The 118,413-nt window shown below is 40.9% G+C and overlaps 4 protein-coding genes and 1 long non-coding RNA gene across 7 annotated transcripts; 3 read left to right on the top strand and 2 right to left on the bottom strand.

Moving 5' to 3' along the window:
• Positions 1-8,524: 8,524 nt before the first annotated feature.
• GFRA3 (GDNF family receptor alpha 3) lies at positions 8,525-20,290 on the bottom strand. The gene is made up of 8 exons (XM_058034700.1): positions 20,179-20,290; positions 16,524-16,799; positions 15,749-15,841; positions 14,975-15,320; positions 14,792-14,901; positions 13,522-13,656; positions 12,436-12,566; positions 8,525-12,128 (listed from the first exon to the last, which is right to left on the bottom strand). The coding sequence occupies exons 1-8, from the start codon at positions 20,219-20,221 to the stop codon at positions 11,994-11,996; spliced, it is 1,269 nt and encodes a 422-aa protein (XP_057890683.1). The 5' UTR covers positions 20,222-20,290; the 3' UTR covers positions 8,525-11,993.
• A 6,425-nt stretch (positions 20,291-26,715) lies between these two features.
• On the top strand, positions 26,716-38,941 carry LOC131089730 (C-terminal-binding protein 2). Its single transcript, XM_058034609.1, has 9 exons — positions 26,716-26,830; positions 27,399-27,553; positions 27,644-27,788; positions 30,248-30,454; positions 31,065-31,279; positions 32,012-32,142; positions 32,303-32,430; positions 32,962-33,082; positions 34,133-38,941. The coding sequence occupies exons 1-9, from the start codon at positions 26,782-26,784 to the stop codon at positions 34,302-34,304; spliced, it is 1,323 nt and encodes a 440-aa protein (XP_057890592.1). The 5' UTR covers positions 26,716-26,781; the 3' UTR covers positions 34,305-38,941.
• Positions 38,942-39,707: 766 nt separating this feature from the next.
• On the top strand, positions 39,708-87,190 carry KDM3B (lysine demethylase 3B). Of its 2 annotated transcripts, none has more exons than XM_058034608.1 (24): positions 39,708-39,932; positions 43,439-43,606; positions 45,945-46,058; positions 46,535-46,640; positions 48,064-48,188; positions 49,598-49,666; positions 50,588-51,163; positions 53,538-54,780; positions 55,147-55,348; positions 56,655-56,869; positions 57,909-58,061; positions 59,057-59,164; positions 63,482-63,609; positions 64,237-64,516; positions 65,456-65,712; positions 68,990-69,256; positions 77,160-77,331; positions 80,319-80,409; positions 80,496-80,626; positions 81,943-82,062; positions 82,552-82,691; positions 83,025-83,201; positions 83,735-83,869; positions 85,837-87,190. In XM_058034608.1, exons 1-24 carry the CDS (start codon positions 39,762-39,764, stop codon positions 85,915-85,917), a joined length of 5,229 nt encoding a protein of 1,742 aa, XP_057890591.1. In that variant the 5' UTR covers positions 39,708-39,761; the 3' UTR covers positions 85,918-87,190. The 2 variants fall into 2 exon arrangements, with proteins under 2 accessions (XP_057890591.1, XP_057890590.1); XM_058034607.1 differs by having other exon boundaries at positions 82,528-82,691.
• Positions 83,887-91,483, bottom strand: LOC131089732 (uncharacterized). Its single transcript, XR_009115267.1, has 4 exons — positions 90,673-91,483; positions 88,785-88,916; positions 87,215-87,678; positions 83,887-85,190 (listed from the first exon to the last, which is right to left on the bottom strand). It is a non-coding gene; the product is annotated as an uncharacterized LOC131089732 (long non-coding RNA).
• A 131-nt stretch (positions 91,484-91,614) lies between these two features.
• REEP2 (receptor accessory protein 2) lies at positions 91,615-105,364 on the top strand. 2 transcript variants are annotated; one of them, XM_058034613.1, is made up of 8 exons: positions 91,615-91,888; positions 92,753-92,825; positions 96,726-96,802; positions 98,295-98,415; positions 98,971-99,084; positions 99,429-99,576; positions 99,869-100,011; positions 101,943-105,364. In XM_058034613.1, exons 3-8 carry the CDS (start codon positions 96,735-96,737, stop codon positions 102,015-102,017), a joined length of 669 nt encoding a protein of 222 aa, XP_057890596.1. In that variant the 5' UTR covers positions 91,615-91,888; positions 92,753-92,825; positions 96,726-96,734; the 3' UTR covers positions 102,018-105,364. The 2 variants fall into 2 exon arrangements, with proteins under 2 accessions (XP_057890596.1, XP_057890593.1); XM_058034610.1 differs by lacking the exon at positions 91,615-91,888 and adding an exon at positions 92,281-92,398.
• Positions 105,365-118,413: the final 13,049 nt, after the last annotated feature.

Genomic DNA, 118,413 nt, shown 5'->3' with positions numbered 1-118,413 from the left:
ACCTTGCAAAATAACTAAATTCCTGGTACCCACAGCTCCTCCTGATTGTAGAAGGGGATTTACAGTTGCTCAATGCTACACAAAATCAGAATGCTAGGTAGCATTTCCATTTAGCATGAGTGTTACTGATAGGATATATATTTAATAGGAAGGATGTCCTCATCAACTTGATCTTTTGAAATAAAACACAGTGTTTCTTTGATGTTCTTTTGAAACTTAGCATTTAATATTTTCTGCATACTGCATCAATGAAAAAGTAATTCTTTAAATACCTGCTATAAAATCACTGAATCTCCAGAAAAGAATGTTCTGTTTTCTGCATAAAAGTTCCTATGAGGCAAATGAAGGCCCAGTGCAAAGTAGAGCTCTATGTACTGGAGAACAAAAGCAAAACAAAGGTGGATAGTTGTCAAAAGGGTGTGGCTGACATCTTCACGGATATTCTGAAGACGTTAGTACTCAGGATAGCTTTGTAGAATTTACCTTGAAGAATAGCTTGTCTTGGCAGCTATGGACAGCTTATGAAAGTTGATGACTATCATCATCACTGCTCAAGAGCAGAAATCCTAACTTATGTCTGAGCAGGACGATGAAGTAAAGAGAGTCACCTAGGTTTGCTTTTGATTTGATTTTGCTTTTTTCTTTGGTTGGTTGCTTTTGGTTTTGTATGTTTGAGGGTTTTTTTAATAGCCAGAGTAAGTAGAAGTTCAGCAGGTGAGTAAATGAATGATAGTTGAGGAGTTTATGAAGAAGAACTCTTGGGCTGTGTGTTGTCCTTTACTCCTATGGGAAAAAAACTAGTATGTGATAGGAAGAAACTTGTGTAAAACATGGTACTTTAGAAGGCTTTTTGGACCACTATAGAAACTTTCTTCATTCGTGAAATATTTTTGTTTCATCATCTTTGTGGCCCTTTGTAGGACTCTTTGCAGTAGGTCTCTGTCTCTCCTGTACTGGGGAGACCAAAACTAGACAAAGCACCCCAGGTGTGGCTTCAGCAGTGATGAGTAGAGGGTCAGGATCACCTCCCTCAACCTGCTGATAATGCTCTTCCTAATGCATCCTCCTCCATCTGCATTTGTGTGCAGCCTGCTGCCTCCAGGACATCCCGGTCCTTTCCTGCAAAGCAGCTTCCTGTTGTAACCAGGCATGGCCAAAGGAGCAATAATTAGCACTGACTCCATGATTCCAAGGCCGAGCAATCACTTTATTATACTGTACTTAATGAGAAACCCATCACCCTTACAGGCAGTCCCACACAGGTGGACCCAATTGGTCCTTGGATCCAAACACCATCACCAGCGGCCAGTCAAGGAATCACCCTTTGGTAAACAAATCTCCCTAACACATTCCACATGCTCACAACAACGGGGGCAGCAAGTGAAGATAAGAATTGTTTCTCATTCCTTTCCCAGGACTGGGCCTGGGAAAGTTGTGCCCTCTGTGGCCAGGGAGCTGCTGCCACAGCTTCCTAGCTGGGTGGCCTCCAGCATAAATTGATATATGTATTAAGTAAGTAATTTTCTTTCTGCTTCATAGGTCTGTTGTTAGAATGATGTTTAAAATGGTTTTTAGCAGGTTATTTTCTACTGTTGTGGTGGTAAAATGAATTGTAATAGACTTTTCAATATAGTTGTGATGACTTCTGAAATTTTACCAATTCTTTTGGAACATAATGATTTGCAAGCCTGGCTCAAGTGAAGAATTTTTGAGGACATAGTGAGTTAGATTACAAGGGTTTTTTAACCTGTGCTAATTAGATTAAAGTTCCTAGCTTGTTAAATAAGTGTACTGATTTGGATGGAAGATGAAGTAATGTGCATGTAGCCCTCTACCATGTTGATAAGTTGATGCAAAAATATTTTCTGTCATCACTGGATCTGAGACAAGTACAAAACTTATTTCCTTGGTGTATCAGTGTATCATACTAGACATTCCTGAGGAAAATTACATTAAGCATTTCTAAAGTATGTTCTGCATATAATTGACTATATTTTATTTATTTGAGGGTGATGGTGTTCTGAAACATAATTTAGTATATCTAAATTGTCTGGTGCTAGCTGTGTTATGATGGATTAGAAAGTCCAACAAACCCAATAGCTGCTTTGGTGACAGCTTTTTTCCTATGAATTTTCCACAGGTCAACAGAAATTGAGGTAATAGAGACTTCCAGTTTAACTCTCACACTGATATGTTCAGTGCTACCTCTAGCCATTAAAGTATTTATTTTCTGTAATTCATGCTTTTAAACTGTTTCTGAGAGTGTGTTGTGAATTTTGTCTTGCTGCCCAGGTAAACAAGTGTATGGATTATATCTCTTTCCCTCCCTTTTAAGAGCAGGAAATATAAAATCCCCAAAAAGCCCACTAGACTGCATCTCCATAATGGAGATGCAATATAAGGGAATTTGTAGGGATGTTTTTGATAAAAGTTTTTTATGGTTTTATCACCATTAAAAGTTAGGATGAATCCCCGTAACTATAATCGTGTATCAAAATGCAACATTACAGCAATTCCTGGTAACTGCTTTGGTTCATGAAAGAAAAATACTACTTTATGTAGGTTTGCTCCCAGTGGCACATGTTTTATGCTTATCCTCATTCTGTGTTGACATGATCTGGAGTGACTTCTATGGCACTTGAGACCACCTTTTCCAAGGTTGCATAGTGTCATTTGGTCAGATGACTGAAATCATTAAGTTAATAGTGATTTATACTACTACTACAACTGCATCCTCTCTGAAAGATATCCCTTTATCTGCTGAAGGAAAGCAGCTGAACATAAATTCTCATCTGTTATCACTAAAGGGAAAGCAGGTTAGCTTACATCATCATGGCCTTTCAGTGGGCTAGAAATGTATAGCCATTTGAAGGATACTCAAATCCTTTTAAAATTGCTCAATATTTGTCAGAAGTCATCATCTCACACTGCCGTTTTACTGTTAAGGGAGATGGGTAAGAAAATTCTGTATTCAAAGGCAAAGAGGAGGCTTTTCATGCTCACTGAATCAATGCTTTCTGCCTAGCTGAAAATGGAACCTAAATCAGGTGCCTGTGTTGCTGCTTATAAATTGAGTTTCTTCTAGTAGTTTCACTTCAAAAAATGTTGGTGTCCTATCCTCCTTCAACCTCTTGGCCACTCCAAAGAAGTGAGCTACAAGAGGTATGTTGGTACCTAGCTTGTATGATTAATTCAGTTCTACACCCATATCAAATCAGTAACTAGCAAAGAAGGGTCCAAGGAGAACTGAGTCTGGAGTTTTCAGTGAGTGACAGTGTCCAGATTGGACTGAATCCAGCTGGTATTTAAATGGAGAAGCACTGGTAGCATGTCACAAGAGTGTAAGCACAACATTTATTCAAGGAATATTTCATTAAACTGGAAGGTAATGGAAGCTACAGTGTATAGTTCTTCCATTACAAAAAGTACTAGATTGCTTTGATGATTTATTACTGGGGAGAAATCATGGCTTCATGTTTTTTCCAAGACACAGAATGAAAGTGAGGTGACATTTTAAAGCTACACAGATTGCATTGATATGAACTTCAGAGTTTTTGCTGAGTACTATCCTTCTGTACTTGTTTCTGATCTTGTTAGATAAAACATATCAGAGGAAAGATTTGACTTTCAAATTTGCAACATCCACTCTACAGTGCAGAAAATTTGTAGTGTAGCTGCTGTGTGCTGCCTTTAAAGATAAAATTCAATGCAGTAAAAATAACTTCCTGGTTAGGGGACCAAGATAGTGTTGCTGCAGAATGAGAAGTGGTTTCAGTTTTTGTCATGAGAAGTGTATGCCGAAGCATGTAACATGGCCATGTCAAATCTCATCCCAGCTACAGGAGTTCTCAGTTGAGTATTTTACATTTGCTGATTTCAATTTAGATATGTATTCTCTGCAGAGGTGCTAAATACAGAGTAGAAATTGTCAGTCTGGTAGGACTGATGGGCTCTTGAGTAATTTCTGTCACTGAAATGGCAAAAAGAGATGAATCTGCTGCTGCCAGTATGGGGGCTGCTGAGTTTTACAGGATGGAGCAGCTGTATGTAAAGATGCTTTTCAGCCACTCTTAAGGTAGCTGTGAAAATAGTACTATTAATACATGTTGGAAAACCAGTGAGGTTTTAATAGAAGTAAATATGCTTCTCCAGCCTGTGGGCTGCCGGTCCCATTTGGGAAGACATCTACAATAACCTGACATCTTGTTTAGCACTGATAAAGCTAGAGAGTCCAATTAAAATATTTCAAGAAGACATCCCCATACAAGACTACACTGATTGTCCGCTAATGTGTATTGAATTTTAGCTAAATACAGCCCCGGGTGCTGTGCTGGAAAGCAGGAAAGCTTGCTTTTCAAGCTCTTAATTCCTTTTATATTGATTTGCCTGCTAATGATATAACCTTCTACTCTAATTAACTGACATCTGCATTAGGCTGAATAAGAGCCCCCTGCTTGAAGCTGTCCACTTGTTTGTTTTATGAAATATGTCCTTCTGTTATATTTTACCCAGATTAGGTCAGTCTGTGCAAAATAGACCATCTAAAGGATTGACTTTCCTTTTAAATACCTTGTAAAACAAGTTTATCTTTCTGCTGTCTCCATTTCTGCCTGTTTTTCCAGGGCGTGTGTTGCTGGGAAGCCTATCCAGAGCTGGTTCACTGACTGGGTGCTTTTCTAAACCTTCCTTCCCCATGGACTACTAGCTCCTTTGGCTGATTTGAGGCTGCCAAGAAAGGTGTAAATTGAGATAAAGATGGGCTATGAAGACCTGAGGATAATGGGCCATTTTGTATGGTTTAGGTTAAGAAACAACTGAGATGTAAGGGATTTAAATCAAGCTAAAAGCATTGCTAGGTTGGAATAGGCAATCTGCTTATGAATCTCTGTTGTCAAAATTAAATTAGTTCTTAGTTTGGGAAATTTTGATATCAACATATGAAAAAAGTAAAACACATTTTTTTTAGATCACTTAATAAATTAAAGACACTAGTTTGGAGAAAGGTCATCACGAGCAGCTGTTTGGGTTCATTATGTGTGCTGTTGCCACATATGTGTTTGCCCATTTTTTCTTTAGGAGAAGATTGGGAGTCTCAGGAAAAATTATGTGAAGTCAGGATTCTTTCACATTTTTATCTTTGTAGAAGCTTCAAACCCAGTGCAGGTGCTGCAGGAAACTGCTTTCTTGCTTTCTCTTGTTGTAGGGACTGGAGCATCTCTCTTATGATATCTGAGAAAGAAAAATTAAAACAGGGAGTTAGACTCAGTCTTGGAAATATCTTAACATAGGCAACTGGAATCTGAATTGAAAAGTTCATGCTTGAAAATCTGAATTAAATACAGACTCGGGTAGCTACCTGAGCAATACTATGCTATTGTGAGTAATAGCAGGATTCCTGGTGACATCTGTTAACCTAAATCAGTCAAAAACAAATGAAAAATAGACTAGTAAATCAATCAACTCATCATCTTGTCCGTCTCGTTACCATTTCATTGTGTCTGATTTACCGGGTGGAAGATGTAATTCAGTGATGCTTAAGAAGACGGGCCAGCCTTGAGCTCTTAGTGTTAGCATTTCATAGTTTTATTCATACTATGTAGGCCATAGTAGTCCCTTGTAGAGGGACTACTATGTCCTACATAGTATGAATAAAACAGCTCAGATATTACTCCAAATATTTTAGTAAATTGCTTCATGCCAAGTCATGGTCTTTCTCTCAGAGCCTTTCTGTGTTCCAAATGTATAGAAAACTGACATTTTCACTGTCATTTGTAGTTCTGTATTAGCTCCATTTACACTGTGATTTGTATTTGTATATGAAAAATGAAGTGTTCCGTGCACAACAGAACTTCTGTTGTGACCTCTGCAGCTCCTAGTTGGGAGTAGCATAGCAATTGGTTGTGTAGTGTATTGGTGGAACTGGATTCCTTGCGTGTTAAAATTTTTGCACAATAATGGATTGAAATTGAGAAAAAAAGATGGGAAATATCTTAGCTGGTTTCTGGTAGAACCATCATAACACATCACATACTCTGATTTGAAATGATGGGTGTGAGATCCAAAGAGCTTGTGGCTGGAAGAATTAGCTGCTAATCTCACATTTCTACAGAAAGACTGAGCAATTCCTGTTTTGTAGCCCTGAAAACATAATGGAGCCCTGGGGATCGTTGTCAAAACAAGCTGCTCAGAGCCACTAGCACTTAGCAAAATTGACTTCAGTTAATCAAAAGATTCTTTTGGGTGGGGGGGAGGAAGAAGCTGGTGGTTTGGAAAGCTGGAGAACAAGTAACTGTGCAGATGTTTAAAGATATTCCAGTTTCTTGTGGTGAAGCTCAGTGACCTATAATATCCGTATCTAATGGGCAAACTTATATTGAAGATAAAGTCATTTAAGTACTAGACTGGTGGGGGGAGAAAAGGTGCAAGGGAGGAGAGTACAATGGCACTTTGCTCAGCTTGTATGGACATAGAGGCATTGACCACAACTCTCTGGTTCCATCCATCCAGCCAATTCCTTATCCACCAATTTGTCCACCCTTCAAACCTCTTTTTCTTTAATTTGGAGATAAGGATGTCATGTGATTTACTAATCAATTCTGATTCGGCCATATTATCAGTTGGACATTTCTCAGTCTTTTTACAGTTATCTCTGTATATAAATAATCTTCTCTTGTGCTCTCAGGCTCACTAGCAATTCTTCTTGCAAAGTGCTTCTAGAGGATCCAGTCCATACTGCTTAGCTCTTCAAGCATCTCATGATGTGAACTCTGTGATTCTGGCCATACAGTAGAGCAAAGGCAAAGATTATTTTCTCTACATAAGGGTAAGTGATTGGAGTGTTGCTTAATAAATTTTGTCATCTGATGGGGGGAGGAACAGCTGAATCACATACCTTACAGGAAAATAGGTGGGACCAATGGGAAGAAAGATGAGCCAAAAATCACACAATTATTTTGTGCTAGCTTAATGTCCGCTTGTTCTGCCCAAAGGTAAAGACATAGTTATCAGAGCCATTTATCAGGTATACCATTTTAGTATAAACTTGTTTAAAAAAGGGTAGAGCCCCTTTGTCATTTTAATTAGACAGTAACCCATTGATTCCAAGCGGACCTTCATTTTCTAATTATTTAGTATGTAATCTCATTAAACATCTTCTAGTGGACAGGATTGCTCTAAAAGCTTTAGTTCCAGAGCTCTAATATTAGGCTTTTGGCATTCATCCCTGTGTGTGAAAAGCAGTCCGTTTGTTTACCAGGAATTTAGATTCCCATTACTGGCGGAATTAGCAACGAGCTATTAGTCTGATTCAAGCACTTAACAATTGCTGATCATCTCCTCCTAGCTTGGGGATAATGGAGGTGATCAGCTGTAAATGGAAAGTATGTGTGGCCATTTTCATGGAGGCACTTGGAGAAAGTGCAGCATCCCCTGACCTCTGCTGACCCTGGGGTTTGCAAGAAACCCAAACACCAAGTCCCTTCCTGGAGGAGAGCTAATCGCCTATCAGAAGAGCTTCCATTAGAGACTAACCAAGCTCAGGCTCAACCGACCCTGCCTCAAATGAAAAAAGGTTCAGCCGCAAAGTCCCTGGAGTAGAAGTGATTAGCCTCTGATTGTATTTACCAGGATCTGTTTCAGTGGGGGCGGCTGCTGTGGAATAGCTGCGAGTTGTGACTCCATAGCAGTGGGGAACTATCCTGTGGAGCTCAGCAGTGCTGATTGGCTTTCTCTTTCTCCACGGTTGTCCCCAAAAGCTTTGCGTGGTATGTGGACGCCTCAAAGATTGCTTTGACAATTCTCCTTTTTATTCTGTGTAGTTTATTGTGTGAAGTTGCCTATCATTTTGGCAAATGGAGTGATTTTTAGGATGTACTGAAAAAGATATTTTCATTCCTTATAGATGCTGAACCTGTAGCCCTTTCCTATCAATTGAAAGTTACCTTTTATTGTCAGCTGATTTTGAGAGGTGTGCCTGAGACCTGTAGCCAGGAATCACTGTTTGAAACCAAAAGTGCTTTAGCTTTTTGTCATCTGCAATAACATATTGTTCCCCCTTCTAAAAGGAAAACTGCAGCCACTTGATGCTTACTAAAACATAGACATTTCTTGGAGGCAATGGGAATTATTTGAATGAGGCAAGGACACTATTTTTGGACTTGCAAAATCAAGGTTTATCTCTGGCATCATTTTGCTTACGACCTCGGGCAAGAAATGTGAATTGGTTCTCCCGCTTGTCACAAGAAATCACTTATCTATCAGTTAGCTGAGCTCACTGCTGGAGGACTATATGAATGCCCTTTGTAAATGCTACAAAGAACCTAAGGCTCTGTCAGAGTTCTAGAAGCCACAGCTGAAGTACCTGACAGTGAATGATATCTGTAAAAGTTAAGATTGTTTTGTAAGAGATTCTAACTCTGTTCTTAACATTTCTGTTCCATAATGTCTCCAGCAGTGGAGATAAGGAGTGTAGCTTCTATGAAATAGAAAAGAAGGCAGGAGGCTTCTAGAGTTGCAAGATAGATAAATTTTATTAGTCAGACCTCACATTATTTTACTCTTTAAAAAATAATCTGCATTACAGTAATTAGAAGGTTCCCTCCTCCTATATGCTTGCTCATTTTTAAGACTGTCTGGATAGAGAATTTTTATTGGATTAATTTTGTGTTTTGTGGATAATCTTTTGTGAGACCATAGGTGCTCACAGGATGTTGTTTTCCACTTTTTGGCAACAGAAGCTGAAGTGGGGTTCTTAATTGCCCTGTAGTATGATTAGTAAGCTGTTCTGAATGGGTTTAGGAAATGTGCCAGTCTTGGAACATTGATGGTGCTGACAGAACTGAATTGATAGTGATACTGGCATGACAGTTCTAGTAGCAGTTAAGTTGTGCATGGATACATACTGTATAGTTGAAAACCTGTGATATATGGAGACCAGGTGTTAGAAAAGTCTAAGTGAAAATGGGTTTGTACTCACAACAGTGTGAGTACCTGTGAATGAAGGTGTAGTTAGAAGTGAATTTTTCTTACAGTTATTGATGAACAAGCTAAGAGGCAGCTGTGTATATAAAGGTGCATGAAAAAAGGACACATGACACTTGGAAAAAAAACCCCAACAAACTGACATGTTTTGTTTCAATTTCAGTCTAGAGTATGATTTGTCCAAGTGTCAAGCATTTTCCTATACAACCCAGGATATGACAGAAGACTGCAGTTGTATCCTCTTAGTAGGAACTTAGTGCCCTAAACATAAACAAGAAATTGCTAATCCCTTTTTCCATATCAATCTGTTTTACAGCACTAAATTTGGGAAAGAGGAAAGATCACAGCACAGATGAGTGGGAGACCAATGCAGTACATTGTGTACCAGTGTGTGTGGTACAGATCACTCAGAAATCTACTCCGTTATTCTCACAAGTATTCTCTCTGTTGTGTGGAATAGTGAAACAAATAAGATTTTCTTCTTCCCTGTCACTCTCCATTAACTTCTAGAGATGACAGATGCTATTACGTTACAGTCAAGAATCTTGATACATTTCTAAGTCCCACAATATGGAGGATCGCCTAATGTACTTACTATATTAGGGTTACATGGACTCTATATTTATTAACTAAAGGTGGCAAACATGTGGAAACAGTGCTGTCTCTTGCTCCAAATAGCCATATTTCAGCAGGTAAGGAGAAATATCAGCATTAGTACACCTGTGTATTAAGAAAACATATTCATTCCTACTGTGTGTAAATAATACATTGCTTCTCTGTGTGACAGAGGAGATGATGCTGCTGCTGCATGCATGTTTTCTTCTCTCTACCTGCCTAGGAAATAAACAGAAGTCTGGAATTGGAAATGAAAATATTACCACTGCAGTAGGATAATTACTTTGATACACATGACGGTGTAAGATTCTGTAATAAGGTGTCTGACAGTGATGTCCTTTCTTCGCAACAGATAAAACACAGGATAAAAAGAAATACTCAGCTACCCTGCCTCTGTTCAGGATTATAATCTTGTTTGGATGTGTATAGCATTGTTCAGATCTGTTGCCTCTCTCTGAGTATGAGCAATGGGCTTGACATGTATGCATGGAGGAGCTGTTTTGAGCTGAGTTTCTGGCTATTTGAAAATGTTGGCTGGCTGGTGAGGCAACTCTTGCATACAATTGATTGTAGACTGTTAACCTGTGCTCAGAAATCAATATTCATTTAACACCACATTTTAACAGACAAACGCAGTACAAACTAACAGCAGTTACACAGTGCACACATTTATATTCAGAATAAACAGGTTATGAGACGGTGCTTGGCAGAAGAGGAAGATGGGGCGAGTGGCTGGAAGGTGACAATGGTAACTTGAATATGTGGACAGATACAAGGAGATTCTTGCAACTATATGTCCCAGGGTTTGTGATCAATGCGCCTTCAAAGAGCCAAATGTATTCTCTAAGGGTTACAGAGATGATCTGTCCTGAGGCCAGGCATCATCTTTTGTTGGATAAGCCTAAATCTACTGGAGTTGAGCAGCATTCATCTTGAAAAACAACAAAACCCAAGTGTGTTGCTAACTGCGATAATGGATTATGTGTATGTTGAAAGAACAACAGAATGGAGCATAAACTCCAGTATAGTGTTCTTGATCTGGACTGGTATTTTTCATATACTTAAAAGAATGGATTTGAAAAGGGAACTGAAAGTAATCCAGAGATGGTGTTTACTGAGGACTTCACATCTATATTTATTAAGCTTTACTTGCAACCCACCCTGAAGCACAGGCTTCTAGTCTTTAGGATTATATGCTCTATGCCTTCATAGGCTTGAGAAATAGATATCAACAAAACTCATTAAGTGCAACAAGTCCAAGTGCAAGGTCCCACATCTGGTTTGGGGCAACCCTCAATATCAGTACAGAGTGGGGGAGTGAAATGGATTGAGAGTAGCCCTGCAGCAAAGGACTTAGATACATGGCTAGATGGAAAACTAGACGTGATTCGGTAAAATGCACTTGCAGCCCAGAAAGCCATCCTGCAGCCTGGGCTACATAAAAAGAAGCATGGCCAGCAGGCTGAGAGGCGATTCTTCCCCTCTACCCCAGCCCACCTCCCCACCTGGAGTTCAGCATTCCAACTCTGGGGCGCCCAGTACGTGACAGACATGGGCCTCTTCAAGCAGGTTCAGATGAGGCCATGAAAATTACAAGAGGGCTAGAACTCCCCTCCTATGAAGAAAGGCCAAGACAGTTGATGTGGTTTGGCCTGGAGAAGAGAATGCCCTGTGGAGATCTTGTTGTGCCTTTTCAATACATCAGGGGGATGATAAGCACTGAGACTTTTTTTTCAGGATCTCTAGGGACAGGATGTGGAACAACATTTTTATACCAAAAGAGGGTATGTTTAGATTGACTATTAGGAAAAAATTATTCCCTGTGAGGGTGGTGATGCACTGGCATAGATTGTCCAGAGAAGCTGTGCTTGCCCCATCCCTTCAAGTGTTCAAGGCCACGTTGAATGGGGTTTGCAGCAACCTGGTCTAGTGGAAGGCAGTCCCTGCCCGTGGCATGGGGGTTGAAGCCAAATGATTTTTTAAGGTCCCTTCAAACCCAAACCATTCAATGATTGTATGCCTGAGGAGGAGCTTCAGATGGTGGGGCGGTCGGAGACACTGTCAGATCATCCCTACCGTCAGAAACCAAACTCTGCACAAATTCTGAAAGAAATCAGACCTTTGATTTAACCTATTAAGCTGGAAGATTAACCTGTTACTTGGAATGTGTACACAGCAGAAGCAATGGTGAGAACTGTACCTGCAGAGCTCAGTGCAAACTGACAGGGGGAAAGCAGGGTGCAAGTATGTGGGAGGTTTCCAGTGACTGCCGTTCTGCGTTAGGGCCATTCCTCTTGTCTGCAAGCCTTCTGTTTCCCAAAGGTAAATCTGTATTGGGACATGCCTGGATGTAGAATAATATTAATAATATGGAAAGGAAAGATTCCTTTTATACCCAATTAATGTGGGCTAAGCAACAGGGGCAGGAACAGAGCCAGAGAAGGCCAGGAAGTAACAGCTCCAGAAAATACAGAGGAGGCCATAGGCATACTGCTCTGTTTGGAGCTGTCTCGTTGTGTCTTCCCTTCAGCCACCTAGGAAATAAAAAAGAGGGATGAATCCCAGTTAGACACATTTATGCTCAAACTTCTGGCTGCAGAACCTCTGGTTCTGAGCACTATTGTGAGACTATTGTAACTCCTGTGGCCAGACATACAGCCTCCTATTTTTGCTTGTCTGTGGAAGGACTAACTTAAGGCAGAGTAGTCCAGTGTTCTGCATGCACATGGCATTCCTTGGTTTGATGTCCAAAGTCACATATTTCCAGATCCAAGGTTTTTCAACTACTGTCTCTAGGCTACTTGACTCACTGCCTTGTGAGGGCAACAAAGCATTGCGTACCTGGGACATTGCCGAAGAGAGAGATGTGCTGGCACTGTCTCCTTGGAAGCTTAGGGAAGATGAATAAAATAAGTCTTCCTGTCTTTCTAGAGCTGCCTGCTTCAGGTGCATTTGAGACCAAATGGTATTTTCTGCAAACAGAAGTAAAGTAAGAGTCTTACTGTGCTTTTCTTGTGCACACCTTGGAGTCTAGTGAGCAGAAGTCTAGAGAAGCTATTTTTGGAAAGGCACTCACAGGCTGTGTGGTCATGATTTAGAAAATACATATTCTCTGTTTTCTGAATGGCCTGTCAGTTTGTGAGTTTACTTGTGACATTGAGCAGACTGCAAAAACAGTTTGAACTGTACTTGAAGACTTTTGGGTCCCCTCTGCAAATTTCCCAACTCTGTATTTTGTAAGGGGCAGGTTTGTAGTATCTCAGATGAGATGATTAAATTGTAGATGTGTCTGTAGTGCTGGGTGTAAGGCTTTTATATACTGTGGGAGGCAGGTTTAAGTATTAATCATTTATGTAATGATGCTGTTTTCTTTTATATCCTTTTAAAGCTTTTACAAACATAAAATATTTAAATCTCATTGAAGTATGTTGCTAAAACACTAGGGAAATAGAAGAAATACAGATTTAGGGTTGCATATAACAGGACTTTTGCAACTGCTATGCTGAATCTAGTAACAGGCTGCATCAGAAGCTACTTATCTTGACTGAGTAAATGAGGGGTGAGTACAGAAACAGGATAAGGAGGGGAATCCTGATCCCATAATCCTGGTGCACAAATGTGGTTACTCAGCAACCTATGGATACAGCATGTCTCATCTCCCCTTGGTGATGTTTTTGCAGTGCCCTTCATTTGAATGATGTTTGGAAATAGCTTCAAGGGTGTTCGAGGTGAACAGAAATGTTGCCAGAAGATACAGAAACAGTTCTTAGAGCAGATCCAGGCTGGTCCCACAGGTTGCAGAGGAGATCATGGATCATTGCAGAACATAGAACTATACACAAGAGCAATGCAACACAGAATCTTGAAACCACAGAATTTAAATTGCTCTCTGCTGAGCTGTTTCTCTGTGATGTGATTGATGCTTACCAAGACATTTGTTGCTCTCAAACATGCCGAGTATCTGGTCACACTTCTCCTTCTGGTTGCCACTGTTCTCACATGTACACCACAAGGAAACCTCCACGCTGGAGTTACTGACATAGTTGGGTGTCATGGGTGTGCCTGTCCCAAAACCCCAGATGAAAGAAGCATTATGAATCATGTTATACTGAAGGAAATGCTGCCCCGGAGGCAGAAGCCTTCCACTGTGATAAGTGTGTTACCCGGGCAATGTCAGGCTTGATGAACCTACCTGAAGTCTGCTGAGCTGTGAGAAAGTGTTGAGATTGCTACCCCTGACACAGGCACTCTGAGATGTATTGAGAACTGAAGCTGGTGCAAGCATTAAACTGTGATGTGTACACAGCAGATGTATTGGTGAGAACTGTACCTGCAGAGCTCAGTGCAAATTGATGGGGGGAAAGCAATGTAATGGTGCAAGCATTAAACTGTGAAGGATTTTTGTTTTAGGATGTGAAGGACTTGCGTGGACTCAGCTGACATATGGCAGCAAAAGGTACTCTTGCTTCTTGGGTAACTGGCAACACTGTGTAGGCAGGTGTCTTTTGACAAACAAATACTGTACACCTGTAGTATGCCATTCAGGCAGTGTTCATGTAGCTCAAAACTAGCAGAGCCATCTGGAAAAATTGAAGGTATAGTCTAGATTTACAGCTTCTGAGGTACTGCTGCTCTTTACATCCTCTTTTGAGCTACTCTGAAAATGTTTTAGTAGGTTGGTAGATAGTAAATAGTTAAAACTAAAGACGACCTTCCTTCTAACAGCTGGTAGTGCTATGTTCTGGCTGCCTCTGAGAACACAGTGCAACGCTAACAAGCCATCAGGAATCTAAAAGTCAGGCAGCGATGGAATGCTGTATTTAATCACTGCTGTGATGGGATGTAACTCCAGCATTAGGAATGACAATGACTTAGTTCAACAAGCCCACAGTGTGCTGTTGCTGAGGTACTTGGAGTGCTTCGAACCAGCTGATGATGCAGAGATGCCTACAGAAATCTCAGGCAAGGATGGGGCAAAGTACAGCAAAAAAATGCCATGGAAGAACTCTCTTTGGACTGCATTTACCTCTGAGGCAAGGGAGAGCACTAGCATCCATCATCAGTAAGGCACATTCACCAGTATACTGAGTGCTACCTCCTGCAGGAGACCAGAATGGTCCTTCACAGCATCAGAGAGTGCCTGCAAGCTTGTGGCCTGAAAGCATCTACCCTGTATCTTCCTGTGGATATCACTTACCAATCATCCCCATGTAAGCCTGCAGGCATGCAGCATGGTTGTGCAGAGAGCAGCCATCTGGAGATATGTCTACAGGTTGACAATTTTGTTGGAAGTCAGCCAGTCGGGATCTGTAGGAAGGAAAATGAGACCATCAGTTTCAATGTTGTTCTCTTGGATAACATCCTCTGCTGCCTGACCTACTTGCAGATATGGTCTTCTAAGCAGGAGTCCAGAAGCCAGAGGCAATTCGGTTTGGTGTTATACTGGAAAGAACAATCAGGAACAATAGTTTTACGGCGTCTTTCTCCACAAAATTCATCTTGACATGGACAGAACAGGATCCTTTTGGTGAAATCCTCAGGAACTTTCTCAAAGAAATTCCTTAGCCCTCTGTGGCACTTGCGCCGGTCACACACATCCTCACTTGCTGCTCCCTTGGTGCAGATGGAGGCATAGTCTGTGCGCAGACGAAAACACTTCTTGCTCAGATTACATATGTGTGTTGCTCTCAAACATGGATTTGTTGCATCTCCTGCTAACTGTGAGCCTATAGAGCCACAAGAAACACAAAAACAATGAAGCAAGTCTCCAGAAGAGATTTGGTATGGAAGCATGAGCACTCCTCTCTTGATGGTCAGATTTGAAAAATTAAAAACAACAAAGCAAACCAGTCCTTCTATGTGCCTGCCATATGACACCATGATTATACCAGTTACAAGAGAGTATTTTTTATACTAGGGTTCATAGTAGGGCGCTTGTTTTGGAATATGGATCATTGTGGGTTATTACCGATTTCATGGGCCTGCATCTGTGGCTTTATTTATGCATGGTAGGAGTGACAAATTTAGGCAAGTACCTAGAGCAGGCATTCCTCTGATTAAAGAGGCCATTACCCCAAATTGTTCTTAATAATCTTCAACCCATGAAAAGATAAGAGAGGGAAGCATTATATCATGTAACCATTACAATTCTTACCTGATACCAGAGCTGCCAGTTTATTATAATCTGTCTTCCAGTGTTCTTCATTTGCTGAATTCTCATAGGGAGAGGTCTCCAAATTGAGATAACCTAGGCAAGATACAAGATATTTAATGCAGTAGGAGATGGGAGAAATGCTTTATGACCAGATTTGTTTGTTTGTTTGCTTATTCTTAAATGGATATTCTTCTTATTTATGCCTGGTTCTTTCCTCAGGCTGGATTTCAGAAATGCTCTGTCTCACTCAAAGCCAAATGCCAAGAATGGTTCTTCTGGAAATGCAAAGCTATTACTGTATAAAACCTTCATTACATTTTGTCCAGCTGGAATTGGGTCTATCTAGTGATTTGGATTTTTCAGCTTCAGTAAGTGTCAGGAGCTGAGCAGCACAGGCAGGCTCTAGTGGGAGGTCAAGTAGAAGCATCCCACAAAAGAAAGCAGCAGAACACTTAGGGATGCTATGGCAATATGTGTCATAATCACATGTGTTTTCAGTGATGGATAGACAGGACCATTTTTAGGTATTTTTCACAGCACTAAATCTAACTATCTCAGTGTAGCTATCAGGTTTGCTGGTATATTTGAAGGGCTGGTCCCATACTAGATCAGTTTTTTCTGCTCGTCAGAGTAGTAATGAATTCCCTTTACTAGGAGATATGGTTCCAGAGCAATTACCTACAGCACTGAGAAGTGGACATTGACAGTTGTTTTCACCTAGGGAGCGGGGGTAAGCCTTACTAGTACCTTGTGAATTTATATTACTTCATCTCACCATCTGTCATGCTGGAGTGAACGGTCCAGAAAATGCGTAAGCAGTGCTCCTGTCTCTTCATGCGCCGGTGGCACTTGCAGTGCAGCAAAGAGCTGTTCCCAAGGTCAAGCTCTGCATTCAGACATCTGAGCCTGCTATCATGATCCAGTGAAAGGAGGCGAGTCTTGGCCAGGGCGCAGTTTTCCAGGGTCCTGTATGTGGCATTGCAGGTGGAGTCAGAGAGACATAGCTGCTCTGCCATGACACAGTCACTGCTGGGCAGAGCCATGAGGTCTCCTGATCAAGTAGAGAAAAGAGTGTTAGGGCCCCAGTCAAAATGAATGCCACACAAGCATCTTGTAATTGTTCTGCAGGGATTCTGTCTTCAACAAGGACTTCTTGCAAGAAACAGAACTTGTTGGGATCTTTCATGTGCAGTCTTTAAGGGACAAGAGCTGTCTCTATTTAGAAAAACAAAAGGATGAGTATAAATGAAAGAGGGAACAAAAGGTTAAATAAAAGCCTCCATAATAATTTTGTTCATCTTGGCGGGGATCAGGGATTGCTCTGTATTTTGGGGACCAGTAAATGCCTGTGAAAACTTGGGGTTGCTGAGGCCTGCTTTGAAGAGCTCTTCTATCTGGGCACGAAAACCACAGTGCAATAACCACATGGTAACACCACACTATGTACTGTGAGTACTGCTGCAATTACTAAAGTATATGCTGGTCATTAAGAGATGTAGCGAGAAAACCATTTGTAGGGTATAGAAAACAACTATTTTAATGAGCCTGAAGACTTAAGAATACGTATTCTTTGCACAATAAAATGAATCCTTAACAAAGGATGCAAGTAGCTTCATATGGAAGGGCTGATATGCAGTCAATTAAAGTACATAGAGCCCAGTCCCTAAAATCCCTGCCAAAAATGCAGATGAAGGCTTGGTCCATAAGAACCTCATGAAGTTCAACCAGTCCAAGTGCAGATGCTGCACCTGGATCAGGGCAATCCCAGACCCAAGTCCAGACTGGGAGATGAATTGAGAGCAGCCTTCTAGAGGAGCACTTGGGGATTCTCAGGGGTGAGCTGGTCATGTGCACTTGCAGCCCAAAAAGCAAATATGTCCTGAGCTGCATCAAAATCAGCATGGCCAGCAGATCGAGAGAGTAGATTCTGGACCCCACCTGCAGTGCTGCATCCAGCCCTGGGGCCCTCAGCACAGGAAGGACATTAACCTGTTAGCATGGATCCAGAGGAGGCCCAAAGATGCTCTGAGGGCTGGAGCACCTCCTGCTATGAGACAGATTGAGAGAGTGGGTGTTATTCAGCCTGAAGAAGGCTGCAGGGAGACCTCCACTGGATCCCCTTTCAGTACTTAAAAGGGACTTTTAAAAGAGGAGGGATAGCAACTTTTTATACAGGCAGATAGTGATAGGACAAGGGGGAACAGTTTTAAAATAAAAAGACAAGATTTAGATTAGATGTTAGGGGAAGAAGTTTTTTAGTCAAAGGGTGGTAAGGGCCTGGGACAGGTTGCCCCGAGCAGCTGTGGCTGCCCCATCCCTGGAAGTGTCCAAAGCCAGGTAGGAGGAGACTTGGGGCAACCTGGTCTAGTGGAAGGCGTCCCTGTCCATGGCAGGGGGGGTAGACCAAGATGATCTTTAGGGTTCCTTCCTGCTCAAGTCTTTCTATAATTTTATGATTATGTTGTTGTGGGTAGATGAATTCAGTCTGCAATCTTTCTTCATTTCTGCAGTATATGAATCTATGTTTATAGTACAATTACAATGAAGTCTTGAAACAAGACAGTTTCCTAATAAAATTTATAGGCTGGTATGTTTCTTCCCTTCAGGTCAATATTCCTTGGCTGGCTTTTGGAAGTGACTGTGCTGAGCCTTACATCTACCTTTAGTGTTCTTTGGGTACATCATGTTACCTATCATTCTCTTGTTCAGCAGGTGCAGTAATACTATTTCAGTCTGCCATCACTATAAATTAGGAGGAAATCTTGGTACAACTCACATTGCCCAGACTACCATCTTCCCCATGTAATTTGTTCTTCCACTTACTCATTTTTGCTAGCTGCATCATTTTATTTGCTGCAAGCAATAGAATGCCAGCCTGCTTCTCAAAGTTTCTACTTTCCCTACAGCTCAGTAATATTATCTAGGTACCTCTGTCCCACTTGTACAAGTTTCTTTGTTCTTCCAGCAACTTACTGTACTTTGTAATTCATCTGGTTCTTACATAGAGACTTGATTTTTCCAAACTCCCTGAAAAATCTCTAATCAGGAATCCTTTGTATCCAGCACAGTGGGTTCTGGTGAAGGTGCTCTAAACCTCAACTTTAAAACATTCCTCCTCTAAACACATCATTTACTGTCTGTGCATTGTTATAAGCCCTGAAGTTTGGCAAGCTGTTTAATTTTTTTTTTTATTTTGTCTTAGTAGTCCAGTAACAATGTGAAAGAATGGGAAAGCTAATTCTTTCCTAGATCTGTGGTCTAGGTTGCAGAACATGCTGAAGATGTATGTGTATTGGAATCCCATCTGTAGTTTAAAAAAGAAGTTAAAAGGTAATAACCAATTAACACATGATGCTTATTTATACCTTAGAAAAAAATTGATAGGTAATACAATACACCTTTATTCTCCCTTTTCAATGTCCTGTCATATAAATATGTCTATCTTGTTTCCCCTGTTGCACCATGCCATTTAAAGAGATGACAATTACAGAAGGGAACCTTTCCTTTATCAGTTACCAAAGAAGCGTTGGCATTTGGACATGGCAAATTGTGGGAAATCTTTTGCAATCTTTGGCCGCCAGTGGCTACTGCAGCATAAGCGCAGCAGCCCATCTTTTAGCAGTCAAAAAGTTGCAGCTTTTTCTGAGTGCAAAGCACCCCTAGACAGAAACTAGGAATGCATCAGAGCAGTTTCTAATTTCCTTATTCCTAGTCGCATCAACCCTGACGACTGAACAAGAGTTGAACTGGGTAAAGGAATAATTTCAATCCTCAGCTCTTGTCATTTGGAGGCAGAGTAGAACAATCAACTGCATCTCTGCAGGAGTTCCTTGGATTGGTCTTCGCAAACCGAGCCTAGTCTCGGAAAACCAGGGGCCTTAAGCATTTCAGAGGGCGAATGAATGGGGGATAGGTATCAAAAACTGCTCTGGGCGAACCCAGCGAGAGCGCGGCGCAGCCGGGACCAGCTCAGGCGAATGAGTCTCCGCATTGTGCCTATCCGGCCGCGTTCAGGGATCGGCTCCCGGCATCTCCTCTCGCCTTCTGACGCCTTGCCTCCAGGGCAGACGGTCCCCTCCCCAGAGCGTCCCTCCAGTTTGACCGCAACCACACCAGAGGTCCCCCGTTTCGGGCCAAAGCAACAGCCGCCTTTCCTCTGAATCGCGAATTCTTCCCCGCCGCCGGCGCGCGGGGCAGCTGGAGCCGGTGGCCGGGAGAGCCGCGCAGCTTTTGGGAGCGCCGCGCTCTGGACGCGCTCCGCGCCCGCCCGGCATCGGGGGAGCAGCGGTCAGCCCGGCGACCGCGACCCCGGCGTCGCCCCTGCAACCCGCGGCGGGACCGGCGTGCGAGCGATGCCGCTGTCTGCCCGCCGGGAGAGGGACGGGGTCTGCCGCCCTGCCCAGCCCGCCCCGCGCCCCGGGCGCTGTTACCGGCTCGGGAGAGAAGCAGCCCCAGGAGCAGCGCCGGCCCCATGCTGGCGGTCAGTGGCTCCGAGCGCCGGGGCTGCAGCTCGCATGCTGCGCGGCCCCGCCTCGGCGCTGCTGAGCCCGGCCCGCCCCGTCGAGGTGCGGGCAGCGAGCACCGCCCCCGGCCCGACCCACCGCGGGCCCGCGGCCCGCCCGTGGCGGCCGCAGCGGGCGGAGGGGCCGGGCGGTCGGCGGGCTGGAGCGAGTTGGGGCGAGTGACGGGAGTCATCCAGCGGCCGCTGTACCCGGGGCGATCGGGAAGCCGCTGCGCCCTCGGCCGGGCGGTGTGGGGATGCTTCAAAAGGGGCGTTTTGGAAGGGGCTGCGCAAGGGGTTTGTTTATTAGGATTACAAAGAAGAAGTTGACAATGGCCAGACAAAATCCTGTGTTTGAATAGAATTTATGCATCATGTATGAAGTGTATGAATATGCAACGGGCTATTGTTCTTAAGAGTTAATCCTTTGTTAGCAGGGGTCCTTTTTCGGGCTCGTGATGCCCAGAAAAAGGTACCTGGACGTCTGTAACTCTTTGTTTTTATTGACTCATATTGTCCTAATTCAATTTGTCCAAATTGTTATTACTCTAATTGTGTTACTATTTTTATAACCATTTTATTACTATTAAACTTTTAAAATTTTAAAAAACAAGTGATTGGCGTTTTTCACATTGATTGATAGCATACTTCAGTACTGAGACCAGAGCTGTGATTGCACACCCTCGGGGGCCTATTTGGGTAAAGGACAGTAAGTCTCCAACTTAGGAGAGTCTCCTTCACTCTGGAGGGATTGTTCTTGGAGGATACAGAGGCAGACTGGCTTTTGAATAGATTCCCCAAATGATTCTTTGGTCTGTGGATGGGATGACTGAGCTTGTGGCTTCTTTTTGGCTTTGTTGTGAAGGCTCTTATTTCAGTTTCTTACCTGGTGCTGGCTCTGCCTTGATTGAGCTGTGTGTCTGCAGCCACACTAAAGATGGCATTTCTGAGAGCCCATATGGCATTTAGGCAGCGTCCTAAAATCAAATTAACCAGTGCGGAAAAGTTACAGTCCAACACATGCACATCAAACATTAGTATATGAAAATGGGGCAAATGTTTTAGTAAGTCTGTTGTTTGCATAAATAGAGAGACCTACCCCATCTGCCTGAAAACCCCAGCAGAAAGGGTAATAACTGTCCAGATACATTAAGTATTCAATGTACATGAATATCTAATTCACTGGTGCCCTCCTCTTCTTGAGTTTTTAGGAAAGATTAGTCCTCCTGCTTACTGCAAGGAACTGGTGTGAGAATTCTTCTGCGTGGAATTTACTGTATATCACCATATTAAAGCAAGTAGCAGTTCCCGTGATACACTAGACATTTCATCTTGACATCCATGACTACCACAGCCAGTGAAAAGTGGGTTTTACCGAGGATGTATTTTGTTTGCTGTAGGTATTGAGTTACTTAGTTGTACCTTATTTTTAATAGCGTTAATCTTACGAAGATTACAGCATGCTGGTGCTCCTGTTGCTTTTTTTCAGGGTTTGACCACTACAACCGTTCTTCGGTCAAAACCAGAGCATGTTACTGGGAAGTGCAAAGGATGCTGAGTCTTGACCATTTGTTGGGAGTACTATCAGAGAACTACTGGGGGAGGTAGCACAGAGGAGGGCTGAGCAAACACTTCTATGCCTGGGCTAATATTTACAGCACCACACTCTGCTCTTTACAGGGCTAGAGACAGACAGCAGACATTCACAGCTAATAGTAACACCTGTGCACTACAGTAATATTAACCTAATGCAAACAACCCAGCAGAAGTTGATGTCTATATTTATGGAAAACCAAATAAAAACCTCCTCCATTTCCTAGCATGAGTGCTAGTGCCCTAAACAGCTCTGGCTGCTCATTGCCAAAGAAGGTTCAGGGCTTTGACATCTATAACAGCTACCCCTAGTTTTGTGTTTCAGTCCCTGGGACACTTGGCCACTTCTGGCTCAGACAGTTTTACTTTTTGTTCCTATGAGTAAAGAATTCTAAACTGCCCTTGTATTTTACCCTCAGTGTGGGTCTCAGCAGGAAGGTCAGAGATGTTTGGGTGTCTGTCTGATTAAGTACAGTCATACAGCTCAATGGGTAGACTATATCTTTCGTGAGAATAACTGTAAGTCATTCTACAGGAAAAGGGAACTAAGAAATTTATGATGATAAAAATTCAGAATGAGCAACAGACATGCTGAACAACATAGCTTCAGTCCAGAGGGACTTTGAGAAACGAAAGAACTGAGTTAACAGATGCCTTATGATGTTTAGGAAGGACCATCGCATTCTGAAACAGGGCACAGCAACCCCATGCATCTTTCCTCGCTGAGGACTGAGTGGATGAGAAGCAGTCCTGCTGGAAGGACCTGGAAGTTGCCATGGATACCAGTAAGATGTGATTGTGAATAAAACAACCCACACACCACACTGTATTAGGAAGAACATGGCCAGAGACTGAAAGAAGTTTTTAATGTCTGCTTAGCAGTGGAGTGGCCACACCTGGATTGCTGTGTGCTGTTTCCTGCCCCTGAAGTTCAAGGGGTATGAGGAGGAACAAGAGAGGGTCCAGTGGAGGGCTACCAAGGTGGTAGCACATGACCTACAAATTGATTATCAGACCTGGGCTTCTTTGAGAGACCATCTACTACCACCCTACAGCTACTTAAAGGTGAGCTGCAAAGGTGATAAACCCAAATGGCAGGTGATACAAGAAATTATGATGGCCATAAATTTCATCTTGGGTTGTTCAGGTTGAGTGATATGAAAAACTTTTTCACTAAGATGTTGGTGCAGTGCTAGAACAGGTTATCTAAAAGACTCTGTACTGACTAGTACAAAGATGTTGGATCAGAAACTCTCTAAGTCCCTTTTCACCAACTAGTTAAGGCAATGGTTAGTGTGCACATGCTTGGATGACAGAAGCAATTTAAGGCGTGAGCAGCTCAGAAGAAAAATTATTTGTAAAAAAGGAAAGCAAAAATACTTTTTTAAGAGAAGAAAGGAGGAGTACCTTGTAACAGCGCTGCTCTACTACCTTAAGTCTAAATTTTTTCAGAGGCAAGAACGTAGACAAAATAAGTAGTTTTAATAGTCCATTACGCTGTATTTTGATCCAAAGACATTTAGTGATGCACTGTGAGCCCATTTTTCTGATCCATGATATCCATGATGCATCTCTCCTTGTCTCAAGTGAAGCTTAATTAGCTTGTAGGACAGTGGATCTGGCAGAGGCAAGACAGACTCAGGACTTAGGGGTCATAGCTGTTCAATGTAGTGAGAAAAATAATGTCATGGTTTGGGAAGGGTATTTCTCAATTTAGTTCTCCCACTAAAACTTTGCTGATTGCTCCCCTGCCTTCCTTCAATTGGAAGAACAAAATGCAAAGATCATGGGTGGAGATAAGAAACAGGAATGAGATAAGGAATAGTAACAGCAACAATATTAATAACAAAAGATATAAGACAAAGAAATTATTTGCACAGAAAGTCCAACAATACTCATTGGCTCTTCCCAACCATGCTTTCCCCCACCAGAAGGAACCCCTTCTCCTCAGAAGTGAGAGTTCCTTTCTCTGCCCCCAGCAATGATTTGAGGCTGTATCAAATATATTAGGGTATTGGCCATGCCCACTCTCACTGATCTATGCCAAAACCAGAACAGGAACCAAATCAAAGATTTTATTTCCTGTAGGCTTGGAAGGCACTTAAACAGGTATTAAAGCAATCAAGCTAAAGAACATGGATTAGATTATTTCTTCTCATTTCAGCAGCAGTCCTGAAGCTGCTTTCCACAGTGAAATGGACTGGACTTCTATTCATTCAAGCCATGAGACAGGAGACTCATAGCTTCATTAGGCCACAAAGATCAGTGATGCCACTCTGCTGACACCTTCACTGCCTTTCAGTGCTGTGGAACACAGAACATGAACCAGTAGGTTCTTATTTTAATCACTCTTGTAGGTTCTTATTTTAATCACTCCTGTAAATTTTCTCCTCTTTGCTTGTGAGAGAGATGGGCACATGGCAGGGCAGCAGCACAGGGGCTGTTTACTTTACATCTTATCGGCAGCATTATGTGCTTTAGAGACTACCAGGAAAGACTGAGGTACAAGCTGCTCCTACTGAGTCAACATATGCCCAGGCAGCCAGGAGGGCCAGCCATGTCCTGGGGTGCATCAAGCAAAACATTGCCAGCCAGTCAAGGGAGGTGATTGTCCTGCTTTACTGTGCACTGGTGCAACCCCACCTTGAGTATTGTGTGCAGTTTTGGGCACCACAATATTAAGAAGACATTAAGCTACTAGAGACTATCCAAAGGAGGCCACGAGGGTAGAGAAGAGACCAGAGGGGAAGCTTATGAGGTACAGCTCAGGTCACTTGGTTTGTGACCAGGAGGAGACTGAGGGGAGACCTCATTGCAGTCTTCAACGTTCTTATGAGTGGAAGTAGAGGGGCAGCTGCCAATCACTTCACTCTCGTGACCAGTGACAGGATTTGAAGAAAAGGCGTGGAGCTGAGTCATGGAGGTTTAGGTTGGGTATCAGGGAAAATTTTTTCACCCAAAGAGCAGTTGAGCACTGGTACAGGCTCCCCAGGACAGTGGTCACAGCGCCAATCACCTGAGTTCAAGAAGTGTTTGAACAGTTTGCAGGCACATCACGGGATCCTTGGCATGTCCTGTGCAGGGCCAGGAGTTGGACTTGATGATTGTGATGGGTCTCTTCCAACTAAGCAAATGCTATTATTCTATGATTCTGATACATACAGGACTTTGGACCACTGCACAGAGTAGCTGTACCCAGATAGATGAGGCTTTCTTCACTAATTTTGCCCCTGGCAACAGGGTTTCTAGGACTTCCAATTTCTTCATCTGTCCTCAGGAAAATCCTCTCTTGCTTCCTATTCCTTCTGTTTTTTTAAAGCATCCAACAAAGTACTTGCCTGAAGAGCTATCAGCAAGAGTGTTGACAGCTGAGGAGGATACCTGAATGCACTCAGGGAGATTTTAACTGAGGTTTTTTATACAGACATGAAGGTCAGCCAGCAAAAATGTAAAGGGAAACTCTCTGGGCCATAGGCAATTGTGCTCCAGGAAACTAGGGCTGCTTCAGTAATGTGTTAGAAGGCTTGCCTCTGAGGTTTGGCATGCAAGCCAAATGGATAACACGACCCAGTTTTTTTTTAGTAGCCACATATAGCACAGACTCTGAATTAATTCTTGACAAACTGTTGGAAACAAGTAGTAGTCTCACAGATTGCCACAAACAACTTACATGCACCAGATTATTTTTTAATTACAGGCAAATTAATGAATTAATATTCCTTAGCCTATCCTCTTGTCTCTTTCCACACAGGTGAGTTTTTGCCTCTTCCAGGTGGGATCAGAGCCACTCTTCATGGTTTTGTCACTATTTCAACCAGTTCATGAAATAACCCGAGATATTTAAGGGTCATCTAACCCAGTGGGCCTTGAAACACATTTTTCTAAGCACTCTATCTTTGCCAAACATACTTACCTTGCTATTGTTAAACTGCTCTAGTGAGTGTCAGCACAGGCAGCCAGCAGTCAGGAGAGCCACAAACCCATGGCTAAACCCCAAAGAGTAATTTATTTCCCTTCCTTTGCTAACTGGGGAATTCCCACAGCAAACCCTTAGCAGAGGCATACAAGGGAAGACATAGGCACCATTAAACTGGGGTCATGCCAGAGGACCATTGGAGTGTTCACCTCTGTTTAGTAAGGATTATTTCCAGCTTCGTGTTTACAATCCTCCTCTACAGATCGTCATCTGCTTTTAACCCATTTGTTCCAACACAGTTGCTAGCTGGCAGTTCCAATTATCACGTTGCTTTTTGTCCACCGAATTCCAACACAGAACACACAGATCTGTTAAAACATACCATGGTTTATCTGAATGGAATGTGGGAGGTATTTCAAAAAGGATCGTGTGAACGTAGATCAACTGTATGAACTTCACATCAGGTACCAGGAATGTTTGTGTAATAAATAGCTTTAATTTGTTCTTCAAGAAACTGCACAGAACTTGCTTGGTAACGTCCTTGTCGTGATTTATGTAGTGGATTCTCAGGATGAGCGGATATTGCAGCGCTGATCCACTCCGAGAAGCGCAGGAGACCCGGCTGCAACAGTGGCAAAACAGAAGCAGGACCGATTTGAATGACTCCCTATTTTTCTCATGCACAGAGAGCTTTCTAGGAAGACCTGCAGCTACATCCCAGGATCCACCTCCCAGCTTTTTGCAAGCACCCTCCTGGTCCACTCCCTGCAGCCCCAGCCGGCCCGAAGCCGGCTGTGAGCCGGGAGTACCGAACGAGCCCGGAAGGGCCCGGCCCGGCCCCGCTCCCCTCGCACGCCCACAGTCAGCGGACAGGAAGCGGAAGCGCGCAGCGCCTCGGTGGCGGCGATGCCGCTCGCGTGGGCCCCGCCGCGTCTTTCCGGTTCCGCCGCAGCGGCGCGGGCGGCGAGTGACGGGTCCCGGGTCCTTCCGCGGCGCCGAGGGCGGCGCGGCCCCGCCCGGCCCATGGACCGGCACAAAGTGAAGCGGCAGCGTCTGGACCGGATCTGTGAAGGTGAGGCGGGGCGGGCGCCTCTCGGCAGCTGCGGCAGCAGCGGGCGGTGGGCAGCGGCACCTGCCCCCACGGGGACCCGCTGCGCGCTTGTGGAGCTGAGCGTCCGCCTGGCCGGGGGCGAGCAGGGCCTCGCCGCACGCGGAGGCACTGCCTACGGCCTTCTGGGAAGGGCCGGATGCTATTGACTGTCGGAGGTTCTGTGGACGTACAAGTTCTGCTCACTTAAGTGGGAAATATTATCTGGGCATGCTGGGATGGAGGGCGGGCCGGTCACAGGGGAGGAGGTATGAAGCGACTTTGTCACTCGTTTCAGGAGCCAGGAGTAAGACGGCATGCTGCTGAGCAGATCACCTCTCATATATTATTATTGATAATGCATGCTTTATTTTCCTTCATCTAAGTGGTGGTTGTGCTTTTTTTCTCAGCGTCTTTTCCCTGTGTTTTGTCTTCATGTTTTTTGGTTTGCCTAATCTGTTCCTAAATGCTATTAGCAACTTGTTGGACTAGCAGATGAGGGTTCCAGAATTCTTGTCTGTTATGTAATCACTCCTGCTGACTTTCTTAATAGGCATACGGCCTCCTATTGTGAATGGCCCAATGCCAGCACGGCCACTGGTTGCACTCCTGGATGGACGAGATTGCACTGTGGAGATGCCCATCTTGAAGGACGTTGCTACAGTGGCATTTTGTGATGCTCAGTCAACTCAGGAAATCCATGAAAAGGTGGGCAAGAAGATGTGCAAGATTCAGAAGTAGAGCTTTGCCTCTTAGTTAATCAAACCAGATATTGATTTGGACTGGTTTTTGTTATAGGTGCTGAATGAGGCAGTGGGAGCTCTGATGTACCACACCATTACCCTTTCTCGTCAGGATCTGGAGAAATTCAAAGCCCTCAGGGTCATTGTGCGTATTGGCAGTGGCTATGACAATGTTGACATCAAATCCGCTGCAGAACTAGGTATGATGACACTGTTAGGTATCTGTTGTGATCAGAACTGAATGTGAAATTGAACACTGAACATCTTTTTGTGCTTTATGAGTTGACTGCGTTTAAAAACTTCTATGTACAAAGATTTGGAGCTGCTCAGTATCAGGTATCTTTAGGAAGCTGACCAATAGAGGGGCTGATAGGTGGCTTAAAAGAAAGATTCTCAGTTTTCAGAGTGCTCTGCTATTGATGTTGGTGTCTTTGTTGTTGTTTGGGATTCAAGAATCTGAATATGATGTCTAGCTAACTTTTAGTGAGGTGACTTTGGTCTTTTTGTGACCCCTGAGCAAACTGCTGTCTGAAAAAAGCTGCTTGCAAATGCTGATGCCGGATAAACTCATTGTAAATGCTTCATGAGTTTTCTTCTTAATTTTGCATATGCAAATAGATTCTGATATAAAACTTTATTAGTTATCCCTTTGGAATCCTAGCCATGTGAAAAGTGTCTGAATCAGGTGACAGGATGATGTTATTTACTAAACAGATGGTAGTGAGACTTCTGGACCTTTTAGTCTCATAGGTGAGATGTGTCACTCAAGTATCCTTCCTCTTCTTTTTTGAGTTTTACAGGTGCAAGGGATTCTAAAGCTTCCTTAATGTAATGCAGGTCTTGTTAAGGTTAAATCAAATACAGGTATTAGTATATAAAATTGAAATAGGCAAGCATTGCAATTTTCAGATCTGTAAGAACAGGTGAATTTCTTATAAATAAAGAGTGTGTATTGGGCTAGTGCTTGAATTAGGTCAAAAGAACCTTTTCATTTGGATGATTCAAAGGAATAGTCTTAAGAGTTCCTGTCAAGGTCCTTGGCTTTCATCCAGCCATATTTGTGCTGAATTTGGAACCTAACCTAGTCTTAATGCTTCTCTACTTAAGGTCACCATCCATGTCTTTGATTCATTCAGATTCAAAGATTTCCCTTTTCCTCCACTGCGCACTCATTAATCCAAGGTGAAATGAGTCAAAATTCCTTCACCGTCAGACCGTTGCTTGCCACTTTTGCTGTGGAGTGACAGTGCAATGACCCTTACATGTGGCCAGATTTGCTTTTTAATGGGCAATTAATGGTTGTTTTCATGCTTAGCCAGGCCTTTTAATTCATTCAGAGGTAAGATACTGTTCCTTGTGTGTTCTGAATCTTCAGACCAAAGGGCTGTTGTCTGTGTTTGTTTATTACATTTAGGTATGATACTGTATGTTAACACAATCTTTGTCTGGCTGTGTAACAGATGAATGCATGGGGCTTGTCTAGAGGTGAATGAGATGACAACCAGTGAGATTAAGAGAAATTGGTGTTTTCTATCACCCCTGCTCATGTCCTCTGAGTTGTCTGTGTGGCATTATGGCAAAATTGGAAATAGTTTGATAGAGAACAACAGTCGGATATCTGGGGTTGTCTGTGGCCATTGCGCTCCTAATTCTCATGGGAAAGCATGGTCTGAGTTTAGCCAAATGTTTCCTCTGACTAGGCTTACAAAACAATGATGCCTTCAACCATTGCCTAGATTTAGTTTCCAGTTTTTAGCTAGGTGGTGGACTTTTGAACTTTTGAGGTAGAAGAGTTGCCTTGGTTTGGCAAGTGATTAGGGTTATATTTGGGAATAGACCATTTTTCCATCTAATTATTTGTATTTCTTCGGTGGTTTGTCAAACGAAGGATAGCAGGAATGAAATTTTATGTTTCCAGCCTCCCCCCTCCTATTTTTTTTTTCATAGATTGTATCAGAATCTGGTTGAAGTTCTGAGCAGAGTTCCATCTTTCCTTTTTCTGATAGTAATTTATGTTTCTAGGACTTCAATTCTGTTTGCATTACTAATTTACTTGATAGTTGTAGCCATGGGTTTTATGGTCCTTGTGTTTGTATGTTATTCTAGAGTGGGAGTGTTATGTGTTGCTATTTTTAAGCTTGACTTCAAGTGGATTTAGAGAAGCTCCTGGGACTTCTGTCTGCATTTACTTAGTTAGTTACTTATTGTTGCTCCTGGGGAGGCTGATGAGTGAGCATCTGGACCATGAGGCACGAGGAGCTCAGCCATTTGTCTCAATTCTTCTACAGAATGCCTGTTAATTTGTCAGGAGTATCTGTGGAAGGAGTGCATCTTTTTGAATGCAGGTCTTTTAAAACAGTTAGTTGCATGTATCACTTGTATGGCCCAGTTTTCTCATTTCAGCTTTTTTGTTTTACTGCTGAGTGTGATAATCAAATACATATTTATAAAGAAGGAATGGTATTTCCTGGGGGAAATCCTGGGGGATTGAAAGGATGGCTGGTCATCTGTGTTGTAGTAGAATGAGGTTCTGAAATGAATCCTGTGTTTCTTGAGTTCTGGAGTGCTCAGTTATCTTTTGGCATTTGTGCTTAAAGAGCTTTATGTTGATTTAGGATTGTGATGCTAAAAATCTTATATGACCTCTATGGCTTTGCAGGCATTGCCGTTTGCAACATCCCTTCCTCCTCAGTAGAGGAGACTGCTGACTCTACCCTCTGCCACATCTTGAACCTCTATCGCCGTGTTACTTGGCTACATCAGGCTCTGCGGGAAGGGAATCGAGCCTCAAGCGTAGAACAGATTCGAGAGGTAGCTGGAGGTGCTGTGCGTATCCGTGGGGAGACTTTGGGCATCATTGGACTCGGTAAGTGATGGGAATTGTTAGACTGAAAAGAGAACTGTGAACGTTTTTGGGAAGCTAAGAGTCACATACTGAGAAAAGTGATAATTCTACAACTGTTCTTTGTGAAACATACTGACTCCTAAGGAATGCTAGTGCCCTGTTCTGGATATCTTCAAGATCTGGGTATATGTCAGGGGATTGGTTACTCTTTTTTTGATTCCAGATGATTAGAAGAATTGGAACATTTATACAGCTCTTCTCAGTGACTGTTACCCTCTGTGCTAAGTACTATATCAGTAGCAAAACTGCCTGAAAGGTGGCTACCAATTCCTTCTCCAAGTTCTTGTAGCCAGATTATTATCTCTGTCTCAGAGTCTAGATTTGGTTTGAAAACAGAACTGCTTCTTGACTACGTTCTGGCTATTGCATGGGGAGGAACTAGAATTAGTTACATAGGAGCAGCACTGAATAGCCTCCTCTGGATCCCTATGGCAATCCTAGGGGTTTCCAGGGCTGCAGTACCTTGGCCCCTGGTAGTAAACTTCAGTGTAGGCTCCCAGTCTACCCCAGTATCTTGTCTTTAAAGTTTGTTTTACCTTTCCTTGATGATTGTGGGTTTTCTTTTGTGAAGGCCGAGTTGGACAGGCAGTGGCTCTGCGAGCCAAGTCCTTTGGCTTCAACGTGATTTTCTATGATCCCTATCTGCCGGATGGAGTGGAGCGATCCTTGGGTTTACAACGAGTAGGAACCCTGCAGGATCTACTAATGCACAGCGATTGCATCACATTGCACTGCAGCCTGAATGAACATAACCATCACCTCATCAATGACTTCACTATTAAACAGGTGCAGCAGGAGCTTGATTTCCCCCACAGAGCACTGTGGAAATGAATGCAAACCAAAACTGCTGCTTTCACAGAGGCTGAGAGCGTGTGAATCCTGCTGCCTCTGTTGTGTGCCTCCTGCTGCCTTTGGAGGCTGGGAGCGTGTGGATCTGGGTGCCTGTGCTTTGTGCCGTATAGAATTTTATGTTAAGAGAAGAATAGGATTGGCTCTTCTTGCAAAGTAGTTTCCTTTATAAAAAATATTTTAGGTGATTCCATAATTTCAAATTATCTTTAAAATAATTTACTGCACTGGTTAGAGATAGATGTGGCATGGCTGGGACTGTGTACATTGTTTTACAGCTAAGCAGTCTATGAATGCTTTCCAGTAGTATTATGAGAGACATTTGGACATTGTAGTCCAGTTTTGTGTAGCTGGATACTTGAGTCATGGTTCCTGTCTTTATTTTTTTTTTTTAATGTAGTAGGATGAATATGGAGTGCAGAACTTGAGAGTTCCACTTTTGCCCTTGTTGTCTTATGGTTTTGTTTGTTGATTTTTAGAGCAAATTTCTCAAGCATTGCTTGCAGGCATTTCCCCTGTGGGAAGCTTTGCAGTGAAAGCACTCCTAGTTCCTCCAGACCTCATCTAGTCACTGCAGACTCCTGCTCATTTCCAGTAGATTTCCCAAGATTCACTTAGCTTCCATGAAAAGTCTCATTCTCAATGCATGTACTATTTTTCTTCTTTCAGATGCGTCAGGGCTGCTTCTTAGTCAACACAGCCCGGGGAGGGCTGGTAGATGAGAAAGCCTTAGCACAAGCCTTGAAAGAGGGGAGAATCAGAGGAACAGCATTGGATGTGCATGAGTCTGAGCCTTTCAGGTAATGTTGTACCTGCATGCCTGCTGCTATCTGGTGGTTCACCTAAACTGGATGGTTCTTCTGGCGGTTTGGTGGGTTTGGGTTTTTTGGGGTTTTTGTTGTTATTTGGCTTACAGATGGGGTTATCACTTCTGGAAAAAAACCTTCTTCTTCCCCCCAGTTTTGCTCAGGGGCCGTTAAAAGATGCACCCAATGTTATCTGCACCCCTCACACTGCTTGGTACAGTGAACAGGCTTCCATTGAATCCAGAGAAGATGCAGCTAAAGAGATCCGTAGAGCTATTACAGGTAATGAAGATTTGCAGCTGCTGCTAAATTTTGTTAGTTCACTGCAAGGATTATGCTGATTGCTCTGAAAACTTAGACTCATTAAGTGGTTTATGGGACTGGAGTGTAAGTTGATAATTGTATCTTTGGCTTCTGAGAATTCTTGTACCTAGTGCCAGAGTGGCTCTTTCCCTGGGAAAGCCTTTTTACCCACATCTTCCAAATCCTTTGCAATAATTCCTTTGACAGTTTTACTGTATGTTTTTTTCCTTGAGTAGTACATGTTGTCTCTTGAAAAAGGTGAGGCTTGACAGTTGCAGTTTGTGGCAATAATTTTTACCTGATCATAGAAGTGGGAGGAAAAGATCAGTTTCTTGCCATCTCCAGACACCAGATGATTAGAGGAGAGTCTCATGTATCCAGTGTGTCCTGTGGAAGTGGATGAAAAGATTTTGCGCTTTTCCTTTCTACTTTCCTTTGTAAATGCTGCCGGGAACAAGTCTCTCCTACCTGTTTTCTGGGGTTTTTTTGTCATTCTTGATGCCTTTGCAGGTCATATACCTGACGCTTTGAGAAACTGTGTTAATAAGGAGTACTTGCTGTTAGCAGCTCAGTGGTCCAATATTGATCCTGCAACTGTCCACCCAGAACTCAATGGAGCTGCAGCTTACAGGTGAGATACATAGGTTATCCAAGCATATCTTCCTGCTGAAGTAGGCCAGGGCTTTTGAGAACTGCTTGTACCTGCAAACAGGTATGTCTCTGTTCCTATACACTCTATATGAGTTCTTTCCTGAAACTTAACAGCAGCACTTCTAAAGGTGTACGAGTATTTAACACGTACTTGGTCATATTGAGTTCCAGCTGCATATTGGTCAATATTTCCAAATCCTTGGAAGACATGCCCAAGAGATACCTTAATATAAGAAAGCCTGCTGAATGTCCTAAAAAAGGTCTGCAGCTCTACATTAGAAGTTGTGCATAGCATTAGGGCTATATAAAAACAAAGCACAGTTCTTACATGTAGCCCAGATACAGGCTATTACTGAGTCACTGTTCCAGTGGATTTGTTCAGTAGTCTAAACAGAGTGCATTTGAGTTTATCTGCTACAAACCTGTAAAGTGATTGTGGACGGGTTGCTTCCCTTCTGTTTGTCTCCCATCTGCAAAGGTAGGAAATATATTTTCCTTCCTTCTATGAGAGATCTAGAGAAGTTGAAATGTATTTATGGAGAGAGCATAGGGAAGCAGAATGGAAGTGATGGAAGAATAGTTAATTAGCAATTCATGACTGTCACTCTCCTATTTTTCATCTTGCATCTAGCTGTTTTATCAGTTCAGCCTCTTACTTTTTCTGTCTTGGAGCCCAGTGAAGGATAACTGCAGCTTACACTCTTCCTGCTGATGGGGAGGGAATTCCTAGGCCTCCAGGTGCCTTCATAGAGTGCCTCACAATATTTTCAACTGGAGATAAATTTTGTATCTGTTTTCAAATGCTTAGTATGTGACCTCAGACTGTCTGGGTCTGTCTGCAAACAGGTGTCATTTGGCATTAGGATACCACTGCTTCTCCTCAGCTCTGGAGACTTTTCCTGTGTTCTATCTCAGAGCGTTTCTGTTAGAAAGAGGGATTTGTTTTCAGCACGTCTGAGGGCATAGCTCCTTTTCCTTCGAATAACTCTGTTGGACAAGCTTGTAATTTCTATGTTTTTGTTGGTTTTAGGTTTCCTCCAGGAGTAGTGGGAGTAGCCAACCCTGGGCTACCAGAACCACCAGTAGTGGAAGGGATTGTAGCTCATGGGATCCCTCCTGTTTCTCACTCTGCACCACGTACTCCTTCCCCAGGAGAGACAAGCAAACTGGATGCAGACAGAGAGATTCCTGCTGACCAATAGCAGCATGTTTCTCTCCTCTCCTTTGGCAGCAGAAAAAAGTAGGAGGGCATCTCCTCCTAGGACCTTTTTAACACCCTACAGACACTGTTTCCTGTTCACATGGGACAGGAGAATGCATTTCCTTGCCGACAGACTTTAGCTCTTGCCTTTATTTTGTAACCTTTTAGTTATAATTTCTTGATGAATCTTTCTCCTTCTCTGGGGCATGGCAGCAGTGACCTTGCCTCCCATTGGCTTAATGAATCAGTTCTCCCATGTATGTGCTTCAGTTGTCTGTGACAGGGAACTGTCTTTGTGTGCTTGAAAATGGAAGTGAAGCCACCTGATCAGGGATGGTCCTTGGTGGTTCAAACTTAAGTGCACACTTTTCAGTTGTGATTTGTAGCTTAAATTTAATTTGGCAGAACCTCTTTTAAGTGTAGCCATGGGGAATATTAGAAAAAATATTAGTGAATTGGAGAAGTTGTGATTATTGTCGTCATTATGCCCTTATAAAAGGCAGCCAGGCTAAGCTCTCTGTGTTACTTTGCTTGTTTTAATTAACATTTCCTGTGAGAACAGGCATAGCGCAGGCACTGTTAATGCTTGACCATACACAGTTTTCTCTATGCAGTTCTAGGCCTGAAGTTAAAAGTAGCACTGTCAAAGCCAGCCTTTTAAATAGTTTGGAAGGGATTAAAATGTCATCAAATGTATTTTGTTGGCAACCATGTTTGTGAGGTTTCAGAATTTTTCACCCTGGAGTCTATAAGTTGGAGAAGGTAAGAAAATGCTGAAATAGGAAAAGCATGCACTGAGAGACAGCAAGTAGCAATAATGTGCAGCTGCAGTTGCAGGTTCTTCACACAAAGTACCTCATAGTCTATGGCAGTGTTTATCCACAAGGGGTCCATCACACTAGAATTCTAAGCTTTAAGATACAGATTTTTTTTTCTTTTTGCATAATTGCATCAGCTAGAAGTAACATCCCACTTGTCTGTGCTGGTGGAGAAGGCAGCTTTTAACAGTCAGGAAAAAGTTTATCACCCAGAAGGTGGCTAACCATTGGAATAGACTCCCCAAGGAGGCTAGCACAACACCAAGCCTATTTGAGTTCAAGAAGTGTTTGGACAATGCTTGTTGGTACATTGTGGGATTCTTGGGGTGTCTTGTGCAAGGCCAGGAGATGGACTCCATGATCCTGATGGCTCCCTTCCAACTCAGCATAGTCTACAATTTTGTGATATACTCATCTCTATAGCAGGGCAGGGCAGCAGGGCAACGCAAGACAGCTGTTTGTTTTACATGAATAGGCTTTGTGATACTAAAAGGAGAATTAATACTTGCATTTTTCACCTGAAGCCAAGGCAGGATTTTTGCTGGCAAGTCTTCTCCATTTCACAAATGACTGAATATGAATCGCTTCTTTAAGGGGTGTGGAGTCTTCAGCAAAGAGGTTCCACAGAAGAATATTTTTCTTTAATTTCACATCTTCCTTTAATTTAATCTTGTTACACTTCAGTTATAGTCTTTCCATGCACAAGATGTAACAATATCTGATTGATTTGTTTATGTTGTTTGGATATATTAAAGTAGGTGCTGTATGGGAGGCATACCCTTTGTGTGGGTTTCTCTGCCTCCCTTGATTATTCTCTCTGTTGTGTGTCTGTGACTGGAAGATGAACAGATGGGAACAGACTGGTGAAAGAACTTGAAGTATGGACAAAATCTTCTGTTTAGGCTGTTTAGTTTAGGAAGGTAAGGAAAGCTTTCAGAATAACCAAGTTCTCAGATTTTTTTTTTCTGGTTTAATTTTGTTTTTCCAATACTGCCTTCTCTATAGTGGCTTACTACTAATACAGTGATTCATTCCTTTCTCCTCCCCTTCTCCACTCCTCTCAGAAATTCAAGAAAGGAAAATAGTCAAGAAGTAAACTTGAGGTGTTTTCTTAAAAATTTTACACTTGAGCTGTTTAGTATTAGTGAGATAATACTAGTTTTCTAGTGCTGAGTATCTTTTTTTGATAAGGTATTTGTCTCAGTGAAGATTCTTTGCTTCTATGTTTTTGTGGATGATTCTGATTCTACTTCAAATTCATATACCTCCTTGGCTGCTCAGGTCTAGCAGATCAGACTGAGACTGGTGGTAGGCATGAGTTACAGGAGAACTTTTTCTGAACAAAAGCCTGGAGCTCAGAAGCCCGTTGATTGCAGGCGTACCTAAAATAACCATCTGCACTCTCCTGAATTCTCTAATCTCTAGGAAATTCAGATTTCATAAGCTGCTGGCTCAGAAAGATCTTCTGACAGGCAGCTGTGGAAAAGTTTTCAGAGAGCTCATCTTCTATTACCACATTAGGGAAGCAGTCTGTCAATAACTACTCTTTATTTGCTGCTGAAAATTCCTGCCCTGCTTAGGGGTTCAGGACTGAGATTATTTTGTGGTAAGGGGCTTCTAGTTACGAGCTTTGAGGATCAGAGTACATTGACCTTGTCTTTTCTAGAGCACAATGCAAGATAGATTTATTTTTTTAGAAGAGGCAATTTATTTTTTTTCTTTGTTACTGCAAGTATCTCTATAGAAAGTCAAATAACTGAGCAGAGAAAGAGTAGAAAAATTTCATTTGGGGGAAACATGAGTTTCTCAGTTCATATTTTTGGTGGCTAGATACACTAGTGACTAGTAAGCATAGGAATTAAATGATTGATGATGTAAGAAATATTTCCAGTTATGGGTACCAAGGAGTTGAAGCTGACAGCATTGATAGTGGCTTGTTCTATCCAACACAATGTACACTTGTTATTGGATATGACAGTAATTTTTCTCTTGGTTAAAGCCACAGCAGAAAATGTTGAGGTAAAAATGAACAGAACCCTTGTCTTGTCCTCAAAGAAGGACTCTCTTTGCATTTATAGGATTACTCTGCTTGTGTGCTGTTTGTACCTCTGCTGACAGCCTGAACCTATTATCACAGACAAAGGCTGTTCTGAATGGATAGCTCAAAGAAAAATTTACTGGTACTAACGCATCCTGAGATCTTCTTTCCCCGAGTGCCAAGTACTTTGTCAGCACTCTTTGTTGTGTGATACACTGAACTTGCAGCTCCCCCTTCCAAGCTTAGTGCAGTATACAGAAATGGAGTGACTTTTTTTTTTTAATGCCTTCTTTCAGAACTACTGCAGAGCTTTAATCCCAAAGAACAGGAGTCTCCCAGGGTGAGGCAGGCGTTCCCTAGCCGCACTAATCTGCTTACAGGAGGTGCTCACACTATCCCAAGGTACATTCTGTTTGTCAGGGTCACTGCTGCTGACCAGCTTTTTTTATAGAGGACTCAGAGTTTCAGAAATATATTTTTGTAGACAATGATTAAACTGTGAAACATTGAAATAAAGCATGTAAACAAAAAATTACAGCACTGTCCTCTGTACAGATGTTTTCCTCACTTCAGTTCTCTCCTGGCTCATTAGAAAATGTTTGATTACTGATCTTGGATATATTTTAATAAAGTTCTCCAAAGAACATGGCTGCTGTCTATGGAAGGGGTAGCCTTAGATACAGTATTGAAAAGGAGGGTTGAAAACCTGTACAGGTGAGTGTCCGCATCTCAAATTATTTAAATTCCACAAAATCGGTCCCTGGATCAGCCACTCTGGAAAGTTACTTTCTTTGTATGCTGTAGCATTTACCATCACTCAAGGCTGTGCAGGTGGCAGTCTGGAGAAGAAGCCATGTTCAGTGCCTAAGGGACACCTTTGGATGTAGGGTGCTGGTTACTTACCTGATTTCTCACAAGCTGAAATTGTGATATCTGTTTTGCAGCTATTTAAGTATGTAGTTTAGCAGCAGTAGCTGTCTTTACCCTTTCACAGTAAAGCAGTATTTAACGCACAGCTTATGAAACTATTTTTTCTAACTTGTAGTAGAGGTTGGTGCAACAGAATTAGCATAGAAAAGTTGTTAGGTATTTTTTAAATTGAATTTAATTCACATTTTATGACTTATGCTGTCTGGGTCAATTATTAATGACACTTAGGACACCCCTAGAACTGCTGAATTTTATCACGGTTGGCCCACCTGGTGCTGTATGCCATTGGAATATTCAGCACCATGCTTGGGAGATGGGAAATGCTGGTCTGCTTTATTACAGTAATGGGAGTCTGAACTGGTGGAATGGGAAGGGGCATAGGGGCACTTGGAGTCTTTCACATGGTGGTACTATTTGTCGTGCACAGCTGATAATATTACTGTTTCAGTAAAGAAACTTAAGACATGAGGACAAAGACTGGTCTTCAAAGAATGTAGCAGATCTTGGATTTACCATGGCACTCACTTAGATGTAAGACATAATGGCTCTGCTACCATTCAGTAATGTTTCATGTAAGTACTGTACTTAAAAAGAAAAACAGGGGAGGGGAGTTAGTAAATTTAATGGTGTGTAGCAAATCAAAACTCAGAGATGCTGTACAGCACAGGAGGAGAGCACGGAGTGCTAGTGCCACTGATACTTTGAAGTTTTGTGTAGTTGTTCAATTGGTATTAGGCATTGCCTTACCCATGTTCCAGTCAGTACATTGTATCCCTTTAACTAGAAAGTAACAAAGAGGAAATGTCATCCGCTTGAAACAACTGGGCACAATCATTAGAATAAATGGAAGTGAAAGCAAGCAAGTTGTCTTTGCTGTTGCTAATTCAGTGTCAAATGGGACTCTGCCAGAGTGAAGAAACAATATGTGCGAAAGAGCAACCTACTTTCACAAGAGTATCCTTGTGCTGGTATGGAGTATAGCATCTGCTCCTCATTACAGTTCCTAGCACTGCTACTGTGCCTTTACTGCAAAAGCAGAAACACATACTATAAGATGATTAAGTATTTTGTGGTTCATGTTGAAAAGGGGCAGGTTTAGGACATTGAGCTGTGCTACATGATAACGGTTCAGATTTATGAGCTAATCATGACAGCTGAATTCATTCACCTTCTGATTTTGTATCTTAATTGCTTCCTAAATGCACCTGCTTTCCAAAATCTGCCTCACTGGAAAGTGAAGCACCCCAATCTGTGCGGTGCTGCCGGTCCTCTGGGGCCAGCAGCAGTTACTCATGCTATCTGTGGGATCCTGCCTGAGACGCGGGCAGTGGTTCTCCTATGTGTTTACATCAAAATTTAGGTTAAAACTCCTTCATTTCTGCGATAATTCCAGGTTTTGGATTTGGCGGTCGTGTGGGATTCTGCCTAGGCAAGGCCCACCCCCGCCGACGAGCCCTCCCGCTCCGCCACGAGGCCCGTCCCTCCCCACGGCCCCTCGGACCGCCCGGGTCCCGCCTGTCCCGCGCGGGGCCTTGTGGGGCCGGGTCGATCGCGCAGTGCACGCCGGGACGGCGGCGGGCGGCGCTGAGGCCCAGCGCGGGGCAGGAGCCTCTCGGTGCCTCGGGCGGCGGCTGCGGCCGGAGCGCTCGGGCGGTGGCTCTGCCCGGCGGGGATGGCGGATGCGGCGGCCTCTCCCGTGGGGAAGCGGCTTCTACTGCTGCTGGCGGCGGGGCCGGGTGAAGGCGAGACGGCGGGGTCGGAGCCGGGGCCTGCGCTGCCCGCACGGGCCTGGCGGAGCGGCACCGTGAGGGCCATGAGCGGAGCGGTGCCCCAGGACCTGGCGGTGAGGCCCGGGGCGAGAGTGGGGTACACAGTACCGTGGACGGGGCCGCGGGTCGAGCCTCCCGTGAGGGCTGCCGGCGGTCCGGGCTAGACTGGGGGCGGGCGGGGTGCTGCGGCCGAACTGTGCCGGCGGCCTGAGCCCTTCTGCATAGCCGGGCCCGCCGGACGCGCTCCGGGGCTGGAAGCGGCGGGTCCAGCCTGCGACGAGCGCAGCGGCGGAGCGACCGGGCAGATATGTGAGGGGTCCGGTACCGCCGGTGCGCTGGTTGGAAGTAACATAGGTGTAAAACAAATACGTCTGGGACATTTCTGCTGCTGATGGATATGTATGTATATAACCCCAATGCGTTGTTTTGGGTTTTTTTTAGGTTGTTTCGTTTTGTTTTTCCGCCGGGAAGATGTTAAGTATTCTCGATCACCGTGAATTATATATGAAAATACATATTGAGTGCTGACTTTTGACTGAGGCTCATCCATTCGAGTTTTTCTCAGGTTTTGTATTTAGTTGTAGGAATTTGGGCTTCATGTAATGTATTTAAGCACTCTAGCATTTGTCTGGATTTTTTCTAGTATAGCTCAGTTAAACGTTTGGGTGGAGATCCTAAAAATGTATTGGTGGAGTGTCTCTTTGCATGTGTCGATTCTGCAGGTACTTGCTTTAAGTGCTGGCATGCTTTGGAGGGCTGTGTCTGATTTAGTGTCACATGGTAGTAGGAATGAGGTTCTATGTTTGTGAAGAGTTTTAGTTCTCTTTATGATCAGTTTTTTAAAAATTAGTAGTTACCATAAGTTTTTTGGGCTTGTTTGCAGAGTTCCAGATTTGAGCTGTTACCTTGACATCTATCCTCTAGTGTTACTGCTTTCTTGTCCTTGTTCTTAGAACTGCACCTATGGCTGTCAGTACAAAGCAGTGTGCTAGGTTTGACTCTGCAAATTGGGTGGGCCTGGCACCCTATGTCTGCAGTTGAGAGCTGCGGTTGTGTACTCTAGCTGCTGCCTAACTTCTTCAAGGAAGAGGAAGGAAAAGCCCATGCATAAAGGGTTTCTTCAAAAGGGAAATGTGTCAAGTGTTTGAGATTATCTGAATTGTGAAAGTGTGTCGGGGCTAAGATCCAGCTGAAGAGCCGCTCTTGTAGCAGACTGCATTGGACACGTGTGTCATCAGTAGTCTTGCATTTTCATTGGTGTGTGAATTCATTACCTTCATTCAGCACTGCAGTTCTCTCCCCAGCTCCTTTCATCAGTACCCTTCCACTTAATACTGTTTCAGGGGTGTAGCTGTCTCTAAACAGTGTATTCTCAAAAATCTATGCAAGAACTGTAAGATGTGAAATGTGTAAAATAGTCGAGGCATAATTTAGAATAATGTGGGACATTCAGTGTTTTCATGGACTCTTCCATGCATAATGATTGCTGCTGTGACAATGGCAATGATATGCTATTGGAAAAGAGTTCTCTTTAAAGTAATTCTGTCAGACGTGATGAGTTGGCGGGCACCAAGCAGTCAACCACTGTTTAGGAAATACTCTTCTGAGGTAACAATGTGGACTAGGTGTGATAAAGGCTGGGAAAAATTTATTTTCTACTCTTTGGTCTACATAAGTCTGTCCTTTCTCATAGCATCCTGCAAGGATGGTATCAATTGCTAGCCTGTAGTCTCATGTTGGGCTTATAGAAGTACAAAAGTGCAGTTGAATATCTGCGCCTTTCTAGGGCAGAAATCTTGGGAATAGATAAGAAGTATAAAACTTTAATGTATGGGTTTCATTGTTGGTTCTTTTTTTCCTGGTAGAGTAAAGCTTCTGAGAGATCTTTGGGTTTTTTCGCCCTGTAAAATTTTGGTTACAGAGAGTAGATCTTAGACCTTCTTACTTTGATATAATGTGGAGTAACCTAATTGTGGTTAGTCCACAAAAAAATACATATAAAGGTCAGTCATAGTTTTCATCCCATATTCAGAGCATCTAGAAGAAATTCTGAGGAAAAATTATGCTGCTATTAGAAAACAGCTTTGCCTCTTCTAAATGGAAACAGGCATTACCCTCTTTCTCAAAATGATTACTAGAACAGGATCATTAAAGACCTTTTGGGCTTTATCTCAGTCTGTTCCTAATATTGTAAAATTGCATGTTAATGGGAAAATAAGTCAATGTGTCACATGAAGGGCAGTACTGCTTTTCTTATGTGGAATAGAAGTATGAGAGATCACTGTTTTAATGGATAGGCAAGCTCTATAATACCATAAAAGTTAGGAGGCCTGGGACACAAAGTGTTTTGAGTAGGGACTACTGACAAAATAGCATAAATATAGTATTAAGAAACCTGTAGGCCCACTGAAAACGGAAAGATGTTCAGTCTAATTTCCACTATATTGCTGAAAATTGTTTAAGTGGTGGAAGGATATCTTGGAAGGTCTGACACTGTTTCTCAGCAGGGCAGCTTAAGCAGTAATGGAGTTCAAGAATTCATCAAGAGAGTTACTTCATATTCTTCCCTTGGGGTTTGACCTTTTGAGTCTGGGGGGAGGAATGGAGTAGAGGAGTTAAGTGGTCTGTAGTACTTCTTTTAATATGGTGTATTGGTAAAGCAGAGAGTTGTTTGTCTCTGGTTAGCCTTGTTGCTTCCCAGGGATGGTTACAAAACCCTGTTTTGATAGCCAGCTTAAAGTGTTCCTTAACTGATTAGTAATTTTTTGCTGTTCATCGGACATGTTTGATTATATTTGGCAAGTGTGTAAGTTCTGTAGATGAGAGATTGGAATGTGACTTTTCTAACAGATAATAGCTCCAGTTTTTAGGACATGGAATGAGATTTGAAACCTTAGCATTCTTGCTGTGTGATTTCAAATTATTTTAACAGTTGTCCTTTGTGATAGGAAAGAAAAAAGAGAATGATAGAATAGTGATTTAGATTTGTAGTGTGTATAGTGTGGTTTATATTGTTACACTTGTAAATAAGATTATTAAAAATCTAGCAAGTAGGTAATTCTGGGTAATCTCATGCCATCCAAAATATTTGCATTTGTTCAGGGAGTTTAATAACGTACAAGACAAGACAAAGCTTCCGATTTAGAATGGGTTTTGCAAACACAAACCCAGGCTGAAGCATTTAGTTCTGTGAATGTCAGTTAACCATACTGATACAGGCTGTCTATTGAAGTGCCAGGTAATAGTGTTGAAATTGTCTAAAAAAATCCTACTGTGAAAGAGGCTTGCATTGAGTCATCATCTGTATTTCGGGATGAGCAATTTTCATGTCTTTAATTTTGTATAGGAAAACACAGCATTTGGAGCCAGTGATGTATGTTTGGGCTTAAATAGTTTTTCATAGGTTAGTGATGGTTAATTTGATTCCTGTAGCTATGTAGATGTATTCTCAGTAATAACATTGCGATACTTACCCTGATTTTTCTTACTAAAATTGTGGTCTCATTTTCCATAAGGATTATAGGAATCTTATTTTCTATTAAGTGTCTGAAAAGAGATGATTTTTTTTTTTTTTAATCAGATCTTTGTGGAATTCGATGGCTGTAACTGGAAACAACATGCGTGGGTGAAAGTCCATGCTGAAGAAGTTATAGTGTTGCTGCTGGAAGGGTCATTGGTTTGGGCACCTCGAAATGATCCTGTTATGCTTCAGGGGACTAGAATCTCGCAGGCGCAGTGGCCTGCGCTGGTGAGTATTTGACCAGAAGCCCTTAGATCCTCAGAGATCATCAGCTCCGCTGTGAAGCTCAGTGCTTGGATATTGTACAGGGCACCATTTTGCAGGTTCAAAAATTGCTTGGGGCATGGACTTTTACTAATACGAGTTCCTTAACTGATACTTAATAGTGCCTTTGGGAAGGCATTGGAGAGGCAGTATGCTTCCAGTTCCTACCCCAGAACTTGCTATGACATATTGTACAGAAAAGTGATATTTACTATTTAAAGTTAGTCTCTGAAGAGATGTGTTATATATCTGAAAAGATTATTTTTCCCTGTTTTAAAACCTTGTGTATGTCAGGCTTTTCTGAATTGTGAGAATAAGCCTTTTGGTCTTACGAAGGACTTTCCAGAGCTCTGTATGGTAAAGGCTGTTGCATCAATTGAATAGGCATACCAGAAGGCAATCTTCAGGAAGAGAATGCATGCTGTGCCTGATATATAAACCATAAATTGGCCACTCCTAATCTAAAAAATCTATTTCTGTTTTGTTGTCAGCATTAACTAACATGACGCACAAAATTTTCTCATGTTTCTTGATGTGGTTAACCATATTGCTATTTACATGGCAGTTACATGTCAAGACACTTAAAAACAAAGCCAGTTTATTTTAGCTAGCATATCTGAATATACCCATTCTGCAAACATCTTGATGAGTAGTATATAGTGAAGAGCATTACTTATATATTTCTTCTCTTAGTGACTTCTGAAGAGGAACGATCATTATATGTGGGAATCCTTACCTCATTTTTATGCTGTTTAATTTTTATTATTTGCCCCTTTTGTTTCTTTTGTCCTCCCACAGGCCTTGGACTGTTTGGTACCCTACTCTCTGCTTTTTAATACATTTTGAACATAGATACATTGAAACATTTTTTCCTGTCAAGGATCGTGTGCCTTGGTAGAATTTGAATTTAATGTTTTGAATGGGCATTCAGGCTCAAAGCACTAAGTTCATCACTGCATCTTTCTCTGAGGATTTCTTTTATTGTGCTTGGCTTAAGGCAGAAGAAGACCGGGCCTTTACAGCAGTGATTCTGTAGAGAGTATTTTTTCCATAGGTGAAGTTTGCTGTTGGTGTATTTCCAGCTTGTCTCCAAAAATGAACTCCAGTTAGTTTCATCTGGGAAACTGTTTTTACACAGGATCAGCGTCTTTCAGTTCATTTCCAAATTGGTCAAAATCTGAGTGATTTGGGGGGTGTTACCTTGTTCTGCATGCTGACTGTGTAATTCCAGACTCTTTCCACTACAACTCAAGGTTTATCTGTAGGCTTGCTGAAAAAATGTTTCCATCCCCTGTACTCTGGACAGCCACGTGAGCATTGGAGCTTTCTCTAGGTACTACAGGCCTACTCAGATAACTGCATGGGAATGCAGATTGGAGTTAGTCAAAGCACCAGAGTACATACTTGCAATGGGAAACCAACTGCTTAGCATTACAAAGGGAATGGTATGTTTCAGGAGTGTGGGGGATGGTGCGTTTTGGTTCTTTTTTTTTGTTTGTTTGTTTAAGATATATCACTTATGAATGTGTTTTCATTCTTCATTTTCTCTTTTTTGTAATCCTGTTTGCTTTCAGGAGAGGGTTTTGCATAAGCTGAGTAACTAAATTTTTATATTTATTCTGTTGTGTACGGGAGAATGGAATGTAAACAAACTTGATGAGAGCTGTTAAGGGAAAAATGTCATGAATACTTGTGTTAAAATCATGTAGGTGAGAGCATGAGACAAGTAACACATTTCAAAGACTCTGGTTGTCAACTTGCTCTTCCATCAGCAAGTTATGTTATAAGGTTGTCTGATTCTACTATTACAAGGTTTCTGAATTCACTAGGTATTTTTAAGTGATTTGCTGTGCATCTTGAACATCAGTAATACACTTGCTATGAACTTCAGCTTTTCACAAACCACTAGCCAGGCTATATCTGAAATATGTTAGATAGTTTGAACTATTAACCAAAGCTTTTTTTAACCTTAACCAAAGCTTTCTTTTTTCTTTTAAACCTGAGCATTAGAAGGTGCTTACCTATGAAAAACCAAACACCCCCACAGGTGTTTTCATTTCTTCTTTAAGATTTAGTGAAAAAGTGGATCCAGTTGCCTGTAATTCCTGCTTGTAATGCAAGAATTACTGGCTTAGACATAATGACTAGTATTTTACATTAAAACTCAAGTACTGGGCAGTACAAGTTGAGAGATGACAATTTAAAATTTTTTAAAATCCTGAGTAGTATGAAATCGACTGTTGTTGGCCTATATGTGTGCTCAGTCATTTTGGTAACTTCTTTTTTTTGTTGTTCATCACAGACCTTTACTCCTCTAGTAGATAAGCTGGGGTTAGGCTCTGCGGTCCCAGTGGAGTTTCTTCTGGACAGACATTTACGTTTCCTGTCTGATGCCAGTGGATTACGTTTATTTCAGGTATTTGAACTATGTTCAGTTGAAATGTAAATTTAGCCTTGTGCTATGCTTGTCAGATTAGTTTTGGGGTTTTATTTACTGTTTCAACAACATACCCATCTTTCTCCTTTCACTGCCCTGTCAGATATTTGTATTTGTTTCCCTGCCTTTCAAGGTCCTTACACTGACCTCTGTTTGCATTCAAAAAGTACTGACACTCTCTACATGGTTCAATTGGAGAGCTACCTGTCATTGTGTAGCTGTTAATTACAGTGGAAGTTTTGTCCTCAGAATTTCTTTGAATACACATTTTATAAATACAGCTTTTGCATAGTTAATTCCCTTATTACTCCTGGCATATTCAGTAATATTTTTCTTAATTTTACTTTTTTTATTTTGTCAATCTGACTGCAGTCCAAGAAGAGCTGTTTTGTAAAAACTAATGTTTCTATTATCCAAGAAGACTATACTTTATTAAAACTGTTTGTTTTTGGCAGATGGGAACAGAGAGTCAAAATCAGATTCTACAGGAGCAGCCTTCCCTAAGAGAATCTGTCAATGCGCTGATCAGTGACCAGAAGCTTCAGGAGATATTTAGTAGAGGTGAGGCGTGTTTTCTTTCTCAGAGCTACTTTGTTGTGCAGCCGCTGTAAGGCTACGCTGGAATTTGTGAAGGGGGATAGTAACAGTATCTGTTACTATTTCATTTGGAGGTCAATTTTCCATATTTTGCAAGTCCTTTACAAAGTAACTTTATTTTATCACCGATACAGGTAAGCAGTTGCTTAGATACAACCAGAAATACCTACTGGGAATGATCGCGTAAGGTGTAGTTAAAGTAGGGCAACATCTGTGTATTTACAACTTCCCTATTTTAAGTTTTACTTTTGAATTTTTAAAGTATTGGTCCTTTTCTGTGGTTCTGTTCTGTAACTATGGGAACTTTGAAGTGAAGTTCCTTTGTAGCTGCTGATCCTCGGAAACTTTGCTTGTAATAGCAATTCAGATTTTGACGTTTTGATAATTAATACATCAGTTGTTTAAGTTGAATATATGTGTGGATGTGGCTGGTCAGCATAGAGTTAATATCTGTTGTCTGGATTGTGTATTAGGGTTAAGCCTGATTGTGGCTTTGGTTGTCAGATTTGGGTCATCTTGGTCAAGTACTAAAATAATTTCTATCCAGAGTTCATGTGCCAGAGAGCCACCCTACAGACAGGCCACTGTCTTACATCTGAAGGAAGATGTAGTTCTTCATGGGAATTTGGTGCCTTTTGGTCAGATAAAACGTGTGTTCATAGAAGTTCTGAGAACAATACTTTTTTGATGAGCAAGTAGCTTAAGAATTGTCCAGTTTGAAGCCTTCTTCTAAAGTGCCTAGTTCTGGCTGTGTCACATACAGGTTGTTGCATCATGTAGATTTTGATGATCCAAGATAAGCAGAGGTTTTATTTTGTCTAGACTTAGGGTGGGAGGAAAGCTCAGCATGCTGATCTGGAGAGCAAGGGCAGGGTGAGAGGAAACCTTTCTGTAGATGATCTGTTATCTGTATGAAAGAGCTAAGACTGGTTGGTTTAGAGATGTTGGATATCCGAATATATGTTTTTACTCTGAAACTCATAGCTTTTTATCTGGGATTTGAAACATCTGGGCTAAGTCAGAATAGTGGGACTGTTCACTGGATTGATGGTGCATAATTACTAACCTGTAGGTTAGAAAACAAAAGAATTTAGTTAGCAAGGAACCCCCATGTAGCTTGATTTTGTCAAAGGAGTGAGGTAATTTTGGTCTTTCACGTTTGAGTTTTTTAATGTGTAAGCTGTATTCATGAGTTACAGCAATGAGGACCTATTGACTTTTTAGGATAAAATGCCTGCTTACACAGGATTTGCAGGAGAAGCCCTGGTGTTTTAATTTCTTTCCACCTGGAAGATGACACTTCAAGCCCTAATTAAGTGCACAGAACCATTTTATTGTATGACACAAAGCTTGTTTGGAAAATGTCCTCAAAGTCCTTCTTTTCCAGGTCCTTACAGTGTCCAAGGCCAGCGAGTTAAAGTTTATCAACCAGAGGATGAAAATAGCTGGCTCTGTGGTGTTGTGAGCCACCAAGACCCAATAACTCGTCTTATGGAAGTGTCTGTGACTGAGGTAAAAGTATGAAGTGCTACTTTGGTGTTACCCTAAAATACCATTCCTCAATATCTGTATGTGGAGAATGACAGCTTCACCAAAACTTGTTATTTTGGGTTGTTTTTCTGCTTTAAAAGATAAGTAATTATTTGTGTTGTGATTCACAGGGTTTTTTTTTTCCTATTAGGATAACTTTCTTGAAAAAATGATGTCACACAGGCCACTTCTATTAAAAAAAAAGCTGTAAGAGTTTAATTGGAAATTAATGCTGTAAGAAAAAAATATTGGAAATTACTCTCCAGAAGAGAAAGCATGCTGATGCATTGAAAGCTACCTTCTGGGTCCCTTACATTGTGGTTTTCCTATGCCTTCTCTTGGTTTCCATCTGACACACTGTACAAATAGTTTGAAACAATTTTAGCAAAGCAGATGGAGTCTTTATATAAATAAATTTGATTTATATATTTTAGCTCAGACTATTTACTTTTGCCCTGTTCCTATCAGTAAACCTGTGTACAGCACAGAGAATCTGCGCTGCTAGTTGCTGGTTTTTATTATGTGCTTCTGTGCAGTCTGACAGGTAGCTCAGTCTTGCCAGTGGCCTGCTCCTGATAGCTTCCTTTTTCCAGAACAACTGGGAGCAGGTCCATGGTGCTGTCTAGCAGTAGCATGCATCTTGGTTTTTAGATCCCTTCTTGTGTCTTGCACCCACGGCCCCTGTACCCTTTTCCATGTGTAGATGGAATGCACTGAATGAGCAGTAATCTTACACTCTGACTACTGCTATTGCTGGCACACAGGGAAAAAAGTATACTTTGTATGGTAAATCAGCATAATACTTTATAGAGGCATAAAAATTGTGGAGTTATGTGCATTCAGCAGATATGTGCTAGGAAGCACAGAGTTTCCTGTGTACTTACTGTGAAATAGAAAGGAACCTCCAAGAACAGTTACAGAGATTGGATATGCGTTGCTTCTTTTGAGGAGACGCTGATGAGGATACTTGGGCTAAACGGATGTGCTTCTTCCAGTAGTCCTTTCTAGATCTAAGGGGGTGAACATATATGTAACAATGTTAAATGAAATTCAAGAGTTACATTTAATGCAATGAATACCTTTAGAAATGCTCAACAGAGCAAATATACAAACAGTGGTAGGAATCAAATCTGAAAGTTTTTGAAATAGAGAAGGAGCAAAAGGATAGAAGGTAAACTAGAAGGCTGTAGTATTACTAAGAAAGTGACATAGTAAAAGATAAATAAAGATAGTAAAAGGTAAATAAGTAAAAGAAGAAAAGGTAAATGGGAGAGGGCCTGCACAGTAACAGTGTGTTTAAGTCTCTTATGTTGATACTATACTTTGAATTTAAAATTAACCTCTGCTTTTCTTTTTCCTACTTCCTCATTATCAATCTGTCTGAAAATTAGAGTGGTGAGATCAAGTCGGTGGATCCTCGACTGATTCACGTGGTGATGGATAACACTTCTCCAGGCGAGGTAGTACAGCAGTTCATTCAGGTCTTGTATATACAGTGTGCAACTTCGTAAAATTTTTGATGTGAAATAAGTAAAATCTGGAAAAGACTAAAAAATGATGCAGTGTTGACTTGTGGATTTTGGATAATTTTAGTATATTTCCTCTTAAAGTTTGAACAGGAAAATTTTGTTTACCATTTTGATGATCGTAGTTTTCTTTAAGCTATCTTCTTTTTTTTTCAGGCCTGTTTACTAAATTTAGCATGGATCTTAGAGGGATGATCAGTAGCGATGTAACCATGGTGGTTGTACTCCATTTTAAGGTGGAGTGTTGCTGCCTTTTTCTAATAGGATCATTCTGTGCTCCTTCACAGACCTTTTAAGGCATTTCTAAAACTTGCCATCTGGCTGCTGTGCCTTGTAAGCAGGCTTATGTGTTTATGGCATTTCACTGCCTCGATTGAGATGTTCCATTATAATGTTTGAACCTGAATTTTTACCCTAGGCCAAAGGGCAAGCTATCTCCTGCAGTTAAATATTGTAGGCTTTGTGTAATGAACAGAAAGTGTGCCATTCAAAAGAATCATGGGGTTTATGCTTGGAGCAAAACTTAGTGTGCAGGTGGTATTCATACATCACGAAGAGCTTTGTTGGAGTATTGCGTATTTCTCAGAATTGGCTAGGATGTGGTTCATGCTACAGCAAGGTAGCTCAGCTAAAAAATCACTTGTGCAGATCTTACTCTAGTACAAAAAAGACAGGACTGCGCTTAATGCTTGTGTTCTGTGCTCATATATCATCTCTCTTTAGATGTCTCAATTTGTGATAAAGTGTTCCTAAACTTCAGAGCAGTGTAATATATTCTGTTCTAACAGAAGAAAGTTCTCTGAGTGGGTATCTGGATTGTTCTGTTTAATGATTGCATGGCTTTGTCTGTTATAGGGAGGGGGCCTAAAAGCAACTAAATCATCATCTAAAGGGAAAAAGAAGAAGGAAAGCCTGGAGGGAAAGGATGGAAGGAGGAGGAAAAATATATCAGATCCTGGTTGTGATCCTGCAACAAAGAAGCTGAAGGAGAGGGGTGAGGCAGATAGCAATGGTAGTGATGGAGGTGAGGCAAGCAGAGGTCCCTGGAAAGGAGTCTCCGGTAGTGAAACAGGACTGGATCCAAGGGCCAAGCAGTTGCCTTCATTTCTTCCTCAAATTAGTCGCAATATTCGTTTTGCTACTTACACCAAAGAGAATGGCCGAACATTAGTAGTCCAAGACGAGCCAGTTGGTGACACGCCATTGCCCTTCACTCCATTTTCTTCTGTGGCTGGACAGCCATTACAAGTTGGATCTGGGTGTAAAGAGGCAGGAAAATCACTGGAACAGGTTCAAGGCACAGTGACTTCTGCAACCGCAGTTACTACAACTGCTTTGACACCGGCAACTGTGAGGATCTCTGATACCAGTTTGCCTGCTGTTAGTGGACAGGAGAAACTGAAAACAGTCCGATCGCAAGCCCAGGGAGAGGTGAGTAGCTCGTGATCCCACTTGTTCTAGAAAGATTTACATGTTTGCCACAGATGTTCTGCAATATACTCTTGTTAAAATATGTGTCCATGGAACTGAAAAAACTACTTTTTCTCTCATGAGTCCATCTCCTCCCAAAGAAAACCAGTTATCTGACCTAAGAAATTACTCAAAAGAAAATTGAGATAATTGGTGAAGGAGTAGTAAGAGATAACTGCAGCAGTCTTATGCTTATCCAGTCTCAATCTGAGAAATGCAGCTTTAAAATAATGCTAAGCACTGCACTTAATTAATTTTGTTGTGTCATACAGAAGACAGCCCTCTTAAAATCTCTTGCCTTTATATAAACAAATCTGCATGCACATGTGCACTGAATTGAACATTCAAGTTACTTAAAGAAAAAAAGCCTCAAAACCAGAAAAATGATGAGCCTACATTTAGAAGACCTTTAAAAGATGCCTGTCTTACCTGTCTGTGTTACCTGTATAGTAGAAAAAGGAGCCAGTTGCATTGCATACTATATAGGACTAAACCCAAAGAAATAATTAAAATATTTGAGATGAGAGGTCAGTCTGGAAGCAACTTGAAGGCCTTTTAGTTATGCCTTTGTTTACAAGGAAAAGAGTAGAAAAATAAAAGGGAAACCCTGTTAAAGGCAAAATAGAAAACTTCTAAAATTAAATGAAGGTTTGTAAAAACAAAACAAAAATGAAACTCATCTCAGTTAAATACAATAAAAATAAAGAATCTTGCCATCTGCTGTGTAAGTAAAGTGAAGAAAATGGGAGATATGTTAAGAGAGTCCAGTGTGATTGCCAGGAAGTTGAAGGCATTGTTATCATCCCTGTCTTTTGTATTAGATAATGGAATGGGTGGAAAGGTTAGATATTTACCTTGGGATAAAGATTCCTGGATGGGAAGGTGTAAAGGAGGAATAGAATTGTGGAAACCAGGAGTGTTGCATAATGAGCATAATATAATGTAATATGAACTCTTCTATCCTCCACCCCCCCAATAAATAAATTCAGAGTTAGGAGCAACTGCGGATTGTGTAATTGTACTGAGAAATTTTGGTACCACCTCTCCTTCTTTCCCTCTCTCTAGCCCCATATCACTTTTTTAAAACATTAATAATTCAGCTTCAGAGTTCGCTAGCAGGCCATTAGTCCATTTTAAACTATTTTTTGAGGGAGGGAACCTGACATAAATCAGTAAGAGTGTTGTAGATAGTTCATATATGTTACTATTTCAGACTATCTACTGTATCATAGTGTAACTGGGTCCTTGAGATGACTTCACAACCTTTGTTTCCATTCAAATTCATATTCTTTTAAAAACTATTAGAACAGAGTTTTCTAAAATTATTTTTGTCTCTAAAAAGAAATATTGAAAATTCTAATATCTGGAAGAAATGTCAATAGGTTTTTGAAGTTATTACAGCTGTAGATTGGTAATGAGGAATCAGCTAAACGTTAGTATGCAGTCAGGTAGGTGTGCAAGGACACTAGTGACCAGTTGGATGTGTTGCACAGAGTCTGTGGTTTTATTTAGCATGACCTTGAAATAAAATTGTTTTAATGATGAGCAGATTTCTAAGTGGAAACTCAAAGAAAAGGAGTAGAGCTGATCTAAATGATTCTGTGAGGAACTAGTCACAGTATATAATCAGTTATAGTAGGACTGTCAGAATTGGAAAATCTGAACAAGTACCAATTGAGAGCAAGTGAATATTCTATATCACGGTTATGGTTCTAGTAGAAATCTGTCATTCACAAAACTTTCCTGTATTTAATGGTCATAAAAAGTAAGTATTTTGTGCTTAACCTCTACTGAGTTGTTCCCTGGAAGGTTCCACATCCTAGGCATCTGTCTACCTGCCAGCAGATGTGAGTTGTGGGGATCAGGAACAGTTTGTCTGCTGACTGCTAGGGGCTTGCTTTGTTTACTTAACTTGCAAACTAAGATACTGATTTCAGGGGTGCTACTTAAGTAGATGAATCTTATCAGAATGCTCTTGGGGGAGGGTGAAAGATTGGAGGGTATTCAAAAATAGTTTCAATTATGGTTCCCTTTTTGTTGATTTGAATTCAAATTATCAGCAGTTTTACTAACTTGCTTTTCTATGAGTTAGCTTACCTGTCTGGTTCCTCACCTTTGTTCTAAGGTATGATAAGATATTAAGTATTAGTTTTCTCTGTGTCTTCAATTTCAATAGCTTGTGTGTAGGAATCTTTAAAGAAGTAATTGTAAGTCTGCTGGAATTTTTTTTCCCTGATGGGTAAGGAGAATGCTGATAGTACTACGAGATGAACTAAAGTAGTTGTGTTTCAAATAACAATTTATAATGGACTAATGCTTACTAATTTTGTTCCAGAATTCCCGAAATTCACTTTTGGCTTCTTCTGGATTTGGAATCTCTCTCCCAAGTGCTTCCCAGTCCTTGATATTTGGGGCTGGAAGGAGCCAATCAAATGGAGTGATGGCTCCAGAAAGCAAACCTTCTGGATTTCCTTTTGGCTGTGGTACTGGACAAGAGGCTCAAAAAGATTCTGATTCATCCAAGAACTTATTTTTTCAGTGCATGTCCCAGAATCTTCCTTCCAGTAACTATTTCACAGTCATTTCAGAGAGCTTGACTGAAGATGTCTCTAGTCGAGACTCATTCAAGCAGTGTACAGAGAGTGTGGGTGCTGGGACTTGTAAAGGTAAAATTCTTTCAGTGGACTGTAAGCCAGGAGCCCAGTCTGGTAGTTCTGTAGAGCGGAAGCTGCCTGTGGAATCTATGCCTACCCTTACTCCAGCCTTTTCACGAAGTCTGTTGAATACTCGTCCCTCTGATAGCCATGAAAACCTATTTTTACAGCCTCCAAAGCTGTCACGAGAGGAACCCTCAAACCCTTTCCTGGCATTTGCTGAGAAAGCAGAATTCAGTCCTTTCAGTGGCTTTGCATCTTCATCTCAGACAGGGGTTTGTACTCTGTCAACACCTGTGGGTCATAAGGCCACTTCTGGCTGGCCGGAGTCACTCACCTGTACAGACTCTTTAGCTAAGAAGAAAACCTTGTTTATAACAACTGACTCCTCAAAGATGATCTCTAGTGCTTCTGGTTCAACAGCTACTGCTGGTGTTCAAAGCCCTTCCACTGTAGGGAATGGCCGTTCCAGCTCACCGAGCAGCAGCCTGACACAGCCTATTGAGATGCCCACACTATCCTCCAGTCCAACAGAAGAAAAACCAGCTGTTGGGCCTGGGCAGCAGGACAATCCTCTTCTGAAAACTTTTTCCAATGTGTTTGGCAGACATCCACCTACCCTTTTCTCTTCACAAGCAGAGTTTCCACAGGAGAAGAAAGCCCCTTTTGAAGCTGTGAAAAGGTTCTCGCTAGATGAGCGGAGCTTAACGTCCAAACAGGACTCCGACTCCAGTACAAATAGTGATCTGTCAGATTTGAGTGACTCTGAAGACCAGTTGCAGGCTAAGGCTTGTATGAAGGGTATCCCAGACCATTTGATGGCGAAGCTAGGCCCCAATGTGGAGCGCAATGCAGAATTACTGCTGGGTAAAGGAAAGGGGAAGCAAGCCCCAAAGGGCCGGCCCCGCACAGCTCCCCTAAAAGGTGATGACTTGAATGCAGATGATGTTTTGGAAGCACAAGGAGGTGGGATACTGGGTTATCTCCTGTGTAATGAACTGTGTAAACTAACCACAGTTGTAGACCTCTTTCATATTCAGTAGGCAGCACACAGGATGCTTACAGGGCTGAAGCTTAATGCTTCATGGATGTGAATTTGGTGTTCACTTTGATAAATGTTTAAGCCTGTGTGTCAGGACAGAAGTGTGGTATGCTGTAGGCTTGAACAGACTTACTGTTTTACATGGGTATGAACATACAGATCTCTGAGAAGATGATTGTTGGAGCCAGTATCCTTTTGCTGTTGCAGTTAACTGATATAGATTTTTACTTCTGCTTTGCCTCACCCAGTTGGCCAGTCTGTGCTGAAAGATATGAGTAAGGTGAGGAAGCTGAAGCAGTCAGGTGAGCCTTTTCTCCAGGATGGCTCTTGCATCAATGTAGCTCCACATCTGCACAAGTGTCGGGAGTGCCGTCTGGAGCGGTACCGCAAATTTAAGGAGCAAGAGCAGGATGACTCAACTGTGGCATGTCGCTTCTTCCATTTCCGGAGGTGCTCAAATTCTTCCTTTTTTCATATGTAGTCTGTGTGCAGAGCTTGGGCCATGTCCAAGCACAATGTTTTATTTATTAAATATGCTTGGGTACAATAATGAAGGTTTTGAGTGTCTTGCATTTCCCTGCATCACCTGATGGGAATTCCCTCACTGGCCCAGAAAGAGCTGCTTTTCAAAGATAAAGCTATAAGATACTAAGTGAGCCTCTGGGTACAGCCTCAGGAAGCTGAATTTGCTTTATTGGGTAGAATTTTACTTCTGGATGGCAATTAATATACAATAACTCTCACTCTTTCATAATGCATTCAGAACAAAGGTAAAATTTTAATCCACTCAACAAGTAACTAAGCATTGCCAGCATGAGGCTAATGTTTCACCATATTCTGTTGAACACAGGACTAATTTTTAGGAGTAGAACGCTGTGTCTGTGTTCCCTCTGTGTTATATACATGTATTACTCTTCTTTGACCTGTTGTGTTTCTTTTCGTCTTCCTTAACTGTCGATCCTAGCAAGTGCTACACATCTTTTTCCGAAAGTAGTTAAATGACTTTCTGACATGTAAAGGATGATCTGAGTTTTAGTATGTGTCACCCATCCAGTAAGCATGCTGCTTCTTTTCCTAAGCTTGTTAAAAATTAATCTAGCTTGAGGTTAAAGATAAAATGATTTCTGCTTAAAAATGAAGATATCTTTGATATTGACAGGAGATGCTTAGGGTTCTGTCATACAGTTTTACACCTTTTACCACACAAGGTAAAGGGAGGGTTAACAACTATTGGTACAACAGTAGTGATTCATCTATGTGGAGACCAGTGTGACAAGGTTTTTTACATATATCATCATGTGAGCTATTGGAAGAGTTGCCAGGTGTTGGCAGCCTTAGCCAGAACTGAAATACCGTTTTCTCAAAAGGTGGGAAAAACTTTCTGATTAATTAAACTGAAAGTGACAGCCATTCAGCATAATGCAGCAGGTCAAATTGAATTTTGTTGTCTCTTTCTATTAATGAGATAGAGACGTAGGATGAAGCAAACTGTAGCAATTTCTTTTAGGTGGCATTTCCCACCAATGTTTACTACGACCTTGGGATTCATTCTAATGGGTGTTGTAGCTACAGCTTTGTATGCCTTGTTCTCTGTGTTACTGGTATTTGCATAATAAGTGTACTGTCTGTAGAATATAGCACTCTAGATGAAGTATTTTTCCTCCCTTTCTGGATTTATGTTCTGATATAGATGTCATTATAAGTTAATTAAAAGTGATTGAGCAGTTTCTCAATTACTCCATCCTATTTCCTGCAGGCTGGTATTTACCCGGAAAGGTATACTGCGAGTAGAAGGTTTCTTGAACCCGCAACAAAGTGACACTGATGCTATGAGCCTATGGATTCCTTCTTCCTCCCCTGCAGAGGGGATCGATCTGGAAACTTCCAAATATATCCTGGCCAATGTTGGGGACCAGTTCTGCCAGCTTGTTATGTCAGAGAAGGAGGCAATGATGATGGTGGAGCCACATCGTACGTTGGACTTTTGTCATGGTTTTTCCCACCCTTTCTGTATAATGCATGTACAATAGAGTGGAATAGAATTGAAAATGTCTTAAAATTTCTTTTTGAAATGCTTCTCCTGCTCTTCCAAAGAGAGGCTATATTCACTCTTGGGTGGGGGATGTAACTGAGGGATCGGAATTTGAGACTTTCTTTTGGATCAATGCAACATTACCACCAAGGAAGCTAATGGTAACTTTCCCAGACATTATTCTTTAATAACTAAATGCAGAAATCAGCTGGCTCATGCTCCTAAGAAAATAGAAATAAGCCCAAACACTTACCACACTGACCAGCTATGATTTAACGAACAGATTTTCTGATGTTTTCCTATCCTTTCATGCTCCAGGGACCTCATGTAAAAGCTCAGGGTTTTCTAGGGTGGGAGCAGTACCTTAATTCATCCTGCAAGGACTTAGCTGATCATCTGGTTGCCAGCTTTCCATTTCAGGGAGAAAGGGTTGGGGTGGGGAGGGGAGGGTACCCAGTTTAGTTTATCACATGGGGATAACTGACTATCTAATTTTTTCCTGTTATTTTGTGGAACATACAAGGGCATTTGGAGAACCCCTTCCTTGGCAAATATGTTGGTTTAGAATCTAAATAGTTGATAGAGATCTGATTACTAAAACTAAATACACATTCTTTATGCTTTTATATATTGATGTCACTTGTTCATAAAACTAGCAGAAGATTTGTGATTTTGCTGTAAGTTCCATTAGTGCTCCATTAAATTCAGTTATTACAGAACACTGTAAGGTGCTGCATTTCCTGGTAGTGTGCATTTTGATACCTGACCTTACCCGTTCCTAGAAATGGGAATTTTAATGGTGTCACTGGACTAGCAACTCAAAGTATGGGGCTATGAAGGTAAAAAATGTGTGTTTCTGTACTCTTCCTTCAGGTCATGTTGCTATGAATTTATCAATGTTGCTGTGATACTCTCAGATTAGATGGGAGACATGCAAAATGTCAAAGCAATAATTCGTAGTATGCCTTCTTTCTATAGAGAAGGTGGCATGGAAGCGAGCAGTACGTGGTGTGAGGGAGATGTGTGATGTATGTGAGACAACACTCTTCAATATTCATTGGGTTTGTCGGAAGTGTGGTTTTGGCGTCTGTCTGGACTGTTACCGGCTGAGGAAGAATCGTCCACGTAGTGGTGAGTACTGGGCATTTTTCTCCTGCTGTCACCTTTGAGCTGAGTATAGTCAGGGAATAGTTTCTGGGAAGTTGTAGAATGTTTTGTGGGAGAGTTACCAAGTGTCAGCTTGGAAGGCATGTTTGGAACTTGTCTTACATGATGCTGTTTCATTCTTCATTTCCTTATGTACCTGTGTTTTATCTATTTGCATAGGGTGGGATTATTAAAATCACAGCATCAGCAGGCTCAAGCATAGAGTGTCTACTGAGACAGTTGACTGTCTCAGGCTGTATAGTTCTTTTCCTCAAAAAGTATAAAAGAAAAATTATGTACTATCTTAATAGTTCAGAACTGTTGTATGGGGAACTTGTAAGCAGACACTGCAGAGAAATGCTGTCTTTGACAAGGAGTTAGATTGGAAGGTTTTCCTCTTTTTTTTTTTTTTAAATTCTGTGACACACCAGGGCTTCTAATTCAGGAAGAAGTTCAGTAAGTTCAATTTTAAGAAGCAGAGGCATGAGAAAGTGGATACCTGGCTGGGTTTTTTGGTGTACTCTACTGTACTGAGACCACTTTGGTAGTATGGATGCAAACAAATGGTAATCCCAGTGAGATTAATTAGTGACAGTTACATTATTATATAGAGCAGATGTATAAAATACTGGATGCTAATAAGTGTGAATACTACTGTGTATTCACTATGATTACTTAGAAAAGTATAATGAGAACAAGAGTATCATATTTTAAAAATTGAGGTTAGAAGCCAGGATTTTTAGGTGATTGAAAACAAACTGCTATAGGTGACTGAGGGGAAATTACTATGGTAGCTGTATAATCTGTGGAGGCAGAAGTTGCTGTATATCCAGTCCTAATGGTCTGTATTTATAGTTTATTTCTGAGATCACCACGTTAATTTCCTGCACAGTAAAGAATCTAAATAAACAATAGTAATGTACAGATATCCTGCATTGTAAAGCTTTAGTACAAAAATCTTTTATTTTTCTTTATTCCAGATACAGAGGAGATTGGTGATGAAGAAGTTTTCTCATGGCTGAAGTGTGCAAAGGGTCAGTCTCATGAACCAGAGAATCTCATGCCAACACAGATCATCCCTGGTACAGGTAATGCTTGAAACACAAAAGGAAAAATAGCAAATTTTGTACTAATTCTGGGCAAGAAAATGGAAAAAAATGTAGAGATAGGTGATGTTGTAGCTGATACCTCTTCTAGCATTGATTTAGAGGAAAATTCCACTTGCTACAGAAGAAGGGTTGAAGGGAAGGTAACCCAAGTATGATCAAGCTGTGGATTTGAAGTGTGCATCCTTCTAGTATTAGCTGTGACTTGTTATGGTCAGCTGTTTTTTAGTTGTATTTTAAGTAAATTTGTTTAAATAGCAAGAAAGAGGTTTTTTGGGGATGGTTTGGGTTTTTTTTTTCTTCTTCTCTGGGGACAGGGAGGGAAACTAAATGGTCCATTCTGACTATTTATATAACTGGTCATAAAAATCACAGAATCATAACATGGTTTGGATTTGAAGGGACCTTAAAAAATCATTTGGCTTCAACCCCCATGCCACGGGCAGGGACTGCCTTCCACTAGACCAGGTTGCTGCAAACCCCATTCAACGTGGCCTTGAACACTTGAAGGGATGGGGCAAGCACAGCTTCTCTGGACAATCTATGCCAGTGCATCACCACCCTCACAGGGAATAATTTTTTCCTAATAGTCAATCTAAACATACCCTCTTTTGGTATAAAAATGTTGTTCCACATCCTGTCCCTAGAGATCCTGAAAAAAAAGTCTCAGTGCTTATCATCCCCCTGATGTATTGAAAAGGCACAACAAGATCTCCACAGGGCATTCTCTTCTCCAGGCCAAACCACATCAACTGTCTTGGCCTTTCTTCATAGGAGGGGAGTTCTAGCCCTCTTGTAATTTTCATGGCCTCATCTGAACCTGCTTGAAGAGGCCCATGTCTGTCACGTACTGGGCGCCCCAGAGTTGGAATGCTGAACTCCAGGTGGGGAGGTGGGCTGGGGTAGAGGGGAAGAATCGCCTCTCAGCCTGCTGGCCATGCTTCTTTTTATGTAGCCCAGGCTGCAGGATGGCTTTCTGGGCTGCAAGTGCATTTTACCGAATCACGTCTAGTTTTCCATCTAGCCATGTATCTAAGTCCTTTGCTGCAGGGCTACTCTCAATCCATTTCACTCCCCCACTCTGTACTGATATTGAGAGTTGCCCCAAACCAGATGTGGGACCTTGCACTTGGACTTGTTGCACTTAATGAGGCTTGGGTGGGTCCACTCCTTTGGCTTGTCAAGGACATGCTGGAATCAGTTGCACACCTTAGCTTGGTGTCATCCGCAAGTTTGTTGAGGGAGCGGTCAATCTCACTGTCAATGTCATTGATGAAGATGCAAAATATTATTGGTCCCAGTAAGGACCTTTGAGGGGCACCTCCTGTTAGTGTTCTCCATTTGGGCATAGAGACATTTATGATAACCTTTGGATGTGATCATCCAGCCACTTCCTTACCCACAGAATCGTCCATTCATTAAAATGTATCTCTCCAATTTAGTGACAAGAACTTTGTGAGGTACTATATTGAAGGCCTTGCAGAAGTATAAGTGGATTGCAGCTATTAGTTTTTTGTTGCTTAATGATGCAATCACTCCATTGAAGAAAACCACTAGATTAGTCAAGTGTGATTTGCCCTTGGTGAAGCTGTGCTGGCTGTCTCTAATCTCCTCTAACTTCCATATGTTTTGACATGCCTTCTAGGAGAATCTGCTACATGATCTTACCTGGTTACTGTGGTGAGGCTGACGGGTCAATAATTCTCAGGGTCCTCGTTTTGAACCATTTTAAAAATGGGCGTAATGTTTCCCTTTTCCCAGTCCCTAGGGACTTCATCAGACTTCCAGGACTTTCCAAGTGTGATTGGCAACTACATCAGCCCAATCCCTCAGGACCCTGGGGTGCATCTTACCAGGTTTCATGGACTTTTATATGTTCCAGTTCCTCAGGTGCAGCCCCACCTCAAATACTGTCTGCAGTTTTGGGCATCTCAGTATAAGAAGGACACCAAGCTGTGAGAGTGTGTCCAGAGCAGGGCAACCAAGATGGGAAAAGGTGTCACAGCACAAGGCTTAGGAGTAGCAACTGAGGTCACTTGTTTTGTTTAGCTTAGAGAAAAGAAGGCTGAGGGGTGACCCCATCACAATCTGTAGCTTCTTCAAGGGGGTCAGCAGATGGGGAGGTGCTGATCTCCTCTCTCTGGTGACCAGCAGTAGGACACAAGGAAATGGAATGAAGCTGCATCAGGCGAGGTTCAGACTCTGCTTCACTGAGTGGGTGGTTGGGCACTGAAACAAACTTTCCAGGGAAGTGGTCAGGGCACCAAGCCTGTCAGGTTCAAGGAGTGTCTGGATGATGCTCTTAGTTGTATGGTTTAGCGTTAGGTGCTGTGAGGGAGCAGGGAGTTGTTCTCAGTGATCCTCATGGTTCCTCTTCCTGCTTGAGATTCTATATGGTTCTCCAATGAGAGGAGGAACTTTATTCCCCCAGTTTCTCCTTTGAGGTTCAGGGTCTCAAGAGAGGTGAGAAAAAGGAATAAAACTGAAAAATGATGGGAAATAAAAATGTTGAGTATGTCAGCTTTCTCCATGTCAGCTGTCACTTGCTTGGACATCTTATTTAGTGCAGATAGTGCGTGTTGTATACGTTTTCTTTAATCGTCTTTTTCTGGCCAGGATAACTGTTGAAACCCTTATTATTCTCTTCATCCCTTGTCGAATCCATTTTCGTCTTTGTGTTAGGTTTCTTGATGCCATCTCTGCACATCCAGGCAGCATCCAGGATTATGTGTCCGGGTTCTACTGCCTCTGCATTTCATTCTTAGATTTTAGTTTGTTCTTCCCTTGCCTTCCTTATTTAATTTTTTACATGGGGGAATTGACAGCACTTTCACTCCAAGAAAAATGTTCTTAAAGTGCTGCGAGCTCTGTTCTGTTCCTTTGTCCCCGAGGGCAGTTTTCCAGAGCATCCCATACACTGATTCCTTAAGGATTCTCCTGAAATTCAGTCTGACTGAATTCTTACTCTACTCTTGATCTGGCTTACACTCCTCAAGGTTGGGAATTCCACCAGGACCTGATTACTGCAGTCCAGGGTACCACCAGTCTTGACATGTCCAATTAGTTCTTTCATGTTGGTATATGACAGGTCCAGTAACACTTCTTGTGTGGTTGGTCTCTATGTCATGGATTAAGTTACCCTCAAAACACTCCAGAATTGTCCTTGATTGCTTGCAGCTTGCTATGTTGCTTTTCCAGCAGACGTCAAGGTGATTGAATTTCCCTAATCATCATGTGAGCATGATGCTTCCTGTAGTTGAAATAAGAACACTTTTTCAACAGGCTCCCTTTGGCTGAGTGGACTGGAGTAAACCCTAGCAGTGAGGTTTTCTTTGTTGGCTTTGTCCCTCATTTTTGCCCATAAATTCTTGACTGTTCATCGCTGTTTTTCAAAGATAGTTCTCTGTGGTCAGTATGTTGTTCTACATGGAGAGCACCTCCCCACAGTTCACCAGTTCCACAATTAATTGTATCATGCTTCAGTGATAAAGATTAGATTGTCGCTTTCTAGTTGCATAATGACTTCTGTCTCCTCCTGCTCATCACCTGATCTGCATGCATTAGTATGAAGAGGCCCTCCAGCTGGGCTATCAACCTTACCCCTCTTGATAGGAACATACCCAAATTCCTTTGAGTTATTTCGCAGGTGTTTCCCTGTTGCTTCCTAATATGTTGGTAACCCCTGGCTTTTGCCTGTTGCTCAAATCTGTATCCCCTTTCCCCATTAAATCTAGTTTTAAAGTTCTCCAGAAAAGTCTGGTCAACTTGTTGGCAGAGGCTTTCTTGCTCTGCTTGGGCACGTGAATCCCATCTGCTCCCAAGAGACCTGACTTCTTGGAAGTAGATTTGTGGTCATAGAAGCAAAACTGTTGAATATGGCACTGGCCACGCCACCAGGTATTCATCTGGTCATTTCATTACATCTGTCTGTGTACCAGGAGGATAGAGGTGAACACCTGTGTTCCAGATCCTTTCAGCATTGCTTCAAGGGTTATATAGCTTCTTGTGGTGGTGTAAAGTCACCTCATTGCAGTATCATTGGACCCTACATGGAATAGTAGAAGCAGATGATAATCTGTAGGATTTGCCAGGTTTGGCAGCCTCTCAGTGACATTGTGAAGGCAGTGTTAGCACTGTTCGCCACACTCTACTGATCAGGGACAATGTCTTGTTATATAGCATGTGACCTTAAAGATACTTTGGCGGTAATACTAAAAAAACCACATTTCTTTGAAGATGTAATTTTGGCCCTTTTTTAGATTTCTTTGCATGTGATTCAAGATCTAACTTCATTTACAGCACTTTACAATATTGGAGACATGGTTCATGCAGCACGAGGCAAATGGGGTATTAAGGCCAACTGTCCATGTATTAACAGACAGAACAAATCAGTGTTGAGACCAGCTGTCACTAATGGAATATCACAGGTATGTAATTTGAAGCTGAAATTACCTTGTTCAACATTTACATTTTAAAGATCTATTAGGATATTAGATCCGTTAAGCTAATCTGTTGTGAAACAGGAATTTTACTTTCTCCATATCACTTTTTAGGGACACGAATTGCATCTGTTATCTACCAAGTAAGATATTATTTGGGCTAATACTCTTATGTAGAAACTGGGGAGGAAGCCATTAATATTGATGCTGTATTTTAAAACAAACCACTATGAGTAGCTTGCAACATGTGTTTTTATTTTGTTGTGCTTCCTGAAGGAATCTAGAGCAGTTCTGTAACTATCAACACAAAAAATCCTCCTGTAATAAAAAAATCCCAGAAAGAAAAGGAAAGAACTCAAAAAGATTGGGCTTAAGTTAAAAGATGTCTAAAAGATGACATGGTAAGAATTCACACCACAGTGCAAAGGTGAATACACGCAGATAAGGAAGCTTCTGTATTCTGCTAAGCATAAATGAATTTTACTGTGAGCTTGTAGCAAATGGAAAAAGAAAAACAACTGACAAAATCGATTGCATTGGATATTGAAAATGTCTCCAAGTTGAACTCTTCCCTTTATTCAACATTTAGCAGTTTTTTAATATTTTTTGTTTTAGCTTCCAACTGTAAATCCCAGTGCATCAGTCTCTGGAAATGAGAACGCCTTTTCCACTGGAGCAGGGACAGCAGGAGTGGGGCAAGTAGAAATGGACACTGTACCAAAATCTGAAGCAACTGACATTAGGATAGAAGAATCTGCAAAAGCAGAGACATTACCAACCAATAACACTGGGGAAGTAAAGTCTAACAGACCACTTTGTCCAGAAACAGCTCCATCGTCAGCTTTACACTGGCTTGCAGATTTAGCAACGCAAAAAGCGAAAGAGGAAACAAAAGGTGAGCAGAAGAAATGCCCACTGGGGTTGCAATTAAAAGATAAATGATAACATATTGTTCGATTGCTGTAGTTTGTGAGAGTGTCTAGCCCTAAACAGAAAAGAAAATGGTAAGTTTTCTTCCTTTGCATCTTAGAACCAGTTTTGTTCTACAGGCTTAGAAAAATGCAAAGCTGGAAAGATGATGCAGCTGCAGACAGTACTGTCTCACAGTTTATTTCTGTGCCAGGCTGTGTATTTATTTTCTCAGAAGCTGATATCCTGATGTAAAATGACAGTAATTAACTTCAGATGTGGCTTTGTCACTTTATAACTGTTGAAGTAAATACAGCTTTTTTGTGTGGTATGTGAAGAATGTATTTTCAAGGAGCTGAGACGAGTCCAGTTGGAGAGTTAGATGAAAGCTTAGAGCATCTCTAATACTCAGTAGTTGGAATGACTACACTTCCTAGAAGTCAGAGGTAACATGACTAACACAGGATTTATTCCTGTCCATATGTCTAGAAGGGACTACTTTACATATTGATGTTAAATGTTGATGAATCACTTGCAAGTTTTGCAGGTCACTTTAATATTTTGTCTACCATTAAAATTTGAAATATTTAAAATCAAAACATAAATTCAGAAAGTCAGGGAAATGTTTTTTAACTGAGTACATTAAAAAGTTGTGTTTACATGTGTCAGATCTTTGATCGGATCTATTGTGCTGTTCAAAACCATAGCAGCATATGAAGGGCAAAATCTATGTGAAGTATCTTTGATGCTCATTGAGGTGCCTCATTCACTGTTATAGTGATAATTTACCGTTACCACAAGATTCTGTTAATATCCTATTTAATGCAAGAGGAAATAATTTCAGAAAACTTTGTGATCGTTTTGACTTTGCCTCTTGGGGATTTTTTTCTCTCCCCTCCCTGTAATGTTTATATTTATCTTGCAGAATCAGGATCACTGAGATCAGTGCTTAATAAAGAATCCCATTCACCCTTTGGATTAGATTCCTTCAACTCCAGTACAAAGGTTTCCCCGCTAACCCCAAAGCTGTTTAATAGCCTCTTGTTGGGCCCAGTGACATCTAGCAACAAAGCTGAAGGCTCCAGCCTCAGAGATCTGCTACACACAGGGCCAGGAAAGCTTCCTCAGGTCCCATCAGACACAGGAATCCCCTTTCCTCCAGTCTTTTCTGCAGCTTCTACGGTAAATAATTTTGTATTCCTTCAATGATGTCTGTTCTAGGGAAGGATTTTCATCTGGATGTTTTAATCGTATTCTACTCTTGAATGTTGAAACAAATGTAATGCCTCACCAAAACTCACCACCCCACAAATTTGTAGAGAATTTTCATGCTAATTTTTAGTTTTAGTGTACTACTGCTGAGGAGAGGCTATTCTCTTCAAGAGACCAAGAAAGTGGGTTAAATACAGCCTATAACTTGTTTTTGTGTAAATACAGCCTATAACTTGATAATCAGAGTCCCTGCTAAGTTGACATTAAATTTCACATCTTTAAAAATATTGTAAGAGCATACCACAGAAAAAAAGACAAAAACTTCAGAGTAAACCAGTTCCTTAAACTTATGTATACTTGAAAGGCATTTGAGCTAGAATATACTTGGCCAGGATCTGCTGCTCCACCTGCAACACTACAAATCTATGGGGCCTGATGGGATAAATCCAAGAATCTTCAGAGAGCTGCTGATGTCATCAAAAAGCCTCTCTCAATGAGTTTCATGTGGTCTTGGGAGTCTGGAGTGGTCCCAGCTGACTGGAAGCTGGCAAAGGTTGTCCTGATTTCCTAAAAGGGCAAAAAGCAGTACCATGGAAACCACAGGTGTGTCAGTCTCACTTAAGTGTCCAGTAAAATAATGGAAAATATTATTCTGGGAAGTATTTGAAAACATCTGGAATACAATGCAGTCACTGGTCACTGCAGTGTGGGTGGAAAGTCCTACTTGTTGAATGTGATTTCCTTCTATGACGGCACCACCTCATTCATCGGGGAAAGCCAGAAAGATGACATCTTTCTGGAAGTAAATTTTTGATGATGTCTCTCTAAATATCCTTCTGGACAAAATGTCCAGCAGACAGCTGAATAGCCACATTTGGACAACATGCTCAGGCACAGGGTGCGATTCTTAGCCTGTCCTGTGGAGGGCCAGGAGTTGGACTGGATGATTCTGATGGGTCGCTTCCAACTTAGCATTTTCTATGGTTCTGTGATCCTGTGAGTTTAAGGTGTAGTTGCCATTTCTGAATGCCTTTTCTGGAATAAGGATACTTAAATCCATTTTGGAAGAAATAGCTTTGAAAAAAAACCTGAACAAATCAATGCTATTTGGAGTGGTTAGAAACATTTTGTTTGAGGAGAAGGATAAATTCTGTGGAATTTATCAACACTTATCTCTTTTTGGTGAATACTTTCTCCAAAAGCTTAGGCAGATAGAGTAAGAAGGAAGTTGAAATGGCTTGTCTCATAGTGGATTTTTTTTTAAACTCTCTGACAGGCAGGCCGGCAGGCCAGCACCTCGATAATAGTTCATGTTGGTTGGTTTTGGGAGAGGGAACTGTACATGAAAATATGATGCTGCTACAGGAAAGTGAATCCAAGAATACTTCTGTCTGTCATCACTGAGTACAGGCAAAGAAATTGTGGTCACTTGTGTTAAAGCAACTTATTCCTTCAAGGCTTAAGATAGCCTGTCTGAACTTGTATCCCTGTCCTGGCAACTCTACACTTTGTCTCACCACATCTAATCAGATGTATTGTGTAATGTGTTTTTTCACTTTCCTGGCTTCTGATCTTCACTGAGTAACTTAGATTTAAAGAACTTATGGAGAACTCTGGTACATCTCCTGACTTGAATGTCTGGATGCTTCATATAGAATGAACAAAACAGACCTGAGAAACAAGTGTGTTACTCAAATTGAGAGAAGCAAGACTGCTGCTCATGGAGAGAATCATCTTGATCTTTCTGGAACATTGATAGTTTGTTGTGAAGAATAATAAGCATTATCTTTAATAATTAAGCTGCATATTATCTATCTTACAGCCTCTAGCAAGTCAGAGTAATGGTACATTTTTAAGACCATCCAAAGCGGATGATGTTATGATCTAGTCTTATTTGGGTAAGATGGGCTGTAGAAAACTAACATAATTCCAGGCAGCAGTAGAGAGTGGAATCAGACTAGCAGTGAGGTAGTGCCTGTTAAAGGAGCCCAGGGTCCTGGAGGACAACAAGCTGCACCTGGCCCAGCACTGCACACCTGCAACTGCAAAGGTAAACAGTCCTGGGCTGTATCAGGAAGCATACAGCTGAAGCACATCAAGGAATGTGGTTATTTCATTCAGCTCCTGTCAGATTACACCTGGAACACTTTCCAGTTTTGGTTTCCCCGGGTGAAGATGACAGTGAAAAATTTATGGGATCCAGTGAAGGGCCATAAAGAATGATTAAGGCATTGGAGAGCTTGACACATTTAGAAAGGTTCTAGTAAATGGTTCTCTTCATCCTAGAGAAGAGAATGCTTTGGGGATCTGATCAATCTTATAATTTCTAAAAGGTGTTTGTAGGGAATATGGAGGTACTCATTTCATAAAGATGCATGGTTAATAGGGCAAGGGGCAATACAAGTTTCTTTTAGGAGAAATTCTATCTGGATCTAAGGAAAAATTCTCCCTTTGCATTCAAAGAGTGGAATAGGCTGCCGTAAGAAGTGAATTAATCTCCTTTCCTGTCAAGTTAAAGTTGACATGACCCAGCCCAGGGGAACAAAACCTAGTTTCAACAGAAATTTACACCAGATGATCTCTAGAACTTCTGTTGGACCGAGACTCTTCTACAATTCCATAAGTATTTTTTACTGAATTAATATATTCAGTAATGAATAATGTTGTGTTTTAGATTGATAGCTCTATATATGGTGAATTTTTTATCTATTGAACTTTAGTTTTTAAGATGATGGCAGTTTTTGGGAGGGAGGAGAGAGTGGTGTTGATTGGTTTGAACCAGAGTCTCTCTACTAGTGGTTCCACTAACATACAGGAAGCACTTTCTCCTTTCTCTGTCCATGTTTACTTAGTGTTCACATATGTGAACAGCTTATGTGTCCCAAGGTTGAATTGACTTCCTTAGTAATGGAATGAGGAAAATGGGGAAATGGAGTTTAGATATTAATGAAGTTGGGAAAACTATGAACTATTTTTACAATCAAAGTAAAGTTTTCTATTTTATGTCTGCATAATATTTTTATAGGTAGTGTTTAGCTGGTTATTTTAACCTCTACCATTGTAAAACAGAGCCGTAGCCATTTCTGTTCAGTTCTGTTGGATACATGTCTGTCTCTGAGCCAGTTTGTTTCTGATGCATGTTTTCCTGGTAGCAAGGTGTCTGTGCTAAAGTCTGAAGGAGAGCAGATATACCTTAATACTTATACTGTTGCAAGACTAAACTTACCTCTGGATTTACGTCTTATAGGGGGTCAAAGGTAAAGCCAGCCTGCCAAACTTCTTGGACCATATCATTGCTTCTGTGGTGGAAAATAAGAAGACGTCTGATGCTGCAAAACGAGCTAGTAATTTAGCTGACACACAGAAGGAGGTGAAGGAAATGGTAATGGGATTAAATGTGCTGGATCCACACACTTCCCACTCTTGGCTGTGTGATGGTAGACTTCTTTGCCTTCATGATCCCAGCAATAAAAACAACTGGAAGATCTTCAGGGAATGCTGGAAACAAGGCCAGGTGGGTGATAAGTATCCAACCCTTATTGCTTGTTAGTGTCCTGAAATTGCAGTCTGTACATTGGTAAAAGCAGTCTCTTCAAACTTTGGCTCCTGAGTGAATATGGTGAATGAATATTTCAACTATAGCTTTATAAAGAGGGGACACAGCAGCCCTGTTCACTTTATGCCATATTTATTTGGGTCCATGTCCTCTTGCATGTTGAGCTTTTCTCAGCTTACCATCATGAGAGTGTTTGCTGTGACAGCCTTTTTAGTTGCAGTGTGCTTTGGGCTGAATGTCCTCTGCTCTACTACAGCCCAGTAGAGAATCCACTCTGATTTCCTGAGTGCACCTTAGCATCTGCTCCACACTCGATGCTTTATAGCCTCAGGGAAAGATGCGTTTTCTTCCAGCTACAATGTGTACAAGAGTGAAAATGCTGCATGCAATAATCTACTGAATTTTGGATGTACTTGATAGAGTGTCTCACCCTGAGCCCTACAGCCAGTGGGAACCCAAGTATTGTTGTGGACTCAGCAACTCATGCATGGAGCACTCTTGTGGGTTGTCTGAGGTGCCATCAAGCAGTTAGGCCTTCAGACAACAGACTATACCTTAGACCTGCTCTCAGCACAGCCACTTTTTCAGATGTCAGTCTGTAGTGCTGCAGCTTAGACTTCTCCAGAGGGACAGTAAGATCAGCCTGGTCTGACAACCTGAATCTTAAAAAATGGATGAGTAATTGCTGCTGCAAAGAAGTGTACCCACAGCTCTAACGGAGGATAATGGCCATTGCCATTCAAACTGTATTTTTGGCACTTGGTTCTGCAGCTGCCTCTGACACAGTTACCTTCACTAACTACTCAGAATTGAGGCCATTAGTGCTAGACCATTAGGTCCATCATCGTCTTTTCTGGAGAAGTGCTTGTTGTCGGATAGTTCATGTTACAGTGCTAATGCGCTTGGCAGTCATATTCCATGCTTATTTGTGGTTTTTCACAAGACACTGAGGTGTGGTGGAGGAACAGGCTGCATATACCTCTTTTGGCACTCAGAGTCTACTCCTGACAGTAGAGTACTTTTCATTTAAATGTAGTCCCATGGAACTGCACATTCTCTGGGTTGCCTGGGCACAAGCACAGCTAGCACATAGCTGCGAGAACTGCAAAGATGGCTGTTGTGCCACAGGCCTCATTTCTGTTCATGATTCCTCTGGCCAGCTCCTAATAGTTGGAGGAAGGTACTGTGCAGCACACCCTTGCTTGTCTGACTAGAAACTTCACTGCCAGCTTCCGACTAAGTGCGGTTGCTTTCCTGTCCTGACTTTTTTGGGATACATGGGAATCTCTTTTTTTTTAAATTTATTTTATTTTTCATCCTGTTATATTTTTCTGATTTATGAGAGATTTCAGATCATTCTTTTGCAGTGCTGTGGTGTCCATCATCTTTTCTAAGAGCTTCTTAGTTTCTGGTTAGCATACTTTGATAATTTTCTCAACTCTTTCTGTTGGGAAATACTACTGCCTCTCCTAGGAGGATCTTAAACATCTTGGGAATGCCTACAAAAAATGTGCTTGTCAGTTTCTTTGCCAATGAGACTGGTTAATCACCATGTGCAACATGCTGTTTGTGACCATGGGGTTCTTGACTGGCAATGAGTCTTGAGAGACTGCTTAGGGAGTCTAGAGATGTGATTATGAATCTTGTGTCCGATGTGTAGCTTGCAGAATGCAGCACCATCCAAGCTGGTGTACAACCTGAGACTCTGGCTGCAATTGCCATGCTCGTGTACCTGTACAATAGCAGGTACTTTGTCACCTGCTATTTTAGCCTTTGCCCCAAGGTATGCTATTGATGCTTCTGGATCATTTTAGCATTCAGAGGACCCCTTGAATAGGAACAGACTGGGAAAGTCCTTTGCTCATTCAGCAGTCCTCAAGGTGGTGTTGCAGTCAATGGAGTTTCCTGTTGAAATGAGAAAAGGAATTGAACAACCTCCCTTGTTCCTACATAAGAGAGAGCATGTGACCCAGACAAGTGTTACTGTCTCAACAAGGGTATTTTAAAAATAATTTTTTCAAGCAGAGACTCTCTGAAGAAACTGTTCTCTGTCACTGTACTTCCTTGGCTTACATCCTCCTGTACATCCCAGCTGCACCTTTAAAAGTGAAGTGAAAGAACATTAATTCTACCACTATTTCCTAAATCCCCTTCCTGTTTGGTGTTTTGGGAAAAGTTACTTGGAAAAAAACCCTTAGCCACCCTCCCCAGCACAATAACGCTGTACACTAGGTCTGTGCCATATGAAGATGTTGGATATGATGGCATCCGAAATTGTTAAAAGAGAAAATTCTTTTCCCTTAATGCTTAGATAATAATGACACTCTTTCAGTGTCACTCAAAAGCAGCAACATTTTTTGAGTCCTTCATCTTAGAAATTGTCAGAAACTAGTTAAACTTCGTCTTATCCCAGAATTCACTGAGGCCGTAAGAGTAATTCTTGAAGTTGTTTTTAAAGAGCATTTTTTTCTCCTGAAAATGGTTTTTGCTCATCTGTTAGGATATACTGTTAGGATCCTCATCATATAGCAACATGGTATTTTCTGACTTTTTCTGACTTTCCATGTTAGGATTTCTCTTTTTTGAGACACTGAAAATATGATATGGTACTGGAGCTTTTTGTTTTGATTTGGGTTTTTTTGTAATTTTTATCTCCCTGTAGTTTGAGAGCAGATTTGGCAGGAGATGTCTACCACGCAAGTCCACTGTCATTTTATCTTGGAGCCCTATCTGTGTTATTCACTAGAGAGAATAATTTTTTCTTCCATTGCAAATTTGCTGCTTAATAGCTAGAAGGGTTCTACTAATTTAAGCAATTTGGTTGTTTTGGGGTTTCTTTTAATTGCTGTTTACAAGTGGTCAGGTGAATGCAGTGGGGATCAAAATGTCATTATTTTTTCGCACTGAAGACAGCTGGTTTAGCTATCACCTTAAAGTCTACCAGGCAATGCTTTCTACACATCCTGTGAAAGGTACTGTGAAAAGTTATTTTACTCATAGGTGATCCCTAGTGTTTGTTTTAGAATATGCCTGAACTTTTTAATTGCCCTAATGTTACCATTTTTGCTGGCATGAGAGTATATTCAGATTTGAGATTGCTGTATTTGGTTTGTTATCTTAAGGAGGTTTGCTGCTTGTCAGGGTGTCACGTTTGGGACATAGTGGGAAGACTACCAAAGCTTATCTGTCCCTCAAACATATGCCCTCTGCTGCTTTTCCATATTGGCACTCAGAGTACTACTGGGAGACTGGGAGAGTATCAAAAGTGGCTGTATGGCTCTGGAAGTGTTAATCAAGGCCGTGGAGCCCTCATGGTTTTCTTACTCCTGCCAGTGAAGGGTAGGGGAGTGGACAGATCCTGCATGTCAACTGTGGTTTGCACAGCCAGTTTTAGCCAAGAGGGTTTTGTGATCATGGGAACCTTTTTGAGGATTGAGGGTTGTGTGGAAGAGATAGGATCCATCTAAGCAAAAAATAGAAAAAAAAAAAAATAAGGATCTTTGCCAACAGGCTGGCTAACCTTATGAGAAAAGCTATAAGCAGGAACAAGGGATGGAGAGATGGAGAATATGACCAGTGATATCAAGGAAGGAATTGATTGATTTGGCAAGCAAGCAGTGTGAGGTGATGTGAACAGGGATAATCCCTTACTCAAGAAACAGAGGATGAAAGATGTCCACCTCAAGTATATGCATGTAAGTAAGGATCTGTGTGCATCACAGCATTGTGAAGAAAGTTCTCACACTGTTTCTGGGAAATTAACATGACTAGATGTCTTTCTGAAGTACCTGTACCCTAATGCATGCAGCACATTGAACAAAGAGGAGGAATTAGTGTGCAGTTGCACAGCCGTGATCTCATTGGTATGACAAAGTGGTGAGATAGCTCATGCAGCTGTAGTATGGGAAGGAATAGGTAGAGGCTGTTCAGGAAGGACAACACAGGAATGACAAGCCAGGAAAGTAAGCAGGGAGCATTGCTGTTTTTGTGAGGAAGAACCTAGAATGCTTGAAATTGTGTAGGAACTGATGATGAGCCATCCAAGAACTTAGGGGCCAGGATTATTGAGCAGCAATTATGGACAACATTATGGCAAGTATCTGCTGCAGACCAGCTGACCGTAAAAATGGGATAAGGCCTTAAAAAACTGGAGGAAGCCCTGTGTTCACATTTCCTGGGCCTCATGGGACCACCCTGATACCTGCTGGAGGAACAACACAACAGGTCACAAGCAGTCCTGAAGTTTTCTGAAGTGCGTTCATTCTCAGAACATTGATGTCAATGTTCTGAGACAGCTGCTGGGGAAGGGCACTTGTTCTGGACCTTGTGCTTTCACACAAGGAAGAACTGGTGGTTGATGTGGAGATATGGGGCACCTTTGCCTGCAGTGACTAATAGATGGTGGCATTCAGATCAAGATTCTGAGAGGAGGGAGCAAAACAAAAAATCATGATCACAAATTTGGGCTTTGGGAGAGCAGGCTTTTGCCTTTTCAGATACTTGCTTGGAAGAATCCCATGGGGATATGGTCGTGAAGAGAAAAGGAGCTCGGGAATACTGGTTGAATCATGCTTAACCTGCCTTGTAGCCTTCTGTGATGATATGACTAGCTTGGTACATGAAAGGAAGTAGTGGATGTTTTTTGTCTTAACTTTAATAAAGGTTTTTTACACTGTCATAATATCATCAAAGTGACTTGGTAAGTGAACAGTGTGATGGACTTAAAACTGACTGAAATGCCATGTGTGAGAGCACTATCACTAGTGGTATATCATCAGTCACTTCTGCAGTGAGTAGTACTTGTCATGTCATTAGTGGCCTAGATGGGGTAGGGTTCATACGCCCTTAGCAAGTTTACAGGCAATACAAAACTAGGAGGAATGACTGATACAGCAGATGGGTTCTGCTGCTATTCAGAGGGTCTGAACAGGCTGGAGAATTGGACCGAGAAGAATCTAGTGATGTTCAGCAGGGGAAAATGTAATGTCCTGTACATCAAGGAAGTATAACATCCTACAGCAGCTGCTAAGAAGCAACCATTTGGAAGGTAGCTTTGCCTGGAAGAATCTTGGGGTCCCAGTGGGCAAGGGAGTGACTGTGAGCCAAGAATGTGTCCTCACGACAAAGAGGGTTGTCAGCAAGTCAAAGGAAGTGATGGTTCCTCTTACTGTGTTCAGTTCTGGGCTCCCCAATGAGAAGGAGGGGAGGGGGAACCCCAGTGAAGGGTCACAAAGATGATGAAGGGACTAGAGCATCACTTAGCTGAAGAGAGACTGAACAAGTTAGGACTGTTCAGCCTAGAGAAAAAGAGGCTCAGGAGAGTGTGGGGAGGAAATCTTAAGAGGGAGCCAGGCTCTTCTTGTCAGTGCCCACTGACAGGAGAAGTGGGAGTGGGTGCAGAAAGTTCAGCCTCAATACAAGAAAATAGTCTTTTTTGATGTGAGGGTAGTCTAAATGTTTCTGTGTTGTTTTTTTATTTTTCATTCCCCTATTCCCCTGAAATTCACAGGAGTAAAGTAAACAACCCCTTTTTGTTTTCTTAAATCTCACTCATCTGAAGTTGAGGTTTCATTGCTGCCTTCTATAACTTAATGGCTGTGTTGTATTGTATTTGAAAACCAAGGCCATTCCCATTATCCCCAGACTTGGGATTTTTACATTCATTTCTGGATGTAAAAATAGTTGTCCTCATTTAGGGACTAAAATCAAAACTAGGCCTTTTAGAGGCTATTGGACAATACAAAAGAAGCAGCAGTTAGTTACTGGAGTGTGTTTAAGCAGCATAACTTTGAAGTTGCTTGTATATAGCTCTGTCGGTATCTTTGCCTAGCACACTGATATTACATCTAGGGTCACGTGTGCTTCTCAGGGTTGTGCTAAGCTCTTCATGTGAATAAACCAAGACCCACCATCACTATACATTGTTAATGTATAGGGCACAGCTTGGAATTAATTCAAACTTGCATAGCCATGGGAACTGCCATTTGAACATAGGTAGCAGTTACAAAAGTAAAGCTTTTTGGGTGGGAATAGTTCATGTGCAAGTTCACTTTATACCCTCTTCATTTTCTCTCAAGTTTGGTAACTCTTTTGAGATGGCAGGGTGAGAGGAAGTGAGAAAGTTTTGGCAGTGTTGGGAGGTTTGTCTGGTATAACTTTTCCAATTGTCAGTTTAGCAAATACTTTGAGGTTAATTTAATTAATTAATTAATTAAAGCATTTTAAATGCTTTTATGGGGAGAGGCCACTGAAATAGCTGTTTGGAATACATGTACATCATTAGCGTAAGCATCTCAAAACCCCTTTTGCTAGTGAGCAGCCTTTTTTCCACTACTTGGTTTTGTCCTACAGAGTTAATGTTGATCTGTGATTATACATAAATAACAAGTGAAATAGTTAAACAATTCATATTAAAATACTAAAATTTCACATGAGAAGGCTTTACTACAAATGCTGTTTCTAGTGGTAGTTGCATGTGTGCCTAAGAAAAAGGTCAGGTGGTGGGATTCTACACCTACTCTACTGCCACAGGTGGATTGACCCTGTCTGGCTGCCAGACCCCTCTACCCAGCTGCTTTCTCACTCCCCCTTCTCAACATAATATGGGAAGAAAGTCAGGTGAAGAAGTTTCTGGGTCAAGATAAAGCCAGGGAGGTCCCTTAGGGATTGCTATCATGGGCAAAAGAGGTTTAATTTGTGATAAAGGAGTTGAATTTATTGCAAATTAAAAATAGAGTAGGCTGGAAGAGAAGAAAGACAAATCAGTAAACACCTTACCTCTCCCCACCCACTTCAACTTTTTCCTAAAGACTCAACTTTACTCTCTTATCTCTGACTATTCTACCTCCTTCCTGCAGGGTGGATGATGGGGGTTGTGGTCAGTTCACAACACAGTGTCTGCTGCCCTTTCCTCCTCACACTTTCCTGCTGCTTCCTCTGTGTGGAGTTCCTCTCGCAGGATAGTGTCCTTCACAAATGGCTCTAACATGAGTTGTCTCCATGGGCTGCTCCAGTGTGGGTCCCCAGTGGGTAGTTTTTGCCAGAAAGTTTGCTTATAAGTGGGATTCTCCCTACGGCTTCTGCCAGAACCTGCTCCAGCATGGGCTCTCCATGGACTTCCTCCAGCAAATATCCCTCTGCTCCAGTGGATCCTCTGTAGACTGCAGGTGGATCTCTGGTTCACCGTGGTCCTCTACAGGTTGCAGGGAACAGCCTGCCTCACCATGCTCTTCAATGGGCTGCGAGCACCTCCTCCATCACTGACCTTGGTGTATGCAGAGCTGTTTCTCTCCCTCCCTCCTGCCTGCCATCCGTGTGTTGTGTGTCCCCCTGTCTCTCTCTCTCTCTCTCTCTCTCTCTCTCTCTCTCTCTCTCTCTCTCTCTCTCTCTCTCTCTCTCACACACACACACACACAGGCGCGCATGCGTTAGCTGTGGAGAACTTTTTACCCTTTCTCATTATTACAGAGAATGCTACCAGCATCAGTTGTGGGCTCAGCTTTTGCCAGTGATGGGTCTGTTGAGCCTGGTTTGGACCCATCTGTGTCCACCATGGGGCAGCTCCCAGCCTCCTCTGACAAAGCTTATACCTGCTGCCAACACCTTGCCATGGAGACCTAATGCACTTGCCTTGGCAAGTCTAATCCAATGCCACTTCTAAGGCAACTGCACATGGCATGGAACTGAAGTTTGCTTTGACTCTGGTTATTTGCTTGATGCACAAAAGCCAGACATGATGAAAACAGATTTGTGGTGTCTTTTATATGGTGGTAGCAGGAGTCTTGGCTCTCTTAAGAAAGTTTGGCTGCATATATAAGATAATTGGTTATGGTGGAGTAAGCATTGATCTTTGTATTCTCAGCCCGTGCTGGTATCTGGTGTCCATAAGAAGTTGAAGTCAGAACTTTGGAAACCAGAAGCTTTCAGCCTGGAATTTGGAGATCAAGATGTAGATTTGGTGAACTGCAGGAACTGTGCCATAATTTCAGACGTGAAAGTGCGTGACTTCTGGGATGGCTTTGAGATAATATCTAGTAAGTAATATTTATGGCTGACTAGTTTAACTGAGCAGTCTGTCTTGTTATCTTCAACTCTTAATTTTCCACCTATTTTCCTAAAAAATAAATGAAGAAAAAATCTGAATACCTATCAGTCTCATCCAAAGAAGCCATTGCTCCTTATATGTAGCACACCCTGGAAAATGCTTTATTGGTGGGGATTAGGGCAGGACTGTCCAAGAGAACTGTCTGTACTGCAGTGTGTTGGTGTGTGCAACTTTCATGTGTCAAACTTTCATGGGAAACTGCCTGTTTGTTTGTTTTAACTTTTCCCAGTGAAATTAATCCTTAGTTACCATTTTTAAGTAAGTAAGTAATGTGTCTACCTTTGCTCTCCTTTCAACCTCAGTTTTTATTGTAAAACTAAAGGGAACCTGCTCTCCTAAAACAGATGGAGACTTTCGATATGAAAATTTGGATTTGGTGGAATACATCAGTCAAGTAAATCTGACATACAAATGCAATTTATATCTATTATGAATAGCAATGCTATATGTATGCCTCACATGATAACACATTATTTAATGCTCAAGGTCTTTGAGAAAACCTTCTGTCAAGTGTGGATGGGGAAACTAACTAACTAAAATTTCTGAGGACGTTATAGGTCAGGTTAAAGAGCTTCTGACAAGCTGAGTGCTCCATTTTAGATTGTATTTACCTAGATCTGAGTGGTCTTGTAGTTACAGGTGTAAATTCATTGCAGTATTGCTGATTTTCGAGTTGTGTATAAAATGTTTTCTGTATTTATTGCTGTGTGCATATTGCAGAAACGGTGAAGTGTTGGATGACTTAATGGAATGTTCATTCAACAGTCAACGAAATTATAGATTTGCAGACCAAGAATATTCCTTTCCTAGTAATTTTCCAATCAATAAACTCCCTGCTTTTGACTTGTTTTTTTATATGGTTAGTACAGAGTGTTGTATTTTGTACTGTTAAATTTCATACTGGTTTTGTTATTAATCAGAATAAATGGCCTTGGAGGATATAATGGTGTGGTCTTTGTGTATTAACAGTTACTGGGAAAGTTCACAAACTCTTCACTTTTGTGCTGGGGTGATGAATGAAAATAGTGAATTTGTATGGGTCGAGTTATCTTTGAGAAATGTTACTTGCAGTTTGTCTCCAGACAGATATGCTTCTTTCAGCAAAATCACCTTTGACTTTTCTTTCAGACAAAGCCTTTACCATACTATACATGAGAAATATTAATTACCTAGGTTGGAAAACCTTATCACTCATGATAGTTTCTTTTAAATACATTTTATTTAGAGTTTCTTCAGCCATGTTCAGTCCCCAGTATAGAGGAATATTATTTGCTGCTAGTCCAGATATTTCACATTCTAATTCTTATGAAAACTGTTGGTATATTTCCTAATGTCTCTGACTTCTCTGCATAACATGAATTCTAAATTTTTTAAATATGTGGCTGGCTCCCACCCTCACATTAAGTTATCAAGGAGCTGTAGAACAGCCACTGACTTTGGAGGTGTTATTGAGATTATTCTATATGATACTTTAATTAATTTCAATCTTTTGCTGTTTCTTTTAATATTTTTGGGCTCAAAGTGGACTTTTGTTTTGATCCTTCTTACATCTGCTTTTCTTTGCTGGTATTTTCTGGGGTTTGTCCAGTTTCATGTAATTTGTCACATCTGTGTGTTATCATCCAAGTAGTTCTTCACTCTGTCCTTTCTGAATAGCCTCCCTACAAACTGCTTCTTGTTTAGATCAAAGATCCTTCACAAATTCAAAATCTTGAATATGGGAAGTTGTGAAACATCTTGAAATTCAAGTCCTTGAGCTTTTCAGTTCGCTCACCTCTCTAAAATCTGTAGCTTATCAAAGTTTATCTTTAAATCAGTCACTTTTGTCACTACATATCTGCAGTTCTTAATTCCTTTTAATTTCAATAAAATATTTTTTTATGTTGCAAACTCAGACTGTCTTCTGTAGCCTGATGATATGTAACACAGATGTGATTCACAAATCTCCAAGTCCTAATTTCTTAGATATGCTTTCTTTTCCGATGCTGTCAGGAGCTCTGCTAGATCAGTTTGGCTGACAATTCTCAGTAAGGTAGGAAGCAGTGAAGGGTGTTACTCTCTGGGCAAATGGGGATGCTAAATTCTTAAGACTGCTGTACACCTAGTTTTTTAATTGGTGGCTTCATGTAGAGTTGTGAAAAATCTGGTAGAAGAATGAGCTATGGTTTTCTCTGAATGTTACAGTGAGTTCTCTGCTACTTGTGTACCACTTCCAGATAGATTCTCTTAGCCCTGAGATCTGAGGTAGAACAGCAGTTGTTATGGTCAGTACTGTCAGAGCATATATCCACTGTTGCATACGTAATGCCATCTTTCTATGTTGCTCATTTTCTGTTTCCAGTCAGGACTTGTGTAAAACTCCTAAAGTGAAGAACAAATGTTTGGTTTTGGCACTCTGCTAATTTGAGTTCCTCCAGCAAATAAGAAATAAAGAAATCTAAAGGCTGTCTTCCTTTGTGACCACCTGCTCTTTAGCTTTTTTGAATGTAGTGTACGATGGTTTCTTGCTTTACGCTGAAGTTAGGACTGATTTCAGAACAAGAACCAATAACTTTAATTTTATAGAAGTACCACTTCTCTTGAAATTAACTATAACCTCCCATAAACTTTGGTAAAAGGAGTAAGGAAGAATGTTTTCAAAAGGCTTTTGAAGCTGAATAAAAACTATTCTGAGACTTAGCAGCTGTGCAAGATCTGTCAAACTTCTGCTGTCAGTGATTATATCTGTGCATGTATACCTATATAGTTGTTAAACTGTTGTTTATCATACTATGATATTGCTTGGAAGCCCAAAACAAAACCAGGATCCATTTTGCTGTGCATTGTGAGAGGTACAAAAACCCTTGCAGCTTTAAAAAGGTAGTGGGCTGTGGTAAAAAGATACTGCATGAAGAAATCTTAATTTGTTTCTTGCAGAACGGCTCAGGTCAGATGATGGTCAGCCAATGGTACTAAAGTTAAAGGATTGGCCTCCAGGGGAGGACTTCAGAGATATGATGCCTACAAGGTAAGTAACCTTTAGTATCAGTGCTGACAGGACAGCTGTAGGTGCTACAGGAGGACAACCTGCCTTTGTCTGTCTTTATTCTCTAGGTTTGAGGACTTGATGGAAAATCTTCCTCTTCCTGAATATACCAAGAGAGATGGCAGACTGAATTTGGCTTCTAGGCTGCCAAGCTACTTTGTCCGTCCTGACTTGGGTCCTAAAATGTACAATGCGTATGGTATGTGAGTATAGGTCTGCAGATACTGGTTTTTGTGACTCTTTATTACACTTAGGGCAAATACAAGGCTGTGGCATTACACAAGGCTGTGACTGTGGCAAAACACAGTGCTTATCCTAGAGCCTGCTGTTTCTTCTTTTTCATTTAATCCTGCAAAACTATTCTTACATTAGCTCTCTCTCTGTCAGATGTGCCCTTTTCTGCCTTGTGTATCCAAGAGATGTACATACAGTAAGTTAGGTTTGCAAACAATTATTGATACATATAACAGGCATCATACCAGTACAGGGTTCAAGGAAAAGTTAGTATGTTTTTGAGAGCAACTGAAGTATTTAAGAGGAAAATTACTCACCTTCTGGGGACTTTGACCTGTTTCTGATCTGTTATGATAGGTACTGTTCAGTGAGTTGAGTTCCTAACTTCAGAAGCTTGTATTTTAAACAGAAAATAGATAAATACGATGGTAGTCCTGAAAACTCTTGTGGGCACACACTTCCGTTACTGTTTGCTGATACAAAGATTTTATTTTTTTTTTTTTATATTCTGGTTCCATGCCATGTTCCTTGCTAGACATGGTTAAGCAGAGGTAGAAAGAGAGGGTGCTATTGAAAGGCCAGAGGAAAAAAAAGGGAACGTGTTAATAAGAAGGTCAAAGAGTTAAGAAGCAAACATTTGAAATCTTTCTCCATTACCTACAGTCACTTGAGAGAGACATAAGTTCCTTCAATGTGCAAAGGTACAAGCACTTGAGTCTGCAGGTGTTTCTCCTTACTGAATTGTAATCTGAATTGTTAATGATGAGTTGATCACTAACTGCTGTGAATTCAGCTGGTCATGGATTTTACAGCTAGTATGAGAAAATAAAAAATGGCTGGAGGCTTATACTTCTAACAGACCATTGACTTGCTGCACACAGTAGGATGCTAATGCCATTTAAAGCAGTTCTCTCTTGCCTTCAAGCATAGGAAGACTTGCTTTGTGCTTTTGACAGCTAAGTTCTCTAGTACAGGCTGTATAAAAGACTCTCAAAGAGAAAATTGTAAAGTACAAGTTACGGCTTTGGTGTTAAAATGCTTGTTTTCTCATGACTTGGGTAAGGTTTGCTTCTGTTTTCCTGTAAAATAAAAATACTAGTTATCAGTAAACTTTTTACTTACGCTACACGTGACATGAATATACCTGTTTCAGTTGCTCTTTGACTTTGTTTTCTGCTCTCATTGCCGTACAAAGTTAGCTGTTTAAACAGGTTTTTCAGCTAGGTTATTTCTATAAGAGATTAGTCACAGAATTTTATTTTATTTTGCACTCTGTTATAGGCTTAATTACTGCAGAAGACAGACGAGTTGGTACCACAAACCTGCACTTGGATGTGTCTGATGCTGTTAACGTCATGGTGTATGTTGGGATTCCCATTGGGGAAGGGAGCCATGATGATGGTAATGCTTAAGGAAAGCTGTTTTCTGTACACTAAAAATCAATTGTGTTTGTAAAAAGAGTATCTTTTATTGTTTAAGCTTGTAATTTCTATGATACATAATTCAAATATACAAGACAGTTTGCAACATTTGCAGCACATAATTAAAAGTGCAGTAATGCTTCATTAGTTTCCAACTGTGGGAGCAGCAGAGTTTTGTACCTAGAAATTAGGTACATTCCTGAAGAAAAGAGAAGAAAGAGTAGCTTACTCCCCTTTCTTCTCCTTGTGTTTAAATAATTGTATCTTAGTTTAAATTCAAGACTGAGCTTTGTGAACGGAGCTTTTTTAGCTGTCAATTGACACATTCACTGAATTCTGTGAAGCTTGATGAGCTTAGGAAGGGCACTATATGATCAGTTGCAGTGTGACTGAATTTAGTAGCTCAAAATGCTCTTTCCTCTTCTCTGTGTCAAAACATGAGCAGTTCTTACATGGATTCCCCTTTCAGAGGTTCTGAAAACAATTGATGAGGGAGATGCTGATGATGTAACAAAGCAGCGAATCCATGAAGGAAGAGAGAAACCTGGAGCATTGTGGCACATCTATGCTGCCAAGGATGCTGAAAAGATACGGGAACTTCTCCGGAAGGTATGCTAGTTGCAAAGAAAGCTTAAGCTTACAGGGTTCCTTGACTAGCTTGCTTATAGCAGCTGAATGATTCAAATTGCTATCAACATCAAGTGTGTAGGTATTGCACTTCTGTCTTTGAGGGCACTGATAGTTAGTATGTTCACAGGTTTGCTGCCTGGTCTGGAATCTTCATACTAATGCATGTTGCTGTTTAAGACCTAAATGACCTTGATGAAAATCATGTTCTACCTTGAAATAGTTTGTTAAATTTTTAGATACAGACCATTTTGTGAGCCAGCAATATCAAGGTGCTGTGTCATGGTTTCCTTCCACCCCATATCTTGGCCCTAGGTTGGAGAAGAACAAGGCCAAGAAAATCCTCCAGATCATGACCCCATTCATGACCAAAGCTGGTACTTGGACCAGACCTTACGTAAGAGACTATATGATGAGTATGGTGTGCAAGGCTGGGCAATAGTGCAGTTCCTTGGTGATGCCGTGTTCATTCCTGCAGGTGCTCCCCATCAGGTAACTATACCAACTACAGGCCATATTGACAGATAGAATTGAATTGGAGGCACAACAGCTGCAGTTTTAAAATAACTGGTAATTAATATTGCATACTTAAGATTTCTTTTTCTACATATGCAGTTCTTACATTACTAAAAATCTGAATGATGTGTACATAACTGATGAAATTACAGGGGGAAAAAAACTGGGACGAATGGAGGGAAAGCATTTCTGTGTAGTGAAACTTCAGCCAAGCAAACCAAATTCAAAGGTTAAGAGAACTCACTTTAGGGAACACTGATATATATGGGAGAACAGGAAACCTGTTAGATGTCGTGTATGTTGTTCTCATTTTACTATTAGATACAACTCTGTCAGTTTCTGGTTTCGATAAGTAAATGTAGCAGACCCTAAATATTTGGGGGGTTGTCTGGGGGTTTGGTTTTTGTTGTTTGTTGTTGATGTTTCTTTTGGGTGTTGAGGTTTTATTTGTTTTGTTTTGTATGGTTTGTATTGTCTTTATATATCAGTCATTTGGTATGGATTTTTAGGTCCATAATTTGTACAGCTGCATTAAAGTGGCAGAAGATTTTGTATCTCCCGAACACGTGAAGCACTGCTTCCGTCTGACCCAGGAGTTCAGGCATCTGTCTAATACTCATACAAACCATGAGGATAAACTGCAGGTAACCTTTTTATGTCAGTAAACATTAAATACATCCTGTGTTTGGCCAGCTTACTTCAGTACTAGAAATATATCTCTAAGGAAAGAGTAACGACTTCCCACAAATCTGGAGGTTCTCATTTGATAGGTATGTTACTTAAAATAAAGTACTTCTGTCTACAGTATTATGTAAACAAAAATTAGTAATAGACATTTGCATTTCCAGAGAACTTTCCCCCATTAGATTAATGCACACATTGGTGTTAATAAGCTTTTGAATGGCTGAATCCTAATGACAGCAGAGCAGACCAGAAGAAAAAAAAATCTTAAAAAGGAAAGAGTGGTGCTTTGTTTTGAAGAGAGATGGTTTTTTTGACCAAGTACTCTATTTGTTTCTTTATTGCCTAAAGGAAAACTCTGAAAGCGAATGGCTTAATTAAGTCAGGGATATGGTTTAGTGATGGACTTGACATTGTTAGGTGTGTGGTTGGATTCGATGATCTTAAAGGTCTTATCCAACATATGTTAGTCTTAAAATTAAATGTGATTTGGTTTGAGGAACCATGACTGCTTCAACTAATAATTATGCACAGAACATAATAGATACACAAGGACACTTGATGTAAGACAGTAAGTTGTACGGAAAGAAGGCCATAGGATATTGTGTTGGATTTTGTCTAATGCTTCTGAAGCAACTTTAGTAACTGCTCTGTTTGCAGATTTTGTTGTCAGCATTTTTTGTGTATCAGTAATTACACGTATGTGAAAGGAAGGAGGGTGGAGATCTGAAGAATGATTGTCCTCATCAAAGTACGGTCACTCTCCAGAATGTCACCCAAGGATGTCAGAATCTACATTGTTAATTTTCTCATACCAATTCAGTGAAAGTTTGCTATAAATTTCTATGTGAATTTTCATGGGATTATAAAGGAAAGCAGAAGTATTATCAACTCTCATTCTGGCATCTAACACTGTGCCTCTTCAGCTGTGATGATACAAATGCAGAAATGTTTCTGTAAATTAAGAGGTTGCAAATGAATAACGCTTATTATTAAAAAAAAACCCCAAGAAAAGTGCAACTCAGTAACCCTGTGAAAAGAAATACTGGTTTTATTTGTCTCCATATTTTTTTTAAAAAACTTTGTCATTTTTAATGTATATTTTTATATAAACCTCTGTCTATATTTTCATATATTAAAATACACAGAGACAATAACAGCTGCATAAATTATACCAAAAATGAGGTCACATGTACATCAGGAAAAGATGATGGTGGTTGCCAGTTAGTTGAGCAAGTGCAATTGAGCTACTCACTTAGGAGGCGAAACTGTTCTGTTCAGCACCTGGAAACAGAATTCAAATAAACTTAGATCAGAAAAAAATCAGAAACTAGACAGAACTTTGATTCTTAAATAGGTAACTGTGAAAAAGATAGCAGTGAGTACTAGTGGATTTCTCATCATGGGCTTGTCTTTCTGCAAGATTCACAAATTTGAAGTATTTCTAGCTGCCATGCAAAGACAACAAGATGATTTGTTGTGTCATATTAGTTTTCATAGGATTAAACCATATAATTTTCTAGCAGCTTTTAGATTTGATTCATGTGAGTCTCTAAGTGACTTTGATCACAAGGACTTCTTCAAAATAAACTAATATATCTATATATATGTATGTATATATATATATGTATAACTTCGTACTGCACTTCCTCCTAGCTCTCACAAGAGAAGGAATTATCTTAAAACAACACAAGTAAATATATGTTGCTGGATGACCAGAAAATGAGTTAATAAATCAGTGCAAGTGTCTAAGATACTTGTCATCTGTGACAGTTTAAATTTGTGCTGTTGGTATTCTGAAGCAAAATAGTATATATTTCATGTATACTTACCAACTATTACAAATTCAGCTGTCAAAGCTGATTGCGTGGCTATGTAAGACTCTCCTTGTTAGTCTGTAGAAGTTGATTTTTCTTTTTTCCTGTTGCAGGTGAAGAACATTATCTACCATGCAGTGAAAGATGCTGTTGGCACACTGAAAGCTCATGAATCTAAACTAGCTAGATCGTAGGAATTGCTAATTCCAAATGCCCTGTCAAGTAGGCCTATTGCTCATGGTATATACAGGGACTGCACACGACTGCCTCTGCAGGAGCAAAAGCTTCTCACTGGGAGCTGGTGTGGTCAGTATTACACTCTTCAGCCACTGTTTTCTACGCTGCCTCAACACCGAAGGTCTAATGGAAGGTCGCACTCTTAAATGCAGAATTCCAGATTCTAAAAGGTGCCATATCTCTTTCCTGTGGCCTTCGCAAATTGAGAGAACATGGAAGCCACTTGGTGTTCCTGCATACTATGATCAAAAATGGTAGAAAGAGTGTGGATGTTTTTTTTCCCTCATGCCTACTTAGTCTCCACAAAGTTAGACAGAATGTGCTGGAGGTGGGTTGTCCTACTGCAGACTTGGTTGATAACTGCTGAAAGAATGTGACCAACAGTAGCCCAACTGCAGAAATTCAAACAAACTCCCTGTGTGAGATACTGGCCAAGGAAAAGGATAAAGCTATTCTCTGCACTCCCATTCTTCTAGCTGTTTCTCTGTACTCTGTAGAGTTGCAGAACTAAAGGGAGAACCCACTTTTTTTCCCCCAGGGAGACTCCAGAAATAAGAGAATTGTGTATTTAGTGAAAAAATAGGTTTGTAGTGAAACAGTTAATATTTCATGAAAGTAGATATTTTTAGTATTTTTGAAGTACCACAATTGTTCCTGGATTTTCAAGGAAAGGTGTATTACATTTAGTCTTCCTTTCAATAAAATCAAGAAGTGATTTTTAAAAAGCAGTCCAAAATAGCACAAAAACAGCCAAAGGAGAATTGAATAGAAATTGACATCCCACCTCCCTTGCCCATATTACCTCACCTATTGTCCCCCCTCTCTCTACGCCACCCTGCTTCCTCAGAATGAAAAGTAAAAAGGAGTATAAACTCTGTTCTCACAAGGAGATGTTGTACATCTCTCCCTGCACTGGTGACTGCAGGCAATATTCACCCAATACCAGTGCTACCTGAAAACATCTATAAAACATATATCCTTTCCAAAGTGAAGGAAAAGTTAACTTTTGGTGTCAACTTTGTCCAGAACTATTTTAAGTAAAATGTTCCTGCTTGATAGAACTGTATTCAGAATTTACTAATGTCAGCATTGATGCAATGGATTTCATTGTCCAGGTACATGGGGAAATGTATTGACCTTATCTCCAGCTGTACTGTAGTGCCACTTGCAGGCCTGTTAATATGTTCACGGTTATTTCATTTTTTAAAAAATAAAAGTCATTTACTGTAACAGCCTGGGCAGTTTTTTTCATACCTGTACACTGATCTTCCTGCCTTGAGGTTGTCTCAGCCTCTGCCCCTGGCAGTGTAGGCTGCCTGCTAATTTTGACCTGCTGTGCTTGGCCAGAAGGCTTATGTGGTTTAGCCTGGCATCCCAAGTATGTGCTGGGAGCACCAAGCTGCCTGCTAATTGTTGATTCTTCAAGGTAGTTTGGGTAGAGGATTTGTCTTGTCATGAAAAACGTCTCTTGTACTGTGCTTCCCGTCTCTATCTTCCCAGCAGGTCCAGAGATGCCCTCTCCACTGGAGACCAGGATGGGGTGGTAAAAGTTCTGTGGTTTCTGACATTGGAGTTTGTGATGGCAGCAGCAGTTCTGTTCACTGACATGTGGCATTCTAGCAGCTTCTCAGTTTGGTTGTTAGGTGAAAAGTCCAGTCACAGGCTTTTGCTGCCTCATACCCTTGAAGCTGTCCTGTGAATATGGGCTAATTTATCTGCTGGAGATAAAAAGGGTTATTCCAGACACATGAATCATTCAGCTTCACTGTATTCTGTTGTGTACAATTTCTTGTGCACATCTGTTGTACTCTGTGCATACAGATTAATTATAGCTGAGATGTTTCCCTCATTTATGAATGTGTGTGTATAAGCATTAGAATTGGATAAAGATCAAAAAGGTAGAGACTTGGCTGTATCTTAATACAGTAGCATGAATAATTTTGAATCCAGTGATCTACAATAAGGGTTTTGCGTCTCATTCTAAACCTTTGTTTAGTTTGAGTCTATCAAGTACTGCTTCTGTCTCCTGAATTTTTTTTACTAATCATGGAGTACAATCAACCTAAAGTAATATATTCAGCCAAAATCAGAGGGATTACTAAAATTAAGAAATACCATAGAATCATAAAATGGCCTACATTGGAAGAGATCTCAAAGATCATCAAATTGTTCTGACGTATCATAGAGAGATTATACCACAAGTAGCCAGCCAAAGTGGTTATAAAATTGACTTAAGATATAAAATCAGTAGTTTTTATCACAGTATTTTCTAGATCAAGATTTTAAGGGGCAGCTGGTATTTTACATAGAATGTCAGCAGAATAAAGCAGACATCATAAAAGCATAGGGATTTTAGCAGAGGGAGAATAAAAATTTGAGTTTACATGACTTAATATAGTTTGCTGCAGTCATCACACTTATTCTATCTAATGCTCTCTTGCCATTACTAAATGGAGGGGCATGAGACAGTGGGCAGCACCATTTTTTAATATGGGCTTTAAACTCTGATATCTTTTAGCCAATGTCCTCTGTAACTACAGACAAGATGAAGCAAGAATTCAGGAATATATAGCTGTTGGCCTGACCTAGTGAATTTAGATTGCATTCACAATACTGAGAGTTGGTGTATACTCAACCGTGTAAAGGTGTAATGTCCCCTTAATGTCCCCAGCCTGAAGATTTCACTTCTTTTCAACCAAAAGCCTCCCTTTTCTTGATAATGAATAAAAATGTAGCAGCATGCAATGTTTAATTTTACAAAACCTAAATCTTTACTCTGATGCAACTGTACCAGGCAACATAAATATAGGAAAAAAATAAGTACCTAACACATCTAAAGTTATGTTCCATGTGTTGTTTCTGTGAAAGATTCTTGGACAGCCTTTTGTAAAACCTGAAGATGTGGAATCAGAATTGGAGCAGCGATGTTCGATGCTAAGCAGTAACTGGAATTTACCTACAATCCAAATAAGATAAAAGTTATGAGGCCTGAATATTATTTAAAACTATTGCTCCCCTGTATGTATAATTTCCTTTCTTCCTCGCTCCTGATAGCCCTTTGATAGCTCAGATAGCTCTGAGCTTCTACAGTTGAGGTATTGGTTGAGGTATATGACACACTAGTGATTTATTCATGTATCAACCACACCTTGTAAGCATTGATTCAGTGGAAAATGATTGTGAAACTACACAGCATGTGAGTGAAGCATAGCATAGAAGGAGATGTTGACAGTGCATCTTCCCAGTTCTGGTTACAGTAATGAATCTTATCTTCTAATTGTCAACTTCAGTGTTTCCCCAAACTTACCCCAATAGCTGGTATGCATGCCAATGCCTGCTTGTGTGTACTATCTTCCAGTGCATCTCAGAATCTAAAATCAGCCCACAGCTTCTTTCCTCTTAATTGGCAGTGTCTTAAAGATTCCTGTTCTCAACTTTTGAAAAAGAGCTGCACATTCCCACCATGTATTTGAAAAATAACCAGGCAGAAATCATCTTACTTTTCTCTCCTATGTCCCTCATTCCCCTGCCTTGAAGGGGAGCTTTTTATTTATCTCTGCCTTTATATAGTCTAATAGGAAAATGGTAATATAAGTTTCAAGAGCTGGATACAACAAAATAGAGCTGTTTCCTCTAGGAAGGTATCTGCTAAAAGAACAGCTTTCAGTCGCAAAGCAAAACTGTTAAAGAAATGTTCTCAGAACAATTTCCAGCTGTCATGTCCACGGTGTCATTTTTGGCTGTCAGCTTGCACTTTTTCTGTTTTCTCTACTTCTTTCAACTTTTGATACTCTTCCAATACAATCTGCACTTTTATGCTTCAGAGAGGGTTCCCATTGTGTTCTTCGACTTCACCTGTATTCCAAAGACCCATATTTAGTCTGCTAAACTTTTCCAGAGGGAATCCTATATTCTTGAGCCGTGATGAATTGCTGTTTCTTCATCACTGCAGCTTCTGCCTGAACCTCAGCTTCAGCAGGATCTCTGAATCTGACCTGGCATTTTTCTTAATGTAGCTTTGCTTAAGCTGCTTTATTCGAGGAACAACTTATTTGATTTCCATGCTTTGTTGTTTAGCCGTAGCAGATTGATAGATATTTGGTGACCTATTTGGACTATTTGTAGAACACAAGTTTATCATGAGTTGTTTCAGCAGTAACACAGCTGCAGAAAAACCCCATACAGCCTTAATTTGAAAAAAAGTGATGAATTGCTTTCCTGGTTAGGTCTTATTTACACTGCATTATACAATATTACTAATAACTTAATAAAAAGAATACTACTAATATTTTTATTTTCACTTAACCTGCAGCTGACTTTTATTGCAAAAATAGCCCTTAAACTACCAGTAATTTCTTCTTGTGGAAAGGTCAGTTAAATAATTAATCTTTCATTTTTATTTATGATATGGAAAAAAATTAACAACTTATTGCTAAATGTAAATTGCTGGCTTAAAATATATTTTCTGAAGTTGTTCTAAAGCATAGCATGCTACTAAACAGTGAGCTGGCACTACATTTACAACACCACCTTCTCTAATGATGTTGAGATTCTGTTGTTCTTACCACCATTTGTGTTTAATGCACTGTAGATTTTCATAATGCCCCATGGCACATTAAATAGCTTAAAACACTAAGGCATATTTTATTTAGGTGTAACTTACCCATGCTGCAGTTATTTAGCGCTCTCACACAATCATGTGTGTTACTCACCAGATCTCTGCATTTTCCCTCTCCTGTTTGCGTCTTCCGCTCAACCAAGCATGAACAAATTACTCAAGTAACAGACCTGTTGCTGTGTTGGTCACCAGTAGGAAACAGATGCAGTTAGAAAGGTAGTAATTTTGTTGAAGGTTTTGCTTGTTATTTGGATGTGTGAAAGCAGATTCCTTTTATCCTATTAGTAAGTCAGTTATGCCATCACTGGTGTAAATTGTGGAGTCCCTTATGCAATCATTTTGTGGCCATTCATATCCAAAAGCAGACTGTGATAAAATGTTCTTTGTTGCTGTCTGTAGAGACATTTGCGTTTTCATCTCTTGCATGTAATGGGAAGTTGTCAATGTTTTGTATTTGTCTCTTTGCTCATTATACTGAATTTCATGCATTCATGAGAAATATTTTCCCAAACAGCTCTTTGTTTTTGTTATGACTCTTTCCTTGGTCTCATTTCTTATCATAAAAGCTCTTCAGCAACCATCGGTAACTAATGAGACTTTGCCGTAGTGCCTTCCATCCATTTTTGTTTTGTTTTGTTTGGCTGGTTGGGTTTTTTGTGAGATTTGTTTTGGAGAGGGGTTTTGGATTTGAGTTTTTTGGTTTTTAGGGGTGGGGTTTTTGTGTGGGGGTTTTTGTTTGTTTGTGTGTTGGTGTTTTGTTTGTTTTTGTTTTGTTTTTTGTTAGCTGAAGAACCATGACAGATTTCTGGTGATTTTTTTTTTTTCCATTGAAAACCAACTTATGTAATAGTTATCTCAGCGTGATTCAGAGATCTGTGTACAGGGCCTAATCAATCCATGACTGTAATACACGTACAGGCTTCCAGGGACCCAGTAACGAACTCTGGCATTGACTGAGGAGGAAGATTCTTTTAACAGTATTCATTGGTGACCTGTTAAAATACAACAGTTTCCGGTACTCCAGTATGCTTAAGAATACACATTTATACCCATTTCCCACCCCACACTAAGAATAATATTCCAACACATACACTGTTCAGCCTCGTTTGTGTAGTTAGCAAAGGAATCCTTGACCTCTCAGTTTACGAGAAAGAGTATCTGGCAACACTGAAATTACCTGGAAACTACAAGTAACAGCCTTTATTCTTCTGGTTTGATAACGTAAACGTCAGTACTGGCTAGCTGAGTTTTGTTTTGCATCCGGTTTTGGGCGAAACTCGGAGCCGTGGAACTCTGAAACGCTCTTACACGTAAGTACCCTGTTTGCAGCATGTAATAGCTGTTGTCTTGATTTCCTTGGAGGAGGCAACTGGAACGAAGATGGCTTCTTCGGCTGTCTCTCTTACTCTGTCCTCCCAAGTGCTCGTGATCTCAGTTCAGCACTGTCCTGTAATTTTCCTTACGTTGTGCACGTTGCTTCTCTGCCATCGTTCCAACAAGGCCACTCGTCTACCTCGCTGCTGCCGTTCCGCTGCCGTGGCTCCGTTCCCGGGATCCCGCCGCACCTCCCGACCTGGTGCGAGCGAACGCGGGGTTTTCCCCCAGCGCGGGGCGGCCTCGCGGGGCTCCGCAGCGCGGCGGGATGCTGAGGGCCTTGCGGCCTCTCCCTCCGCCGCGTCGGCTCCTCCCATGCGAGCACACGGGGCGGAGCTGCGCTTGCTGCAGGAACCTGTCCTTTAAGAGCCGCCTCCCGCCGCTGCTCAGCCCTGAGCCGCGCCCGGTGCCGCCATGGTCTCTTGGATAATCTCCCGCCTCGTGGTGTGAGTGCGTGCGGCCGGGGCGCGGGGAGGTGTGGGCCGCTGGCGGGGCCCTTCCTCGGCGGTCCCTCGGGGGCCGCGGCCCAGAGCGGGGCTCCGGCGGTGGCGTCAGTGCTGCCCCGCGGGACCCCACGCCCGGGAAGGGGGGGCGGGCGCCCTCGCGGGTGGCTGCGGCCGCAGACGGGCGGGTTCGCGCGGGCTGCTGCGGCCCACGGGCGGTGCCGCGGTGAGGGCGGCTGAGCCCCGCCCGGAGATCGGCATCACGCCGGCACCGGCATCCCAGGGGGAGTGCCCGCCACTGCGGCCGGGGACGGTGCAGGGCGTCGCGAGGCGCTGAGGGGTCTGTGCTTCTCGTAGGCTGATCTTCGGCACCCTTTACCCCGCGTACTCCTCCTACAAGGCCGTGAAGACGAAAAACGTAAAGGAATATGTGAGTACGAGCTCACCGTGCCGGCGCAGCGCCCGCCTCGTCCTTCGCGGCCGCCCTCGAAAGCCCCCGGGCTGTCCTCGGGACGATGGCACTCCGGCTCCGCAGGGGCTCGGGTCAGCCAGGCCGCCCGAGCAGCAGCTCCAGTCGTCTCTGGAAAAGCTGCCAAGGATGGGTGCTTACTGAAATGGGAGCTTTCAACCCGTCAATGTGGGCTGTATTTTCTCAGGCGATGCTGAGTGAGGAGGGGAAAGTGGGGGAAACACTGCAGTCTGGAAGCAGATGAAAGTCCAGGACAAGTTCTTTCTTGTAACTTTATCCTTGCTTTGTGTCCTTCTTTTTCAGTACTACTTTTGTTTTCTCGCAAAGGGTTGAATAATCCTGCTTAGTTTATGGCTTTCTATCAACTTTGCCTGCCATCTGCTTGTGATCAGTGTTTTATGTTGGTTAAAACTTCATTCTCCATCCCTTCTGAAACCGTTTCCCTCTCTCTGTCTACACCCTTGCTGCAATTACCATACTTACAACACCAGATGTTTTTTGTGGTAATGTGTTGCCTTCTTACAGAAGCGATATTCTGAGTAGATCATTTGAGACAAGACCTATGATGTGGAAAAATATGGCACTAATTTTTGGGTTTTGTTTAGTGATTCAATGGTATAGGTTTCCTGAAGTAGTTAGTCTGGATTCCAGCAGAGTGGTTCAAGAAAATATATTTGAACTGCGAAAACTTGCACATTAATAATTTTTCCGTGAGAGGATCGCATCAGAAATAAGCAGTTAGACGTTGGACTGCCATCTGTCTAATTCAGTTACATTTGAAACACTTCTTCCTTTTCAACACAAGTAGAAAGACAGGAGAAAATGTAGCAGAAGGGGCAATATCTGTTCAAAATGTTCTTCATGTGAAAAGTCAGCAGAAAACTTGAATGCTGTTCTGCCCATTTTCAAATCTAGCTCTTTTATGTACTGCTGCCTGCTCATAGTGCTTAAGAACCAGCATTGGTTAGGGTTTGGTGGTGGAGAAAGGTCTTAGAGGTGTATCTGTGCTTAAGTAGTGTAGTGAAGCTTGACTTGACACAGACAAAGCTACCACAAACAGTTCATCAGTGACACCACAGTACAGTGCTAATTTACTGTTCTCTACCACCATGATAAAAATTCAGGATAAATCCTTGATCAGTTGTGGCAAACTACTTCTAGTAGCTCAGATTGTCCTAAGAGCAATTTCTTTCTTTTCACGTGTTGTCTTCAGCGTTGGTCAAGTATACATTCCAGTTTTGCTTCCGCATTTGCTGAATTTGTTTAGGCTCTTGGTGCAAGTTCGGGAGACTATATATGTGCCTGAAGCTGGTCATCATCAGGGTGAGCAGCAAATGACTCCTGCCTCCTTTTAGTAAATTGAAAAAACATGCAGCCTCATTCAACCCACAATTTTGGAAGGTGTTTGTAATCTGTAAGAAAAAAATAGGGCTTCTTCCCATCTGCTTTCTCTTCTTTTAGTTTCTGATCATCTGTAGGGACTTCTAAAACTAGGATCCTTCTAGTTTGTTTAGGAGCTATACTTCTTTTTTTTCCTTGGCTTTAAAGCATAGGGTGAAGGGTGCCAGAAGGAGACAGAGGTGAGAGATGTGTCCAGTATCAAAGATGTGAACATGAAGTTTATTTAAACAGTAACAAAACAATGTTTTCTGTTCTCAGTTCGTACTCTGAACATTCTGTTAGCAGAGTGAAAATAAAACACAAAGCAGAGTGAAAAATAAACACAAAGCTTACACTAAGGCTGCCAACAGTGACCTCTTTTGAGTGAAATCTACTAATATATGTAAATGCAATAGTTTTCACTAGGAAAAAGGAGACACTGTAAATTCATTGCTTTGTATTTAATCCCATTTAGAGACAAAATGTCAGCTGGAGATCAAGCAGGATCCTTTTTTGAATCCTTTAATCAACTCCTATCTAATCTCTTGGATAGAAAAGTATCTTCTGCACAGTTTGTCATCTCACTATTCACAGCCTTTTCCAGATGTTTCATGAAGATGAGCAGCACAGATCTCAACAGATTCCTGTGGGATTCCACTGGTAACTTTCCTCATTGTGAAAAGTGGCCATTTATTTTATCCTTTGTTTCCTTTTTTTTTAACCAATTGTTAATCCTCAATAGTCCCTTCATTTTTATCCCTGACGATTTTGTTTCTTTAAGTGTTTGTATAGACCTGTTAGAAACTATTTAGAAGCTTCATATACCCTTGCCCTGTAAGGAAAGCACTATAGCTAGCAGAGTCTTATGGAAACATAAGAGTTCTGCTATACTTGTGATTTTTTTTTCTGAAAAAAGCCCTTAATCTTTGTTTTATTATATATATGTAGGTATTTGCTAATTGCTTTTATTACTATTATTACCATCATTTTGCCTAATGCTGAAGTAAGATTTACTGGTGTATAGGCTTTCTGAAATCTGTCACCCTTTTGGATACCTTTTTGCAAACTTAGATTTATCATTATTCACACACTTCTTCATGTAAGAGCTGATTCATGTTGCTGCACTGAGGACTTAATCATTCTTTTCAAAAAGTTGCTTTAGATCAGCTGAATGGCTCCTGGTCTTGTCCAAACTGATGATACAAGAAAAAGAAAAAGGCAGGAGAGAGCCATACAATATAAGTTTTTGCTATTTTCTGTTGTGAAAAGGTTTGAAGTAAAGTGGAAATAATTTGGATTATTAACTACTCATCACTGTGTTAGAGCAGCTGGAGACAGATTAATTTTCTTTTATGAGAAACTTGTGGAGAGTCTTTCCAGAACAGATCACCAAATTTTCCAATACGTGCAGGGTTGGGGAAATACTTGCTTTTATAGTATTTGCAAGGATTGTCAACAAGTCGTTATTATATGAACGTAATTGTTTGTGTCATTTTAATCGATTGATTAATGTATGGATATAGTATGTGGCATTTCCCTGATTCAGTTTAGTCCTTTTTTCCAATTCTTGATGACACTCAGGGTGTTAAATTGCTTTTAATTGAGGTGTCCTCTTCATTTATCTGCTACTTATGCTCTTTTTTAATTCTCAACAGGATAGAAAACTAGCAAATTTCCTTATAATTCAGCTGACTCCTCTTGAGGAGTAAGCTGAGTGAATTCTAAGCTTGTAGCCAGTTACCAAAACAGCAGTGTGTATCTGTGTTTGTTAGGGGGGAGTTATTTTGTGCTTTGAAAGAAATACTGCCCCAGATAAGGGTGTGAGGAAGTAGAGAGATAGATAAAAGGCGTCCAAATGTGTCATAGTAGTACATACATCTACTCTAACCCTTAAACAAGAAGATTAGGTTGATGTGGCGTGTTCTTTGCTTCTATACCTCTCTCGGTGAGCCTTTATTTAAAGAGAAAAATTAATTGCTTGTGGGATTTCTGGGAGTAATGATTAAGGCAAAGAATGCTTACTAGTGAGTTAGCACAAAGTAATAGGTTGCTCTGTTTGTTGTTTTTCTTTTTTTCTATCAGGAAAATACAGGGCTGCAGCTGAGACTTATGCTTTTATATATGTGCATGTATATATTTTTTTATGGTATTCATGATATATGGAAGAATGTAACTTTACTTCAAGTGAATGGATATATCCTTTTGGATAGGTCATTTGGGACCTTAACACTGTTGAACCATAATGTTGCTTCAGGGCATTCGTTCATCAATGTATCTGTTTGTGTTTATTTAGAGCACAGTTAATCCTACATGTTTTCTCAGACCAAAATGTACCGTTTAGTATGTGTCCATTACAGATTATATATGCCTTCTTTTTGAATCCGTCTTAATGTGTGGAGATGAGTCATTTATACTGAGAAGACATTTGACTTTTTTTTCTGGGTTCTGATGTGTGTCCATTGAGTGACTGCTCTTTTGCAGGTGAAGTGGATGATGTATTGGATTGTATTTGCCTTTTTCACCACTGCAGAAACACTCACAGACATTGTTCTTTCTTGGTGAGTTCCTTAGCGGCACATTGTGGTTTTTTGGTTTTTTTGGGTTTTTTTGGGTTTTTTTTTGTTTTTTTGTTTTTTTGTTTTTTTTTTTTTGTTATTGCTGTGTTTTTGTTTTGGTTTTGTGCCTTTTTTTTAAGCAGAGAGGAGAACTGTTAGGATGTTAAGAAAATCAACTCTTGTCTCCTTTAGGAGTTTTCAGTCCCTGTGAAGAGTTAGCAGGTTTCTAGATACTGTGGGTAGCATCTGCCATCTTAGCTGTTTCAACTCCTTTGCTTACAAAGTTAGGGTAAATGCACAGTATCTGTAAAAGGATCTTCATCCATTCATAACTTGAAATATTTTTGAGAAGCTGTTAATGTGAACTGGTACAGTTTGAATAATGATAGTCTAAAAGACACCTTTAAAATTGTAGAAGGAAGGGACCTATTTTGCTTTGACAGGCTTTTATGTGGAAGAACAGATCACACGCATGTCAGTGCTGTGAGTGGTTTGCATGATGAACTTGGCTTTCTCTAGGAAGGATGGGACAGACTGGAATAGAAGAAAGCAGATTGTTACTCCATTCGATGTTCTGTGTCATGCTTGGCAATATGGAGGCCTCCAAAAATGACAATTCATTGTTACAGGGCTTCAACTTTGAAACAGGGTATTTTCAGTTGTCTCATTGCTTTAGTGTTTGAGCTTTGCATACATCTCTGAAACAATGTTAGTCAAGAGTTTCATCTTCTTAAGAGTCATGAGGTACTATACATGCCATACAAACGTGCTCAGCAGCTTTGTTTTTACCTGCATAAAATCTGAAAAGCAGACAAAGATTGAGAAGGTATAAGAACTTCAGCTTATTCACATAAAGGACTTCTGAAAACAGGAGTTTCTTCCTACTGATTGAGTCAGTAGAGAATTTCTATTCACTTGTTTCAATCTCTGCTATTGTATCTTCTAGACTTTATTGGATAAGGGTTAGAGAGGACAGGCATACGTTCTGCCTGCTCTTTTTCATTTACACTGGCCCTGCTTTTGTGTCTTATCTGAGGAGTACCTGTTGGAAGTTTCAGAAACAGCCATCAGCTTTAGCAGCAATGTGACATTACTAAGATGCATAGTTGAAAATTTTGGAAACTGAGAAGGGAAAATAATGTGATGTTAACAGCCGGTGGGTGCTCTCTGAAGAAACTTCAGAATTCTGAGAGTAGCTATCAGATTGTAATTTGGTGTGTTTGCAGGGCTGAGAGATGCCCTGTTTATGGAGTTTTCATGGCTATGGATGAAAGACTAAATGATACTCGAAGAAGGTATGTCCTAGGATTCTAAAAAGGGTTCTGCTTTTCTGACCTGAATAATTGATTCTCTTGTTTCTGAGCCTTTACCTTGCCTACACTCTTTCTGCCTGTGCTGCTCTCTGCTAGTTATCTCCATCTGTCTCTGTGCTGATCTTGATTCCAGTTCTCCATCTTTCTCTTTCTTCTTCTTTTTTTTTTCCTCTTTCTCTCAGGTTTCCCTTTTATTTCGAGCTGAAAATCGCATTTGTGATTTGGCTGCTCTCCCCTTACACAAAGGGCTCCAGTGTCCTCTACAGGAAGTTTGTGCACCCAACGCTCTCCAATAAGGAGAAGGTACTTGCTTGTTGGAAGATACTGACCTGTCTGGGACTTGATTGACTTCTAATTCAGTTATGCCACAATAAAAACTGAAATCAATGAATCTTGCTTGTGCTGACCTTAGTGAATGTAGAATGATTCTGTGTCTGACAATGATGTCATACTGCAGCTTACTGAAGATTGCAGTGTAGCCAATAGTTTGCCTAATGCTTAGAAAGCATGTTTGGCTAACCCAGTGTCATGAGCCCTTACAGTCACTGTCAGTAGTTAAGCCTCTTGAATCACGATAGGAGGAGCATGTTCTCTAGCCAGTCTGTTTTTTCACATTGTTGGTATAAGCAGCTGCTTTGTTTCAGTAGTTATAATTTGGAAATAGCATACTGTATTTTAAAGCTGCATTTACATGTTTTCTGTAATTAGCAGAGAAACTCAAGTTATGTGATCAATGACACCTGATGCTAATAGTCTGAAAAAAGAGATGAGCTTTGTGTTTTTAAGGGTGATGATGAGGAAACTTTGATCATGTTTGTAACGAGCAACTAAATGCCATGTTCCATGTTGCATTCCTAGGAAATTGATGAATACATTACTCAGGCTTGTGACAAGAGCTACGAAACCATGATGCGAGTTGGCAAGAGAGGGTTAAACCTTGCTGCCAATGCAGCGGTTACTGCAGCTGCAAAGGTAATGCAGTGCCTTCTGTAATATTAATGAATTCTCCAGCAGTTTATTTTTGTGTACCAGCAGTTAGGTGCTGTGGGTCTGTTAGAGATACTAGTACTTGTTTGGCAGCAACCTACTTTTCCTTCCTTCCTGTTTGCCTTGCAGATAATCCCATCCTTTGACTTAGAAAAAGTAGAGGGGGAGTGGAGTGGATTTTGCTTTAACCTCTTGTTGTTTTCACTTCTCTGTTTTTTTCAGAGTACCCTAGTGGGGAATAGGGCACCTTTGCTCCTCTTCTGAATGAATAATTCCATGTGATATGATCTTGGTGAGGTGCCTTTCACCCTAATTTTATGTCCTCTTAGGGCCAGGGAGTTTTGTCTGAGAAGCTTCGAAGTTTCAGCATGCAGGATCTCACTCTGATCCGAGATGAAGATACTGTGCATATGCGAAGCCGTGATCCACAGCTGCACCCCTCTGGTGCAAGTCTTCTGGAAACTATTGAAGACTCAGGTACAGAGCACCAGCTGGGCCGTTGTATGAGACCTCTGATAGTGAGCCAGGAGGGCTTCCCTGAGCCTTGGGTCTCAGAAAGGAGTACAAGATTGTAAATTATCTGTGAGAAGTTGCATTGTCTTCCCTAGAGCCTTCTTATTTAATATACATCTCTGTACTTATTCCATACTTATCCCATAATCATTATTCAAGATGGTCTCTCTGTCATGTGTTCCTTGAGGATGGGCCATTTAAAACCTCATGAGATTCTTTAAAAGTATTTGCTAAAACTTTTGCTCTTGTTCCTTAGCTTCGTGTTACTCCTCAGGAGAGGAGAGCAGTGTGGCACATCGGTCTAATGGAACCCCGTCAGATGCTAGAACAGACCCATCAGATGAAGATGCAGGAGACAAACTTCCTAAACGAACCCAGAGTCTCAAAACTCCTAAAAAGGTGATGAAAGCTGAAGTGAGTTAGTTGGTGTATAGATAATTTCCAGCACTGACATTGATTTGTGAGCTTGGTTGAAAGGCTATAGCTTTATAGTCTCAGCATTTAGAAGCTGTATATATAAATTTTGTTGGACTGTCTTTTCTAGTTGAGTCCTACATCAGAGGATTTGTCGTCTACTTGCTATACTTGTCTCTAGCTTTTGAATTTTTATCATGCCTGTAAGCCTCTGTCATAAGCCAGAACCCAGCTTTTCTTTCATCTGGATTTTGTATTGAAGGGTGGAGCATTAGATATCTTTAACATGTTTTGTTGACAATATCCTCTCTCTTATCTACTGCAGTCTGAATACATAATAGTGACATTTATCTCTGGGACAGCCACTTTCTCTTGATCTAAATGCAGCAGTTGTGTACCCTCTTAGGCCTCCCTTGACTTTTACACCTTAGGTATGGGAAATTACACCAGTCCTACCTACCCCATTCCTGGAGTTTGTTCCTGAAGTTTGAGTAACTAGTGATTGCTCAGCTGTCTCCTTATGTTCACATGATGATCCAAGGTATTTACCGCCATTCAGTGGAATATGAGATGCCTGATTTCTTATTATTCAAATAAACCATACATGAAAGTAGATGCAGTTGTGTCCAAGAATCACTTGAGCTTAGCAATCTTTTTTCCAGGTGTTTTCATCTGCGTTTTGTAGAAAATGTTTTTTGAGGTGCTGCTTTCCAGGTCTTGACACTTGCTTGCGTGTTTCTTATGGTTTGATTTGTACATGATACAATGCTTCTCCCTTTTTATGAAGTTGGGGTTGATTCAACTTGGACTTCTAATGTTATTATTTTTATCTAAGATAAAGAATGCTATATAACTGACTCACATTGTCGAGCTATTCAGGCTAAATATGAAATAGTTTGAAGGAAAGTAATTGCTTAGGGTGTGATTTTAAGTTGTACTGTTAAACTGATTTTACAGTGTGTGGGAAACCTTTGCATGTGCTTCAGTGCTCCTTGTAATAGAATCACAAAATAATTGAGGTTGGATGGGTTCTCTGAATTCACCACTGCTCATGTAGAGCCAGTTCCCAGGACCAGGTCCAGGTGGCTTTTGATTTTCTCCAAAAACAGACATCTCTGTCCAAAGATGCATTTTAATTTAACTAGGATCTTTCTATGGCTTATTTTGGAGTTGACCCCTCTTCTTTCTTGTCTTCTCTATTAGACAGGAACAGGGAAAAAAGAGGCTCAAAATTTGAGTGGAAGCTTCCTAGTGAGGACTTTTCAAAGTGAAATTATGAAAAGTCAGAAAGAACTCTTCTTTGCTGTTTGTTGTGAATACAGAAGTACCGATAAAGACCTTTGCAGGCATATTGGTATTTATGCTCAGATTGTTGGGTCTTTGGGTCAGGTGCAGGACTTGTAGGAGGTCTTTGACTGAGATCTGTGAGATTTCCAGCCAGGGCTGAATGCATCACAGATGAATAAATGTGCTCTTCTTACCAGTATCTAGAATGTAAGGCACAGAAGTAAAGTGTGCAAATTAGTTCAGGTTGTTTCTACAGCTTTCGGAGAACTGCACTGGTGATGGACGTTAAGAAGCAGAAAAGTTGGAGCAGTGAAATGTTATGTGAATGTTACCAGTCAGAAATATCTGTGTTTAACCTTTTGTTTGGACAGCCAGCTTTGATTTTACTACTGTACATACCTTGTTCTAGAATGCCTTTTTCTGGTTTGATGGATATATTGAGTGATTTGTTTATTGAGAAAAAAAAAAAAGAATGGTTAAACAGACATTTTGAGACAACAGATGACATTATTAGGGTCATGTTGTTGTTTTTTTGTCTTATTTTTCACTCTGCTTTCTTGCATCTTTCTGTTACACATTTAGATGTTAAAATAAACTAGCCTAAGATGCCTCTTTTTATTTCTCCTCAGCTTCCTGTGAGAAGTGTAAAAGCCCGCCCTAAGAAGAAAGCTGCTGGCTCTCTTGCTTCTGGCGAGTCATCCTAAGGCAACCTGCTCCCTCCAGCACCTGTCTCTGTCCTGGGATTTGCCTTTCGCTTTTTATGGGGAAACTCTCCAAAGGAAGGGAGCTGAGATTCTTGTACATAACCGATACTGCTTTACAGAGCTCATTCCAAGGCAAGGGGGAGGCTGGGATTCAGAAAGCAGAGTAGAGGGTACAAATCCTCAGGAATTTTCTCCTTTTCATCTCTCTGTTGGAGGGAATGCTGATATGTCTGTACATAGCCAGATGCTTTGGAATTCCCACTGTATAACTCTAGTTGAGAATCTTTGCTGGAAAAACCTACTAGGGTTAAAGGCATCCATTGCACAGAAGCTGGAAAAATACTAGACACTGGAGTTCCATAGGGTGGGTGGCTCTCAAAAATGTCTTCTCTTGCTCTGGGTAGTCTCCTGCAGCTGTGTGTTGTTAAGAAGTGCCCATCATGAGTCATATTCCTTAAGAATGGATATGTCCATTGCCTTTGAGAAAGTGGTCGAAGTGATATTATACTGAGTGCTTTAGAACATAAAGGACTGGCTCATGGGAGGTATATGCTAGATTCCCACTACTCATACTGGAAGATGAAGAGATTGGGTTTAATTTTATTTTTTCTGGAAGGTGATAATTTTTTCTAGAAGGGCGATAATTTGAAAAACTGATAAAGGAAATGTGCTATTACATGCACATTATATGATGGAGTAGGTAGGAGTTACTGTTGAGAAGGAAAGTGTGACATATCTAAGATTTTGGCTCTTTTTTAAACTGCTTGAATTTTATTTCAGGTTCTAATGCTCACTTTGACTTCACTGAGAGCATCAGAATGAGGCGAGTCTCATGCAGTTCCATAGCAAGCATACTCACTTTGCCATTTAGTGGTTGAACTCATGTTGTTGTGTTGCTTGTTACTTCAGACAAATTCTTTTATTCTAGCAGATGTCTGGGGAAAATCTGTCTCAAAATAGTCTGCAAACATACTTGAGAATATCAGAAGCCCTCACCTCTCAGCTTTAGGAGAGTCAATCCTCAGGACATAAGAACTGAAACAGTTGATTTATTAACGGTCGAGTTCCTCTAACTTCAGGATTTCGTTTATGGGGGATAAAAAGCAGGCACTAGGGCACAATACTGGTAAATACTGATTAATCTGTTCTCTTGCTTTATCCTGCTGCAGCCCTTGCACAGATTTTCTGTCTGATATGTGCCGTGCTTATCAGTGTCCTGAGACTCGAGCAATACTTAATGCTTGGGACAGAAAACTACAAGGAATGTAGAATATGTATTGTGGGAAGGAAATTGTAGTGCTAGAAAGAAAATTTGCTTAATGACAAGCCATACTAGACTCTTGAACGTTTTTCAGGGGCGAACCCCTGTACACATGCCGGCTGAGCCTATGAAAATTTAAGAGTTTGGGTTCTTGTTATCAAGATCAATAATGAAGGTGCACCATTTTAGACATGAATGTCTGAATGAATACTTGATGGTCTTAATTTTCACTGAAATTAGTTATCAAAGGAACCTGGCTCCTACATGCTGGTGTTTGCATCCCATACTTTTGTTGTCACATTTCTGAAATTACAGTGAATTCTTCACAGAGCCCAGTATTTTGCTGTTGACAAGGTATAGAAGCACTTCTGCAGCTAATGCTCCACAAGTATTTCTGACCTAGAGAATAGCCTTTCAAAAGTTTATAAAGGTGAAGATTAGGACTGAATTTTTTTCTTGTTTTCCACTGTCTTGGTGGCAAATCGTTTGCTGTTGAATACACCAGTTATTTCAGGAAGCCAGTTAAGTTGGGTTTACTATTTTTTGCAGCTTTAAAAAATTTAAACTTTACGGTCCATGTTAGAAACTTGCGTCTTGTCAGAAATATTTGTCCTAAATTATCCACAAGGCCTTATCCAGAAGCCTGTAGAAAATGCTTGATTTGGCTCTGCATTTCATAAAAACAAACAAACAAACAATTATTTTGTTCTTTTTAAGTTTATTAGCAAACTTCATATTCGTGTTTTACCAGCACATGCAAATGCATGTCCTGAAGCAGGAATACTTGCTGTTTCCAAAGGAAATTCCTCTCTTCAGACAACAGATAAAATATTTCATGGTTATGTGGAAGATCCAGTTGTGAGATATTGCTGTCCTAGACTTTACTGTACTGAGCGAGAGAGAACCATTGTTCTCTATATACCTAGTATGTCTGTGACCATGTTTCTTGATTTTTTTTTTTCAAAATTAAAATTGTGCATAGCAAATTATTTATGTAAATCATTGTGAGGGACTTAATTTGGAAGCCAAGTCTCCCCTTGCGCTGTTCTTCTTGCCCTTTCCTTGTGCATGCACTGTGATAGTCTACGATTACTAGGTTTCCACAGAGCAACTTTCCAGAATCCTCTCTAGAATACATTTATTTGTAATGGCTTTTCTGCTTTGAAGCACGGGAAAAATTTCTGAAGATTCAGTCAGTTCTGGTATTTGGATTTGTCTTCTTGAGCTGGGGTCTGTGCTAAGTAGCATTTACTTAGCATTGATGCTTGATGTCGTTAGCTTGTGGGTAAATACAGGTCAGTTTTACTCTGAGTTTTCTTTATACAGGGGAATTGGCTTTTTGGTTGCAAGAGGGAGTCTACAGTAGAGTGAGGGACTATCTAGTGTGTGATATGAAGCTGATGATGTCAAGCAGCAGAACTTACCCAGAGCAAGACCAATGTCTTAGCATGGATACTGTTTTCTTCTTGTAGTACAAGTGTGACTGCTAGATTGCACTTTGCTTGATCAAAGCCACTGCAGATCTACCACCACCCACGTGACCTCTTAGTGAGCTTCTAGATCTAGTTCTGCATTGGATGCACTGTCTTGCATAGAATTTCTCTTGTTAATGAGAACGCTGAATGTGCTGTTTTGATAAAATGCTTTTATCAGCTGCTGTTCGGTGTTTTCAGCAGGAAATGCTGGAATGTAGTTTCTCTTCAGTATCATCTGTGGGCTTCATCATGCAATTAAGCAAATGGTTAAATCTTCACCTAGCAGTAGAACCCTGTTGTGTTCGGTAAATGTTTAGAGCCTTTTCCTAATCTGCCTGGCCATAGAGAGAAGTGCAGTAACAGAAAATGATACTTGAAGGTGGAGGCTAAAGAGGGTGGTATGTGTGTGTCAAACTTCATGTGCCTAAAGGTTATCCTAAAATACCTGTACCATGACATACAAAGTTGAAGCCATGACTGCCTTTTGAAAAGAAATGTTTTACTTTCATGCTTTGTTGTAGGATGAGTCAGTGTTCTGCTGTTGGAAAAGAAAATACTGAAATGGGGTTTCCTGTGTAAGAAACTTAATAATTTGTTGCATAAAAGGGAAAGTGTTTTCTTGTTTGGCAATAATCCTCTGTGGTGGGTAAGAAATATGAAAATACAGGGGAGACAACTGTCAGGTTTTAACCCTTTACACTTTACCTAAACATCATTGTTACCTACTTTTTTAAAATGGAGTTTGTGATTCTCCAGCTTTACATTTCTGGGACTGATTTCCTTTAGACTAGAATGATTTCCTTGGTATGTAGAGCATATATATAGAGAGGGGTGCTGGTGTTAAAATTGCAAAGCTTTTTCTGGGGAAGTTTCACCTTCCCTCATTTTAGTGAATTGATTTCCACTCATTGTGCTTTTGCAGTGCTGGGCTTTTTTTTAATACATCGCTCTTGGAAGTATGACTCCTTCACAATATACTTCCTTGGAAAACAAGAGAACCACCAACTTTCCAGAAATGGTTATTTATTCTGTGCCATCTTAATCAGCAGGAAATTTAGTGCTTTAGGAGAAAAGTAAGATATCTATGGAGAACTATGCTGGTTCTCTGGTCCACATAGAGCATTGTATCAAGGAGGCTCACAAGTTAACTGTGAAGTGTCATTGTGTGTTTGAGAGCAGCTGTTAAATTGACCTGTTTCCTTTCTGTCTTCCAAAGTTGCATATAATGCTGTAAAGTGTTGCTCCCTAAGAGAGAAATCTGGGGAAAAAAAGTTGTATTATAATGGGGACACTGTATTGTCACATTACTGCTTACTGGGCAGATGCTGAATGACATCTCTATGTAACTGGTCTGTACTATAGCTTTTCTTGCTTTAGCCACTAGGAATTTGTAATGTGCTATCTGGCTGAAGCACCTTGACGTGCTGCTTTGTGAGTTGTCTTGCAAAGTCAGAGATGTGAAAAACCAGGAAAAGCACTGCAAAGTTACATGAGCTTGTAGAACCATAGAGGTGTCAGAGTCGGAAGGGGCCTCTGGGGGTCATCTGGTTCAACCTTGCAACTCAGTCAGAGCCACCCACTGCCAGTTCCTGTGTTCTATTTCTGGTCTGGAATCTGCTGACCCTAAGGGCTGATAATATGTGCAGAAATGCATATGCTGCATGGGAATGCATTTTAGTGTTATTGAGGAGAAATGTTTCCTGGTCACTTTTCATCTGGAATTTGGCTCTATTGCAAGACACTATAAACATAACTCCATTCTTATGTTCCTTATAGGTACTGTTAAGAAGCCTAGAGTCTCAAAAAAGATCTTGAGGTATGCAGAGTAAATTGTGAAAACAGTTGGTATCAACAGTAAATGGAGACAATAACTGCATAGCAGCTAAGAACCTTTCCTGTGAGACAGATAGATTGATAAGATAGCATTAGAGTAGAAAATGAGCTGTGTATATTACAGAGCTGTCCAGTAAATACTGCTAACTTTCTGAGCCTCAAGCAACACTTAAACTGTGCATTCTACAGATGAGAGCTTGATTTCTTTTTTGAGCCTGAGTTCTCGCTTGGAGTCAGTCTCTGTCTCCTCCCTCCCTCTTTCCCCCTTTGCTTTCCCCCGCTTCCCCATCCCTTTCAAACTGGGCTTGAGCTACATACATTAAGATTCTTCAAACTTTCACCCCTTCAGAACAATAAAATTTTACTTTTACTTCAGCAGGCAGGCAGCTGATCTGCAGGGAGGACTAGATGAATATCAAGCATCTCGTCTCTTTTGTAGATGCATTACACTGGAGAAGCAGTAGCAGGAGGCTTCAGAGGATATGTTTGCCTGGGAAATTCTACCCTGTGTCCCCTGCCAAAGCCTGCATTTTTGGGCGAACCAAATGCTGGGCTTAGCTATGCTCATATACACAGTTATCTGTAGAATCCCACAATTCAATGTCAGAATTTCTAGTGCTCTATTTCTGATGATAATAGGAATTAAAATAATATGAAGTGAAAAGAAACAGTTGCAAGCTGTTTTTTTTGTTTGTTTGTTTTTTGTTTGTTTTTTTTTTGTTGTTGTTGTTGTTTTTTGGGGGGTTTTTTTTGTTTGTTTTGTTTTTCTTTTTTTGCAACTTTGCAGGTAAATTCAGGTCATTGCTATTTACATGCCTAAAATCTTTGCCTAAAACACCTTGCAAGCTGTTACTTTTTCTCTCTTTCAGAGCTCCTGTTTTTCTGTGAATTGTTTATGTTTTTATGTTTATTCATATTAAGCAAGGGCTGGATTCCATTCTACTGACTGTGGAGATTTGAAATATACTGTATTAGAGCTTTAATTTAGCCTTTTTTTGTTATTTAAACCTATGACCTAGATTGATACATGTAACTGGTACAACAAGGCCTAAGGCTAGATTCGCAGGTGGAATGTAAGAATCTATTGCAAATAGCATAGGTTGACATATTTCCCTTTTCTTGCAGTGATTCTGGCTGAAATGTGCTTACTGCAGACCCTTTGGACCAAGAGCATTCTGTCAGTGTTTAACCAGATCATGTTAGAAGTAGCATTTATGGGAATAATGCAAAAATTAGTGAACATTAAAGGAGCAAAGCTCAAGTCTTCTGTAATATATGACTGACTGAGAATATGTAAAACACTAAAGCATTTCTGGCCACAGTGGAAATGCATTGCTATACTGACTTAAAAAGGTAGGGCATTCAGTCATGGTCTTTGTAGTAGGTTTGGGATTTGGGAGGAAAGTTAGTCTGGATGGCAAGCATATAAAGTTTTACATACCAAGGAACTAAGTTTTTATCACAAGTAATGCTTAGTAACTTACCAGAAAGAAAGAAGTAAAAAAATTAACTAAAATTATAAAATGAAGAGAAATTTTCATGATTGTCAAACCTAGTATCGAATATAAACTTTTTGTGTTTGTGTTGCTGCCTTATTTGGGAAAGCACTGCATTAATTAATTCATCATTTCTGACTCTTAGATTATTTCTGAAATTAATCTCAAATTAGAGATGCTTGGGTTTGACTCAGCATTTTAACATCCTCAAGTCCCTGTTAGCACAGTGCTGATCTAAAGGCAGTAAGGCACTAGGAGGGTTGTGAATTACTTTTTGTCCACTAGAGGGTATAAGCATAACATAAAACCACTGAACATGAGAGAGCAGAGACATGTCTCGTAGCAGTTAGTTCAGTTATGGCAGTTGAACAGCAATATTTCCTAGGTATGAGTGAAGGTCCTCCTTGGGAGTGAGAGGGAAAACAAGCTGGGGTTCTAATGGAGAAATATTTCATGAAATAATACTGCTATTAACATCTGACTGAAAAGGCTATTCTTGGCATTCTTATTGAGCCACTATCCAGTAAGGCTTGCTGAGACAATAGAGTTACAGAATAACTGTCCTCACTTTTTAATTTTTGTTGTATATTCAAACCATTTTCTAGCTGTAGGGAGCAGCTCTGAAAATGGCAATGTTTGTGATTCACCCCCTCCCTGCAGCCCTCTTCCCTCCACCAGCTTTTGTAATTAACCAATTGCTGTGCGTTCCTCTACTTTATACTCTGAATTTTAGTAGTATTTCCTGGTAAGGATGAGTATTTTCTTTTAGTTGGGTCTGTTTTCTCTGAAAAGAGAAGCAATTTTAATCTAAAAATACAGATGTATCTAATGTTACTATGGTAATTTGTGACCATGGCAACAGAGAGTTAGCATTCTGAAGAACAGACACAGATTTGGTTGGTTGGTTTTTTGTTTGTTTTGTTGTTTTGGTTATTTTTTAAAGTCAATTAATGGTGCACGCATTTCACAAAATAAACTCGACTTTTCGTATTTGTTAACCATACAGGATAATATGAGTCCATGGGATTTTGACATTCTTACATGGAAAAGCTGATATTAGAACATAATTTAACAGTATGAGATTCTTTCCAATGTTGAGAAATTCTTTTATTTGCAACAGCATAGATGGAGACTTGCAGACTAAAGGAGGATCCAGGACATACCAGGAGGTTTCTGTAGGAAAGGGAAACAGAATCTAGAATAGTCCTGGGGATTCTTCAATGTCAGACATCAGGGGGAAAAACATGAAGAATAAAATATATTGAATATGTTTCTATTTTCCATTCATATGATCGGCCTTATGTAAACCAACACAGTGCTTTTGGGCAGGTGCTAAATTTCAAGTACAAGTTATGGATTGCCCTGACATGCCCCATCCCAAAAGCATGTAGCGCATTCTACAAAACATTTAGTAATGATTTAAAGAGTTATAAGAAATTAACCTCTTTTTGAGGGAGGTAGGAATTGGCTTTTGTGGCTAAGCCTTGTATGTAGTTAATTTATCTCTGCCTGTATAGAACTAACATAAAGGCTCTCTACTGTCAACACTCAGTGTTGGTTTTATAGGAAGTGTGCTGATGTAAGTTTAGCCAAAACTAAAGCACAGATTTTTTTTTTTCCAACCTTTTCCTTTTTCCTAGGTTCTGTTGGGGAATCTAGCAACTGAATGGAAATTATAACATTGTTGCTATTGCTTGCTTATTTGGGGTGATGAATATATTGAATTAAATAGAATTAAGCAGCATTTAATAGTTTAATTTTTGTAAAATTAATTTTGTAACCAGCTATTGTGACCATTTTGTATTTACTACAAGAATATGGTAACTGATGCCTGGAGCCATTGTAGTGCAGGAAGGCTATTTACCGCCAAAAAGGGAAAGCAGAGAAAAGGCCAACGCAAACTGAATTAGTTCAGCTAGTCCAGTGTCCTGTCTCTGATACTGCTCAGTTTATTTGATGATCAGAGGGTAGTTTGGAATTAAACACACATTGGAAAATGCCTCATTACGACACTGTCACTTTTTTACCCATGTGCTGAAGCACTGTGGTGTTAAATGACTGAGTTAATAGAGTTTTCCTAAGAGGAGGAGTTGTTGAGAATCTGTAACTAATTTTTTTGGTCATTAAGTCTGGTCACTTGCTGCAGTATAATGACTTAAATGTACAAAATCTAAGTCTTGTGTTGTGCTTTCTTCTTAGGTATCTTTTAACAGTCTCTTTTTTGAAGTGCTTATTTTAAAGGGCCCATTGCTTGTCTTCCATTTCTATCCAGAGTATAATACAAAAGGTTTTATCAATGCAGATGTGCTCTTGTTCCACAGGATGGCAACTAGTCCTTATTTCTGTTCTCAATTATTTTGACATTTCCACTAGAAATGGCTTTCCTGGCTAAGTTCCCTTCTGACGTATCAGGGTCATACACATGGAAAGACAGCCCTTCTGTTCGGGTTGGAGACTATTTGGAAAAGCTCATTTTACTATGTCTATTTAGGCTTATTTATCAACTTGCTGAAGATTGCTGATGAGACCAAAAAGGCATCATCTAAGGACTAAATTTTGAACACTACTTCTTGCTACTGTCTCATGTGGGTCTCTCTGGTAAGTGGTACTACCAGGAACAACTGATCACAAGTCTATGATGGCACCTCTAAAGAAAAAGTTGCTGTGGTAAGGTTTAGTTATTGATGTGGGTGAGAGAGAAAGATTCTAGAAGTTATTTATTCACTTTTTATTTCCAGTTTATCTGAGACAGATAAATGTCTCAGATACTTTGAATTTAAATCTCTGTGTGTCATCAGAATAGGCTTATTAATTTATTAGTTGAAGGTATGGCTTTTTGTTATTTTTTAGTGAGTTTACATACCTTTCTCCCCCCCTCATGTCCCAGTTTCTTGCTACTGATGCCTGTGGATATTATTTTAAAAAATGCTGTTTTGTTATCTTTTCAAATTGTGCTCCTAAATCATTTTAGTTTATCTTCATGTCTTATGTGATTAGTCTTCTGCCTTTCCACCTCTCCATTGTTGAATGAATAAATATATGAAAATGAACACAAAGTCCTGCTATTTCTGCTATTTGCCTTAAAAATAAGGCAAATTTTGGGAATCTGGTTTGTCCTGGCATTATACAGGAACATAAATGTTCCTCACTGTCATGTTGTGTCCGCTTCCCAGCTGTTAACTGAGGACTTGGATACCTATCACAAGTGTATTTGTTAGGTGGCCTTTTTGTTCCTGCAGAATACTGTTGCTGTTAAGCATCTAGGAGACCTAGACACGTGAATTGTAATGGCAAATAACTTTTGGGGAAGACAGAAATTGGAAAGCATTCATGTGTGCAACGTTAGAGAATGGTGAATATCTTTTTCGTGGTCTACGTGCAGAAGCACGAATGTTTAATCAGTACTACATAGCTGCTATACCTAGGCATGAAACATTAGAGTGGTCAGGAAATAAAAATTGTCTTGCAGAGCCGGGTAGCAAGAACTCAGCTTACTTACTGGAAAACCTGTGGTAGCGACAACTGGCAGAGGGTATGTGAAATTACAAGGTAAAAATGGGCTGTGAGAAGAATTTTCTGTAGCTACCAGTAACAGTTGTTCTTCCACAGACCCAACTAGCAGGTAAAGTGGGTAGCTGGGAGCTAGCAGTTGTAGTGGCTGGGATAAGAGAGGAAATCAGCTAGCAGGGTTCTAGTGGCATCTTTATATTTGGTGTTTTGGTAACATATGTCTGAGGCTGATGAACTGTGGTCTCTAGCTGGAACTTCATAAAAGTAGTAATGGACTGAGTCTGTTTTGGATTGAGTTGAAATCCTTTTTGGCTTTGAAATTTGGCTTAGTGGTTTCTTTCCTTCCCAAAGTAGACTCTTATGTAGGTGCAGCCTTTCTCTTTTTACCCCCTAGCTGTCAGTTTTTCCTGCCAATGCAATGAATCAAAGAATCATAGATTGGATTGAGTTAGAAGGACCCTTAAAGATCATCTAGTTCAACCCTTACTGCCATCCTTCCAACTCTGTGGATGTCCTTGTGAAGGAAGCAGATTGTCTTCTGTTTCAGCCAGCTCAGATTGGCCATTCCTAAACTCAGCAGTTGAAACCTGAAATGTTTATATAGTAAATAGAAAGTGTTTGACTATATTTCTGGGCATATGCAAAAATGATATGGTTATTTTCCTCTTTGTATATGTCTATGACATTTTATATCCCCACTTGCTCCAACAGCAGCTGACCTGTGCAGAAGGATTACAGGAACAGCTGCACTGGGTTTGGACTTTGAGTTTACCTGTTTATTAGAATCATTGGCAGCTCTTGAGGCTAAGCTGCTTCTTCTGGGCTAGCAGGCTCCAGTGGAATTGACCACTGAATTTGTGAGTTGCTAACCCTAATCACTTTTTTCCTTATCTTCCATGAAACTCTGACAAGCCAAGGAACACTTTTCATCAAATTGACCTCACAGAATTCTTAATTGCATCCTCCTTTAGTTTGAGTATTACTATGCACCTTAAAATTTTAGCTTAGTTTGTTTTTCTAACTGTGGAAAAAAAATTAAGCATGGGAGATATGTTTCACACTGCTTTTGAAAATGCAGCTTCTGCTTTCTAATGAGTTACCTAATACACTTTGCAATGAAATTTCCATCCTTCCCCTTGTAATTGCACACAAACTCGTTATTTTTAGCATTACTTGACAGATTGGTAAAATTAAGCCATTTGGGAAGGGAGGAGGGCTGAAATTTTGTAGACATTCCAAACAGCTCTGCACTGAATCATCAGTCCCAAGAGCACAGACACTCCATAGAAATGTCAGACAGTCCTTCTGGCATATTAATGAGGAAGCAGCAATGAGTTTTCAGTCATGCTGATTTTAAAGTTCTTGCTCAGCTTCCAATAAAAATTCTTAGCATTCAATAATAGAACAGTTTAAGCAAATCCAAAATCAAGATAAGGATGCAATCCAGATTTGGACTATTTCAGTCATGAAGTGGGAGGGGAACCTTGCCTCTAGCGATGTGTTTGTGTGTTATTACAATCAGACTCCTTTCCTCAGCTTTTACAATCAAGATGAAGAAAATCCTGTAAGTCTACGACTATTTTAACTACTGTGAGACTTTTCCTATTGGAAGATTGTGAATTTTAGCTTACTATATACTTAAACATTGGTTTATCTTTCAATACTTGGAATAAAATTTTGCCTTCAAATTTTCTTTGAAGCAAGATTTTTGCTTTAGTTTTAAATTTTTGTCACAGATCAACCTTGAGAAATGAAAGGAAAAAAATATATGTTCAGGAGCCGTAACTTACTGAAGAGGTAGGGTGAGAGATTAGGTAGTTAATATGTGTGTGATTTTTTTTTTCTCAAAGGATTTAATGTTTATTGAGTGCAATGGAAAAAAACTCCCATTCACGTACTACTAAAGTTTAATGTCTAGAAATAAAATGAAGTGCAAATGGGAACGTTAACAGAGTGAGTTCAATATAGGCACATTGTGTTTCCTCTTATTTAACAAGTACAAGAGGAGGTGTTGTCAAATTCTTGTATTCTATAAAAATCAATTCTTTGGGCTTCCTTAGTCTGGGAATAAGAAAAAGTAAATTGACCTGTTTTCATTGCAAGAGCTGAAGGTTTGTTTCCAAGACACGAGTCTGTAACACCATAATTGCTAGCTTATAGGATTCGTTGCTGTGACGTGTCTAAAATTAATGTGTTTATTAGATTTCAATTCAAGTATTTGATTTTTTTTCATAGTATACATGGTAACTAAAAATACTATGGTAAAGCATAAAAAATCCAAGACAACTACTGCTCTTTCCTCCCTTCTCTATTCACCTGGAAAATGCAAAAATTCTAGGAGCAACTGTACCTCGTCTGAGCTACAGATCTGATCCAGCGTGTATGTAGTACTCTACAGATGCATTGCTGCATATTTGTACTCTACATAACGCAGCATTTCATAGAATTGTTATTGTGATTAACCACAGATGGATTTCTCAGTCTTGGTGGTGAGTAACAATAGAACTCAGCATGTAATTTGGAAGTCCGGCTAGAAGGGGAAATTATTTCTGGTGTCCTTGTACTTCAGCAGTCTTCCACTGGTCTATGGTATTTCTTCATCCTCCTAACTATTTATCTAATATGTCTTGAGTTACTACCAAGTCAGTTCAAAATATTACTTTCACTTGTCCCCTGCCTGCATTTGCCATTCAGAGAAAACAGTGGTGTTTAGCTATGTCCACAAATCCAAAACTGTTTTGTAACTAGTACATGCAGTTTTTGCAGCACCTGGAATTAACAGTTTGAGGTCAATTGCTTATAAACTGTCAGTGTTGGAGATGTAATAGAGCAACACAACATAACTTCTTTGATCTAATCCAAAGACTATGCTCAGTCTATGATAATGTCTTCGCCATCTTTTCTGTGGTAACATTCCTTCAGTGGTCCACATTTCTGGGAGAGTCAGTGTGTCAAGAATGGAAATGAAAGATGGAGGACAACTGTGTGAAGGAGGATACTGGTTAACAGAAGAAATTGGCCTTTCCTGGCTCATGTATAAAATATAGAAAACTCCAAACAAAACTTGTCCCCTGGGTAGAGGACACTAAACATCAGTTCAAGCTAATGAGATTGGGTTCCTCAGATAATAGTGAGATTGTTTGCTGATATCATGATGTAGTTGTCATGGTTACAAAAGGACCAGGTGCTAAATACAAAGTATCAGAAACATGAAAATGGGGAAAATCAGTGTCCTAACAGAAAAGATTGCAGAGCAGATAAGATTATTTGGGGACCGGGAAAAAAGAAAAGGAATGGTGGGAGCAACTAGGGAATCCAACAGGAAATTAGAGGAAAGAAAGTTCCAAGGTAGATAATCAGAGATGTTTGATCCGGAAGCAGACCTTGTGGGAATTGACATGCTGGTGTTTGTAATTAATGAAAAGTCTTTAAAGAGAAGTCTGGAAACAATATTCCCTAGCAAATGTCCCTTTTGGCTTATTCTCTTATTCTTTGAAGCTTTGCACAGTATATCTTAAGAATGTATTGTGGAAGACAAAGTTATGTTCTGATACTGAAGTATGGACAGTGAATTTTTCCCACAAGATAATACAGCTACTGGCATAGGTGAAAAATAGAGGTAACTATATGATGTCGGACATGAGATTTGCATAGAGCATTCCTGATTCTGTGCCCTCTCCTGTTGTTGACGTTTTTGGCAAGTTCCATTTGAAAGAGGTAGATCTCCAAGATGTAGCTCTATGTTTGTTCTCTGCCCTGGTTTTGAGGCAGTAAAAATTTAGATGGCCTTTTCTTTTCTTTTTTTTTTTTCCTTTTTAGGTTGGTGAAAGCTAATTGAACTTTTTGTTCTGATGAAAAGAGAATCTGGGATATTAAAGTGAGCTTTATAGTGGGATGTGAGTTAATATCATGGTGATTCCCTGAGCAAGTGGGTTGGGATCTTCAATTAATTCCTGCAGCAAGATGAGAAATCAAGTTTCCATGGATACTGAGCTAGCAGCAGCACTGACACTCACAGCAACTGCAAGCTTAGTTTCCCTAAAGCTTGCTTCCTAAGGAGGATTTGCCCCCTGTCACCCCTGCTCTGTATTCCATATTAGCAAATAAAAAATTTCAAGACAGATGGGCATTTGAGGTATACTTAGAGACAAAAAATACCATCCCCTTACCTAGAAAATTGTGTACAAGAAATGCAAGTGACTTGCATAATTTAAAGTACAAGTTGGAAAAACCTAGAAGTAAGCCCATCATGAAAGCAGCAGTTAACAAAAAGTAACAGAGGTAAAAGTGTAGTTCCACTGTGTGGAAACGTATTTCATAAAGGCACAGTGATTCTTTTATTGGCACAATATAAAAAAAAAAACAGTGAAAAAATAAACATTGAAAGGTATGTTGAGGCTGAGTATAAAGTAGTTGGTACCAGCCTCTACTAATAAAGCAAGCAAAACAAAACCAAGGATTCATCTCGGGTAATTTTTAACTTTGAAACCATTCTCTCCTCTTGTTCCCTGACCCCACAGCATTTTGCACTCTATGTCCTGTCAATACATTTCTTGTCACTGAAATGTATTGAGAGACAATATATTTGATAACAACGGACTTTCAAGGAGACCCAGTGTATTGCGCATGTTTATTCACTAGACAGAGCCAAAACTGTTAAATTTTCAAATAAAATTGTGGCTGCCCAAGTGGCAGTGTCTTACTACATTTCTGTGCTTTCACTAGGAACATTAAGAGGAAGTGTTACGAATTTATTAAAATACTGCCATTTTGGAAAGACATTTCAAATACTAGTCAATAGTAGCGAATTCTTTGGGGTTTCAAATCATACTACCTAGAAAAAAACCCAAATGTGTGGCTAGATGACCTAAACAGATCTTGGATCTCAATAGTAAAAATGTAACAACTTCAATGTAATTCCCACATACCTAATGTTGTATTCAGAAAAAGAAAATTGAACACAGAAGAAGCGTTTGGAAAACTCATAACAACAGGCAATTTCCTAGCTCAGTGCACAGGTTGTAAGTCATCCACGGCCTCTGCAGTACTTCCCTGAAGCCAGCAAACTTCACCAGAACAGTGCAATGTTGCAAAACATTCTTTATGACTGTAATTTAGGTGCAGCTCAAGCTAGTTACACTGCTCTGTCTGCAACTATTAAAGCAGGTCTCTTGTTTTATACAAATGGATAAAAATTAAGGTAATTGAAAAGAAAAAGAAGATTAGATTTTTCCATCTGTGATTCCAGATTTTGACAAAAAACCAACTTTGTCTGAATGATGCACTTTGATATCGGTAAAGGAATATTGGGACTAACATACAGAGTGTATGAATGAAATTCTTTAGGAAACAGGCACTTCTTTCTGATCTTGAAAAGGAATAGAATAAAAAAAGAGGACAAGGAAGATGCAATGTCAGTAAGATGTTCAGAAGCCAAAACAAACTACAGTGTTGGTAGAATAAGTCAAGTTCTGCTACTCATCCCTTTCTAACAGAGCTCCAAACCATGACATGCTGATGAAAATCAGACTAGTTGAAATCATTATGTATGGGATGTCACAAAACCTGCTGTAGGTATCTGTTTAAAAAGGAAAAGCTCCAAATCACATTTTCAAAATAGAAAGTTTGGCCTGGTGCATTGAAAACTAGAATGATTTCTCTCCATAAAGGGTAAGTACCATAGAACAGATGTGTAGTAGCTGCCATTGAGTAACAGCAGCTGCAGATAAGCAGAAGCTATCCTCCAAAGCCTGGAGGCATTGTGTTGCTACAGTCCATCACTGATTTTAAGGTGGAAATGCATCGGTGTAGGAGGCACTGCCCTAAATATAGCACCTCAGTTAAAAAACGTACGCATGGCAAAAGTCTAAATATTCTAAAAAAGCAGGCAGACAGAGGCTTGCCGTGGCTCGCAACTTGAATTTAAATCTCAAAGGCTGTAGAGGCTAGTGGTTTACGCAGCTGCCTTCCCACGGCAAAAGAAAGCCGCCTGGCATAAAGCCCTGTGTGGCTCGGCCCGGGATTTCCGCGGGGAACAGCCAGCCCTGCAACCGACCGCGAGTTGCGGGACGTGCCCGTAGGCAGACCAGAAGAGGAACCAAGTCGCCGGCCTTTACGCTCCGTCTCTGCGGCAGAGGGAGCGCCGTCCGCGGCAGAGCCTGGAGCCGCAGACAGCGGCGAGCCGGCCGTCCGGCGCTGCGCCCGACGATGGGGCGACCGTGCGCCGCGGAGCTTCAGGCGCCGGCACCGGCATCGGGCCCGCCTGCGCACCGGGCTGCGGGCGACGGCTCCGACCCCGCCCCCGGAGCCCCGCGCACTGCGGGGAAGCCCTCGCCGCCATGGCCGCGCACGCGCACTGCGGCCTCACTGCGTCGCCGGAGCCGCCTGGCCCGGCGCCAGGGGAGCCCCGCGCGCCGGCAGCGGGGCTGCCCGGGCGGGGCGGGGCGGCGGCCGCGGCGAGCGACTATTTATAGCGCGGGAGGCTCCCCCGGCCCGGGCAGCGTTCTTGCGCGGCTCCTTGGCGTGCGTGTTGCGTCGAGCAGACGGCCGAGGGTTCCCTGCGGAGCCGGTGCAGGGTGCAGCCAGCGCTTTGCGGGGTGGGCAGGAAAGAGCTGTAGGACTCAGGGGACAGTCCTAAGGCCGCGAGAGTAGAGTCCCCGAGCGCTGTCACATTTCATCGCGCTGAAGTCAGTGGTGGCTGTGGCCATTTAGTATCTGAGGCTCTCTGTTTGTCAGTGCCCTGTTCTCCGCTACGTGAAGGAGGCGCACAGAGCCGGGGTCTGTCCCGGTCTGGCGCTATGGGCAGACCTCCGTCGGGAGCG

The sequence above is a fragment of the Melospiza georgiana genome, chromosome 15 (genome assembly GCF_028018845.1).
Source record: "Melospiza georgiana isolate bMelGeo1 chromosome 15, bMelGeo1.pri, whole genome shotgun sequence".
NCBI lineage: Eukaryota > Metazoa > Chordata > Aves > Passeriformes > Passerellidae > Melospiza > Melospiza georgiana.
Note: the sequence above shows the minus strand (reverse complement) of the source record. Positions and strands in the feature narration are given on the sequence as shown.

Bases quoted from the DNA above. Each gene is read 5' to 3' on its own strand.
- GFRA3 (XM_058034700.1), bottom strand. From the start codon at position 20,221: ATGGGGCCGGCGCTGCTCCTGGGGCTGCTTCTCTCCCGAGCCG. The intron at 14,902-14,974 runs GTAGGTCAGGCA...TCCTTCCTACAG, and splicing joins TTAGAAGACCATATCTGCAA to ATCCCGACTGGCTGACTTCC. The intron at 12,567-13,521 runs GTAAGCATCAAT...TTCTGTTTGCAG, and splicing joins TGAGAGCAACAAATGTCTTG to AAAATACCATTTGGTCTCAA.
- LOC131089730 (XM_058034609.1), top strand. From the start codon at position 26,782: ATGGACCGGCACAAAGTGAAGCGGCAGCGTCTGGACCGGATCTGTGAA. The intron at 30,455-31,064 runs GTAAGTGATGGG...TCTTTTGTGAAG, and splicing joins TTTGGGCATCATTGGACTCG to GCCGAGTTGGACAGGCAGTG. The intron at 31,280-32,011 runs GTGCAGCAGGAG...TTCTTCTTTCAG, and splicing joins ATGACTTCACTATTAAACAG to ATGCGTCAGGGCTGCTTCTT.
- KDM3B (XM_058034607.1), top strand. From the start codon at position 39,762: ATGGCGGATGCGGCGGCCTCTCCCGTGGGGAAGCGGCTTCTACTGCTG. The intron at 51,164-53,537 runs GTGAGTAGCTCG...ATTTTGTTCCAG, and splicing joins GATCGCAAGCCCAGGGAGAG to AATTCCCGAAATTCACTTTT. The intron at 83,202-83,734 runs GTAACTATACCA...ATGGATTTTTAG, and splicing joins CTGCAGGTGCTCCCCATCAG to GTCCATAATTTGTACAGCTG.
- REEP2 (XM_058034610.1), top strand. From the start codon at position 92,367: ATGGTCTCTTGGATAATCTCCCGCCTCGTGGT. The intron at 92,399-92,752 runs GTGAGTGCGTGC...TGCTTCTCGTAG, and splicing joins ATAATCTCCCGCCTCGTGGT to GCTGATCTTCGGCACCCTTT. The intron at 92,826-96,725 runs GTGAGTACGAGC...GCTCTTTTGCAG, and splicing joins CGAAAAACGTAAAGGAATAT to GTGAAGTGGATGATGTATTG.